Below are 144,179 nucleotides of genomic sequence, written 5' to 3'. Positions count from 1 at the left end.
ATGCGTTCCTCTACTCCTGCAGCACATCTCATGCAGCGTATCTCCCCCTCCCAGGCCATGCGTTCCTCTACTGCAGCACATCTCGTGCAGCGTATCTCCCCCTCCCAGGCCATGCGTTCCTCTACTCCTGCAGCACATCTCGAGCAGCGTATCTCCCCCTCCCAGGCCATGTGTTCCTCTACTCCTGCAGCACATCTCATGCAGCATATCTCCCCCTCCCAGTACTCCTGCAGCACATCTCATGCAGCGTATCTCCCCCTCCAAGGCCATGTGTTCCTCTACTCCTGCAGCACATCTCTTGCAGCATATCTCCCCCTCCCAGGCCATGTGTTCCTCTACTTCTGCAGCACATCTCATGCAGCATATCTCCCCCTCCCAGTACTCCTGCAGCACATCTCATGCAGCGTATCTCCCCCTCCCAGGCCATGCGTTCCTCTACTTCTGCAGCACATCTCGTGCAGCGTATCTCCCCCTCCCAGGCCATGCGTTCCTCTACTCCTGCAGCACATCTCGTGCAGCGTATCTCCCCCTCCCAGGCCATGCGTTCCTCCACTCCTGCAGCACATCTCCTGCAGCATATCTCTCCCTCCCAGGCTATGCGTTCCTCTACTCCTGCAGCACATCTCCTGCAGCATAACTCCCCCTCCCAGGCCATGCGTTTCTCTACTCCTGCAGCACATCTCCTGCAGCGTATCTCCCCCTCCCAGGCCATGCGTTCCTCTACTCCTGCAGCACATCTCAAGCAGCGTATCTCCCCCTCCCAGGCCATGCGTTCCTCTACTCCTGCAGCACATCTCGTGCAGCATATCTCCCCCTCCCAGGCCATGTGTTCCTCTACTCCTGCAGCACATCTCATGCAGCGTATCTCCCCCTCCCAGTACTCCTGCAGCACATCTCATGCAGCGTATCTCCCCCTCCCAGGCCATGTGTTCCTATACTCCTGCAGCACATCTCGTGAAGCATATCTCCCCCTCTCAGGCCATGTGTTCCTCTACTCCTGCAGCACATCTCATGCAGCGTATCTCCCCCTCCCAGGCCATGCGTTCCTCTACTCCTGCAGCACATCTCGTGCAGCGTATCTCCCCCTCCCAGGCCATGCGTTCCTCTACTCCTGCAGCACATCTCGAGCAGCATATCTCCCCCTCCCAGTCCATGTGTTCCTCTACTCCTGCAGCACATCTCATGCAGCATATCTCCCCCTCCCAGTATTCCTGCAGCACATCTCATGCAGCGTATCTCCCCCTCCAAGGCCATGTGTTCCTCTACTCCTGCAGCACATCTCGTGCAGCATATCTCCCCCTCCCAGGCCATGTGTTCCTCTACTCCTGCAGCACATCTCCTGCAGCATAACTCCCCCTCCCAGGCCATGCGTTTCTCTACTCCTGTAGCACATCTCGTGCAGCGTATCTCTCCCTCCCAGGCCATGTGTTCCTATACTCCTGCAGCACATCTCGTGCAGCATATCTCCCCCTCTCAGGCCATGTGTTCCTCTACTCCTGCAGCACATCTCATGCAGCGTATCTCCCCCTCCCAGGCCATGCGTTCCTCTACTCCTGCAGCACATCTCGTGCAGCGTATCTCCCCCTCCCAGGCCATGCGTTCCTCTACTCCTGCAGCACATCTTGAGCAGCATATCTCCCCCTCCCAGTCCATGTGTTCCTCTACTCCTGCAGCACATCTCATGCAGCATATCTCCCCCTCCCAGTATTCCTGCAGCACATCTCATGCAGCGTATCTCCCCCTCCAAGGCCATGTGTTCCTCTACTCCTGCAGCACATCTCGTGCAGCATATCTCCCCCTCCCAGGCCATGTGTTCCTCTACTCCTGCAGCACATCTCCTGCAGCATAACTCCCCCTCCCAGGCCATGCGTTTCTCTACTCCTGTAGCACATCTCGTGCAGCGTATCTCTCCCTCCCAGGCCATGCGTTCCTCTACTCCTGCAGCACATCTCGTGCAGCGTATCTCCCCCTCCCAGGCCATGCGTTCCTCTACTCCTGCAGCACATCTCGTGCAGCATATCTCCCCCTCTCAGGCCATGTGTTCCTCTACTCCTGCAGCACATCTCATGCAGCGTATCTCCCCCTCCCAGGCCATGCGTTCCTCTACTCCTGCAGCACATCTCGTGCAGCGTATCTCCCCCTCCCAGGCCATGCGTTCCTCTACTCCTGCAGCACATCTCGAGCAGCATATCTCCCCCTCCCAGTCCATGTGTTCCTCTACTCCTGCAGCACATCTCATGCAGCATATCTCCCCCTCCCAGTATTCCTGCAGCACATCTCATGCAGCGTATCTCCCCCTCCAAGGCCATGTGTTCCTCTACTCCTGCAGCACATCTCGTGCAGCATATCTCCCCCTCCCAGGCCATGTGTTCCTCTACTCCTGCAGCACATCTCCTGCAGCATAACTCCCCCTCCCAGGCCATGCGTTTCTCTACTCCTGTAGCACATCTCGTGCAGCGTATCTCTCCCTCCCAGGCCATGCGTTCCTCTACTCCTGCAGCACATCTCGTGCAGCGTATCTCCCCCTCCCAGGCCATGCGTTCCTCTACTCCTGCAGCACATCTCGTGCAGCGTATCTCCCCCTCCCAGGCCATGCATTCCTCTACTCCTGCAGCACATCTCGTGCAGCGTATCTCCCCCTCCCTGGCCATGCGTTCCTCTACTCCTGCAGCACATCTCGTGCAGCGTATCTCCCCCTCTCAGGCCATGCGTTCCTCTAATCCTGCAGCACATCTCGTGCAGCGTATCTCCCCCTCCCAGGCCATGCGTTCCTCTACTCCTGCAGCACATCTTGTGCAGCGTATCTCCCCCTCCCAGGCCATGCGTTCCTCTACTCTGGCAGCACATCTCGTGCAGCGTATCTCCCCCTCCCAGGCCATGCGTTCCTCTACTCCTGCAGCACATCTCGTGCAGCGTATCTCCCCCTCCCTGGCCATGCGTTCCTCTACTCCTGCAGCACATCTCATGCAGCGTATCTCCCCCTCCCAGGCCATGCGTTCCTCTACTCCTGCAGCACATCTCATGCAGCGTATCTCCCCCTCCCAGGCCATGCGTTCCTCTACTCCTGCAGCACATCTCATGCAGCGTATCTCCCCCTCCCAGGCCATGCGTTCCTCTACTCCTGCAGCACATCTCATGCAGCGTATCTCCCCCTCCTAGGCCATGCGTTCCTCTACTCCTGCAGCACATCTCGTGCAGCGTATCTCCCCCTCCCAGTACTCCTGCAGCACATCTCGTGCAGCGTATCTCCCCCTCCCAGGCCATGCGTTCCTCTACTCCTGCAGCACATCTTGTGCAGCGTATCTCCCCCTCCCAGGCCATGCGTTCCTCTACTCCGGCAGCACATCTCGTGCAGCGTATCTCCCCCTCCCAGGCCATGCGTTCCTCTACTCCTGCAGCACATCTCGTGCAGCGTATCTCCCCCTCCCTGGCCATGCGTTCCTCTACTCCTGCAGCACATCTCATGCAGCGTATCTCCCCCTCCCAGGCCATGCGTTCCTCTACTCCTGCAGCACATCTCATGCAGCGTATCTCCCCCTCCCAGGCCATGCGTTCCTCTACTCCTGCAGCACATCTCATGCAGCGTATCTCCCCCTCCCAGGCCATGCGTTCCTCTACTCCTGCAGCACATCTCATGCAGCGTATCTCCCCCTCCTAGGCCATGCGTTCCTCTACTCCTGCAGCACATCTCGTGCAGCGTATCTCCCCCTCCCAGTACTCCTGCAGCACATCTTATGCAGCATATCTCCCCCTCCCAGGCCATGTGTTCCTCTACTACTGCAGCACATCTCATGCAGCATATCTCCCCCTCCCAGTACTCCTGCAGCCCATCTCCTGCAGCATATCTCCCCCTCCCTGGCCATGTGTTCCTCTACTCCTGCAGCACATCTCGTGCAGCGTATCTCCCCCTCCCAGGCCATGTGTTCCTCTACTCCTGCAGCACATCTCGTGCAGCGTATCTCTCCCTTCCAGGTCATGTGTTCCTCTAATTCTGCAGCACATCTCATGCAGCGTATCTCCCCCTCCCAGGTCATGTGTTCCTCTTCTCCTGCAGCACATCTCATGCAGCGTATCTCCCCCTCCCAGGCCATGCGTTCCTCTACTCCTGCAGCACATCTCATGCAGCGTATCTCCCCCTCCCAGGCCATGCGTTCCTCTACTCCTGCAGCACATCTCATGCAGCGTATCTCCCCCTCCCAGGCCATGCGTTCCTCTACTCCTGCAGCACATCTCATGCAGCGTATCTCCCCCTCCCAGGCCATGCGTTCCTCTACTCCTGCAGCACATCTCATGCAGCGTATCTCCCCCTCCCAGGCCATGCGTTCCTCTACTCCTGCAGCACATCTCATGCAGCGTATCTCCCCCTCCTAGGCCATGCGTTCCTCTACTCCTGCAGCACATCTCGTGCAGCGTATCTCCCCCTCCCAGTACTCCTGCAGCACATCTCGTGCAGCGTATCTCCCCCTCCCAGGCCATGCGTTCCTCTACTCCTGCAGCACATCTTGTGCAGCGTATCTCCCCCTCCCAGGCCATGCGTTCCTCTACTCTGGCAGCACATCTCGTGCAGCGTATCTCCCCCTCCCAGGCCATGCGTTCCTCTACTCCTGCAGCACATCTCGTGCAGCGTATCTCCCCCTCCCTGGCCATGCGTTCCTCTACTCCTGCAGCACATCTCATGCAGCGTATCTCCCCCTCCCAGGCCATGCGTTCCTCTACTCCTGCAGCACATCTCATGCAGCGTATCTCCCCCTCCCAGGCCATGCGTTCCTCTACTCCTGCAGCACATCTCATGCAGCGTATCTCCCCCTCCCAGGCCATGCGTTCCTCTACTCCTGCAGCACATCTCATGCAGCGTATCTCCCCCTCCTAGGCCATGCGTTCCTCTACTCCTGCAGCACATCTCGTGCAGCGTATCTCCCCCTCCCAGTACTCCTGCAGCACATCTTATGCAGCATATCTCCCCCTCCCAGGCCATGTGTTCCTCTACTACTGCAGCACATCTCATGCAGCATATCTCCCCCTCCCAGTACTCCTGCAGCACATCTCATGCAGCGTATCTCCCCCTGCCAGGCCATGCGTTCCTCTACTCCTGCAGCACATCTCCTGCAGCATATCTCCCCCTCCCTGGCCATGTGTTCCTCTACTCCTGCAGCACATCTCGTGCAGCGTATCTCCCCCTCCCAGGCCATGTGTTCCTCTACTCCTGCAGCACATCTCGTGCAGCGTATCTCTCCCTTCCAGGTCATGTGTTCCTCTAATTCTGCAGCACATCTCATGCAGCGTATCTCCCCCTCCCAGGTCATGTGTTCCTCTTCTCCTGCAGCACATCTCATGCAGCGTATCTCCCCCTCCCAGGCCATGCATTCCTCTACTCCTGCAGCACATCTCATGCAGCGTATCTCCCCCTCCCAGGCCATGCGTTCCTCTACTCCTGCAGCACATCTCATGCAGCGTATCTCCCCCTCCTAGGCCATGCGTTCCTCTACTCCTGCAGCACATCTCGTGCAGCATATCTCCCCCTCCCAGTACTCCTGCAGCACATCTCATGCAGCATATCTCCCCCTCCCAGGCCATGTGTTCCTCTACTCCTTCAGCACATCTCGTGCAGCATATCTCCCCCTCCCAGGCCATGTGTTCCTCTACTCCTGCAGCACATCTCATGCAGCATATCTCCCCCTCCCAGTACTCCTGCAGCACATCTCATGCAGCGTATCTCCCCCTCCCAGGCCATGCGTTCCTCTACTCCTGCAGCACATCTCCTGCAGCATATCTCCCCCTCCCTGGCCATGTGTTCCTCTACTCCTGCAGCACATCTCGTGCAGCGTATCTCCCCCTCCCAGGCCATGTGTTCCTCTACTCCTGCAGCACATCTCGTGCAGCGTATCTCTCCCTCCCAGGTCATGTGTTCCTCTAATTCTGCAGCACATCTCATGCAGCGTATCTCCCCCTCCCAGGTCATGTTTTCCTCTTCTCCTGCAGCACATCTCATGCAGCGTATCTCCCCCTCCCAGGCCATGCATTCCTCTACTCCTGCAGCACATCTCATGCATCGTATCTCCCCCTCCCAGGCCATGCGTTCCTCTACTCCTGCAGCACATCTCATGCAGTGTATCTCCCCCTCCCAGGCCATGCGTTCCTCTACTCCTGCAGCGCATCTCATGCAGCGTATCTCCCCCTCCCAGGCCATGCATTCCTCTACTCCTGCAGCGCATCTCATGCAGTATATCTCCCCCTCCCAGGCCATGTGTTCCTCTACTCTTGCAGCACATCTCCTGCAGCATATCTCTCCCTCCCAGGCCATGTTGTTCCTCTACTCCTGCAGCACATCTCATGCAGCATAACTCCCCCTCCCAGGCCATGTTGTTCCTCTACTCCTGCAGCACATCTCATGCAGCATATCTCCCCCTCCCAGCACTCCTGCAGCACATCTCATGCAGCGTACCTCCCCCTCCCAGGCCATGTGTTCCTCTACTACTGCAGCACATCTCGTGCAGCATATCTCCCCCTCCCAGGCCATGTTTTCCTCTACTCCTGCAGCACATCTCCTGCAGCATATCTCTCCCTCCCAGGCCATGCGTTCCTCTACTCCTGCAGCACATCTCATGCAGCATATCTTCACCTCCCAGGCCATGCGTTCCTCTACTCCTGCAGCACATCTCATGCAGCATATCTTCACCTCCCAGGCCATGTGTTCCTCTACTCCTGCAGCACATCTCATGCAGCGTATCTCCCCCTCCTAGGCAATGTGTTCCTCTACTCCTGCAGCACATCTCGTGCAGCTTATCTCCCCCTCCCAGGCCATGTGTTCCTCTACTCCTGCAGCACATCTCATGCAGCGTATCTCCCCCTCCCAGGCCATGTGTTCCTCTACTCCTGCAGCACATCTCATGCAGCATATCTCCCCCTCCCAGTACTCCTGCAGCACATCTCATGCAGCGTATCTCCCCTCCCAGGCCATGTGTTCCTCTACTCCTGCATCACATCTCGTGCAGCATATCTCCCCCTCCCAGGCCATGTGTTCCTCTACTCCTGCAGCACATCTCCTGTAGCATATCTCTCCCTCCCAGGCCATGTGTTCCTCTACTCCTGCAGCACATCTCGTGCAGCATATCTCCCCCTCCCAGGCCATGTGTTCCTCTACTCCTGCAGCACATCTCCTGCAGCATATCTCTCCCTCCCAGGCCATGTGTTCCTCTACTCCTGCAGCACATCTCCTGCAGCATATCTCTCCCTCCCAGGCCATGTGTTCCTGTACTCCTGCAGCACATCTCATGTAGCATAACTCCCCCTCCCAGGCCATGTGTTCCTCTACTCCTGCAGCACATCTCCTGCAGCGTATCTCCCCCTCCCAGTCCATGTGTTCCTCTACTCCTGCAGCACATCTCATGCAGCATATCTCCCCCTCCCAGTATTCCTGCAGCACATCTCATGCAGCGTATCTCCCCCTCCAAGGCCATGTGTTCCTCTACTCCTGCAGCACATCTCGTGCAGCATATCTCCCCCTCCCAGGCCATGTGTTCCTCTACTCCTGCAGCACATCTCCTGCAGCATAACTCCCCCTCCCAGGCCATGCGTTTCTCTACTCCTGTAGCACATCTCGTGCAGCGTATCTCTCCCTCCCAGGCCATGCGTTCCTCTACTCCTGCAGCACATCTCGTGCAGCGTATCTCCCCCTCCCAGGCCATGCGTTCCTCTACTCCTGCAGCACATCTCGTGCAGCGTATCTCCCCCTCCCAGGCCATGCATTCCTCTACTCCTGCAGCACATCTCGTGCAGCGTATCTCCCCCTCCCTGGCCATGCGTTCCTCTACTCCTGCAGCACATCTCGTGCAGCGTATCTCCCCCTCTCAGGCCATGCGTTCCTCTAATCCTGCAGCACATCTCGTGCAGCGTATCTCCCCCTCCCAGGCCATGCGTTCCTCTACTCCTGCAGCACATCTTGTGCAGCGTATCTCCCCCTCCCAGGCCATGCGTTCCTCTACTCCGGCAGCACATCTCGTGCAGCGTATCTCCCCCTCCCAGGCCATGCGTTCCTCTACTCCTGCAGCACATCTCGTGCAGCGTATCTCCCCCTCCCTGGCCATGCGTTCCTCTACTCCTGCAGCACATCTCATGCAGCGTATCTCCCCCTCCCAGGCCATGCGTTCCTCTACTCCTGCAGCACATCTCATGCAGCGTATCTCCCCCTCCCAGGCCATGCGTTCCTCTACTCCTGCAGCACATCTCATGCAGCGTATCTCCCCCTCCCAGGCCATGCGTTCCTCTACTCCTGCAGCACATCTCATGCAGCGTATCTCCCCCTCCTAGGCCATGCGTTCCTCTACTCCTGCAGCACATCTCGTGCAGCGTATCTCCCCCTCCCAGTACTCCTGCAGCACATCTCGTGCAGCGTATCTCCCCCTCCCAGGCCATGCGTTCCTCTACTCCTGCAGCACATCTTGTGCAGCGTATCTCCCCCTCCCAGGCCATGCGTTCCTCTACTCCGGCAGCACATCTCGTGCAGCGTATCTCCCCCTCCCAGGCCATGCGTTCCTCTACTCCTGCAGCACATCTCGTGCAGCGTATCTCCCCCTCCCTGGCCATGCGTTCCTCTACTCCTGCAGCACATCTCATGCAGCGTATCTCCCCCTCCCAGGCCATGCGTTCCTCTACTCCTGCAGCACATCTCATGCAGCGTATCTCCCCCTCCCAGGCCATGCGTTCCTCTACTCCTGCAGCACATCTCATGCAGCGTATCTCCCCCTCCCAGGCCATGCGTTCCTCTACTCCTGCAGCACATCTCATGCAGCGTATCTCCCCCTCCTAGGCCATGCGTTCCTCTACTCCTGCAGCACATCTCGTGCAGCGTATCTCCCCCTCCCAGTACTCCTGCAGCACATCTTATGCAGCATATCTCCCCCTCCCAGGCCATGTGTTCCTCTACTACTGCAGCACATCTCATGCAGCATATCTCCCCCTCCCAGTACTCCTGCAGCACATCTCATGCAGCGTATCTCCCCCTCCCAGGCCATGCGTTCCTCTACTCCTGCAGCACATCTCCTGCAGCATATCTCCCCCTCCCTGGCCATGTGTTCCTCTACTCCTGCAGCACATCTCGTGCAGCGTATCTCCCCCTCCCAGGCCATGTGTTCCTCTACTCCTGCAGCACATCTCGTGCAGCGTATCTCTCCCTTCCAGGTCATGTGTTCCTCTAATTCTGCAGCACATCTCATGCAGCGTATCTCCCCCTCCCAGGTCATGTGTTCCTCTTCTCCTGCAGCACATCTCATGCAGCGTATCTCCCCCTCCCAGGCCATGCATTCCTCTACTCCTGCAGCACATCTCATGCAGCGTATCTCCCCCTCCCAGGCCATGCGTTCCTCTACTCCTGCAGCACATCTCATGCAGCGTATCTCCCCCTCCTAGGCCATGCGTTCCTCTACTCCTGCAGCACATCTCGTGCAGCATATCTCCCCCTCCCAGTACTCCTGCAGCACATCTCATGCAGCATATCTCCCCCTCCCAGGCCATGTGTTCCTCTACTCCTTCAGCACATCTCGTGCAGCATATCTCCCCCTCCCAGGCCATGTGTTCCTCTACTCCTGCAGCACATCTCATGCAGCATATCTCCCCCTCCCAGTACTCCTGCAGCACATCTCATGCAGCGTATCTCCCCCTCCCAGGCCATGCGTTCCTCTACTCCTGCAGCACATCTCCTGCAGCATATCTCCCCCTCCCTGGCCATGTGTTCCTCTACTCCTGCAGCACATCTCGTGCAGCGTATCTCCCCCTCCCAGGCCATGTGTTCCTCTACTCCTGCAGCACATCTCGTGCAGCGTATCTCTCCCTCCCAGGTCATGTGTTCCTCTAATTCTGCAGCACATCTCATGCAGCGTATCTCCCCCTCCCAGGTCATGTTTTCCTCTTCTCCTGCAGCACATCTCATGCAGCGTATCTCCCCCTCCCAGGCCATGCATTCCTCTACTCCTGCAGCACATCTCATGCATCGTATCTCCCCCTCCCAGGCCATGCGTTCCTCTACTCCTGCAGCACATCTCATGCAGTGTATCTCCCCCTCCCAGGCCATGCGTTCCTCTACTCCTGCAGCGCATCTCATGCAGCGTATCTCCCCCTCCCAGGCCATGCATTCCTCTACTCCTGCAGCGCATCTCATGCAGTATATCTCCCCCTCCCAGGCCATGTGTTCCTCTACTCTTGCAGCACATCTCCTGCAGCATATCTCTCCCTCCCAGGCCATGTTGTTCCTCTACTCCTGCAGCACATCTCATGCAGCATAACTCCCCCTCCCAGGCCATGTTGTTCCTCTACTCCTGCAGCACATCTCATGCAGCATATCTCCCCCTCCCAGCACTCCTGCAGCACATCTCATGCAGCGTACCTCCCCCTCCCAGGCCATGTGTTCCTCTACTACTGCAGCACATCTCGTGCAGCATATCTCCCCCTCCCAGGCCATGTTTTCCTCTACTCCTGCAGCACATCTCCTGCAGCATATCTCTCCCTCCCAGGCCATGCGTTCCTCTACTCCTGCAGCACATCTCATGCAGCATATCTTCACCTCCCAGGCCATGCGTTCCTCTACTCCTGCAGCACATCTCATGCAGCATATCTTCACCTCCCAGGCCATGTGTTCCTCTACTCCTGCAGCACATCTCATGCAGCGTATCTCCCCCTCCTAGGCAATGTGTTCCTCTACTCCTGCAGCACATCTCGTGCAGCTTATCTCCCCCTCCCAGGCCATGTGTTCCTCTACTCCTGCAGCACATCTCATGCAGCGTATCTCCCCCTCCCAGGCCATGTGTTCCTCTACTCCTGCAGCACATCTCATGCAGCATATCTCCCCCTCCCAGTACTCCTGCAGCACATCTCATGCAGCGTATCTCCCCTCCCAGGCCATGTGTTCCTCTACTCCTGCATCACATCTCGTGCAGCATATCTCCCCCTCCCAGGCCATGTGTTCCTCTACTCCTGCAGCACATCTCCTGTAGCATATCTCTCCCTCCCAGGCCATGTGTTCCTCTACTCCTGCAGCACATCTCGTGCAGCATATCTCCCCCTCCCAGGCCATGTGTTCCTCTACTCCTGCAGCACATCTCCTGCAGCATATCTCTCCCTCCCAGGCCATGTGTTCCTCTACTCCTGCAGCACATCTCCTGCAGCATATCTCTCCCTCCCAGGCCATGTGTTCCTGTACTCCTGCAGCACATCTCATGTAGCATAACTCCCCCTCCCAGGCCATGTGTTCCTCTACTCCTGCAGCACATCTCCTGCAGCGTATCTCCCCCTCCCAGGCCATGTGTTCCTCTACTCCTGCAGCACATCTCATGCAGCATATCTCTCCCTCCGAGGCCATGTGTTCCTCTACTCCTGCAGCACATCTCCTGCAGCATATCTCTCCCTCCCAGGCCATGTGTTCCTGTACTCCTGCAGCACATCTCATGTAGCATAACTCCCCCTCCCAGGCCATGTGTTCCTCTACTCCTGCAGCACATCTCCTGCAGCGTATCTCCCCCTCCCAGGCCATGTGTTCCTCTACTCCTGCAGCACATCTCATGCAGCATATCTCTCCCTCCGAGGCCATGTGTTCCTCTACTCCTGCAGCACATCTCATGCAGCGTATCTCCCCCTCCCAGGCCATGTGTTCCTCTACTGCACATCTCATGCAGCGTATCTCTCCCTCCCAGGCCATGTGTTCCTCTACTCCTGCAGCACATCTCCTGCAGCATATCTCTCCCTCCCAGGCCATGTGTTCCTCTACTCCTGCAGCACATCTCATGCAGCATAACTCCCCCTCCCAGGCCATTCCAGTCACATTATGACAACAATATACATAGGCAATGAACACTGTAAATATATTAAATAACATATTAAACATAGATATATATTTGTATTATTTTTTTTATTTTCTTTAAGATAGATAGAATTTTACCAGATAAATTTATTTAAATTATTAGTGTACTTATACGTATTGAACTTACATTTAGTTATAACTTATAGCAGTCCCTATATTTTATACATACTGTAGTGTTACAAATAGAAGGAACAAAATGATGTTGCAATCCAATTGGTGTGGAGAGTCAGGCCCTTCTCATCTTTAATAGAGGGAATAAAGGAAAAAGCTCTTTGTGCATGTAGTGCGCAAGCTAACATTTTCCCGGGTTTGTTACCCCATTTATAATATCTGCTACGACATTTTCTGAAAGAATGTTTGACTTTATCAAGAAGGAGCTTATTCAATGCTGTACGCGTAGCAGCCAATTCAACATAAATATCAGAAGAAAGAAAAGCTTTATTAGAAGACTCCAAGTTCTGTATCCTCCGCAATAAATTCTCAATTTGGGCCATCCTTTGTTTTTTCCAGTAAGCACCTAACTGAATACACTTCCCTCTAAGTACGCATTTATGTGCCTCCCATATAGTAAGCTTTGATACATCAGGGGTTACATTACAGTCAATATATCCATCAATAGTCTCAGCAAGTTGGGATCTACAGTAGGGGTCAGTCAGTAGGGATTCTTTAAAGCCCCAAGACCGGCATGAGGGGTCAGCTATTCCCAAGGATAGATTCAACATGACTGGGAAATGGTCTGACCAGGTCGTCAAGCCAATAGATGCGGTACGAACCAAATGTAAATGTCTATGGCCTAACAATATATAGTCTATCCTGGAATAGGACTGATGTGGGTGTGAGAAATGAGTAAAATCCCTATCGGTAGGATAAAGAATGCGCCAGACATCGGACAGCTGATGAGTGTGGAGGAGATGCCTTACCCTGCGAGACTTACATTCAGATCTCCGCCAACCACTAGGATCCCTTCTTGAAGAGAGGCAATCTTATCAAGGACCTTTTCATGTAATACCGGTTGACCTTGATTCGGGGCATAAATATTAACAATGGTGAAGACTTGGGAAAATATAGTACAGTTAATAAGTAGGACACCTCCCCTCCTCCAACCTATGAACCACCGCATTGGATATAGGTAAATGCTTGGCAAACAAAATTGCCACTCCCTTAGATTTATAGTGAGTATAATTACAATAATAAACCGTTGGGTAGAATTGATTACTAAAACAAGGAGAGGAATCAGGGTGCCGGAAGTGGGTTTCCTGTACTAAGACAATATCGTCTCTCTCAGCATGGAAGGAACGGAGTGCTGTAACTCTCTTCTCGGGATGTTAAGCCCTCTAGCATTAACAGACATTATTCTGAGAGAGGCAGCCATAGGTAAGGGAAGAGAGTAAAAAAAACTTCAAAACACCAGAGTTGAATTAAAGAAAAAAAACGGAAAAAAAACACACAAAACATGACAAAAAATAAAAAAACAACAACATATAGGACAAATAAAATACACAATTTAAAAAATACAAAATGGCAAAAAAAGTATGAAAAAATCCGCATCCGGACAAAAAGGGGGACCACCGGGGTACCCATGTCACGGAAAAAAAATTGCGGAAAGGGGCACACTAGGGGCAATGATTCTGTCATCCAAAACATTACACTAATTAAACTAATTAGTAACAATATATAGAACAGTGCTCATTGCTAAATCGGTATCATCAAATGTAACTTTAAAGAACAACATATCTCCATGAAGGAGAACATACTGAAATGAGCCTTCCCCGTCTTGGCAACCGCCAATATGGGGAAGGCCCATATGATGAGGTCAGGGAATAAGGGTCTGGAGGGATTCGAAGATCTTCTGACAAAGGTCAATATGGGAAACCCAAGATACTAACCCATTAACTACACCAGATAATAAACCCATCAAAAAAACAAACAAACAAACAAAGTACAATAAAGATATATATGTATAGATATATATTCACGGATATATAATGGAGTAAGAAAATACAATTTTTAGAAAGATCATGTGGTAATCATGGAGGGTCAGCCCCACGAGGGGAATCGTCTCCTCTGGATTTCTTCTTGGAGTTCTGGATGTGTTCCCAGCAGGGTCTTCTCGGGAGGCTAGGAGGTAATGTGTGGAGATCTATGAGTTAGGAGGTCTATGAGCTCTGTCAAATTCAATAGAGTCATTTGGATCCAGAGCCAGAATCTCCCCAAAGATTTTATTAAGGACATCCATAAGGCCCGAAGGAGGAATATCTTCCGGGAGGCCACGGATACAGAGGTTGTTTCTTCAACCTCTATTGTCCAAATCATCTAACTTGGTTTGCATAACCCTCATATCCAGAGACTGTTGAGCGATTGTCTCATGAAGAAGATCCAGTTGGGAGTGTATAGTATCTCTTTCCTCCTCCAAAGCAACCACGTGCGATCCCAGATGGGTAACATCGGTCTGGACTAAAGAAATTTGAGTTTGTAGAGATTCATGAAGTCGAGATTCCAATGCTTGCATATCTTGCTTGGAAGGGAGCGACTTGACTTGGGACAGAATTTCACCTCTTAACTGTGATATGTGATCATGAGACCCATTGGAGAGAAGGGTGGTAGCCATGTTAGTGGGGGAACTGACAAATTCTGTTGGGAGGTGTTGACACTTGATTTCCGGGGAATTCTACTCTGAGACCCTTTCCCTGTTTTACCCATTAGATAAATAAAATAGTGGAAGTTACATTTGAAAAAAAGAGAAAAAATAAAGAGCACTGTGAGCAAGAAGGATGACAAAAGTCACTTTCCCCTGTTAGTGGATTGGCATGGCGGACAGGAAGTGCCTACATGAGGCCACTAATGCTGGCAATTTGAGGTCACATTGAGAACCAAACGGGTGGATGAAAGTGCGGACAATGCTCCCAGCTAGGACCGATCTCAGTGACACTCCTGTATAGAGCACAATGTAGAGTACATATAATGAAGCAGTAGGTGCAGTGGGTTCCGTATTCAACCACTAGGGGGAGCTCCAACCCAAGCAGAGAGTCCAGAACAGTATAATTCAGGAGAGCAATTTCACAATAATTGGAGGGGTTATCAGAATGTGCAGTCAGCTGAGAGAATAGTGAAATCCAGCATAAAGAATTTATATTATATTTTTGTATGAGGAAAAAATGAGGCTGCCATAAGAGACCTTATTGTTTTCACCCACAGACAGGCCCTAAGCCTGGAGAAGGATCCCCGGGGGTATGATAACAGATAGCCCTAAGTGAGGGATCTCTCAGGAGCACTACAGGTACCTTTATAGACCGGAGAGGCAGACTTCTGCCTAGCGATAGGCCTCAGGCCCGGCAATGTCGTATCCAAGATGGCAGCCGGATCTCCACACAGGGCCGTTGCCGCGGGTCCCAGCTGGCCCTCTAAGCAGGGAGGAGAATCAGGAGTCGGTAGTGGGAGGCAGCGGCGTCTCAGGTGCCGGGCATAAAGAGGAGGAGCGGGTCGCCTGGAAACCGGAAGCAGCGAGGACACGGCAGCTGCGCGGGACTACCTGAGGCCATGGCTTCGGTGATGTATAGGCCCTGGCTTGTAGATAGGCCACAGAGGCACACTGCCAGTGGTGGGAGGAAGCCGGTAAGTGGCGGAGACGACTGGGCAGCAGGGTGAGCGCCGATGGGGGCGTGGGGTCCGCAGAAAACCAGGAGCTGATATGAAGCACATCCGTCCACTCAGCTTGCCAAGCCACGCCCCCTTAAAATTAATTTTATCAAGGTAATTAGCAGACTTAATACTTGCAAACTGTATAGAGGCTGCATTCAGGATGGAGTCTGCATTGTTTATTTGGCCCCAGAAATAATGTGCATTCCATCCTAGCAATCAGATTGGGGTGCATAGAATATACTGGTTACCAGAATGGGGTCTGCATTGTACAGTGTTGGATTGGAGCATGAATGGCCCACAGGGGGACACAATGGAAGGGGCCCACAAAATAGTGTGTGTGCCACGGGCCAGCCACCAGAGGGTGGCTTCCACAAGATGCAGACCTTACTGTTACACTTGCACTCCTATGCTCTCATTTTTTCATTCAATGCTTATAAACAAATGATGAATAGCAGATATCAGGTGCATATAGCTATCAGTCTATTCCATACTTTTCTTTTGTTCTCTTGCTATTTACCATGTCATTTGTTTATATAACTATATACAGGTTGAGTCTCTCATATCCAAAATGCTTGGGACCAGGGGTATTTCGGATAACAGAATATTCCGTATTTTCGAATAATTGCATACCATAAAGAGATATCTTGGGAATAGGACCCAAATATATACACAGAATGCATTTATGTGTTATATACACCTTATACACACAGCCTGCAGGTAATTTTAAACAATGTATTCAATAATTTTGTGGCTCAAACAAAGTTTGTGTAAAGAAATGAAATTCATTTATGTTTCATATACACCTTATACACACAGCCTGCAGGTAATTTTATACAATATTTTTAATAATGCGTGCCTTAGACAAAGTTTGTATACACTGAACCATCAAAAATCAAAGGTTTCATTATCTCAGTCATGCCAAAATAATTCCGTATTTCAGAATATTCCGTATTTCAGAATATTTGGATATGGGAGACTCAACCTGTATCCTTCTTTCATATTCACTTAACTTTGTGTCTAGATGCTCTCATTAGCTATCCAATGTCACTGACAAGTAGCTAACAGCAGAAATCTGCTGCCTAATTGGTGGATCTTTTCCATCTTGACTTTTCTACTATTTTGTGTACCCTTTCAACTAATTAAGGGAGTGATTTTTTATTTTCCAGAGTAATTTTTACTGTTTATCTATTTATATGATTTTAGGGACGTCTGTGTTTCAGTCGCTATATAATAGTATGAGTTTGCAACATTGTGACCTATTTTTGAATGTATGATCGGCACCCTATAATTGATTTAATAATATAATATGTCTGATGTATCATGTGTTTAGGTGTTAAGGAAGTTACACCACAGTGGTAATTAACTATACACCCCAGGCCATTTGGGACCTGGAGTGCTTTATCGTGGTACTACAACAGTGTCAACTGTTCTAGAGACAGTGGGCCTGATTCTGATGTGGACGGTATTGCAAGGGAGCAACTGTGCAATAACGTACAACTAAAGGGCAAATGCAGCAGGATGCGTCTGCAGATAATAAAAGCCTCCTGCATGCATCTATGATCCAGGTGCTGCATCCGACCGGTCGCAATGGTCACAGCCCTTTCTGATTTAAATAGGATACAAATAAAAGTAACATTTTAAATTGTAACTGTTAAAAGCAAAAGTATCCCCACAAAAAGTTAATTTTTCCTTTTTTTTGTGCTGTATACTCATTAAACTCTAGGGGAGCACTACCAGACAAATTATTCTAGCTCTTGGGCCTGATTCAGAGCCGGACGCTATTTGCGCTCGCTCGTTTAGAAAAAGGGGCTGGCTATTTAAATTGACCGTTCGCTCTTTGCGGTCTGTTGACGCCTCTATGTCTGAACGAGCGAACAAAACATGCGGACGTTATGTTGAAAAAACGCCCCTGGCCGCTCGCATCATACGTCATCTCCGCTATTTACTTGATTAATCGAGTACATCGAACGGCATATGAACTGCTCGCTATTCTTGTGGTTGCATTTTCCTACCGCAATCATGCGAGCAGTTCTGGCTAAAAGACACCCAACTGACGTGGTCGATGACACTGGTTTGTTAATTATGCACACCCTTAAAATGCCCGTTTTGACCTTTTGGCACGCCTGCGTTCGGATCTCCACTCCCCGTTTTCAAGCACCTTCTCCTGTTACCACCCACAAACGCCTCTCTCTGTCACTCAAATTAGCAGGCATTCGCTATTTTGCGAGCACATGATTTTCAACCGCACGGACTGGTTCGTGCATGATGTACTAAAACCCGTACGCATGCGCAGTTGTGCGAACATCGCTCGGAGCGAACGAGCAGCCGCTTACGAGCGGCTCTGAATCAGACCCTTAGTTCTTTCTGAGATTATCTCCTTGTATAGTGTAAATAATGAATTGAGACCTCATTATTCTGGTTCAATAATACAATTTCTTAACCTGTGCAAGAAATGTAAGAAACGATAAATATTTTGTCTACAAGAGCATATATTATCCCTGCACTTGACACATCTGGTCATTAAAGTGCACATAATTTCTTTATTAATTTATGTATGCATGCCTTCCCCTTCCAGGAATTTCTAAGCCTTCAGCTATTGTAATCAGTGAATGTTTCAACTTCTATTAAACTTAGGTTCATCTCACACATTCAGGGATCTCAGCAGAGAGGAGTAACCACAGACGCAGAAATATAATGATTAACTATTAAGAGATGCAGACTTTACTTTACAGGTTGTCAAGCGTCTAAAGAGTCTCTAGAAAATCAGAGAAGACTCAAACTCCATAGACTTTTCTTAGCAGGAGAGAAACAGGACACATACTGTATACAATAAGGTTTCTACGGTAGAGATTTCTATCCAGTCTCCTCAAGATCAGTTATTTATACATTATTAATAAATGGTAGAATGGTCCTGATTCAGAGCTGTATGCAAACCCGATGTTGCCCCCAAGCCGCAGCATGATTGACACGCTGTGGCCATTTGGGGGTCAGGACGGGTCGGTGCTGCCTGCGTTTCCAGAAAATGGCGGTATGTCGGCCGAGGCCAGTATCTGCATCTTGAGACCCAGATTTACTTGCCTCGCAAGCGGGCAGGAGGTAACCATTCTGGGTATGTGATGTTAATCTCATCCTGCGTCTTCAGGCACAGGCATTGGACCTGAGATGCCGGCATGAAGCGTCTTTTCCCTTCAGATGTCTCCTGAAGGCATTTGCAAATTTTTGCATAGCGGTTGTAGTGTAGTAAATCCTGTTTTCTGTGGCATCGTGCAGATGGTCGGGTACATAGGGAAGACATGACACCAAGTTGCTTTGTGTAAAGATAATAAGTCAGCGGAGGAAGTGTGATACTTTGTGCTAAGTTCAGCTGGGAAACCCTGAGTTCGATCATTCATGTGAATGGTAATATGATGAAAACCACCAGCCTAAATATCGCTGTGGACAGGTACAGACTTTCATGTCATTGGTTTTCTCCATTGGAAGTGGCCTCCTTCAGCGGAATAATTCGCCCTGCCACACTGCACCGATTGTTTGAGGATGGTTTGGAGGACGTGAAGAGTTTAAGGTGTTGCCCTGGCCTCCGAATTTACCAGGTCTCAATCCAATCCAGCATCTGTGGATTGTGTAAATTGTTAAGCACAATGGAATATGCTGGGGCTATATACAGTATGTAACTTAATAAATAAAATAAATAAATGTGTTGGAATAAGTCCCATCCATGGCGGGGCAGCTGTTTTGGTGATACACAGAGGAGCCATAGCATATTGCAGGTGGTCATAATGCTTTTATAGATAGATAGATAGATAGAGCCTGATTCAGCAAGGGTCGCAGTTGCTAAAAAAACACATGTGATTGGGCGATTGTTGAGTACTGCGCATGAGCATGCATCGCAGTGTGCCTGCGCGAACCGGCCACTGTGATTGGTACTGTGATCACAGGGACTATGCAGACCCATCGCAGAGTTATTGATAGGAAGTGTCGTTTGTGGGTGGTCGGTGAAACGCAAACATGCCAGTACGTTTGAACATCGTCGCATGGGTATGCATAAATTATCCACTGCGATGCCCTGCGCAACCTGAGGTCTGATAGCGCGCGATGAAGTTATCAATTCCTGAGTAAGGTCAGGGCTTGTGCAAGTGTGTGTGATGTTGCGATGGTACTCGATTGTACCGATGGTTTTGCATTCTTGCTAACATCAGTGGCAAACGCAGGATTTCTAGAAGGGGGTTTCCAAATGCTTGATTTTAGAGCGAGTGTGGCCAGTCCATGAAGAGGGCATAATTACCACTAATCCAGCTTTAACATGCATCATACAAAGTGTATTGGGTGTCATAATTCCAGCATATACAGGATCACAGGAAGTCATTAGATGCGGCAGTAGGGCCATCCTGCCTGAGCTGAATGTTTTTATTTTAGATGTGGGCACCATTCCAGAGCATTGGAGCAAGTCTGGGAGCCTGGAGGAGCAGTAGAAGAACCTAGCACTGCCCTGGACATATATATGTACATATTGGGATCTATAGCAGTGCATCCCTAACAGTGCATGTTTTCCATATCTCCTAGTTGGTGCACAGGTTATTTATTACTGGCTGATACATGTTAAAAGATCCACAGGTGGTGCTAATTATTTCATTTGTGATACTAAGAACATGCAGCGCTAGTAAAATTCTATTATGTTACTATTTCTACTGTGGTCATGGTGTGGGCTGGGGAGGGGGGTTTCCAGGCAGACGGAACCCCCCCCCCCCCCCCTGCGTTTGCCTATGAACATTACGGATGTGTTTCAGGTAAAGTGGGCGTTCTAATGTAGTGCTGCGGCGGTATTGCGATCACAATGAATTAGCATACTATTGCAGATGAACTGCGTGCGTAATCACTATTGCATTCACAGTTGCGATCCATAATGAATCAGGCCCATAGATAGATAGATAGATAGATAGATAGATGGATATGAGATAGATAGATTGATAGATAGATATGAGATAGATAATATGAGATAGAGAGATAGATAGATATGGGATACATAGATAGATAGATAGATAGATAGATAGATAGATAGATAGAGAGATAGATATGAGATAGAGAGATATATAGATAGATATGAGATAGATAGATATGAGATAGAGAGATATATAGATAGATATGAGATAGATAGATATGAGATAGATAGATAGAAAGATGGATACAGTGGCGGGCTGGGCCGGGGGGCAGGGTGCCATGTGCCCCCCGGGCCGCAGCGTCATGCGGGCCACGGGCCGGTGCAGTCTGTGTCACTGTGACACAGACTACACCGCATGTCCGTCCGGTCAGCGCTGCACAGCACAAACACACAGCCGCCGGAGCCGGCAGCTGTGTGTTTGCTGTAATCAGCAGCCGCTGAGAGTCTGTCAGACGGAAACCCCCCCCCCTGCGTTTGCCTATGAACATTACGGATTTGTTTCAGGTAAAGTGGGAGTTCTAATGTAGTGCTGCGGCGGTATTGCAATCACAATGAATTAGCATACTATTGCAGATGAACTGCGTGCGTAATCACTATTGCATTCACAGTTGCGATCCATAATGAATCAGGCCCATAGATAGATAGATAGATAGATAGATAGATAGATAGATAGATAGATAGATAGATAGATAGATAGATAGATAGATGGATATGAGATAGATAGATAGATTGATAGATAGATATGAGATAGATATGAGATAGAGAGATAGATAGATATGGGATACATAAATAGATAGATAGATAGATAGATAGATAGATAGATAGATAGATAGATATGATATAGATAGATATGAGATAGAGAGATAGATATGAGATAGATAGATAAGAGATAGACAGATAGATAGAAAGATAGATACAGTGGCGGGCTGGGCCGGGGGGCAGGGTGCCATGTGCCCCCCGGGACGCAGCGTCATGCGGGCCGTGGGCCGGTGCAGTCTGTGTCACTGTGACACAGACTGCACCGCATGTGTAGCGCTGACCGGACGGAGTCCGGTCAGTGCTGCACAGCACAAGCACACAGCCGCCGGAGCCAGCAGCTGTGTGTTTGCTGTAATCAGCAGCCGCTGAGAGTCTGTCAGACTCTCATCGGCTGCCGCTGCTCCCACTGCGGGAGCCATCTTCTGGCTCCCGCAGTGGGTAATGGGAGAGCCGTCGTCATGACGACGTCTCTCCCATAATGCAAAGTGGCCAGAGGAGACGGTGGAAGCGTCAGGAGCGGGAGTTTCAGGTAAGTGTTTTTATTTTTATTTTATTAAGTCTCTCTCTACTGGGGGGGGGGCTACAGGGGGCACTACCAAGGGGGGGATTACTATGGGGGCACTACCAGGGGGGGATTACTATGGGGGCACTACCAGGGGGGGGGATTTCTATGGTGGCACTACCAGGGGGGGATTACTACTGGGGGCACTACCAGGGGGGTGGATTACTACTGGGGGCACTACAAGGGGGGGACTACTACTACTGGGGGAACTATAAGGAGGGACTACTACTATTACTGGGGGCACTACAAGGGGGGGCTACTACTGGGGGCACTACAAGGGGGGGAACTACTACTACTGGAGGAACTATAAGGAGGGACTACTACTACTGGGGGCACTACAAGGGGAGGGGACTACTACTAGGGGCACTGCATAGGGGGAGGGGACTACTACTAGGGGCACTACATAGGGGGAGGGGACTACCACTGGGGGCACTGCGAGGGATCACTGCTGGGGGCTCTATATAAAGGGCAATACTGGGGGTACTGCATAGGGGGGAGACTACAACTGGGGCCACTATTTAAGGGACATTGCATAAGGGTTACCACTATTGGGGGCACTGCATGGGGGGGGGGACTGCTACTGTGGGCACTGCATAGGGGGTACCACTATTGGGGGCACTATATAAGGGGCTTACTACTGGGGGAACAAGGGGCACTGAACAGGGGGGACCACTACTGGGGGCACAAGGGGCACTGCATAGGGGGGGGATCACTACTGGGGGCACTACTGGAGGCCTGCATAAGGGTGTTATCTCCTGTGGCACACGGGGGCACTGCATATGGGCACTACGACAGGGGGCTGCCCCTAAACTTTATTTTTACCTTACATTAATCCCATATGGACCCGCCTCCTCCCTGAAACACTTGAGGGGGGGCTGCACCGTAGCACTCACGTTCTTCGGGCACCCTGGCTACACGCTACTCCTCTGCCAGGGCCGCCTGCATGCATTTGCCCCCCAGGCTAAATGTTGCCAGCCAGCCCCTGGATATATAGATAATGAGATGGATAGAGATAGAGAGATAGATATGAGATAGATAGATAGATAGATAGATAGATAGATAGATAGATAGATAGATATGAGATAGATAGATAGAAACATGGGGGTGTTCTAAAACTTTTGACTTGTAATGTATATAAAATATGGAATAAATGAATGGCTGTATCAGTTTAGGGCATAATATGTACAGCAAAGCAGGGCCGGTTCTCCCATTACGCATGGCACGCAGCTGCGTATGGCGCCACATAGTGGAAGGCACCTTAGCTGCGGGCCGCGGGCAGACTGTCTCTGTGACACAGCTGCACCGCGTGTGTAGCGCTGACCGGACGGCGTTCGGTCAGCGCTACACAGTGACAAACACACAGCCACCGGCGCCGGCAGCTGTGTGTTTGCTTTAGCAGCTGATGAGAGTCAGACAGACGGCTGCTGCTCCCACTGCCGGAGCCGGGCATCTTCCGGCTCCCGCAGTGGGTAATGGGAGAGACGTCATGACGTCTCTCCCATAATACAAAGTGGCCCGGGAGGACGGACGGAGGAGCTGATAGCGGCGGCGGGACCAGGAGCAGGAGCTGGGTTTCAGGTAAGTGTTTTTTTTTATTTTTTATTACGTGCGTCTCTATTGCGGGGGGGACTACTACTTGGGGCACTGCAAGGGGGGACTACTACTGGGGGCAATACAAGGGGAGATTATTACTGGGGGAACTACAAGGGGGGCTACTACTGGGGGCAATACAAGGGGCGATTACTACTGGGGCACTACAAGGGAGGACTACTACTGGGGGCACTACAAGGGGGGATACTACTGGGGGTATTGCATATGGGGGCCTCCACAGGGGGGACTACTACAAGAGGGGACTACTACTAGGGGCACTACAAGAGGGGAGACTACTACTAGGGGCACTACAAGGGGGGGCACTACTGGGGGCAATATATAAAGGGCAATACTGGGGGTACTGCATAGGGGGGGAACTACAACTGGGGCCACTGTTTAAAGGGCACTGCATAAAGGGTACCACTGTTGGGGGCACTGCATGGGGGACTACTACTGGGGGCACTATATAAGGGGCCTACTACTGGAGGCACAAGAGGTACTGCACAGGGGGGACCACTACTGGGGTCACTATATAAGGGGCACTGCATAGGGGGTACCACTACTGGGGGCACTGCATAGGGGGACTACTACTGGGGCAACTATATAAGGGGCTTACTACTGGGGGCACAAGGGGCACTGCACAGGGGGGACCACTACCGGGAGCACTGTAAAAGGGGCACTGCATAGGGGGGCGCCAAAAAATATTCTCGCTTACCAAAAAATTTGGGCTAGGGCCAGCCCTGCAGCAAAGCATACATTATGATAAAGCTCTGTCTTTGTTACAAATTTGAATAGGATTCTGGATTGTAATAATAACAGCTATAATTTACACTACCAGGAACAAAGCTGCTGAGTCTAATGCACTGGTGATTTTCGCCAGGGACCTCACAATAAGTTTTGGATGTCACTGAACCCGGTAAGCAGATCCCTTCCCCCTTCCCTGAAGGTTGGGGATGATCTATAGCAGGGATGGGGAGTCTCCTGCCCGGGGCCGTATAAGGCCCGCGGAATCATTTGGTCTGGCCCTCTGAACTTTTTTCTGCTAGCCTCATTTGGCTAACAGGGTGCCAGAATGGCACACTGCAGCCAGAACCTATGCAGCAGTGCCACCTGGATCGTCCTTAGGGCACATCAGATGGTCACAGCGCTGCTTTTACAGCTCCTCTGGATGCTCTGGGCATTGCTGTAATCACCGGCGATTGTGGTTCTGAATCCCATGTGATGTCACGCGGAGGGGGCGTGGTCTGAACCAGGCCCGCGAATAATTTTATATATATCAAAATGACCCTCAGCAGAAAAAAGTCCCCACCCCTGGTCTATAGGAATAGAAGAACATTACTGGAAGACAAGATTTGTGGTTTGATGCAGTATGGTTTGCTCATGACTGCACACACAGGCTTGCTCAGGTCCACACACCAAACTTTTGCGCCTTCTATAAATGCATTACAGCATTAGAGGACACCCATAGTCAATGTAATAATGATAAAAAAATTTAAAAAATACCACCTCAGACTTTTTTTTGTTTTGTTTTGTCTACATATTATTTAATTGGAACTCTTTATGTTGGCCTTTTTTCATTTATTATATATTTGTATGACTGTTTAAAAAATATTACTCATTCCATAGGACACTCCTACCTGACACCTCCTGGTCTGATTCAGAGGTGGATGGCTGCATCTATTGGCGGTTGCCCATCTGTGACTCTATGCAAATGCTGATACAAAGCCCTTCCCTGGTATACGTTCTTGCATCTGAATGTGCAAGGACTGAGACGCTTACTGTCAGGGACTGTAGGCCTAAAATACAGATTGGTGTGTCGTTAGCCACACCAGTGGTCGCAACATCAAAACTTGCACCAGCACTATGGCAGGACCAGTTTCTCCATCCGAGTACGGCCTTCTATGTTGAGTGTCTGTGTATGGAACCGCTTTCACCGATACGCCCATGACACTCCTGTAACTCGCCCATAAGACGGACCTTCTCTGTGCGTTTGTTTAGCCATCTCCCTGTCACCGCCCAGGAATACCCTGCACTTTCCCAAGACATTTCCAAATACCATGTGTTTTTGATCGCAGCGGATCTGAATCAGGCCCTGTGTCTCTCCCTCTTCCCCCCTATACTTATCCCCATTTTAATTTCTGTATACAAAAGTCAAAGCAATGTATCTTGACCATGCCTGATAACATTTGTTATTATACTTGTGTGTTTATTATGTACATGTCCTACATATTATATTTTATATTACTGTTCACCCTGTTTTCATTTTTGTCTTTTTTTTATGTATCTTACATCTGTATCGGAATATAAAACTAAAGAGTTTACTTCCTCATAGGTGATGGGCATATTCAGGGTTCTGCAAATTAAATATTGAAATATTAGGTACCGAAAGAAGAAGTAAATGTTTCAACAAAATAGGGGAAGAAGGAATTAATTACAATAATCAAATTTCACAAGGGCGATATTTTTTTTATTCCAGCATGCACCAGAATACGTGACTCAGCCATTTGTTGCAGAATGTGAATTTAGAAAATAAAAAATATTGTACCTGTATTGTCCAGTGAAACCTCAAGTACCTAGGAGTGTTCAGAAAACATTTGTCCACTAAAACTCCTGCTGTCCTTCTTGTAGCAAATAGGGGCCACTAGTTATTTCAATAGCATTATTCAGCCTACTGGAGTTCTTCTATAGAGTGAGCTGTAGCATCTTCTTCACCTATACAATATTAGGTTCAGCTGCCGGAGGTAAGATGAGGTTGAGCTTTGGTACATTGGGGGCTGTATTTCGCCAAAGTCCCACCTTTTCTGTGTAATTTATGTTATGCCTCATTGTATAAAGCAGTAAAATCCCAGGTATGCCAATGGTCTGCTAAGATGTTGTTAGTCATACCATACCATGAGTCCCAGTTTTCATAGAAAACTATGATTTAAGAGGCCAAAATGGGTGAGGAGTGTGATAGCACAAGGAAATAGACATTATTTAGGCAGATTGGGGACACCATATTTTGTCTTCTGTTACAAATATCAGCATTTGTATGGGGACATAAACCCAAGCTAAAGATGATGATCTTGGTGTTGTTTCAACAAGTATGCGGCTGTAAGATAATAATTGTGTTGCCTTAATATAGAGCAGCACACTTGGCACAATCTTTCTCAGTGACATCAAAATTTGAATCCTACCTACAGGGTCAGCATTGAGAAATCATTGAGAAATCGTCACTGTGCTCCCTCTCAATTTATCATATTATTTGGCTACTGGCAGGATAGAGAAATCTTCTTCCCTCATGGGAAATTGCTTAAAAGAACTGAACCTGAATCAAAATCTTATTTTCTACACCCTTCCATAATCCTTTGAGATTATAGAGAATACAATATCTCTCTGATTTTGTAGGTTCCACTGCTGGTTCTTCAGAATCCAAATTTCCCTAATTGCCCAAAGTCTCTCAATTTTCCTTTTTGCATGATAGTAAATTCTGGCAAAAGATGGGGCCTGAATCCTCCTTTACAGCAGGAACTTGAACAAAGGCATATAAAAGAAGGTATCTGAGGAGTGATAGGCTCGTAGCCATATTGAATTAAATAGGGAGAGTAAAGGGATGCTTCATGGAAGATTATTAAGAGTAAACTCTGCTATGGCAACAGCTACATGCAGTCATCTTAGTTGACTGAAAAAAGCTTTTAAATCTTGATCATTTTGTGCGTTAGAACTTTCCAGAATTTGGAAATGAACTGCACCCCTCATTCAGATACAGTTTCCTTTGGGAAGACATATTACCTTGCAAGAACACACAGTCTGGGTGCTGATTGAAGCCCTTTCAGGGGAATGAAATGTAAATAACGGTCCATCACTGGTCACATTTGAATAACCATCCACCACTACTCGGATTATGTTGAAACCTTGACAGGGGAGTAAAAAGGTTAGAAAATCCATGGCAGTATGAGACCATGGTTGGTTTGGAATAGGAAGTGGAAAAAGTGATCCAAAGTAGCCTCTAAGGACCAGTGGGACCATTGTACAGAAAAACAAATGAGCCAGTCAGGAGGAGACTTATTTTTTAAAGGATAGCAAGAAATGACAGTCCTATTAGGACTGGAGGCAAACCCACAAGTATGGTTTCAGTTTACAAAGAATTACACTTTACTGTTGGGACTCAATGGGAGGTCATATGAAACTGACCTACAGCGCATCTGCACAAGTCAAAACATGTACTATACACCAGTGTATTCTATGATACGGGTTGGGTATGGGATGCCGGCGTTTGGGATCCCGGCGGTCATAATTCCATCTCCGGCATCCCAACTAGGTTACCATCCCAACGGCTGTAAGTAAGTATCCTAACCCCTAACCCTCCCTAACTGGTGCCTAAACCTAACCTCCCCCCCTAATGCCTAACCTCACCTCCCCACACCCTAAACCCTCCCCCTAGCGCCTAACCCCAGGGGCAAATGCAGGATTTTTAAGGGGAGGGTTTCTATATACGAATATATATACATATATAAATATATCTATATATATAATACATATAAAATATCTATATATACACACACACATATATATATATATATATATATATATGGAAAAACACACAACGGTACGTAAATCGAGGTATATAAAATATAATATATAGGTAGTCACGGTTAGATTGCAAAATATCCAATGCCGGTCCGCATGCACTGCCTCGTGTATTGGGCTGGCATCTTCCCCTTCTTTTTCAAAGTCCCCGTATCCAAAAACAGGTATATTAATATCTAAAAAGCAAATGAACGGTGCGTCACATGGTGCATTATCCAAAGCATTTATTCAAAATCATTTCACAATAACATCTGTGATATATGACGTATCGATGGTGGCGATCAGACCACCGTTAGTGTAGACAGCATAAAATAAGTAAGTCTCTGGGCAATGCAGCTTGTTCCTCAATTCCTCAAATCTTGTTCCTCACTAATTGAGGAGCAAGCTGCATTGCCCAGAGACTTACTTGTTTTATGCTTTCTACACTTGCGGTGGTCTGACCGCCACCATCGGTACGTCATATATTACAGATGTTATTGTGAAATGATTTTGAATAAATGCTTTGGATAATGCACCATTTGGCGCACCCTTCATTTGCTTTTTATATATATATATATATATATATATATATATATATATATATATATAAAATATATATATATATATACACAGTATACACACACAAGCATATATATATTATATATACAAATGCATATAGATATGCACACACATACATATGTCACACATAAATTACACACACACACACACACACACATACATTACACACACACTTACCTGGCAGCAGCTGCGGTGGGTTGTAGAGATGGGAATGGGACCTGCCACTGTCATTAGGCCCCTCCCCTAGCTGCAAAATACAGCGATTCACGGGTCAAACGGGAGGGGGAGGCTCCAAATGACGCAATTAGAATGGAATTGGATAATATTGGCCCCGCCTCCTCCAGATTGAACCGCGAATCGCAGCATTTTGTTGCAAGGGGGCGGGGCTTAATAATATGGAGCTTGCTCGTCTCGTCTGTCGGGGGGTTTCTGGGTACTCAGAAACCCCCCCTGTGTGCGTTACTGCACCCAACCCCGTTACTTACCTTTGGGATTCCGGCGGTAGGGATGCCGATGTCGGTATTCCGATAAGTGTCAGAATCCAAGCTGTAGGGATATTGAACGTATCCCCTATGATACAAAGAGCCTTATGCTGAGTGAGTACTTTTACGACCACCTGTGCCTGGAGAGTTGGAATGGAGGAGGGAAGGTGTGTTCTAATGTAGGTTAAGTACACTACAGGTGTGTTTAAATACATATAGAAAAAAGAAGGTGTCTGCGCTGATGTCAGTATACAACACAGTAATGGATAGATAATAACAATTATGTTTATTAACATACAAAAGAACTGCAGTTCAATATAAAATAAACATACAATTAAACATATATTAAAAGGGCACAAATGCAGTAATGTGCAATTCTGATCTCAGACAGTAATTCCAACTCACAGCTGATAAAATGTAAATGATATTGCTGGTATTGATTCCTAAGCGCTCTTGAATATTGATAAAATGTATCTAACAGTCCTGATGCACCGATTGTGATTACACCTTTATGCCAGCATCTATGCTCATTTATCTCGTTTATTGGAATATCCATCGGGTCAATATCAGCTACTGATGGTGAGCAAGCACGTTTGTTTGCCTAGTCGGGTATTTCTGGGAAGCTGGTCTCCCCCACACGAGCATCAGGACTGTTAGATACATTTTATCAATATTCAAGAGCGCTTAGGAATCAATACCAGCAATATCATTTACATTTTATCAGCTGTGAGTTGGAATTACTGTCTGAGATCAGAATTGCACATTACTGCATTTGTGCCCTTTTAATATATGTTTAATTGTATGTTTATTTTATATTGAACTGCAGTTCTTTTGTATGTTAATAAACATAATTGTTATTATCTATCCATTACTGTGTTGTATACTGACATCAGCGCAGACACCTTCTTTTTTCTATATGTTCTTTTGGGAGGGTATTCTGCAGGAATCCCTTTGGTGTCAGCTGCAGGTGTTGGTATCAGACATTATTCAAACACGAAGCGCACCATTTTTTCCTTTCTAGTTTTTGTTTCCAATCCTGCATTGGTGCAGCATTGTTTGTTTGAATTATTCTCTGTATTTTTTAATATAAAGTATTTTTTAATATATTGAGAAATATGTCGTTGAATTGTTGTAGTGACAGATACAGAAGGAGACAGGACTATTTTAATAGTCCCACCAATGAAGGAGTTGATAGAGATAATGAGACTCTTTTCAGATCTTTTTTTAAATTAGAGGATCTTTTGAAAACTGAGACCCGTCATTGGTTGGATATGTGTATGCTACAAAAATACATTAAAAATAAAATTATCCCTAGGGGTCTGAGAGTGTTCAAAAGGTCCTCATTTCAGGATGACACCGAATTTAGTGGTAAATGGGAGGGTATTTTGGATTCATGTTCTTATTCCCTGATGAAGCTATTAATAGAGTACAGGGAGATTAAGATTAAAGATAGCCAGTGAAATAGAGGAAATTAGAACTAACTTAGAACTACAGAAAGACCACCCCCTTTTTCAAGAACGAGATGGTTTAACTAATCAGAGGGTAGAAACATTTGAAAAGGAAATTATAGATAGGAAAAATGCTAAATACATTCGTGACAGTAGAGACTACCAAAATGGTATGGTGAGAACCTATAATAAACATATATATCCAGGACGTAGTTGGGATATGAGGCATCACTCTAGAGATAAATCAGGGTCGGTCAAAAGATTTTCACGGAAAACTAATACACCAGTTAAGTTTGAGGGAAGTAGTGCCAAGCCTAAGCCAGATTGGAATGCTGTCAAATCCAATGAGCCCATATGGGGGGAAGGGAGAGTAGTAAGACCCAAAACCAGTTTCCACATGAGAAATAGGGTCTCGGATTTTCATTCACACCAAGAGCGGGATTTGAACCATCAAAACCAGAATTTATTAAAGCGGAACAGATATTATCCGCTACAAGCAGGGACTCCAAAAAGAAGGAGAAATTCAGGGGTTGAGGAGTCAGAGGAGGACGAATGGTTTCTAAAAGAAAGAACAAACTCCAGAGGTCCAAAAATGGGGGCTCCTCAAGGGCCATAATAAATTTATCTTCTAAAATATTATCTGAGGAACAAATGAATTTACTAATAAAGGGTTTGAAATTTGCTCCATCATCAAAACCTAATTTTTTTGAATTATTTGTAGAACTCAATAGATATGTGCGCAGTTTGTGCCGTAAAAGGTACTTTGCTACTAGAAAACTTAAAAATAAGGACCCTAAGGGGATTCCAGTTATCCTAGACAAGGAAGATGTTGAGGCTGTTTCTATTTTAGAACAGTTATTAAAGGAACAGAATTCTCTATCGAATGAAATACCGATTTTCAATGTTAATTGGCCCCAGGAAACTTCTAAATTCACTAATAAATCTAAATTTTTCCCATTACAATATAAGAACTCTTGTATTGATGCATTTTATAAGAAGACTCTGGATGACTTTAGGTCCATGTGTGAAAAGGAAGAAGATACCTTTAAATATAAACAAAATCTTTCTCACCAGGAATTAGTAGTGTTAAAGACTCTCTCTTCAGATCCAAATATCATTATCAAGTCAGCCGATAAGGGGGGAGCTGTTGTGATTCAAGATGTGGGCGATTATCTAAAGGAGGCTATATGGCTCCTTTCAGATGATACCCATTATCACACTCTCCCCTCTGATCCTACTGCCTCCTTTCAGAGAAAACTTAAACTCTTGCTTGATGAGGCAATGAGTGATGGCATAATCTCCAAGAAAGAATTAGATTTTTTGTTTCCCCTGCACCCAATTATTTCTACTTATTATCACCTTCCTAAAGTGCACAAAGATTTGTTTTGTTCCCCGGGTCGTCCAATCATTTCTGGTGTAGGGTCATTCATAGCTAATTTATCATTTTATGTTGATCACTTTTTACAACCTCACGCTGCTTCCCTTAAATCGCACCTGAAGGACACCACAGAATTTTTAAATTGTCTGACAGACATTGAGTGGAAATCTAGTTATCTATTTTTGACATGTGATGTAAGTGCACTCTATACCAATATCCCACATGAGGGTGGTATAGAGGCCACAGGATTCTATCTTATGGGGGATGTGGCGATTTCAGGGAGGCAGCGTGAGTTTATTTTATCATCCATTTCATTTATACTTAAGCACAATTATTTTTTGTTTAATCACCATTTTTATTTACAGCGCACGGGCACTGCGATGGGGACCCGGTTCGCACCAAGTTTTGCGAACTTGTACATGGGTTACTTTGAGGAATCCATGATATGGAGTGGGAGATTCGGTGCAAACCTGGTCCTCTATCGACGCTATATAGATGATTTATTTTTCATTTGGGATGGGGATGAGGGTTCTATATCGGAATTTATTAGTTATTTGAATCACAATGATTTTAATCTAATTTCCACGAGCACTTGTCATTCCAAATCCATTACCTTTCTGGATATTAAGCTGGATGTGGTTGATAGTCGTATACAAACGTGTACATATCGGAAGGAAGTTGATTCCTACAACTATATAGATTACCATAGTAATCATCACAAGAAATGGTTGGGGAACATTCCCTTTGGACAGTTGCGACGTATTCGTCGTAATTGCTCAAATAATAAATCTTATGAGGAACAGGCGGCTGCTTTGGTTGAAGTTTTTAAAGATAAAAATTACCCCGAACAAATATTACAAAAAGCTATTGATTCGGTGTCAATAATAAATAGAACTGATTTATTGGATCCATTAGTAAAAGGAATTAAAAAGAACAGAGAGAGTTTAGACAAATCAAATATATTTATCTCAAAATATAATTGCTGTGCACATAAGATTAAAAATATTGTTAAAAATAATTCAAAGATTTTGCAAATAGATCCCCTTCTTAGATCAAAAGTAGGCTTAGGTCCGATGGTGATTTGTAAAAAAGCTAATAACCTAAAGGATATATTAGTTCCTAGTTTTTTCAGAAACCGAACGCAAATTAATGATCAGAACAAGTCTCCTAGTATTGTAAGACCTGATGGTCATAATGCACTTGACAAATTGACAAGAATTATGGGGTGCTATAAGTGTGTCGCTGCATTACTTGTAATTCCATCAGACATAGGACACTTACGTTTAAGGCTAAGGACTCTGATAGGAGTTTCCCTATTAAGTCCTTTATAAACTGTAATAGTACCTATATTATCTATCTTTTAGAATGTTCATGTAAATTACAGTATATTGGCCGCACTACAAGATCATTGAAGACTAGATTCTGTGAACATAGGAGAAATATTATTAATGGCTTTGAACAGCATAGCGTATCGAGACACTTTAGTAGATTTCATGAGAAAAATCCAGTGTCATTGACTATTTTGGGTATTGAATATATTGCACCTACACCCAGAGGGGGTGACAGATATCGCAGATTATGCATGCGGGTGGCCTTCTGGATACACACACTACGTACTGTGTCACCAGAAGGTCTCAATGAGACTATAGATATGGATTTCTGAACAATGCTTTGCATGAATTGTATTATGGAGTTTAGTAGACATAATGGGGGAATTTGATCATATATGGTACTATTCCAGTTGGGTATAGGTTTTCATATATTTATATGCGTTGAGCAATATAGATAATTAGTTGTAAGTGTATTATGGGGGTAACATGTTTTTAGTTTCAATTTCTCTGTATTTGGAGATTGTGACTAGTTGGGAGGTTTTTTGTAGTTAACTGGGAGTCTCTTTTTTTGTATGTGCAGGTTATTATACCTGCATTTATGCATTTGTATAATGAGGTTATTTATGTACAATATAAATATAAATATGTTTAACCAATGGAATTGGTCTGGTGAATGAGATTTTTTCATCTCCTTCTGTATCTGTACGTTACTTACAACTGCAGAGATTTTAGGTGTATTATTTAATGATTACACTGATGTATTGAATTTGGATTAATTCATTAATTAGACACAGGTTTAAAAGACCTCTCCCTCAGGGAGGTTTTCTTACTTGCCTTTTGAAAAAACCCCTGCTATAGGGGAGAAACGCGTCAAGGATCAAGGAAACATCTGAACTGCAATATATTCACCGATTGCGGCTTTCACCTCAGACCGATCACTCAGTGCGGCTTGCATCTTTCCAACCAGCCGCCAGCAGCCCTGTCCACGAGTGGATGTGATTGTCTGCCACACACGCAGTGCCTGCCACACACGTGGAGCCCAGGATTATTCCAAGCTGTACACCTGGAGTTCATTTGCAGTGCTGAGCTGCTTGCTTCTGGACGTCTGCACGACCCGTTCAGTTACCAGTCGGGAGCCGCTGGAGCGGCGCGACCACCCACATCCACCTCCAGCTTGTTTGGATATTCCCAGTGGGGCGAACCTCGAATGGGCACACTCCTCCACACGAGCACCAGAACTGGTGATTATACAGTTACTTTACATAGGAATAGCTTGGCTTTATACCCAGTGTTTCATATACGATATTATTGCTGTGAGCCTGGGGCACCGATTGTGATTACACCTTTATGCCAGCATCTATGCTCATTTATCTCGTTTATTGGAATATCCATTGGGTCAATATCAGCTACTGATGGTGAGCAAGCACGTTTGTTTGCCTAGTCGGGTATTTCTGGGAAGCTGGTCTCCCCCACACGAGCATCAGGACTGTTAGATACATTTTATCAATATTCAAGAGCGCTTAGGAATCAATACCAGCAATATCATTTACATTTTATCAGCTGTGAGTTGGAATTACTGTCTGAGATCAGAATTGCACATTACTGCATTTGTGCCCTTTTAATATATGTTTAATTGTATGTTTATTTTATATTGAACTGCAGTTCTTTTGTATGTTAATAAACATAATTGTTATTATCTATCCATTACTGTGTTGTATACTGACATCAGCGCAGACACCTTCTTTTTTCTATATGTTCTTTTGGGAGGGTATTCTGCAGGAATCCCTTTGGTGTCAGCTGCAGGTGTTGGTATCAGACATTATTCAAACACGAAGCGCACCATTTTTTCCTTTCTAGTGTTTAAATACATGCAGCTCACGCAGACCAGCATAAACAGACATTTACGTTTGATAGGAGGCGTATATTTTGTGCCTGCTATAGGAGAGACGCAAACACCCTCTGATGAGGGAAGCAATCGGGAAGCCGACTGCCTATATACCGGCAGCCAGCTTCCCGACTGTCTTATCCTGGCAATGGTGAAATTCCGGGCATCTAGATGTAGACGCCCGCATTTCCCCAACGCCGGGAGACCGGCGCCCGGCATCACGAGCGGACAGCCGCGGGGGGGAGGGTTAGGTTTAGGGCTCCAGGGGGGGACTTAGGGTTAGGCACCCCCTGGGAGGGTTAGGCTAGGGGGAGGGTTAGGATTAGGCACCCCCGGGGGGGACTTAGGGTTAGGCACCCCCCCGGGGGACTTAGGTTTAGGCAGCGGGGAAGGGGGTGGTTAGGGTTAGGCACTTAGAGGGGGGATTAGGGTTAGGCACTTGGGGGCGAAGTTAGGGTTAGGCACCCCTAAGGAGGGTTAGGGGGGTTAGGTTAGGTTAGTGAATACTTACCTATCCACGATCGGGATTTCCAGCGCTGTCGGGCTTCCGCTGCATCGCACTCTGCTCCTGTCGGGCTGCCGCTGACGGGAATCGAACAGCCGGCCATACGGCCGGCAGTATATCATACCCATTCCTCTGATGATGGTGACTTGTTATAAACCAGGCACATATGTGTCACAAGCCGCCTCTGCACCTTGTCTGACAATGGTGCTTCGGGTGGTTTTCTCAGGTCCATTGCTAGGAGACACGAATACCGGGCTGCTGCTCCACAAGGTCTTCCTACCTGACTGTTCTGTCTCCGCCTCCCTGTGCTGATTGGATCCTGCATTGCATAAGTTATAGTCAGCCCTTCACTCCAGGCTGGCTATAGCATTTGTTGTGGCTTCCGGTTCCAGTGGGAGGTTATCCTCTTGTGTGTTCCAGCTCCTCGTGCTCAGTGTCTGTGATCTCCCTGCAAGTTACATCTAAGCAGTGGCTGCCATTTCCCAGCGTGTGTTTGATATATCTGCAAGTGACAACAGAGCAGTACCTGCCACACCTCAGTGTCCGTGTGGATTCCCAACAAGTACATTTTAGCAGTGTCAGCTGCACTTCAGTATTGTGAACATTTTGTGTATTCATTTCAGCACTCTCAGCAACCTATCTGCATCTGTGTGGCTAATCAGCTAATAACACCCAGCTGACTGCACTACTATTCAGTGCTATGTGCACAATCTCCAATTTACAACTCCTTAATTTCAGTTGCAATTCATTGTCTGCATATTCAAGCAAGCAATAACTTTTACAGCAATTCCTGATATCCCTCAGTGCACACCAGCTATTCAGGCTGCAACTAGCCAAATGCATACCAGCTATTCAGGCTGCAACTAGCCAAGTGCATACCAGCTATTCAGGCTGCTACCAGCCAAGTGCATATCAGTCCACAAGACTGCAACTAGCCAAGTGCATACCAGCTTTTCAGGCTGCAACCAGCCAAGTGCATACCAGCTTTTCAGGCTGCAACCAGCCAAGTGCATACCAGTCCACAAGACTGCACCTAGCCAAACTGCATACCAGTCCTCAATACTGCAACTAGCCAAGTGCATACCAGCTATTAAGGTTGCAACTAGCTAAGTGCATACCAGTCCTCAAGACTGCAACCTGCCAAGTACATTTCAACTAGGAGCCATATTGTCCTCACAATCTATTATCAAATGACTCTTGATTAAGCAACTCACTACATCTTATACCCCTTTTACACCGAAGCTAAAACCCAGGTTATTGAAGGGTTAACCCGGGCAGCTCCTTGGTATAAAAGGGGTGAGGGTTGGGGGCAAATGTAGACTTGGGGTTTATTTTAATAGGTAGCTATTGTTCCAGGGTAGGGCCTTTTGGGGTTCAGGTAAGTTAGAAAGTTACTGTTTTTAAACTAATACCGCAAGAATCCGCCATTATACAGATAGGATTTTTCAACTTGTTGTGCAGACTCAGTAGGAGCCTCCAGCAGGTGTACTCACTGTAGCTTCACTTGGGTGTACAAAGATGGCTGCTTTTTGCGGGAGTTAGCGGCAATGGCAGCAGCGGCGGTGCAGCCATCAGCGGCGGAGGCGGTGTTGGTGTCGGCAGCGTGAGTGGCGGTGGTGGCAGTGCGGTTGGTGGCAGCGGCGGGGGAACCTGCGGCTGTGGTGGCATTGGAGGTGGGTCTGGATCCAGTCCCCGCCAGCCATTCTGCCAAGTATGGGAGCGGCGCCCATTTCAAAAATGGTGCCTAAACGCCATTTTTTAAATTCAAAGATGGCCACCGTGAGCCAATCATGGCTCGCGACGTCATCGGTGGGACCCAACAGAAGTAGCACCGGGACCCAGCACCTGTTGGCGGCGGGCCTGGATCCAAGAGCATCCAGTCCCTGCCTGCCATTCTGCCGAGTACGGCAGCAGTGCCATTTTTTTAATTCAAAGATGGCCACCTCGAGCCAAGCATGGCTCACGGTGGCCATCTTTAAATTTCAAAAATGGCTCTGAGGCACCATTTTTTAAATGGGCGCGCTGCCATATTTGGCAGAATGGCTGGCAGGGACTGGATCCTCTCGGATCCAAGCCCGCCGCTGACACCCGAACCGGCACTGGGTCCCGCAGCTAATGCGTGATTGGCTAGCGGTGGCCATTTTTTATTTTAAAGACGTCCTCAGCGGTGGCGGGACCCATCAGTGGCACCTAAACAGGACAACAGAAGCCCTGGGAGGTGGCAGCCACTCCTCAGGCAAAGACGCCAGAAGCCCTGGCAGATTCGGTGCCCACCAGACAAAGATGCCGAAGCCCTGGCGGGTTGGCGCCTGCCGGGCAAAGACACCATAAGTCCTAGTGGGCGACGGCCATGCAAAAGAGCTGACACAGGCTGCCGCCCACTAGGCGAAGATCCCGAAGCCCTGGCAGGTTGGCGCCCACCAGGTGAAGACGCCAAAAGTCCTAGTGAGCGGCGGCCATGCAAAAGAGCTGACACAGGCTGCTGCCCACTAGGCGAAGACGCCGAAGCCCTGGCAGGTTGGCGCCCGCCAGGCGAAGATGCCAAAAGTCCTAGTGGGCGGCGGCCATGCAAAAGAGCTGTCACAGACTGCCACCCACTAGGCGAAGATGCCGAAGCCCTGGCAGGTTGGCGCCCACCAGGCAAAGATGCCAAAAGCCCTTGTGGGTGGCGGCAATGCAAAAGAGCTGACACAGGCTGCCACCCACTAGGTGAAAACGCCGAAGCCCTGGCGGGTTGCCGCCCATCAGGCGAAGATGCCGAAGCCCTGGCAGGTTGGTGTCCAACAGGCGAAGTTGGCAGAAATCCTAATGGTCGTCAGCCATGAAAAAGAGCTAACACAGACTGCCGCCCACTAGGTGAAGGGTTTGGCGCCCGCCAAGCAAAGACGCCAAAGCCCTGGCGAGTTGGTGCCCACCAGGCGAAGAAGCCAGAAGTCCTAGTGGGCGGCGGCCATGCAAAAGAGCTGACACAGGCTGCCACCCACTAGGTGAAGACGTCAAAGCCCTAGTGGGCTGGCACCCACCAGACAAAGACGCCGAAGCCCTAGCGGGTAGGCACCCACCATACAAAGATGCCAGAAGTCCTAGTGGGTGGTAGCCATGAAAAAGAGCTGACACAGGCTGCCGCCCACTAGGTGAAGACACCGAAGCCCTGGCAGGTTGGCGCCCACCAGGCGAAGATGCCGAAGCCTTGGTGGGCTGGCGCCTACCAGGCGAAGACGCGAGAAGTCCTAGTGGATGGCAGACACGTAAAAAAGCTGACACAGGCTGCCACCCACTAGGTAAAGATGCCGAAGCCCTGGTAGGTTGGTGCCCGCCAGGCAAAGACGTCGAAGTCCTGGGGTGGCAGCGGCCATGAAAATGAGCTTAAAGGCCGCAGCCCCCCAGGTGAAGGTTCAGATAAAATAAATTTTACTGTCTGTTCATTTTAATATTTATTTTACAGGTACTATTGGGCTCAAAATTCCCACTTGCTGGTAAGCAAGTCTTTAAAATGCACCGCATATTACACAATCAACCCAGCACCCACCGCCCAGGGGTGCCGGGGATAGTCTCGGCTATCAGCCTGGGCCTGGGGTGCCCTGGAGAGGGGGACCTGTTTATTGGAGGGGCCCCAGCTCCCCAAGGAACCCTGGCCTGGGATGACTAGTGGTCAGGGTTAATGCTGTGGCAGTGAAATGGCTCCCCTGGCTGTGGCATTAGCCCCCACTAGAAAATACAGGGGGACCCTACTCATTTTTTCACCCTGTATTTCCAGGACCAGATCAGAGCCCAGTGCTGGTTGTGCAAAGTTTGGGGGACCCCTACATCGTTTGTTCCCCTGTTTTTTGGCAACCAGGGCTGTTTTTGACTAGCCCGGTGCTGGTTGTGCTTTGGGGGGGCGGGCACCTTTTTTTTATTTTACACATTCAATTTTTAACATAGATGCATAGATGGATCTCATTGCTGCATTCGTGCATCTGTGACTTATTGATTTTATTTTCTCAGGTGCATGCGCAGTACTGTTGAGACTTCTGTTGCCCGCTGATGCCCCCTTTGCACTGCATCACTGCTCTGCACCACCACTGCCGCCACTACCCTGCATGTGTACAGCCTGACCCTGCACCATCTTTAACTCTGCACATCCCAAAACACCTTATGTGTGCTGGCCCCTCTTCCAACTGCTCTAGTGTACCATTTTGTTGCCCTTCTCCCCTGCAGGTGGTCTGGTTTGCACCTCCAAATCCTGATAGTTAATACATTTTAAAAAAAGCTATGAAATTCCATAGACAAAAAACCTTACGGTTTCACATGTCCCATTAAGGCTGCTTAGACATGATCTGAAATTTCACAAAACCTTCTGAATTTGTGCCACTCAAACTAAAAACAGCAATGAAATTACGATCATTAAGGCTGACGCCATAATGGACATGATCCTTGCACAATACAGATATGGTATGCCATCACACCCTGTGGTTAACTGCAGATTCATCACTCTCACAGAGTGAGATTGCTGTCACTCACAAAATGGTGGAGCACACAATTCACAGCATTGTGTGCTCATTGGAATACACACATGTAGTCTATGCAACTGAGGTCTGAGCAGTTATGTGGCACACACGTCCCACTCAGTGCCCACAATCTTCCCATTTGTTTACCCTTATTATAAGGGCACTGTCGTGCACTTATATTAAGGCTGCATCTAAAAAACTGCAATTCTCCCATAGAGAATTCCGGAGGGGGAGGCACGGTGTTTAAGGAGATACACCTTGAAAGCTATTGGAGGTACCAAGCTGAAATTTGGCACAGGCAGGTAGAATTGTCCTTCGGTGCTTCATGACAAGGGCATAAGCATAAAAAATTAGGAGTTGGGACTAATCTAAATTTCCAACTGTCACTTTTTTCTGACATTCTCAATTAGAACCATTTTTCTGCTGTTCTCTATGTTTTTTTTGGGGGGGAAGGAAGAACTCAGGGTAGGGGGTGAATTTAGACGTGGAGGTTTGGTTTATTAGGTAGCTAGTGTCCAGGTTATGTGCTTTTCGGGTTCTGGTAAATTAGAAAGTTACAGTTTATAAACTATTACCTCAAGAATGCGCCATTGAATAGATAGGAAATTTCAACTTGTTGCGCAGCCACAGTAGGAGCCTCCACCACTCACTGTGGCTTCACTTGGGTGCACACAGATGGCCATCATTTGCGGGCTTTAGCGGTGGTGGGCTTGGGGGAAAGAAGCGGCCATTAGCTGCAATGGGACCCGGGGGGGTAGCAGGCATTAACTGTGGCCAGAACCCGGAGACAGTAGCAAGCCTTACCGATGGCAGTGCAGGCGGCAATGCGGGTGGCAGTGGTGCAGGCGTTGGGACCCGGGGGAGGTAGCAGCACACAGATACAGGCTCGGATCTGGAAGATCCGTAATACCTGCTTCTATGTTTAAAAAAATTAATAAGTGGCATGGCCCCGCCCCCCAAAAAACAACCAGCACTGGGCTTTGGAGACCCAGTACTGGTTGTGCTAAATACAGGGGACAAATGACGTAGGGGTCCCCCATATTAAGCACAACCAGCACCAGGCTTTTCAGAACCAGTCCTGATTGCCAAAATACAGGGGGACAAGTGATGTAGGGGTCCCCCATATTCAGCGCAACCAGCACTGGGCTCTGAGCCAGCCCTGGTTCTGGAATAGAGTTGGAAAAAATGCGTAGGGCCCCCTGTTTTTACCAGAACCAGCACCGGACTCTTCCTAGCGGAGGGGTGATGCCACAGCCAGGGGAGCCCTTTCACCAGGCTCTCCAGCTGAAGCATCACCCCTGACCACTAGTCAGCCCAGGCCAGGGATCCCTGGGGAGCTGGGGACCCCCCCAATATCCCCGGCACCCCTGGAGCAATGGGTGCCGGAGTTGATTGTGTAAAGTGTGGTGCAAGTAAAGAGTTAAAATATTGGCTTTTGCTGTGGAACTGCAGTTCCCAGCAAGCCTCCCCCGCATGCTGGTACTTGGAGAACCACAAATATCAGCATGTGGGGTATTATGGGCCTGCTGGTACCTGTAGGTCCACAGCAAAAGCAATATTAAAAAACACAGAACACACCGTAGAAAAGTAAAATTTTATTAAAACATACATGCACACACACATGGACTCACACATGCACACACTATCTCACATACTCACCTAGTATACCTGTAGCCAATCTGTCCTCTTCTCCAGTAGATAATCCTATGGATTACCTATAATAAAAATGTCATACTCACCTCTTCCTATGTGTGGATCTGTCCTCTTCAGACAATCCAGGGTCTTGGCAAAAAAAAAAAATGAAAATACGCGGACCCTCGCACATTAGTAGAGTTCTTAAGGTGCCCACACATATACCGATGTGCTCACGATACGATTTTATGGCCAATTTCCTCATGAACTTTCACGGGAGCTCCCTTGCCGTCGTGATCACGATTTTGGAAAAAAGACACCCAATCTGTCTTACGATCTCACGATCTATCGGATCGTACGCATCGTGAGATTGGCCATAACAAATCGTGAGTTGAAAAAAAAAATAAAACAGGCTCTTGACTATTGGAGGGAAATTTAAATAGCCATAACAATGGGAGGGCCTATTATAGGAGTATAAAAAAAGCAGGCACCCTAAACTCTGTGTACATTCTGCTCTGCTACTAGATGAGGCTAGGTATATTCCTGCTGAATCCTGTACATTGCTACTGTGCTCTTTGTATTTGGCTTGCCTTATACAAAGTTTATTCTACCTGCAAGTGTGTGCTACCTACCTGCATTCTATCCTGTTCCTGAATTCTGTACTGATGCGTCCCTATCAGTATAAAGTGTTGGTCGCTGAAGCCGGGGTCCGGGAGATTAGGAAGAGGGCCCAGTGAAGAAGGACGAGAGCATGCTGGACCAAGGAGTGGCTGCTACAAAGGGATACCCGCTCTCACATGTCCCTGCTGATGGAGATCAAGGAGAACAACCTGGACGACTATCGGAACTACCTGCCCATGGATGACGCCAGCTTCCAAGAATTGCTGCATCTGGTGACCCCCCACATCAAGAGACAGGACACAAGGTGGTGGAGGGCAATCCCTGCTGAAGAGAGACTGGTGGCTACCCTGAGGTACCTGGCTACAGGAAGGTCACTGGAAGACCTGAAGTTTGGGACACTCATCTCACCTCAGTCCTTGGGCGTCATCATTCCGGAGACCTGCAAAGCCATCGTAAAAGTGCTACAGTACCACTATTGCAAGGTAAGTTAAAAAAAACACCACACATTGGTTTCTTGTGCAAAGAAAAATTTTTATTTTTATTTTTTATTCAACATAAAGCAAAAAATTGCCTTCTTTTAGTACAATGTGCACTGACCTGCAGGCAACTGAAATTGTGCGCTAAACTGTGTGCAATATCCTTTTTTTTATAACAATTTTACAAAAGAACATTATCACCAAATTTTATGAATCCCAATAGGTAGCTGGCTGTATGTGATAGGGTGGGTCAGACGCCAGTTTGAACAGGCCAATACACACATGGCACAAGTACACATTGTGGCCCCGGCTTCCAGCAATGTGTACTTGTGCCATGTGCGTAGTGACCTTGTTCAAATGGCGTCATCACCACCCTATCCCATGCAGCAAGCACCGATTGGAATTCATAAAATTTGGTGACATTAAAAGCAAGACAAAAAAACAACCAAATTAAATATCACCAAATTTTATGAATCCCAATAGATAGCCGGCTGTATGTGATAGGGCGGGTCAGACGCCAGTTTGAACAGGCCAATACACACATGGCACAAGTACACATTGTGGCCCCGGCTTCCAGCAATGTGTACTTGTGCCATGTGCGTAGTGACCTTGTTCAAATGGCGTCATCACCACCCTATCCCATGCAGCAAGCACCTATTCATAAAATTTGGTGATATTAATTTAAAATCAAGAAAAAATTGACATCTCTGTATATTGGGGCGACTCATCTGATGCATCCAGTAGAGCATTATACAAGGTGGTGCTGGTGCTTGGGATGCTTGGTGGGGGAGTAATATCTAACTGGGCAGGGGGGGGGCAGACATACCTATTTGGGGCAGGGGAAAATAGCATTGGATCTGCAATGTATGTCGAATTTGAGATATTTTTGCTCATACAGTGACTCAAGAGGTCGTAGTTTAACCTTAAAAAATTTCTTTGGATATCTGCATCCAGATTTCTCAATGTGCTGTTCACATGAGCTGTGAAATCATCAATTGCATCTGGGGGTTTCTGCAGCAGCCGTTCTGCGTTTTGTAAAAAATGGTCCTCACGTTCTGTAAAATTCTCCTTTCTGTCTTGTTTTTTTTTCTTTTTTTGGGGTTGTTGAGAAGATGAGGGTCCAGGTGGAACTTGACTTTCCACTTGTGTGCTATTCTCCGGGTCACTGTCTCCACCGAGCAGACTGAGGTCCGGTGTGGATGTTAAATCAGGGTCTTGGGTGGGAGTCTATATAGGGAAAAAAGATATAAAAAATATTATAGTCATGTTTTTACATCTTTTTTACTATTTTTACAGTTTCCTAACACCATGGAGGAGTGGACCAGCATCGCGGAAGATTTTGAACAACGTTGGAATTTCCCTAACTGCGGAGGAGCCATCGATGGGAAACACATCCGCATCAACCCACCTGCCAACACCGGATCATATTACTACAACTACAAAGGATTCTTCAGCATCGTTCTCATGGCAGTGGTGAATGCCAACTACGAATTTCTGTTTGTGGATGTCGGCAAGAATGGGCGTGCTTCGGGTGGTGGGTCCTTCAAAAAGACGGCTTTCTACCAGATACTCGCCAACAAAACCCTCAACCTGCCCTCACTGGACGAGACAAAGCAAGGCCTAAATTACGTTTTCGTTGCAGACGAGGCTTTTGCATTACATAAACATGTGATGAAGCCATTTGCACACAGGGGCCTGACCAGAGAGAAAAGGATCTACAACTACCGTCTATCCCGGGCACGGCGCATTGTGGAAAATGCGTTTGGAATAATGAGCAAACGCTTCCGCATTTTCCACACCACCATCAATCTACATGTGGAGAAGATAGACTGGGTCGTGATGGCGTGCTGTGTGCTGCACAACTTTCTGCGAAGAAAATCTACTCAACGAGGACCAGTCCCAGCTAGACCAGAAGATGTAGGACCCCTGGAGGACATTGAACATTTGACATCTGTGTCTGCACCGTTGTTGCAACATCTGTGCAACATCTGTGTCTGCAACATCCACCGCACGTGCCAAAGAAGTGAGGGAGGAGTACATGACCTATTTCAATGGACCAGGTGCTGTACCATGGCAGGAGGACTATCTGTGAACTACTGACTAAATTGGACATTTGGGATTTAACAACAAAAACATTAAGGATTTTGGTTTAAACTGTGTCACTACTTACCAAGACTTCTGCAACCTCCTCATCTCCCTCACACTCAGACATCAAAATGATTGATTCCCTTTGAGGCTCTTGTTCACTGATGAATGACATCATTTGGTAGTACCACAGCGCAGGAGTATATATTTCATCTGTAGCCGCTCCTGATTTTTTGGAGTCATCCACCTTCTTTTTTTCTTTGATGTATACTGTCCTGAGATTTTGTATCTTTTGCCGTACAGTTTTCAGGTCTGCATCAGATATGTATTTTTTTGTATACACCAACAGTTCCTCGAGTGCGGCCAACTTCTGTGACTTATTGTGGTACTTCCGAGAACTGATCTTCCACAGACAGTCTTTCGAGTGCAGGATTTCAATGAATCCTGTAACGAATTCACGTTCTGAATCCATGGACATTATATATGAATAAGAAAGAAAAGGACATTTAAATATTTGTGTATATAGTGTTGTTAAATGTAATGTTGTTATAGTTCACATTTTTTATGTTTTAATATTTTCTTTTTTACAGGTTTTTAAAGGTTTGTTATGGTATTCTAATCATGTTTTCTTTTACAGGAATGTTATGTGTTTATTGCTTGGTAATATAATGTTTTTCTTTGTTTGACAGTATGGGTTTTCCACCTTTGGGCCTGTCGTTGTGGTAGAACTACAGATCCCAGGATGCCCTAAAAACAGTTTCAAAGGTGGGTGGCAGGTCATCCTGGGATCTGTAGTTCCACAACAGCTGGAGACCGAAAGGTAGAAGACCCCCAGCTTTAAATAATGTGTGTTTTTAAATGTATTGTATGGTGTTTTTTTTGTAAAAAAACGTGTTTATTTATTTATTTGTGGTATTACACACATTGGATTTATTACCTGGGGACATACATTGGTGGGCAGTGGGAGCTTAATGCATGACCCAGCCACCGCCCGCCTCAATACGGCGGGCGGTGGCTGGTTCATGCATTTATTACCTGGGGGCACACATTGGTGGTCAGTGTGGTTGCATTTAAACTGTACAAATACTCACCAAATATACAACAAAACAAAAATCCAGTGTGCAGGCTCCCAAAGTGCGACTGTCTTGCGCCATAGACGATGCTGCACAAGATGGCGATGGGGCGTGTCCAGGCTTCTGTCAGTCAAATTCCGCATTGTGTGATGAATCGTACGATTCATCGTGAGGAAAAAAACCCTCACGATCGGCGTCCATCGTGTTCATGGTTGGCTAATCTGCCCTACAGCACGGCAGATCAGAAGATGCGATATACGACTAGCGGGGACGCGCATCGGCATCGTGCTCGTGAGTATAAACTCACGATTTGTACTTTTTTTACCCGATTCGTCATCACGATTCGTCGAAATCGGCCAAATCGTGTAAAATGTCGCTATGTGTGTGGGCACCTTTAGAGTGTTCTAAGGCCCTGATTCAGAGCCGGAAGCTCTGACAGATCGCTCGTTCTGAATCAGGGCGTCTTTTTTTTTTTTATGGAGCGGCCTCCTAGCTGCTCGCATTGCTGTGGGTTGCCACCCACAGCTAATGCGAGCGGCCAGGATGATGGTCGCGATGGTCAAGACCATCGCGACCATCGGGCTTGCGTTGAGACCCTTGTGGTAGGGTCTCGTGGCCGCACGCCCCAGAGAGCTTTCGGCTCTAACAGAGCTGAAAGCTCTCCCACTGACATCACTTGTGATGTCAGTGGGACCGCCCCCAAATGGTAGGCGTTCTCATGGGAACGCCTCCATATGGGCAGTCATCCCCCGGCCCGCCCACCAAAGGGGGCGTGCTGTCACTCAACATCGACAGCACGCCCCCTTTGGTGTGAGACCCGAACGACGGATTGCTCGTCGCTATCCGGGTCTCGCACATGCGCACGACGGAGCCGGCTTCGTCGTGCGCATGCGCTCTGGGCCACCATCGACCCGGTTGCGAGCGCTCAGCACTTGCGACCGGATCTGAATCAGGCCCTAAGTTCTCAGAGAACACTACTACCCGAATGACAGCTCCGTCTGGGATTTCAGTTCAGAGATCCCAGTGCGGAGCACTCAATGGCTGAGAGAGGCGACATCATCACCCTGCCCCCTCGGCTGGCTTATATACAGCCAGAGAGAGGTGACATCCACTCAGTCCGTCACCCGGGAAGCTGGAGAAAAGACCAGCTGAAGCAAGAAGACACCGTAGAAACTCTGGATGGGCGGCGGCCATGCAAAAGAGCTGAAAGGCCATCGCCATCCAGGTGAAGATGCCGTGGAAGTCCTGGGGGAAGTGGCAGCCATGTAAAAGAGCTTAAAGGCTGCCGCCCCCCAGGTGAAGGTGCGGCAAAATAAAATACTTTAAAAGAAGAGTTTTTTTTAATTTTAATATTTCTTTTGCAGGGGTACTATAGGTACCAGCATCCCCTTAATGCCCTGCCTGCTGGTACTTGTGGTTCTCCAAGTGCCAGTATGCGGGGATGCCTGCTGGGATCTATAGTACTACTGCAAAAGACTATTTATATTTTCATATGCACCACACAACACAATCAACCCAGCACCCACCACCCAGGGGTGCTGGGGATAGCCCTGGGCTATCAGCCTAGGCCTGGGGTGCCCTGGAGAGGGGGGACCCCTTATTGGGGGGGTCCCCAGCTCCCCAGCCTGGGCTGACTAGCAGTCAGGGGTGATGCTTCAGTTGGAGGGCCTGTGAAAGGGCTTCCCTGGCTGTGGCATCACACCCCCAACTAGAAAGGGTCCGGTGCTGGTTCTGGTAAATACAGGGGGACCCTACGCATTTTTCCCCCTGTATTATCAGAACCAGGGCCGTCTCAGAGCCCAGTGCTGGTTGCGCTGAATACAGGGGACCCCTACATCATTTGTCCCCCAAATTTTGGCAACCAGGGCTGGTTCTGACTAGCCCGGTGCTGGTTGTGCTTAAGTACAGGGGACCCCTAAGTCATTTTTCCCCTGTATTTAAACACAACCAGGACTGGCTGTTAAAATACCGGTGCTGGTTGTGCTTTGGGGGAGGAGGGCCCCTTTTTTTATTTTACACATTCAATTTTTAACATAGATGCGTAGAAGGATCTCACTGCTGCGTTCGTGCATCTGTGACTAATTGATTTTATTTTCTCAGGTGCACGCGCACTACCAGTGAGCCCTCTGTCGCCCGCTGATGCCCCCTTTGCACTGCACCACTGCCACTGCTCTGCATCACCACTGCTGCCGCTACTCCGCACGCCTACAGCCTGCCCCTGCAGCCGTCTCGCACACTGCACCTCCCAAACCACCTCCTGTGTGCTGGCCCCTCTTCCAGCTGTGTTAGTGTTCCAAATTGTTGCCCTTCTCCCCTGCAGGTGACCCGGTTTGCTCATCCAAGCCCTGATAGTTAATACATTTTAAAAAAGATATGAAATTCCATAGACAAAAAACCTTACGGTTTCACATGTCCCATTAAGGCTGCTTAGACATGATCTTAAAATTCACAAAACCTATTGAATTTCTGCCACTCAAACTCCAAAAAGCAAAGAAATTATTTGTAGTATTTGCAGGTAGACGTGGAATACAGATTTACTCCCTTAGGCTAATGTGAGATTCCGGTCAGTTAATGTGAGGATCGACGTGTCTTCAAGCTTAAAAAACCGTGCCGCCCACTGATTTTACGCCAACCACTGCAACTGTCATCATTAGTATCGCCACTTACACCACCCTCGTGCTAATAGTGCAAGAGATTCAGCAGATACAGGCTTCCCCTCGCTGTGAGTGTGGCTCAGAATTGCACAGAGCTTTAGATACACAACTATGAAGTTCCCATGACATTTCCACTAGTCAGTACAGTTCTGTGCGATCACATTGTCAAAGCCCAGTTGCCGCTCCAAAACGCCCAATTTCACAAAAAGACAGATCTGGCAAAGATCTGCCCGACTCAGAATAGGATTGAGATAAACAAAAATGTGTAAATTCACATTGGCGCTTGTACTGTATACCTAAACACGCTATTTCCATTCATGCACAGAGATCTGTCCCTCTCAGAATCAGGCCCTACAGCTGACACCTAAAATGAAGTCCAAAGCTGCTTTACCTTCATTAATTAATTAATAGTGAAATAAGGGTGAATCACACAGTATTTTAAGTGCGGAGCAGGTACATGGTAGCATACAGTATAGTTTGATTACTGTTTATGGTTTCAGATGATGTGCATAGAAATGTGGACAACCTAGGCCAGTGGTTCCCAAACTGGGTGTGCCGTGGCACCCTGGGGTGCCTCAGGGCACTTGCAGGGCTGCCTCATATTGGTGGTCCAGTACCAAATAAAATAATTTTTAGTCAGTGTGATAGGCAAAGCCAGTTCTGGTGGCTGCCAATCAAAAATATCTGGACAAAAAGAAGCGCAGCCCTGTCAACCACCACATAACTGAACCTAAGGGTGACGTACAATATAAGCCCAATTTACGGGTGCCATGGAAAAAATACTGATACTCCAGGGCGCCATGATTCGAAAAAGTTTGGGAACCACTGTTCTAGTCCCTAATTTTCTATGGAGTCCAGCAAAACGCCAGAGCAGATGATTACAGAAAGGAGTATGGGCCTGTGAGTGCACAAACCTGTAAGAGAAAGCAAATTTGTGCAATCATACATGTGCCGCTCCTTGTATGAGTACAGCTTAATGTGACACACCGCTATGGCATGGAGGATTTTCAACAACTGGACCCATTATTGTTTGATATATTTATTTATCAGATTTCTGAATACATTTCTATAAATATATAAAAGCTTTACAAGGTTCAAAGGCTTTAAACTGAAATGAAGATACTGGTGACAACTGCAAGACTTGTGCAGAATCTAGACACATTGCAGTCTCAGAGTCTCCAGTATACACATATTATATACACGGTTCTGGTCAGAGACTCCAGTACACACAAGGTTGGCTAAAGGGCTCCAGTGTAGAGAGTACTGGTTTGTAGTCAATGAATACAGCGCTGCCTCAAAGTCTCAAACGTGCTGATGGCAGCTCTCCAAAGTACGCAGTGCTGGGTTAGAGCCACAAATGCACACAGTGCTGGTTTAGAGCCATAAATGCACACAGTGCTGGTTTAGAGCCATAAATGCACACAGTGCTGGTTTAGAGCCACAAATGCACACAGTGCTGGGTTAGAGCCACAAATGCACACAGTGCTGGTGAAGAAGTTCCAGCAAAACGCAGAGGCTCCAGTGTACACAGTACTTCCTCCGAGTATCCAATGCTCCAATCTGAGTAACCAATATTCAAGTTCACAGTACACAATGCTATTTCTAATTATCACACGCGCACGCAGGGGGGGTTTCCGAGTACCTAGAAACCCCCCCCTGTCCGACCCGGCGAGTAGCGCCGCTGCTGAACAAAATATATATTTTTTTTTTCTCCAAAGATTTACACTGCCTGGGCTGGCTGTAGGGGGAGCTGCAGCGCGCAAGCTCCTCCGTCAGTCCCCAGGCCGGGCACCGTGATCCGGATGCCTCAGCACCTCATGCCGCCCTGGACACACAGTCACTGCCAGCAGCTGTGGAGTTCCAGGGCTGTCAGCCGCAACACGTAGGTGGCCGCCGGCGGGTGAGTACTGCTGTATGTCGAGGGAGCGCCGGGGTCTTGCGGGCAGTGGCGGCGTCGGCGGGGGGCGGGAGTAACATTTTTTGAATGATGGCCATTTTCTACTGCTCTGTGTATGGGGGGCGGGGGTCTTGCGGGCAGTGGCGGCGGGGGGCGGGAGTAATATTTTTTGAATGATGGCCATTTTCTACTGCTCTGTGTATGGGGGGGGGGGGGGGGGGGGCAGCCAGGAGGGGATAATATATATTAATATCATTCCAATTGACAGCTCCATGTATTTGCGGTGGGGTTATGGAGGGGGGAGGATAATATTTATTAGATTATGCAGAGCTGTCTGCTGCATGTTATTCCAGGGGTAAGGGGTATGGAGGGGGGAGGATAATATTTATTAGATTATGCAGAGCTGTCTGCTGTATGTTATTACTGGGGGTGGAGGAATGGGAGGAATCCTCCCATCCCCCCACACCCCTGGAATAACATGCAGCAGACAGCTCTGCATAATCTAATAAATAGTATCCTCCCATCCCCCCACACCCCTGGGAATAGCAGACAGCTCTGCATAATCTAATAAATAGTATCCTCCCATCCCCCCACACCCCTGGGAATAGCAGACAGCTCTGCATAATCTAATAAATAGTATCCTCCCATCCCCCCACACCCCTGGGAATAGCAGACAGCTCTGCATAATCTAATAAATAGTATCCTCCTATTAAAATACTTGAAGTACACAATTAAGTGTATGTTGCAGGCTTATTCTGGTTAGACGTTTTTGTCATTGGGTCTGTAACCAATTATTTGGAAACCCCCCTTTCAAAATCCTGCGTTTGCCACTGATTATGGTGGCTCAGATTACACAAGGCTAGTTCTATTTATGCAGCTCAGACTCAGTATACAATGCCAGTTCACAGTCTCCAGTGTATCACAGGGTAATACCGTTGAATATTATGCATAAATTAACTGAGATGTTTATATGTAACTACAGTAAATATGTCTAAATTCTGCCTCTAATCTGTAACAAGTTATCATGTTAGGAAGGAGGAGCTTATCAGCAACGTAGAATGCACAGCAATAGAGATACCTGCTGTATAAATGTTAAGGAAAAATAATATGAACATTTTAAAAATGAAAACATATTTATCACGTAATCTAGCAATTCAAAGATAGATCAGTATCATTTAGCTGTAACACATAATGATTTCCTAGCACACCAATCCCCCATCCCCATTATCCTTATAGCCAGGCTCAATGTTATACTGCTGTGGTTGTGGATGTTTGTGAACTGACTAGATTCATGTTGCTCCTGGCATTTTGGAGTGGTCTAGCACTGGTCATGGCTGGTGCTGGTACTGGCTCTCAGTAGCAGTGAAGAAATCTTCCAGGATGCCTTGCAGATATTCAAAGGTTGGACGTTGCTCTGGGTTTTGCTGCCAGCACTGCAGCATGATGGTATACAGTTCCTGTGGGCAGTTTGCTGGGCATGGCATGCGGTAACCACGCTCCAGAGCAGTGATCACTTCCAAATTGGACATACCTGGAAGAGCGAAGAGTTGTAATAACTATTCTTAATTATCAAATAGTTGTATCAGTCCTGGCAAGTGTTATTTAATTCTGTGTGATAATCACTCATTTCTCATATCAAGCCTAAGTCATGGGTCCGCATCTCACAATAATATTACTGTTTCCTAACAAATTCATTGGTGGCATTCTCATGAATGGTTCATGGTGTACAGTAAACAGATACACTTTACAGGAGGAACATAATGTAAATAAAACTAAACCATTAAATAGATCTCCATCCTCCCGCTAGTACTGTAGACAACAGAGGTCTATTGTCCAGGACATCCACTATTAGCAACTATTTACCTTCAATAGGAACTCTAATGGCTGCTTATCTGAGCTTTAAAAACAAAAGGTTTGACTGTATGGGGTCTGTGTTGACTGGTGGCTGTTTAGCTTGTCTAATCAACTAAGGGGCTCGGATTACTCTATTACATTTTAATGTTTTATAAAAAACAAATATTTTACAAGCATAGGGGAATTGTCCCACACCAGTATCTTGCATAGAGCTCACCAGGCTCTGGAATCTCAGAGATCTGCACGATCACTTCATTTCTGACAGCAGAAACAGACCCCATAGGCTGCTAGGCTGTCAGATTTAACAAGCTCCGGAATGTGCAGCATTCCAAAGCTTGGCTCCGGCTCCAAACGCCATCTTCAGATGGTGATAGCCGCTGTAGCCTATGGGCTACACTTCGCAGAAATTACTGGGAGAGGGTTCCATAGGGCAATGGGCGCTGCACATGCGTGGTAAGCACATGGTGCATGCTTAGTAGTGCCGCAAGGTCCTGTAAGAGGAGTGACATAATTGTGAAACTTAATTATTTATTGCCACAAAATAGCAGTTATATATTCCAGTCTGAAACCCGATAATTGATAAATATGCTCCTAATATGACTAATTTGCAAAGTAAAGCCATCAGGCCCTTTTGTTGTTTTGTTTTAGAATGCTATAAGCAGTGTAGGACCATGCACCTCCTCAGCTTCGGCAAAAAAAATTACACTACAACTCTCCTAGTGTAGTCTTCAACCATAGGAGCCACCTTTATGGATGCTGGGGGCGATTGAGCACCCACAGTATTGTTGCTGCCACTTACCATGTCAATGCATGGCATTTTTTCAGTCATATGGGAGAGGTCATGATTTCAGTAAGATGTCTACTGTTTATTCCCCAATGGCATGTTCCAAAGTTTAAGAGCGCTTTTGTGTGGTGTTAGTGAGGTGTCTAACAGTTCTCACATGATGAGATGACCAAGTTCCGGATGTATAGAACGCCAGACCCTTTTGGGATTGCCCAGCAGAGCATCGGAGGTATTTAATTTAAATTTCCGACAAACATTATGCCACGAGGACCAGGCCAACATTAATAGGGGATTGTCAAGAAGAAGTGGGGGAATATCGCTTTTGTTGAAATGTAAAAAACATATAAAATCTATGTTGTCTAAGGATCGTCATTTGCATATAAATCCTTACTATGGATACAATCCTTGGTATATTGGCATATATCGCTGCATGGTTATATAACAATGTTGGTAACAATTATTTCACCTTCCGATTTATTCTGCTGTCAAATTTTACAGTTTCTAATTTTTCCATATAAATTTACGAAAGGCTGTCAAAAGTTTTTTTCTCATCAGACAAAGTGAGGAGGAAAAGATGAACTTGTAAGGGATAAAGCAGATTTGGGGAACACTAAACTACTTCTAACTGCACTTAGAAAATGAATCTAATGGTGGTTACTGCAGTTTACGGGGGACAGTGCGCTCACCTGGATATGGGATCCTCCCATAAGTACAAATCTCTGTCAGGAGGATGCCGAAAGACCAGACGTCAGATTTTATGGTGAAGGAATTGTAGTTAGCAGCCTCAGGTGCTGTCCATTTTACGGGAAACTTGGCTCCTAGTAAGCAGATAAAACATACTGATGGTCAATAATCAATGTTTACTCATCACTGGTCATTATTGCAGAAGGATTGTGTGCCTGACTTTTGTGTGTCTAATGGGTCTATTCATCATCACTTAATTTCTACAAAAGCAGGTGGAAATGTTCACCTGCTTTTGTAGAAATTAAGTGTCCGTGCCATTCATCAAAAAGGTAAAGCAGGAGATATCACAGATATCTCCTGCTTACCTTTCACTTCCGATGTGGCCCGCTGTCCCCAAACACTGGTAGGGGGACAGAAAATCATCAAGCTACGGCATTAGCTGCTATAGCCTATAGGCTACATTCCACAGAAATGACCGGGAGAGATGTCCTCCGGAACCTTACAGGTAGTGGCTGCCACACTCACGTGACCAGCAGACCGCGCATGCACAGTACGGCCCCGGTTACTGAAGGAGAAGTGAAATTAACACTTTTGTGATCATTTCACATCTTACACATCACAGATACGGGCTCCTTACAGAGCTCCTGTCCCTGCAGATGATAAATAGTACATTGGGCTATATATAATTTCTTATTGCTACAAATTACTTAATGACTTAATATTGAGTCTAATGCCCCTAGATATACATTTTATGTTGCTCCTTTACTCACCTTCTCTGGCTGTGTACTCACAGTCCTCAATCACTCGAGCTAACCCAAAGTCTGCGATCTTACATGCCATTGTTCCTGACACTAGACAGTTTGCAGCCCGCAAGTCACGGTGGATATAATTTTTTTGCTCAATGAACCACATTCCTTCAGCAATCTGTTGGGTATTTAAAGAGAAGCACCATAACATACATATGTCTGGATGAGATTTGTGGGTTGACCACAAGTAACAGAGCTCTGTACAATCCCAAGCGCCTCACCTGGGCGGAAAAGTCGATGAGCTGATGCAGCGGTAGACAGCTCCCTTCCTGGCTCTTCAGATAATCCAGCAGACTTCCCTTCTGCATATATTCCGTAATTATATATATGGGCTCTTCTAGGGTCACCACGGCATGCAGGCGTACCAGACGTTCGTGCTGTAATGTCTTCATCAGGTTTGCCTCTTCAAGGAAGGCCTCAAGTGACATAGTTCCTGGCTTCATCGTCTTCACAGCTACCTGTGTGTGTCCATTGTATGTTGCTAAGGAAAGGCAGGAGCAAAGAGTTGTGACTTACTAGATTCATGACACATTGGTGGGTTGGGAAGGTGAAGGAAATGAGGACACAATTGGGGACTGCCGTATGACATGGGGGAGGAAGTGGGGGTTAGCAAATGTAAGAGAGGAGAAACAGTATGGGTGGGAAATGATGATTGTGTATGAAAATCAATTGTGTCTTAGTGGGGTCAGAAGAGTGTTTGGTGGGGTGTGCTGATGTACATAAGGAAAATAAAGCTTCAATGGCGATAACTTCATAAGAAAGCTTATAAAAACAAAAAAATATATAGTTTTGCTGAAATCCTCTTTCCCCACAACACAAGCATTTCTCCTCTAAAGGATAGAGGAGACACAATCATATATAATAGCACTACAGTGATGTTTACTATATGTAGTTTCATTTATTGTGTTTGCTATTAATAAGAAAGTCACCACGTACCCAACCAAACATCTCCAAACTGGCCAGCTCCAAGCTTCTTTTCCAAGGACAGTGATTCTCGCGGGACCTCCCAGGCATCCTTTTCCCATGGTTTCTCTGGACGGGCGGTCTTACAGGCGGTGGTGAGATACTGACACAGTCCATCCATGTTATCTGTGCACAGAAGTGATCACACTGGTGATTCAAGGGCTCAAACTGTTGTCACATCAGTACTGGCCCATAGAGCAACCACACTTCGATACTTACCTCTCTCCACACCAGTGGTGTCACACTCAGGCCTTTCAGCTTTTGTGGGACTACATATCCCAGCATGCCCTGCCACAGTTTTTGCATGCCCTAATAGCAAAACTGTGGCACTGCATGCTGGGATGTATAGTTCCACTGCAGCTGGAGGGCCCGAGTTTGACACCACTGCTCTACACAAAGGTCTTCCTCAAGCAAATATGGAACCCACCAACAGACTAGTCCCATTATTTAGCAAAAAAGGACTTGTTCAACCTCAATTAACTTTGTATATAAAACATTTTTCTAAAAAGTTTTATTTAAACAATATTGAATTTACCAATCAGCAGTTTTGTCTCTGCCTTCCAGCTTATACTTCCTGCAAGCATAGGGAAGCTGTCATGCCCTAACCTCTGCCTTACTGTACTTAGAATGGCTGTTTCAGTGGCAATACAGTAAGATTCCATGGAAATAGTTACTGCAATCATTTCAGCTGGAAGTTGGAGAAGACTGCAGGGGACACACAATAAACATGAGGCTGAATGGTGGATATGGATCTTCTAATGTAAAAACATTATTTAATAACATTGGAACAATAATATGTAGTTGGAGTGATAAAAGCTTATGTATCATTATACAGAGGGGTAAATTTACTGAGGGTCGATTTTAATAGAAAATCAATTAAATCGTTCAACACTGATGTTGCGTTTCAGGGGCTAAATTGCACATTTACTAACACTTAAAAATCTATATAAAAAAATTGTCTAATGTGTGATTTAGCCTGTGAAACATAACATTGATGGAAATCCATTTAGAATGATTTTTAATAGATTCACATGGACCTTTGGTAAATTTAACCCCAAGGGTAACATGACTCTATATTAGGCTATGTATTACGCATGAAAATCAAAGCAACAGTTTGGAACTCACTTTGGTAGTAGCTGACCAGTTCGTGAAGTGTTTGGAAAGTTTTCCGAGGGGAGACAAAGAAACCACCGTCATCCAGAGTACGGATCTTGTAATGTTTCACCATATTTCCTGTCTGAACATTGAAGTCTCTAACCGAAAGCGAGAAGGACCCTGATAAACAGTAGTAGAAAATATAAGACATCTACAAAATGACCTATAGGGATTGTAGTCATGGTCATAGGTGCAAGGTGTGAAACTGCTATGGGGCCTAAAGCTAAGGGGGCCCATCTTCCTTGTCAAAGTTACATGTGTTATATACATAGGGGCCCTCACAAACTTTTGCTATCGGGCTTTCAAATACCTAGTTATGCCTCTTGCATTGTATACAGTAGATATTACCTCTTCACTGCCCTCTTGGTAAGATTTAGCAAAGCCTTAATCCTTCTGTTTGTGCAGTGAGAAATCATTTACCCAGAGCCGTAACTAGACTTTTTGGTGCCCTGTGCCAGAAAGAGCATTGGCGCCCCCCTCATTTTTCAAAGGGACATAATGCACCCAAAAAAGGGCCTCATGGGGAAGGGCCTCATGGCCTCATGGGGAAGGGCCAGGGAAGAGATAGGGGAGGGCAGGAGATGCTGGGGATGATATAAGAGGAAGTTACAAGTGAGAATGATAATAAACAGAAATTTGACAGGCCCAAACAGCGCCCCCTACCTGTGGTGCCCTGTGCGATGGTACCGGCCGTACTACCCTAGCTACGGCCCTGATCTTACCTGCCAGCCCAATAAAGACAGAACACTAGTTGGATCCCTTACTGTAGCTAGTCTAGTAAACCTCTCTATTGTCCACCATTGAAATCCAAAATTCAAATGTCACAGTGCCCCCCCTCCCCAACACACTTGCTTGTTTCGCTGAAAATGTAAAGACTTGATCCTAAAAGATGCAAGTTCACAGATAGTAACATTGTTACATAATGCCAGCCATATACAGCCTCAATCACCTTTCATAGTCTCACTGTCCCGTATCATGAAGGCTCCAGTCTGATTCTCAGGGGACAGCAATTGCCGCTCAGCTTCCTTTCTACCAACCCCTTTAAAATACCATCTGTAAAAGAACACAAAATCAGACATATAGAACAAGTTCCAATGTTCGCAATAATAATTTTCAAAAAATAGTTCAGGGAAATGGTTTATCAATAAGTGAGGAGGGAAAAGATGCATTTTTAGCAGAGTTTTTTTACTGTAAGAGTCGTGGAAATATTGGTCTAATTATCAAGCTAATAATACATTTATGAAAAATAATGCATCGGTAATTATTTAAAAAAGCACTGTCACCCATAGAAGTCAATCATTTTCTATTTGTCATGGTTCTAGTACAGTTTAGAAAAATTAACCAAATATGATCTTACGACATATATAAAATTAGTTTTTTAAGATATAGAAGATTTATATGTATTTATCATACAAACATTTACAGATATATCTCTAAAAATATAAATTAATGTCCTCAGTTTAGGGGTCTGTCTGTTCGTTCGGGCTAATGCTGTCTGTAGTACATGGTGGTCACTAATATTGTCTATAGTGTATAATAGTCATTAATGCTGTTTGTAGTATATGGCTATCCAGAGAAATTGTTAAGAGAAGCTAGGGAGTATGCTAGTTCCATCTCTAGATCTAGACTTCTAGCCGTACAAGGACATTAAGTAGAGCCAAGACTGAATATTATTTTCAAGAAAAATAGAAATCTCAGAAATATATTGGCACCAAGTGATTTAAAATAAGAGCCTTCTAATCTCTTAACAACCAATTGGCTTCCATCCAAACCAGTTGGTTGTTTTATATGTAATAAATATATTTGTTTAGCTTGTAGACATATCAATAATAAAAGTGTCACTCTAAAATCTAGTTCAGAAAACAAAATATTCCTCATCAAACAATTTCTGAACTGTGAGACCAACTTATTACATTTATATTCTGGACTGCTCTTATACTCTACAGCATGTAGATAGAACGACAAGATCAATAAAGATGAGATTCAGGGAACATAGATGCAATATTATTAAGAAAATACAAACTCATTTTTCAAAAAAAGTTTTTGCAGTTCCATGGAGGAGATCCCAGTAGTATTACCGTCACAATTTTGAAGCAATTTGAGGAAACTATAAGACAATAGGTTCAAGAGATTGTGTGTTGGGGAGTCCTCCAGGATTTTTAAGCTTGACATACTTCATCCCAATGGCCTAAATATGGCTCTGGACTTCACCTCCATGGATTAAAAAAAGCCTTGGTTATTGTGGTATGTGGGTCCTTGCTTAGCAATTAAAGGTGGTGGTCCCTGTGTTATTATGTACAAGTCTGTGCCCCTGAAAGAAGATATCAATCACTGCTTAAGCATAGAATACCCAAGAACAGGGGACTATTCATATCCCTTTCTATAGTGGAATTACTTCCCTAACAGCATCATATCCCAAATTCCCCCATTATTGGGAATTTCTCTCTGTTTTATGGTTTGCCAATTAAGGTATCTATTACTAAGAAATATCTATGCATCCCAATGTGCGGGATGCTCTGTGTTCATGCAAGAAGACGCTGGTCACTGCTTGAGCCTGGAATGCCCAGGAGCATGGGGTATATTCTATATTCATTATATATAATAGCAATTTATACATTAGTGTGAAACTTCTATTGAGAATTCCTTATCCTTATGTTCTATTAAAATCCTATACCCCTACAAATAAAACTAATTCCTGTATGTCTTCCTCTCCCTAATATAACCTCGCACCTTGTAGCTGATTTTCTCTCTTGGCTTCCTTATCCTTGTTTCTATTGTCTCTACCCTGTAACTATACACATGGTTGTTTGGACGTGCAGATATATTTTGTGTGTATACTTATACATGCATGCTTTTAGTACTATCTTTATGTTATGTATTTAGATACTTTGTACATGGCAACATATTTGAATAATTAATCATATTTAATTTGAAACAATGAACAAAATAATCTATTTCATTTATGTACCTTTGCTATATGTTCCCCTTTTTAGAATATTCCCTCTCTCTCTCTCTCTCTCTCTCTCTCTCTCTCTCTCTCTCATATTTATTAGATAGAAAAATTAAAATATATGAGTTTTCAAATAGTTGTAGTTATAAAACCTGAAACTATATATAAATATATATATTTACTGTATATATATATATATATATATATATATATATATGTAAGTTTATGCCTAAGTATTAAAACTATAGAGAAAATAATTTATTTGTCCTTTCGGCGCACTCTAGAATAAAAAATATAACCTAAGGAACATAATCAAGAAAATGTATAACCAGTAGATAATAAGCATATTAATAGATAGTTCTCAGTCATAAGGATTATAAACATGTAACAATTTTATTATGTGGAAACAAAGGCCCTGATTCAGAGCCGGACGCTCTGACCAGAGCGCTCGCTCTGAATCAGGGCCCTCCTCCATTAAAATGGAGCGTCCTCCTGGACGCTCGTATAGCTGTGGGTCACCACCCACAGCATATACGAGTGTGCAAAAAGATGGTCGCGATGGTCTTGACCATCGCGACCATCTGACTTGCGAGGGAAACCATGAGGTCGGGTTTCCCAGCCACAAGACCTGGAGTGATTTTGGCTCTATCTGATCAAAATCACTCCCACTGACATCACTAGTGATGTCAGTGGGGCCGGCTTCAGACGGTAGGCGTTCCCATGGGAACGCCTCCGTCTGGCAGGCACGCCCCCGGCACGCCCACCAAAGGGGGCGTGCTGTCAATCAACATCGACAGCACGCCCCCTTTGGTGCGAGACCCCGAGCGATGGAAAGCCCGTCGCTCGCCGGGTCTCGTGCATGTGCGGACGGAGCTCCCTCCCATGCGCAGTGGGGAACATCGACCCACTTGCGAGCGTACTGCCGCTCCCGAGTGGGTCTGAATGACCCCCAAAGTTGTTTGTTTTAACAATGTTTTATTATGGTCACTCTGAGCATTGGAGTTAACTTTAAAATGTAAGCTCTTGTGCTTCTCCTTACTCTACTTTCTTCTACTTCTTACCCCCCCACTGGGGCACCTAACACTTGGTTGCTTACGCTCTGTTGCATATCTACGTGTTATGGTCACTAATGTAGCAATGTATATTATCCATGTCCTATATTGTACTTTATTGTACTGTAAGTTGCTTGTCAAATTATTTGTTTATGTACTATGTAAGGCATTGCGGAACACTTGTGGTGCCATATAAATAAAGGATAATAATAAAAGGATAATAATTGCTAAAAATCCTTTTGAACACAACTGAGTGGAATTTTCTAATTACTACCACCATAGATAAAGGAAGGCATGAGATGTGTGACTATGTCTTGAGAAAGCTCTGAGACAGCGAAACTAGTTGACTTTTTCCCACCTTGACAGCTGCAAATTGAAAGGCCACATTTATTCCCTTAACCGCTGCTTAGAGCTTTGAGTGGCTTCTCTTTACAGACGGCTACTATCTACACTCACAGCAGATGGGACAATGTAATGGATGGCACAAAATAGTTACATGCAGTATGTAACGATACATTGTGCAATCGAAAAATGTGTAGGTAAAGTGATCACTCCCAGGGTGAGTAGTATTTTGATTCAGACACTCTGTTTGATATTTGTTTATTCCTGGAATAAAGACTTCAGAGATCGGTGGAATTTCATGCTTCGTTCAATACATTATTCTTTTCCCCTCCTTCATCACCTGGAGCGGAATCCTGACGCATGCAGGTAAGTATTCTATCCCTTCCCCTAACTCTCCCTCTCCCGCAGCCTAACCCTAACCCTAACCTTAACCCTCAGTCTCCCCCCGCAGAAGATTTGTTCCATATAATTGAAATATTTATCTGAAATTGTCTTCCATTGAACTGTGTAAACTGAATCACTTCAAAAGTAGACACCTTTTTCCTGAGGACTCTTATGGCTAGATAAAAAATACCTTTATGAGAACTATCAGACCATTTACATCTCTGACCTCATCTTCCTTCACTCTCCTGTCCGCCCTCTTCGTTTAACAAATACACGCCGCCTCTCATGCCAAGTGATCACTTCCTCCCACTCCCTCCTCCAAGATTTTGTCCGTGCTGCTTCCCACCTTTGGAGCTCTCTCCCGCTTCCCATCAGACTCTCCACCTCTCTAAAAACCTTCAAACGGGCTCTCAAGACCCACTACTTCATCATAGCCTTTTAGCTCTCATCCTAACCCGCTGCTACCTGCTCCTTCCTGTCTACCCCATCTGTGTCACCCCTGTCTGTCTACCCCTTCCCTTTAGAATGTAAGCTCTTACGAGCAGGGCCCTCTAACCTCTTGTACTTCTCCCTACTTTACTTTCATCTACTTCTTACTCACCACTAGGGCACCTAACACTTGGTTGCTTTGCTCTGCTGCTTATCTGGGTGTTATGGTCGCTAATGTAGCAATATATATTATCCATGTCCTGGTCCTGTAGTGTATTGTATTGTACTGTAAGTCACTGGTCACCTATTTGTTTATATACTATGTAAGGCACTGCGTAACACTTGTGGCGCCACATAAATAAATGATAATAATACTAAGAAGAAGATTCTGTAAGGCCCAAATCTTGCCTAGCAACAAACACAGCATTGGGGGAATGTGGGGCCTATTCAGAATTTAATTCAAGTTGGCCTTACTTGCACCCACATTGCATGTGCAGAACTAAATGCGTATATTTGCCTGTATGCAGAGTTATATGTATCTCTGCAGATGGATCACCCCTAACTCCTGCCAACATTATCAGTGCACATTTACACTGGCCCTACATTAGGTGTAAAAGATCAGTCTGAAAATACTCGTATTTATGCTTCTGCATAGCTCTCAATTCCTTTATCATCGGCCATAGGGCCTGATTCAGAGTTGGGAATAGAGTAAGATAGGGTAAGTAACTGTGTACCTGGACATACCATGTAGCAAAGCAAGGGCTGCAAATACATACATGTTTTGCATGCAGGGTAAACACTGGCTGCTTTTGCATGTAGCCCACAAATGCTGGATCAGCTTTATTTTCACACTGCAATTTAGATGTCAGTTTGGACATGCCCCTCCCAAATCTAAATCTCTCTGCACATGTTACATCTGCCCCACCTGCAGTGCAGCATTGTTTTACCAAGATGCAGTTACTGGCTCTTTCTTACTCTATTCCTGACTCTGAATCAGGCCCATAGTTGTGTATTATAAAGCCATATTATGAGGTCACACATATTTAATATCCAAAATTACTAAACAGTAAAATACACAGTGTTATCCGTAATCTAAAACTTATAGAATAAACTTAGTATGAAAGGGAGGAAGGGTAAAAAAAACATAAATGATACATATATATGAACAGTAAAATAAAAAGACTTAGAAGGCCTTCTAATGTAAAAAAATTGTAGCATATTGAAAGCTAAAAAGGAAAAGAAATCAATCCAAGATGTTGCAATATGTAGCAGTTAATTTTAATTAAAAAACCTTTCTGTTTAAAAGTATCAATGTGATCCCCACAATGAAGGATTCACTATAGAAATATAGCAGTCAGCACATAAAGTCATAGCGTAGCCCGGGTAATACTGAAAACATGCAGTGTATGCCAAAAAATGGATTATGCAAGGAGGACTTAACTGAATCGTTGTTTAATAGGGAAATTCCCAACAGTCAGTACCAAGGACTTGGATATCCAATATGAGTATGCCAGAATGCATATATATAGACCCTCTTACGGTATAAACCGCTTGTTAAATGTGCCTGCTTCTATGAAAATAAGGCAAGCGTGCACCACCTGATGTTAGCCGTGTGCCAACTCACGTTACTGCGGTCTTGAAATGTCTGGACCCTCCGTCCGTGCGTCTTCGGAATCTGCAATAGAGGTCCTCCTGATGGATGGTTTGAAAAAGTCACGTGGGTTATGATGAAACGCGTTAAGGATCCCACATCAATTCATCTTATCACGGCAAGAACTAAGCGGCATTAACTCTCCCATTATTCTTTCACCCAGCTGGGGACTAGCAACCATCCATCAGGACCACCTCTATTGCACTGAAACTAATTTTTTTTTTGTTTTAAAAGATAAAAATACACAACTGGAAGACTGTAGAGAGGTGGACAGACAGGTATTGGGGGACAGGGAGACAGACAAAGGTGAAATAAGTGAGACTCACTCCTCAGTCTCGAGAGAATTAACTCGTCCCACATAATTACTTGGGATATAGCCCTCTTCTCCTGTAGTCACCAAGCGTGCTTTCCACCACTCTCCTGACCTGTTGCCAAGAAGAAATAAAGGTATTATTCTACTAACAAGCTCACTTCTGTGGAAGTCAAAGTAAAATTCAGTAATAATTGGCAGAATCCTTATAACACATATAAAAGACATACTGTACAAATATCTATAAGAAAAGTTAAAGGAACTTGCTGAAACTAAAGACATTTCATATTAGACTGTCATTTGTGCGGGAGACAGGGGCATATCTATAATGGGTGCAGGGTGTGCGGGGAACACGGGCCCCTGGGTCCAGGGGGGCCCCACACCACACACCCTGCACCCATAATATGACTTATTAGTCCGGAGTCCCACGTCGGCGGGGGTCCGGCGCTGGAAAAATGACTGGAAAAGCAGCGGCCATTTTCCCATCATTTGCGCATGCGCAGTACAGGGAAAATGGCCGCCGCGGCCATTTTCCCGGTGACCTGCGCATACTCTATAGACTCCGGGCATACTCTGACGCCCAGAGTCTATAACTCCGGCGGTGGCCGCGCACAACTCAGTGCGCTGCCGGCCGCCGGAGAGAGAGGAGGGGACCCGTGTCGGAGACTACACACAGTCCCCCTCCTCTCTAGAAACGCCCCTGGAGGGAGACACAACATGAGCAGATATCATTACTCTGTCTTTGGTATGGGAACAGTTATATATATTTGAGAATGGCACAGAATACATTCTGAAATGAAACAAACTTATTTTTAGGTTTACTGGTCTGTAAAGAGACTTAAGGTGGCCATACAGGGCACGATATACGTGCCGATCCGACGGATCAGCATGATATAGTTACTATATCGTGCCGTGTATGGGCACTATATTGTACCTGATATCATGCTGCGCACTCCCGCGGGGTCGTACATCGCATCCCCAGGTCTTCCTGCGAAACCATCTGACCTGGGATGCGATGTACGATCCCATTCAGATGAAGGAGGGGGAAGCTGGCATATCGTGCGGTCTGTGGGGACCGCACGAATGCCGGCAGTGACAGCACGATCCGTCTGCTGACGGATCGGCAGTCGCACTACACGGTGCATCGCACCGTGTATGGCCAGCATTAGGGCCGTATTCAATTAGGTGTGACAAGCCGTTTTCGGCTAAAATGTTTTGCCGGTGACATAATTTCGCCTGGCGAAAACGTATCCCCGTCTTCAATTCCAAATAATTTTCGCCAGTGTGGAAAGTCAATGCAAAAAAAAAAAAAAGTGCAGAATTGGGGTTTTGGGGTGCAAACTTGCAGGAACCACCCTGCACCCTTGGGACAGCCCTGCAAAGGTAAACTGTGTAAAAAAAAAAGTACTTTCATTTTGGGGGTAAAAAAAAAACAAAGTTGGGGGACAAATGTAAACACTAGCTAAATAGACTCCAGGGGGCTCCCCAAGTATGCCCGAGGTGTTTTTAAGATTGCAGGTGCTTGCGGCTGGTGGATTTTTTAAGTTTTGTTAAAACTACACATTAGCACCCATTTTCATGTACCCCAAATTTTCTGGGACTAGTTATTTTGATGAAAAAATATTGCTTAATGCCATTCTTCACCACTTATGCAAATACGCTAATAGCAAGCTATTAGAGAAAAAAAACAGATTAGCTTTATTAGGGGTACTAGAACACTCCTATACTGATCCCCTATGTTAGTGCAGCTTTTCGGGGGGCACAGACTGTTTTCCCCATTTTTGACAGGACTTTTCGCTGGTTCCGAATTCGCCGTGTGCCGTTTTCGGCGCTTTCTGATTTAATACGGGGATATGTGGTGATGCACACAATATTTTTTCGCATGCAAAAACAGCGTTGACGCCGAAAAGTCCAGCATGCAAAAAGTCCGGGACTTTTCGCACCTAATTGAATACGGCCCTATATACTAAAAAATCATAAATATTTGATAACAACATATATTTTGCAGAAATCGTCTTGTTAAATAAAACAAGGATCGTACCATATATGAGAGATGCTTCAGCAGTTAATGCAAATTAACGTTTTTAATTTCATTGAGGACTTGGCCACCAGAGGGCACTGCTCTCTCACCATTAGAGGTTTATGCAGAATTGTACACAAGGCCAATCTTGGGTATTTCACACTGTGCGTGTCCAGTAGCCAAGAGCATAACAACTACAGACATCTCCACATGTGGCTCAAGGGATGTAATTGGCTGGTAACAGGGTGTCAGCACATGGGCTGAGTTTCATTAGCGCACTGACCCAAAAATGTAGGAGGGGCTATAGCTCAGCTGTCAGTAGTGGAGCATGGAGGCAATATATATTTTACTACAGCTGCAGTGGAATTTCAGGTTACCTTTAACTAGTGAAATTACTAATTATGGACCAAGCAGTAAGGCTTCTCTGTCTCATATTAATATATACAAATCTAAATAATGCAAAAAGAAACCCCACTTAGGAATAAGAACTCTGAGGGGAAGTTTTGTCTAATGTCTCTCTTAGGGACATATTTATCATGATATTTTTTTACTAAAATAATGTGAAAACAAGGGTCACTTAAATGTATGAAAGGGCTTTTGGAGTAAAATTCACATATATTTAGTATGTAGATCGCATTATACCTGTAATGGGGAATGCGATCTGTTCAGATTTACTAAAAGTAAATTGTAAAAAATATCCAAGGTAGTCTCATAAAATGAATGCCATCTACAGATGGCATGTCATGAATCCTAGTGGACTGAACAAAGAGTCTATGGACTTATGGTTGGGGTACCCCTCGTGGAATGATGCAGCCACGGGCCGTATAACAATCTTGAGCGCTGGTAGATGATGTAGCCACTGGCAGGGTTGAGGGCTGGTGGAAGATGCAGCCACTGGGATGTGTAGCATCCTTAGGGGCTGAAAGTGGTTTAAAGTAGGGATGTGCAGGCTCGGATAGGTTCGAATTTGCACACCGAGTTCGGATTTTTCCCTCCACAAATCGGGTCTCAGAAAGAGGCAAAACTTAATCTTTCATGGACAAACATCATCATTCCTGGACAAAAGTCCAAGGAAGATGATGTTTGTCCATGAAAGATGATGTTTTGCCTCTTTCTGAGACCCGATTTTTGGAGGGAAAAATCCAAACTCGGCATGCAAATTCGAACCTATCCGAGCCTGCACATCCCTAGTTTAAAGTCTTTGGTATAGCAGCCTTGCGGGCTGGTAGCGGATCCAGCCTCTGAGCTGTGCAGCAGCTGATGCCGTGGTGCAACTAGTGCCGCTGAGATGACACAAGCAGCTGGACACTGGAGTGCGGCTAATGTCGCCAGGTTGACACTAGCGGAGGAAGTCGATGGAGTGCGACCTGTGCCGCCGAGATGACACAAGCTGCAGGACGCTGGAGTATAGCTAGTGCCGCCGAGATGACACAAGCAGGCTAAGGTACTGGAGACTCGACCACCAGGAACCGGAAACACGTGATACGCTATTACCGGCACCTGAGCAACGCTCCAGCAGGACAGAAAAAGGAGGAAACACCAATCCCACTCCAGCAGGGATGACGTACCGCCTAAATGGAGGACTTCATGCGCTGACAGCATGGCGGTCTGTCTCCCAGCAACCGGCCTGATAGATTCACCATCCAACGGAACGTGGCTGCAGCTTGTGACATGGCATTATAGAGGCTTTCCTCCGTTCAGCAGGGTAGAGAGGGTGATTCCTCACCCGTTCCCCTGCTGTAGTGTGCACAGCAGGCTGATAGTGAGTGATGAGTGAGCTGCATGGAGATCCATCCAGCAACTCACCCACCGCTCAAACAACAGAAGGGGCACACGGCTGCATGCAGAAAGAAGACTGCATGCATAAAGAAAATAGATGTTTGAAACAGAAAATAAATAAAAGATAACTTACCTGCACCCAGGGATCGGTGATCATTGAGCTCCTTCTGTCATCTGGGTGGTCAGCTGAAGTGCAGTGAAAATCCTGGCCAGCACCTCAGATGACCGCACAGTTCAGCTGACCGGGTAACAGAAGGAGTTCACCAATCCCTGGGTGCAGGTAAGCTATTTTTCATTTATTTTCTATTACAATATGTATTTCTTTATGCATACAGCCAGTGTCCTATCTAATACAAGCTGCATACCGATCTTCACACTCTGCACAGCCTTACTGGGCACGTGCAGAGTGTGCCCTCGCAAGTGAAGGCGTTTGTGAAAGCCTGATGCGGACACATCGCTTGGACAGATTCAGAGCCGGACGCTCTGACAGAGCGCTCGCTCTGAATCAGGGCCAGCCTTCTTGTTTTTTAGAGCGGCCTCCTGGCCGCTCGCATAGCTGTGGGTGACCACCCACAGCTGTAGCAAGCGGCCTTGATGATGGTCACGATGGTCAAGACAATCGCGACCATCGGGCTTGCGACGAGACCCTTGTGGTAGGCTCTCGTTGCCGCAAGCCCCAGAGAGCTTTCGGCTCTAACAGAGCCGAAAGCTCTCCCACTGACATCACTTGTGATGTCAGTGGGGCCGGCCCCAGACGGTAGACCTTCCCAAGGGAACGCCTCCGTCTTTGCAGCCACGCCCTCGGCCCGCCCACCAAAGGGGGCGTGCTGTCACTCAACATCGACAGCACGCCCCCTTTGGTACGAGACCCGGAGCGACAGTTTGCCTGTCGCTATCCGAGTCTCGCGCATGCGCATGACGGAGCCGGCTCCATTGTACGCATGCGCACTGGGCCACCATCGACCTGCTTGCGAGCGCTCAACGCTCGCGAGCGGGTCTGAATCAGGCCCAGAGTTTTTTGTCCCGTGATACAAATGTTAATACATTCTTGATCTTCAGATATTTTCAACATTTTCGTGTTTAGTCAAAATGATCTCATCACAACCGCATTTTATTTGCGGATTGTGATAAATTTGCCTGTTAGTGTTGAAATGATGATGATACTAGTCATAGGGATAGAACTCTGAATTTTACTGTGCAACTTACTCCAAAATTAAATGCAAATAGTCCCCTTTTTTAAAAGACAGATCCTCAGGGTGTACACCATCATAGTCATATAAAGCCACCAGGACAGAGGAATCATCTCCTGTGGGGAAACACAATAGTTAGAACAACTGCTCAGGCAACAGAAGCTCAGATGTTCCCATGTCACATACAGGATACTTACCACCCCCTCCTGGATTCTCTCTTGGTTTATTCTGAAAAATAATAAAAGGTTCATAATATTAATTTTCTCATTTATTACCAAAGCAACAGAATCATGTAAACAGACTGTCCAATAATAATGATGACAGAGAAATACATAGGGGGTGTAAGAAATTGTAAAACTCAGCATCTTTTACATACTGTAGAGTAATTCTTATAAGCCAAACCAGTACAGCCTATAAATTCAATGGGAACCAGTGACAAGGCATGGAGGCTGGAGAGTAGACAGCTTTAAGGCAACACTCACCACTCAAACCCTGTTGCAAATCCATTGCCACAAACACAAGTTTAATAACAAAAACATTGCATCAGCACTTGTTGCAAATAACTTAAAGTTCTCTTTTATTGGCTTTAAGGACAATATATATAATGCTGAGGTGGAGAGGCTCACAGTAGTTAATAAAAAATAAAATAACATTTTAAAACAGTTTACAAAAATAGACATACATAAAATATACAATTTATAAAAAAAATCACACATGAATAAATAAAAAGAAAGATGATCATTTAAAAAAGACATTAAGCTTAAAACCATCATTAAACCCTTTGGTAGGGTTTCTAGAGTATAAATTCAGCATGATTCTCCTTATTTTTGTGGATTAATGCTATTTTGTAGCCACCTAAAGTCCCTGTATAATTCCATTTAAATTACAATACAGGATCGAAAAATTGGGTTCATTATTGTGTTTAGCCTGAAAATATCTAAATATTGTGTATTTAATGCTGGGCATACACGGCCAGATAAAATGTCTGTCAGACCGACAGGCATTTTATCTGGCAGCCTGCCAGCCGCAGATGTCGCCGGCATACACTGTGAGATTTCCAGCCCGACATCCGCGCACCGTCCCCGGGGGAGGAGACATTTCCCTGTTCCTTCCATGGGAAGGAACACAGGAAATATCTGTCTGACGGCCGCGGCTGGGCTGATGCGGCCGACAGTTTACCGGTAAATATCGCATCGGACGGGCATGCTGGACAATCCGGCATGCCCGACCGAGCAATATTTAACCCTCTGTCGCCCCCCCCACACGCTACAATTATCGGGGCGATCTGCCGATATAAGGCGCATCTCCCCGATAATTGTAGCGTGTATGGCCAGCTTAAGTTAATGTAGCGCTGATGTTCTTAAAATCTTTTTCTTTACCATTCTAGAAGTTCACACAATTTAACCGAAAGCTATGTATTAATATGTATTCTATATATAATGTATTACTGAATTTAAAATAATTATAGGATAAAATAAATTGAATGTCATCTAATACAAATAACTGTTGCAGGGGCATATCATGTTTAAGAAAAAGAAAATATTTAACAGCAGATACTCAATGTTGAAGCTTAATTATACTATACAATGAATGAACATCGCAACTCGCAACATAAAAACTAGATTTGCAGATAGACTGTTATTCAAGTAGAAGTAAATTACACAAATTGGCATCACTCTCAGTGACCACTGAAGAAAGAGCTCTAATTACTTGGACAAACTGGAAGTTATAACGTTAATATCTGAACATAATAGGTCTGCCATGTGGGCTTATGGAGCATTTATGAATTTTTGGCAATTAAGTAAAATGTACCATTTGTAATATATCTATAGAAATTTAATACATTTTTTCCTGTGATTCTATTCTTAACCTATGCTGGGGGATGCAGTCAGGATACCGGCGCCCACGACACTGACAGCCCGACGGGACTAAAGATAGGCGTCGAAATCCTGACGCCTATCATTAGCCCCACTACAAAATACAGATACCCGGCATACTGAACGAAGGTAAGCTGGGTGTCTTAGTGTCTAACCGTATTAGGTTTAGGGACCCCCTGGGAGACTTAGGGTTAGGCATCCCCCAGTAGGGTTAGGGTAGGGAAAGGGGGGGTTAGGGTTAGGCACCACTAGGGGGGGGATTAGGGTTAGGCACCCCCCGGGAGGGGTTAGGTTTAGGGTCCAGGGAGGGGGGGATTAGGGTTAGGCACCACTAAGGGAGGGTTAGGGGGGGAGAGGGGATGGTTAGGTAACTTACCATCCCCAGTCGGGAATTAGGTCCATCGGGGTTCCGCTGTTGGTATTGATCTTGGTATTAGGGGTGGCTATTCAGCCGCCGGCATTAAATACCGATTCCCTATGCTGGTACTGCAGGGTACTCCTCCCCTGGTCTGTTCTGTCACTGCAGCTGTTCCCACTGAGCATGACGGAGATGGGACATGTCACAGAACATTATTCTATAGATTGTTATTATTGTTATTTATTTATTTAGTGCCATTCATATTATGCTGTATATTGTAATCATTTTAGACTTTAAACAGGACACAGAAAAATGGATTGTATTATTGATAAACACTGGAACATTCCAATTTACATACAATTCATATTTCCCTACTCTCCAGGCTGGGAGGCTCCCGAAAAATCTCCCAACCAGCTGGATGGCCCCCAGATCCCCCCGCACTGCCGCAAACACAGCAGTGAGGGGCTGATGATGCGATTTGCACTGAATCGCATCATAATAACCTCGCCCCCTGCTTCACTATGCTGGTAATCCCTGCATTATGTAGCGGGGGAGAGACCATGATGACACAAATGCACAGTCATGCCCCCACTCTGCCGCCAATTCAGCATCATGTCCCCCGCCAAGTTCCCCCTATTCTGCACCATGCCCCCCGCTATGCCACCACTTTCAAAACTTAACAAAATAGAATGTTATATAAGTGCCATCATTTGCAACTCTTTTCTATAAGAAGACATATGAGGGCCCCCTAGTAATGTTTTATACCGGCACCCATGTGAGTGAAAAAAAAAACATACACACAGAGCTTTTGAGAGGGTGCATCCCCTGTTACTATGTAATTACACCTCTACTTAGTTCTACAGCCAAAGTTTCTTCACGCAGTATACATCATACCTAGACATTTATGAGGATATTCAATTTGGTGTGATGCAAGTGATTTGCAATCCTGGAAGCTTTGCCTCACACCCCATAGAGGTGCGCAGGAAAATCTGCGAGGCAAGTTATAATTTAGTGCCCCCGTGCAGAGGTGTATCTAGGGGTCCAAGCACCCCTGGCAAAGTAAGGGACTGGCGCCCCCCTCTAAAAACCAAAAATAAAGGGGCATAGCATCATGGGAAAGGGGTGTGACAACACATTAGTGCCAATTAAAATTACACCACACAGTAGTGCCCGTTATTCACATTACACCACACAGTAATGTCTGTTATTTACAATACACCAGACAGTAGTTGCCTTAATCACTTGATGTCACATAATTGTACCTCTTATACATGTTACATCACACAGTAGTACCCCTTGTTCATGTTACGCCACACATTCGTTCCCCTTATACACGTTACGCCACACAGTAGTACACCTTATTCACATTACGCCACACAGTACCCCTTATACATGTTACTTCACACAGTAGCACCCCTTATACACATGCATATGATCTGCAGACCCCATATCAGGTGCAGACCCTTAAGATGTTATGCTCTGCAGACCCCATATCAGATGCAGCCCCCCTATGGTGTGATGTTCTGCAGAGGCAGGCTCAGTTAGCGGAACGGGGGTCGCACATGCGCGGAGTAGGGTCTCATCGTCATGCCCATGGCTGCCGTTTCCTCCCCATGTCCTCCATGCATGGAGCCTGAGATGGGCCAGCACCTGCAAAGGAGGGCGAGACAGCGCTCACCTGTTACAGGTACAGCCTATAGACTCCTACCCCATTCCCGCAGCCCGAGCCGCACTGCTTCCCAGAGGCCATGGAGAGAAAGAACATCTCCAAACTGCTGAACGTGCGTCAGCTGCCTCAAAAGTACCACCTGCTGGGGGGCAGCGAGCTGAAGGTGGAGGTCAATGGCTGTTGTGGGCGGGGGGGTCACATAGCTTCACATGTATACACACTAACACATGCAGAGTATACACACACTATCACATACACACTAACACATACACACATGCATACTTACACATTTGATGCAGCAGCTGGTGCTGGTACAGGTTGTTAAAGGGGTTGGCATGTAGATGCATTAGGCCCCGCCCCCTCATAACTTAAATGCCGCGATTCGCGGTTTATATGGAGGCAGAGCTTGCTGTGTTTCCTCCGCCCCACTGCAGCCAGTGTAGGGGGTGAATCGTGAATCAGTCTGTCAGGGGGAGGGGGTCTCTAGGTACTTAGAACCCCCCCCTGGCCTGCGCTAGTGGGACCCAGCAATGACTGATGGTGGCGCAATCCAATAAGCAGCTGGCACTACTGACGGAACCTTGGACAGTGGTGCTAGCTACTGATTAGTTTGCACCACCGTCAGTCAGTGAGGGAGCAGGATTTGGTGGCAGCTGATTGGCTGTTGCTGCCGTAATTCAGGCCAGCTCAGAGGGAGTGTGGGAGGAGTGGCTATTGGTCGGCACATGGCGCTGTCGCTTAGGAGGTAGGACTGGGTCATCCAACCCGTCTGCCAGTCCAGCAGGAAGTGTCTGAGTGGCCTACTATGTGATTATACCCCCTGGCCGCAGGTGGCACCGCTGGGCAGTGCCCCCCCATAGACTGGCGCTCCTGGCGAGTGCCATCCTGGCCAAGGGGTAGATACGGCCCTGCCCCCGCGTCACAGCCACTGACACTGTAATGTAGCAATTTGCATGCAGACAGGCTATAGATAGACGAAGGCAGCAGCTGATGGTCTGACACGGAGCTCTCCACTAGTGTATGGTAACTTCTCAGGTGCCGGGAAGGGGTGCCATGTATTGTGTATTGGGTGGCCATGGCGGTACACTCTGGGTACATAGTTACAGCCCTAAGTAGGGTGAATATGTTGTGGACAATGGAGGAGGTGCCCCTTCAGAGCTGGAGCCCGGCCGACAGGCGCCTCCATTGTCTCCCATAGTTCTGCCCCTGTTGGGGGTACCATAACTGGGTGATATGTGCAAGCTGGGCATCTTGGCAATGGTCGGCGGTACCTCGCCAGCAATCTCCTTAGAGGCAATATCACATGTTCATCAGCCATGTTCATATCTTATTAAAAGTTACACAGGGAGAGGAAACAAATGAAGGAGTTGATCAGGCTCCAATAATAAGTCCCCAACACCTGTGGCAAGGGGATAGCGACAAAGTAACTGGAGAGCCTGATGAGGGCTTTTAATAAGATATTGTAATGTAATATGTGCATTTTTTCATAGTTGAGTCTTATATTGTGTCCTCCATATTCTAGGTGTATGCATGGTACCTTTATTGTACTGTGTTTTTTAGATAATTAAATGGTTTATTGACAGAAAATGCGGTTGTGTTGTTCCTTGTCCCAGCAGTATTGTCAGAGCGCAGTATTTTTTCTTTTTTATTGCTTTAGTGAGGTTGGCAATCACCTCTGTACTTACTGCTGCAATGATTTTTGAATCTCTGGCTGGTAAGCGCTAAGGTTTGTGTGTGTGTGTGTTAAATTAATATCCCAACATGTTTTAATTACTGACATTTTCATACCAAAAACAATAGCAACTCAACTCTCCTGTCCTGTTTTAGAATTTAATTGTTTACACAGGCTCCTGTAAGTGGCAATAAATAAAAATGACTACAAAAAGGAGATTCATATTAATTTACATTTATACTCTGCACACTTTCACCTCAAATCGGTCATTCATGATTTAGAGGATTATTTAATAAGCATCGGGTTCTAAAACCTGGTGCATCCAATCGTGTTTATGCCCAAAATTATCACTATCGGAAGCTCCGGGTTTAGAACTCAACGCTTTGTAAATAAACCCCTAAGACCATAATGTCTTTTTTTTTCAAAGGTAATGTTGTTGTTGTTGTTTTTTTAAATAATAATAATAATTTGACGTTTATTTTTTATATTATTTGTATATTTTCTGTATGTCTATTTGTTTACACTGGATTTAAATACTATTTCATTAGTTATATCTTATTGTAATTTGTAATGTGTCTCTCATCTGGGTATTTTTTTTATTTCTGTGTAATTGCCCTCATTTGCTTTTATATTGTCCTCTCTACCACACCAATATACAGATTATTAGAGCTGAAATGATCCTATAAATATCTGATTTCCAGTGTACACACCACTCCATTATTGTTCCTATCTGAACAATAAATGTCCCTAAAGATTGCTGAGGTTGCGTTTTTTAATGCACTATGCCGGACGATCTCTGGGCCTGATTCAGCAAGAAACGCAAAGGAGAGAACGCACTCGGCCGATGTTTTGCACTGCGCATGCATTGCACTGCGCGTGCGCGAACTAGCCAATGCGGTCGGGTTATGGTACGCAGACTACTTGCAGTGGTAAGCAGACCCCATCAGATATTTATTGACAGGAAGTGCTGTTTGTGGGTGGTGATGGGGGGGGTGGTCAGGCGATTGCAGGCGTTATAATGCCGTTATTGGGGCGTGCATAATTAAGGCAGTGCAGCGGCATAAGCAGCCATACGGTAAGCTGTACACAGGAAGCGGCCAAAATCCTGCAGCAGGTCAGGTCAACCACTACTGTGCGTATGGGCCCGATGGTTCTTGATGTTACCGATGTTTACGCTATATTGGTAACTGATCAGGCTGTGAGTAAAGGGAGATGGGCTGCATAGTATGGGGCTGGGCATCTGCATCTTGTGCTGCGGTCTCCGTGCGTATGCATTGATTAACATATTCTCGAAGCGGACGGGTGCATGCGTCTGCATCCGTGCGTTACTTGTTGAATCAGGCCCTCTGTACACACAACATTTGCAGCATGATATCGGCTCATCATGACCATCGCATTTCGTGCAGTACACCAGATGTCAGGAGCACATACTTCTGCTTTTAAAACAATTGTCAGCCCTAAGTGTTGTGTACACACTAAGCAATAATCAGACCTGATTATTGTACACTATGGGGGTCATTCAGAGTCGGTCACAAGCGCTGAGCGCTCGCAACCGACTCAATGTTGCACCACTGGGCATGCACACGACGGAGCCGGCTCCGTCGTGCGCATGCGTGAGACCCGGCTAGCGATGGACGCTCTGTCGCTAGGTCTCACAGCAGACGGGGCGAGCTGTCGATGGTGAGTGACAGCTCTCCCCGTTTGGGAGGTGGGCAGGGGGAGTGCCTGCCCAAACTGAGGCGTTCTCGCCAGAACACTTGCCGTTTGGGGGCGGCCCCACTAACATCATTGTTGATGTCAGTGGGGAGCTTCCTGCTTGATCAGAGCAGGAAGCTCCCTGGGGCTTACGAGTGCCCAGACCCAAACTTAGGGTCTGTTCGTAAGCCCCGATGGACGCGATGGTCTTGACCATCGCGACCATCACCCATATCGGTCGCTAGAGCTGTGGGTGTTAACCCACAGATTAGCGATCGACGAATGAGGTCCTATGTACCCCACTATAGCTTTTAATCTTGAAATACATCGCTGGGGTCATTAATATGTAATTTGTTACGCCATTGCCTGGTGTTAAACAAAAATTCTGTAAATGATGACTCATCTGTGGGACTTTACTTCTGCAATATGTGGATTTTTCTTGTTGCAAAATAAAACTTTGTCACAAATCAATATTTATGATGAACTTAAATATCTTATAGAGCCTGTAGGTTTTAGTGTAGCTGCTATGAAGATTTCTCAATGGTCCTGTCTACATTATACAATATTACAGAAAAAAAGGTATCTGGTCCTGCTAGTTAGGACAGTGCCTGTATTCACCAACTGTGCAGCAACAGTAACAAGCTCCGTGTCTCTAATTGCCAACTGCTGGGAAATTGCGTTCTGCCTGTGGTTATCACCTGCCAGGTGCTTAGGATTAGTACAGTGTCGTGATCCATGAACATGCATCTCCAGTGGCGCACGCCCTGATGGGCCAATTTTTTTTTTTTCAGAGATTCTCTGCCTCCGAATAAACCAAGATCACGATCGTGGAGCTGCAGCTACAGAGAGGTGTGATCACCAGAGCTCTCTGTAAGCAGAATGTCCGTGCGCGAGCCCCAGAGTGAGCGCAAAAAGTACTCGCTCTGGCGCTCGCATCCAAAAGGGGCTGCTGTCGATGTTGATTGACAGCTCGCCCTGTTTGGAGGGCGGGGAGGGGGGCTGGCTGGGCAAACGGAGGCGTTCTTGCAGGGACGCCTGCCATTCATGGGAGGCCTTACTGACATCACTCGTGATGTCAGTAGGTGGACTTCCTGCTCTATTAGAGCAGGTAGTCCACTGGGGCTTGCGGCCACGAGACCCTACCGCAAGGGTCTCGTCGCAAGCCCGATGGTCGCGATGGTCATGAGCATCGCGACCATCACCTGGCTGCTCGCATAAGCTGTGGGTGGTCACCCACAGCTATGCGAGCGGCCAGGAGGCCGCAACTTAAAGAAACAAGCGGCCGCCCTGATTCAGAGCGAGGGCTCGCTTTTTGTGAGCGGCTCTGAATCAGGCCCAGTGGCTGCAAGTTTCCTCGCAGCCCAGGGTATGTATATACAATGTATGTATCTTTGCGTGTATACATGTATGTGTGTGATATGTGTGTATGTGTGCTATGTGTGTGTATATGTCAGAGCCGTAACTAGAAATTTTGGTGCCCTGTGCCAGAAAGAGCATTGGCGCCCCCCTCATTTTTCAATGAGACATAATGCACTCAAAAAAGGGCCATGACTTTATGGGGAAGGGCCAGGGAAGAGATAGGGGAGGCCAGGAGATGCTGGGGATGCAATAAGAGGAAGCTACAAGCAAGAATGGTAATAAACAGAAATTTGACAGGCCCAAACAGTGCCCCCTGACCTGTGGTGCCCTGTGCGATGGCACCGGCAGCACTACCCTAGCTACGGCCCTGATATATGTGCTATATACAGTGCTATTTTTCAGCCGGAACTCAGGGCCTGATTCAGATGCACTCGCAAGCGCTATGTGCTCGCGAGCGGGTCGATGTTTGGCCACTCGGAGCCAGCTCTGACATGAGCATGCACGAGACCCGGCTAGTGTAACCCCCCTTTTACCTCTAAAGGGTCACCAGGTTACTAACACCCATTTATTCTACTCCTAATGTACCCACCCTTAGCATTCCTCTAAGTGGTGTACATCCCCATGGTCAGTGCCTCCACCCAGGTTAATTATTTTAATGTCAAAAGGGCTCACCTGGGAAAACCCAGTAATAGAATATATAGTGTGGTGTATAGACTATGTCTAGTCACCATACAATACTGTATCATTTCACTTCACATTTACCACCAATGTCTTTTCCTTCCATGGATTCCGCAGCAAGGGAACTCCCACTGTAATCACTCCAGGTAAGTAAACACTCAGATTTTCTTGTACTATAGGTTAACACTTTATATAATAGGTATTATAAGTGTATTTAGAACATATTGAGATAACATTCAATACATATGTGACCTTTTGATACTTCCATATGCAAATGGAGTAATAATTAGAGTAACATTACAGGAAACATATTACTATAAATGATTATGCCCAGTTCATTAATTTCTGTCCAGATTTTATAACAGATGAGTGTCCTTATAATGTCCAGAACATCTGAGCAATAATCATTGTGTCATCTAGTGGAGCATATATGGTTCAGACAACTTTAAACTCCAACTCCAACCTCCTTAGTAGTGTTGATGTATATTACAATCAAATACACTGACATAAAATAGTCATTACTTATAAGTCTAGAGAGGTGAAACCAGTGCTATAATAGACCACTTTTGGTTGCGGCTATCCCAATATATATGGTAGGATACCCAATCCAATCTCTCTAATCAATATTATCCAAGGCAATAGCAGGATCAGTGCCTGCTTCTATGTGTATCTTTTCTTCCTTTTAATAAAGGGCTTGATGAATCCTCTGTATTTACATTAACCCTTCAGGGTTTGGATTCTTAAATATACACTGCTTCCGTTCCCTATGCCAGCTGGCCCTAAGAGGCTGTTTATATACTTGGCTGCTGCTAGTTATGTGCCCTGGTGTGAGTAGTTATAAATATAAAGGGTTTACTCACTACCTTGTGAGAACAGCGCTGCTGCTGCTACTCACGTGGGGACTCTTAGCACAGCTGAGCGCACCGCTTTCTCCCCTCTGACTGCTATGGAAGGGCTTCCCCCCACTCCGATAATGGGCGCTGTCGAGTTCCTCCCCCAGCGCCTTGTCACAGCTGACGCTGGCAACTTGTCACAGCGGCCAGGTCCACCCCTGGTGCTGACGCCAGCACCCGATCAGCTGTCGCCGGCTCCGCCTTCAGGAATGACGCCGGCGACCTGTCACTGCAGCCGGCACCTCCCCAGCGATGACGCTGGTCTCTGGCCACGGCCGGCCTCTTCCTCTACAGCGCCAGAAGCAGCAGCACCGCCTCAGGTCCGGAAAGCCCCTCTCTGGCTTCCGTTCTGACTACATAGCGCTCTCGCTCCCTAGTGCTTGGTGAGTAGCCAAGCAGGCACGGGAGGGGGGAAACAGCAGTAGCTCCCTCTCCGGCTCTGCCCCCCTGCGCCCGGAAGCCCATTGCTGCTCACTGGCCGCCCGGGTCACAGGAGGGCAGGCACTGGAGGAAGGGAACACCAGACTGACTGGCTGAGCCGCCGACCACTACTACTTATACCCCTGACCAATGCTGCACGTGACCCTTTCCCTGGCCGCGCGACCCTCTTCTTCCCGCCTGCAGCGCGAGCTCCTCTCTCCTGTCCCTATACTAATGATAGCCTACCTATCTGACCTGCTCGTGCTCATTCTAGCACATTCCTAACATGTCACGTGTCGCTGCTGCTGATGGCTTTACCTCAGTAAATATGAAATAAATGTAAATAGTAAATTTACCTCAGTATGTTAATAATAACACAATACAATAAATGCATATAATACATATACATGTCCCACCAGAATAAACTCCCTACACTTTTGTAAATAAATTAATTACAACAATTTACTCTGATCCGACTATGTTTTTCCTTATACACAAAGCCCTGTACATCTTAATTACCTCAGGAAAACATAAATACATATATTTTACCTCAGACTTGTGTATATATATATATATATATATATATATATATATGAATTAAATTATATATACCTGTTTTAATTGTATATATGAAGTATATTTATATGTAATATATCTCCATAACCCTAACCAGGGTTACACTAGCGACGGTCGCTCCGTCACTCCGGGTCTCGCACCAAAAGGGGGCGGCTGTCGATTTTGATCGACAGTTCGCACCGTTTTGGAGGCGGGCAGGGGGGGTGGCTGGCCAAACGGAGGTGTTCCCGACGGAATGCCTGCCATTTGGGGGCGGCCCCACTGACATCACGAGTGATGTCAGTGGTGAGCTTTCGGCTCTATTAAGAGCCAGAAGCTCACTGGGGCTTGCGGGAATGAGACTCTACCGCAAGGGTCTCGTCACAAGCCCCGATGGTCGCGATGGTCGAGCGACCATCACCTGGCCACTCGCAATAGCTGTGGGTGGTCACCCACAGCTATGCGAGCGGACCGGAGGCCGCACCAAAAAAAAACCCCCCTGATTCAGAGCGAGCGCTCTAAATCAGGCCCTCAGTTCCTGAACCTCTCAGTAACTATGACGTAATGTCCTGGGCTAAAATTTATTTTCCATAAGATAAGTTTTATTTTCAAGTCCCTTTTCTAAATACTATATATATGTTTATATAATATATATATATTGTGGTGAGAGGGGTGGTCTCTCACCTGAATTGCCCACATTCTGGTAGGATCAGCTCCCTCCAAGGGAGAGGAAAACAAGACCAGCACATTCAGCACCTACAATAGAAGGTTGGAATTTCGGATTTTCTGGGCTGCACAGCTCAAAGTGGAGATATGGAACTCCGGGGTTTCCAGGTCGACTAGAGCCAGCAGGAAGTCATCAGTACAGGAAGGGTTTAAAACTCTCATACACCTGTTGCTCTTTGCCCTGATGCTGTCTAGCGGCCATGTAGTAGGATTAAGTGTTGTATGCCAGGAAAAGGGCTATGCTGGAAGAGCATGGCCGATTGTGGCTGCAAGATACTGCTGACTACTAAGCACCAGGAGTGCTGGGAACATTTGTGTTTATTCATTTATTATCTGTTATGTGCCTGTGTGTGTCCAGGCCTATGCTCATGTATGCTAAAGTGCAGTGTCTGCTACCATTAAAAGACACTGCTTTACCGAATACCTTCCTGTCTGAATGCTCATTTCTACACCCCGTGTTACAATAGATATAATTGTTATTCTATAGTTCCACCCCTCCACGATTTCTCCAGAAAAATAGCTGTGTGTTTGTGTTTACCGTAAATCCTGCATTTGCCCCTGATCCTTACCAACATCTACAATTGTTATTCCACTACCTTATATATCAAGTATGTTATATTTATTAGAGTGTATACTTGTTTGGACAGGTTCAACCTTACCTTCTGTTTCCTGTCGTAAGTAATTTGTTAGGAACTCAGGGCCTGATTCAGAGCCGGCTCTGAATCAGGCCCTCAGTAGCTATTGTGGCCTCAGGGCCTGATTCAGAGCCGCTTGTATGCGGCCACTCGTTTTCTCCGAGCGATGTTCGCACATCTGCGCATGCGTATTGGTCGTAATGCGCATGCGCCAACCAGTCATTGCGGTCGGAAATCGGGCGCTCGCAAAACAGCGAGGGCCTGCTAATTTGAGTGACAGAATGAGGTGTTTGTGGTTGGTAACAGAGGAAGGTGCTTGAAAACGGGGTGTGGAGATCCGAACGCAGGCGTGCCAAACGGTCAAAATGGGCGTTTAATGGGTGTGCATAATTAACAAAGCAGCGTCATTGACCACGTCACTTGGTTGTCTTTTAGCCTGAACTGCTCGCAGTGATTGCGGGAAGTAAAACCTACCACAAGCACTGCGAGCAGTTCAGACGCCTTTCGATGTACTTGATTAATCTAATAAATAGCGGAGATGACGTATTATGCGAACGGCCAGGGGGCGTCTTTACAAAATAGCGAGCGCATGTTTCGTTCGCTCGCTCAGACATAGAGGCATCAACAGACCGCAAAGAGCGGGCGCTCAAGTTAAATAGCCGGCCCCTTTTTCTGAACGACCATTCGCAAATAGCATCTGGCTCTGAATCAGGCCCTCAATCCTATTAAAGTACAGCACCGAGTACTATGCTGAGCACTATGCAGACCTGAACGTAAATATAAGTTGCGTATGTTTTCCCAGCAACTTTAAAAAAAAAATGCTGTGAGGGTTGGGGATATTACATTGGGATGGGAGAACGTGAGGGATGGGGATATTACATTGAGATGGGAGAACGTGAGGGATGGGGATATTACATTGGGATGGGAGAACATGAGGGATGGGGATATTACATTGGGATGGGAGAACGTGAGGGATGGGGATATTACATTGGGATGGGAGAACGTGAGGGATGGGGATATTACATTGGGATGGGAGAATGTGAGGGATGGGGATATTACAGTGGGATGGGAGAACGTGAGGGATGGGGATATTACACTGGGATGGGAGAACGTGAGGGATGGGGATATTACATTGGGATGGGAGAATGTGAGGGATGGGGATATTACACTGGGATGGGAGAACGTGAGGGATGGGAATATTACATTGGGATGGGAGAATGTGAGGGATGGGGATATTACATTGGGATGGGAGTACATGAGGGATGGGGTTATTACATTGGGATGGGAGAACATGAGGGATGGGGATATTACATTGGGATGGGAGAACATGAGGGATGGGGATATTACATTGGGATGGGAGAACATGAGGGATGGGGATACTACATTGGGATGGGAGAACATGAGGGATTGGGATATTACATTGGGATGGGAGAGAACGTGAGGGATGGGGATATTACATTGGGATGGGAGAATGTGAGGGATGGGGATATTACATTGGGATGGGAGAACATGAGGGATGGGAATATTACATTGGGATGGGAGAACGTGAGGGATGGGGATATTACATGGAGATGGGAGAACGTGAGGGATGGGGATATTACTTTGGGATGGGAGAACATGAGGGATGGGGATATTACATTGGGATGGGAGAACGTGAGGGATGGGGATATTACATTGGGATGGGAGAATGTGAGGAATGGGGATATTTCATTGGGATGGGAGAACGTGAGGGATGGGGATATTACATTGGGATGGGAGAATGTGAGGAATGGGGATATTTCATTGGGATGGGAGAACGTGAGGGATGGGGATATTACATTGGGATGGAAAAACGTGAGAGATGGGGATGTTACATTGGGATGGGAGAATGTGAGGGATGGGGATATTACATTGAGATGGGAGAATGTGAGGGATGGGGATATTACATTGGGATGGGAGACTGTGAGGGATGGGGATATTACATTGGGATGGGAGAATGTGAGGGATGGGGATATTACTTTGGGATGGGAGAACGTGAGGGATGAGGATATTACATTGGGATGGGAGAACATGAGGGATGGGGATATTACATTGGGATGGGAGAATGTGAGGGATGGGGATATTACACTGGGATGGGAGAACGTGAGGGATGGGGATATTACATTGGGATGGGAGAATGTGAGGGATGGGGATATTACATTGGGATGGAAAAACGTGAGAGATGGGGATGTTACATTGGGATGGGAGAATGTGAGGGATGGGGATATTACATTGAGATGGGAGAATGTGAGGGATGGGGATATTACATTGGAATGGGAGAATGTGAGGGATGGGGATATTACATTGGGATGGGAGAACGTGAGGGATGGGGATATTACTTTGGGTGGGAGAACATGAGGGATGAGGATATTACATTGGGATGGGAGAACATGAGGGATGGGGATATTACATTGAGATGGGAGAACGTGAGGGATGGGGATATTACATTGGGATGGGAGAACATGAGGGATGGGGATGTTACATTGGGATGGGAGAACATGAGGGATGGGGATATTACATTGAGATGGGAGAACGTGAGGGATGGGGATATTACTTTTTTGATGGGAGCACGTGAGGGATGGGGCCATTACAGGTATCTTCGAAGAGAAGGAATGGTTAGAAAATAACAGTAGGCTAGCATGAGGGTTTTTTTTTATAGTGCACTGTAATGGATTTGGATATTAGTGGGCTGAGTGAGGTGTGTATATTTTTTGGAATGGGAAAGGTGGGAATTTTAAATTGGGATGGAAACAGTGGAGGGCTGTTTATATTACAGTGGACAGGAAAGGTATGGATAAGTGTGGATATTGCTGTGAGCTGGGAGGAATGGAAACATTGCAATCGGCTGGGAAATGAGAGGGGGGGGACTTTATAGAGGGATAGGGGGAGGGGAGCGAAAGTGTTATTACAGTGGGCTGAAGGCCTGATTCAGCAAGGAACGCACGGACGCAGACGTATGCAATCGGTCGATTATTTCGCATTGCCCATGCATATGCATCACTGTACGCAAACTAGCTTTTGCGGGGAACTGCATTTACAGAGGCTGCGCAAACCCAGAGCACAGTGATTGACAGGAAGTGCCATTTGTGGGTGGTGAGTGGGGTGGTCGGGCAAACGCAGGCGTGTCTGTGCGTTTGGACGGCATTTCAGGGGCATGCATAATTAAGCTCTTGCGGCGGCAGACGCAGCCTGAGGTCTAGTTGCACACAGAAAGTCTCGCTATGTCTGCGGGGGGGTCAGGTCAACCACTATTATGCATATGGGTCCGATGATTCTCGATGTTACCGATGTTACTTCTGTCTTGCCAGGGAGGGTGCAAGTAAAGGGAAGTGGGTGGCATTATGTACAGTAGTGTTGGGCATCTGCTTATTCTGCTACGTTTGCCGTGCGTATGCATTCTTTATCATATTCTCGCAGCAGCCGATTGCGTGCGTCCGCATCCGTGCATTCCTTGCTGAATCAGGCCCTGAGATCGGTGGTGAAATGAGTCTGCTAGAGGATGTGGAGTATTGGGAATATTATAGTGGGCTGGAAGTTCTAGTGCTGGTGATAATGGAGATATCAAGTGTTGGAGTGGAGAGAACTGGGAAAGAGGTATTTACACTGTGTCTTGTACTGCTTAAAATAGGTAAACATAGAAACTTATGGAAACAATTGGGTCCTGAGAATAGATACAAGCTACCTACAAATGTTAGTGCACTTAGTAATGTCATTATAGTGACATGTATTCTGATTCTCATCTTAGCATGCATGAAGTAGGCGAGGGGGTCACTCATTGTCCATTCTTAGCTTTTAGACAGGAACAAGAGTAATCTTAATTTACCCCTGCTGCTGTCTGCACACAAAATGACAGCGTGCAGCATCTTAATATTAGGAAAGGTGAAACAACTAAATATTGGGCATTGGTATTACAATATTACCGTAAAAGTGAGGGACCACCACCCAAGCTATCTCTCCTGTTAGTGATTTGACCAGGCCCTGTCAAAAGTGATTAAGGTGTGTTTTGACCAATTATACTACATGTAAATTTATACTGCTATGTGGTGCCCATATACTGCATTATCTGTAATGCCAGTATAAATAAGATTTAATTTGTTCAATTAAAACTCCACACACTTTGTTGCTGTTGTGGGTGAGTAGTGGCTGGGGTACAGGGATACTTTGTGGAGAGAAGCCACAAAGGGAGGCCAAGAGAAATATAAATGAGTGGTAGTAGTGCTGGGGGGAGTTTGTGTATTGCGAAGACTGTGGCTTGGATGCATAAAATATTACTTTAATGGTGAGGTCTAGTCACTTAACAGTCCAAAACATTATTGATAGGGTCATGCAGGACCGTAGCAGAAGGAAATTCCACCCTCTTATGATTGCTGGGCCTGGGAAAGATCTCAGCACTCTGGGTGGCTCTCTAGGCTGTATGGTGTTGTCCCTGGCATCCTGCAAGCCAAATGCTGGTGCAATGGGTTTCTCTGGTGCCCTGAGCAGTGGCACCGCTCATCCTCTTCTAGTTACGTCCCTGGGGTCACGTGGGGCAATTTGATAACAGGACTATTTAGTTTAATAAGGGGTAATGTTAGTGTCTATTAATTTAAGGTAATATGATGGGACTATTTATTTAAAGCTGAGATGGTTGGGGGCTAATAATCAGGGCCATCTCTTCCATTGGGCTTGTTGGGCAGTTGCCCAAGGGCCCGAAGCTTGTAGGGGCCCACCAACCCACCCCCCTGCAGATTCGTGCATTTATCTTTTGGTATTATCTAATTAAATGTGTTTTTTGACCATTACCTATTCCATCTCTGAATTGCTACATACATGTAAGTTATTGCCATTTCTGATATACAATTAATCAACTTTCAATTTTCTATTTTTCTAATTATTTAATATCATCTATCATATGCCCACTGACCCTGCGCTTCCACCTTTTTATTCTGGTTCTTTATATCTGTATGAGGTTCAGCCCCTCATTGGAAGCAGCGGGACTCTGGACATATTAGACACTAATTGCCGATCTATATTTACATCAATTCTGATTAGCGCCCTATTGCTCCCAATCTTTTTTTATTTCTTCAATCTGTTATACAATCTGTTCCCACCAGATTGTAAACTCTCTCATAACTGCCCTGTATGTACCTGTTTTACATGTGCCTTGTTTTGCCACTGTCCACTCCCATCAAGAACAACAACAGCAACCATAGTCGTAGTAATAATAAATAGCAGGACCAGCAATTAGAGTTATAAACTAAACAATTAGATCTGCGTTAATTAGCACTATAAATATGTATACATTACTCAATCAATGTTCTCAAAGCAGTTAAACAGTAAAAAAACAGAGGGTAAATTCACTAAGTGTCAGTTTTGCTGTGAACTTGAAACCGAGGGGCAATTCCCATGCTCTGACAATCAGTGCTGCTCCATTCATTCCCATGGAGAGTGTCCCCGAGTGACCTCTCATTTGTGACGACATTACTGGAAAAGTAGTAGCAGGTTTTTTTTTTTTTGGGGGGGGGGGTTGACAATAATGAGGTGTTCTACATGGACTGAAGTAGACGTGAACCCCTTTGTTTTGTAAGTAAGAAATGGGTAAATGAGGATTGTTTCGGGATGTCTTATTTAATAAAATACTTGAGATGTTTTCCGGAAAACTGAACACACCCGAACTTTGGGATTCCGATACAAATCAAGTCCCGGCTTGGATCACCTTTGGGTCTGCTGTAAGTTCGGAACTCAGATTTAAAAAACGAATCTTGGGTTTTGGATTACATGCAAACAAGTCTAAATTACATTATTTTAATTGTGTTTATCAACTTTAAAGAAATCCAAAAACAAAACTGAATCCGAAGTAAAACACTTGAGGGTGGTTTTGTAAAAACCAAAACCATAACATTTGTGGGTGGTGTTGCCAATACCAAAGCCAAAATACTGGGTTCCGCACACATCTCTATAACATACTATAATAGTTGTTGTGTGTACTGTCTTTTTTATACAGGTGGAGTACAGGTGTCAACAGACCCGTGATTTCTGGGCATGCTGGCACTTGTGGTTCCACAGGTGCCATCATGCTTGGGCAGGCTTGCTGGGACCTGTAGTACACCTGTCAGAACAATATTCATTAAACTTTAATTACACTTTACCTCTTCACTCAAAGCACTGGGGATGCAGAGAGGAGCCCTGGGGAGGGATGCATGACGTATTGCATTCGGAATGTGACGCATCCCGCCACCCTTCGCATTTATACCAGCGTTAGTAACGCCGGTATGCATGAAGAACACCGCAAAGGACAGCTCTACCGGCAAGAGCTGTCCTTTGCGAATAAGGGACTTCCAGGTCTAAGACCCGGGAACCCCTCTGGTGTCATTCTGCGCATGGGCAGAAGGACCTGCGTTCCACGGGGGGTGCTGGGAGGGATCACATTGGATCCCTTTCACAGCACTCTCCCGATAGTAGCCCATAGCCTTATATAGGGTAACGCCAGCTGAAGATTGTGTTACCCAACACATCGCATTCCAGGGCTTGGGGCATATGAGAAATGCGGTCAAACTCGCATTTTCGAGGTTTGACCGCATTTCTCCCTTTGCTGCATCCCACCCCTGGGCTTTATGGTTGTCCTTGGGGATGGGAGACCCCATCTTTTGTGTGGTTCTCACTTCTCTAAGGATTTCAGCCCTGGGCTGGCCAGACGTGGGATGGTTGCCATTATGGCAGGTGGACTACACACTGTGTTTCCAGCGGACCCTTGATATCCGAGAATGTTGGCGCTTGTGCAGTAAATCCAGGGTTTCTATTCTTATAGCTAAAAAAACATTGATACTGACCTTATTTTCTATTGTGTTCTTAATTCAGAATTTTCTTTGGATTGCCGTTATATTTGTCTTTAGTAAATCAGCGGATTGCAAACCTGTCGGGAATCCATTAAAAATGCAAGATCCAACGTTTAGTAAATTTACCCCCAGATCTTTTTTTGCAATTGTCCCAATCTGGGACTGAAATGTTGGTGGTAGCATGAGTATTTGTTACAACTACAGGTAATGCCTGGTCTACAGGAAAACTTTTATGTTTTATGAATAATATTTTTATATCTGTTATACTATCAAAGGAATACAGCGCTTGAGAACAAGCCTGGCAACATATACAGAAATACTACAGGCAGTATTGCTCAGTGACCCCGATGCGACATTAAATTCGATTGCTTGGCCACAGCGCCAAAAGTGTAGTCCGGTAGGCCATGTTTGTCGCCAAATGACTAATATGGTCTGAACTCAGCCAGCTTTGTGATTGCATCTCCCATGCTATAAAAATGTCTACATACATATTATGCTTATTCATTAGGAAATATGACAGAGAAAGAAGAAGTAACAGAGCTTCCGTTTACATGCAGAGTGTTCTTGCAATTAAGCAACAAGCTTATCTAAATGGAACTCAGCTAAGCAATAACTTCCTAAATCCTTGCGGTGATATTGGTGCCAAGTTGCTAAGCTGAGCTTTTTAGACATTTGTCCCATAGAGTGACTTCCACAATATACTTCCACTTAATTTCCGTAAATTAATTAACATAAATTTATTTGTAAATAAAGCTATTTAACCTTCTAAAATCTAAAGAATAAACTCTCACATTGTATTTTCAGAATATTTTAGTGATAGGCATTGGATGAAGAGGAGGTAAGATACACAGACTGTACACTGGAAATTAATAGATTTATTATGCACAATTTCTCTCTCTTTCCTTCACCCTCTCACTCTCTATATCAGGGCCGGATTAAGGGGGGGCGACAGGGGCGGTCGTCCCTGGGCCCCCACACACGGAGGGGCCCCCACTAGCAGTGGTGCGCTGTCTGCACCCGCCGCTAGTGTCCCCGCCGATAGTGTAGTGTAGACCGCAGTAAGCGCTGCCACACTACACAGTGCCGGTGGCAGCTGTGTGTTTGTTTCAGGCAGCAGCCGATGAGAGTCAGACAGTCTCTCATTGGCTGCTGCACAACGGAGGGAGCCGGCTGGAGGGGGGGACTACTGCCGGGGGCAATGCATAGGGGGGACTACTACTGGGGGTAATGCATGGGGGGACTACTACTGGGGGCACTATATAAAGGGCACTGCATAGGGGGGGACCACTAATGGGTCCAGGGGCACTATATAAAGGGCACTGTATAGGGGGACCACTACTGGGGGCATTATATAAGCGGCACTGCATAGGGGGGGACCACTACTGCAGGGGTCAGGGAACTTTTTTACCTTTTACCCCAAAATATATTTAGATATGCCGAAGTTACCCCCTTGATTTGAAAGGAAGGAAATCATATAGTAGTGCCCCCATATAATGCCCCTGTAGTAGTGCCCCCATAGTTATGCCCCTGTAGTAGTGCCCCCATATACTGCCCCTGTAGTAGTTCCCCCATAGTTATGCCCCTGTAGTAGTGCACCCATATAATGCCCCTGTAGTAGTCCCCCCATATAATGCCCCTGTAGTAGTGCCCCCATATAATGCACCTCTCCCATAGTGCAGGAGAAGAGCTGGGATTCGGACTGCGGCGGTCAGGTAAGTTGTGATTTTTTTTTGAGTGTGTGTGTAAGGGGCACTGCATAGGGGGGGCAGCTACAGAAAGCACTGCATAGGGGGGCCGCTACAGGGTGCACTGCATAGGGGGGACCGCTACAGGGGGCACTGCATAGGGGGACCACTTCATGGGGGCACTGGAGGGGCGCTACTAGATCTCAGACTGCACTTGTAAACTAATGAGTGCATTGATTTGCACACCTGGGAAGCCTGAGCCACTTCCCACTCAGACTAGCACTTCTACTACATTGGTTACAGCATGAAGTCTGGCAATGTAATATGCACACCAGTCAGAGGCACAACAATAGGTAAGTCCTGCTAATATTTAGACTGTGTAGTGCAGCTTTGGTTCATTTTTGGGGTGTGGGTCCCCCTAGATTGCTTTGCTGATCTGCTTCAGGGCACCGCAGTATAACACAATTTCCTTTAACACATTTTAATACTTCACTGTCTGTTTCCTTTATATATGTAGTTCACTTTTTTATTTTTATGCTTTATATGCGGCCAGCGGCTGCTCTTAACACTTCACTTTTCTTATTAGAGCGGTGCTTTGGGGTGGATTGGCTGGGCCAGTTTGGGGTTGTCCTGTGCTCTGGATTTGAGCCTTAGTATGTTAGGGACCTGCCCGACAAGAGGTTACCCGGATATGGTGGGCAGACCCATAAGCTTGGCCAAGATTATGCCAAATACCTCTATTGTATTTACTGCAAAATGTATTTATTATATATAATCAGTTAATTTGGAGTTGTGCACCTGTATTTCTTCTTTGTGTATAAAGTTATTAAAGTATCCTGAACACATGTATGAATAAAAGTATATATAATGTAAAGTGCACCACAAAACTAAAGTGCACCAGTATTCTTATAAATAAAGTGCCATATGTGTATATTTAAAATGATTCAAGATTTAGTAAAATAATCAGAAATAAAAAAAAGACATAGAGATAAATAGAAAAAAAAATTCTCATAACAGTTGTATGCCAAAAAAGGTTAAATGGTTAATGGTTAAGCTTATCTTAGTCAGTTGAGGCCCATTTAAAGGGAAAGAGAAAATACCCGACGCGTTTCATTTGGTCTCTCAGACTTTATTCCCTTGATGAAGTCTGAGACTAGATGAAACACGTCAGGCACTTTCTCTTTGCCTAGAAATGGGCCCCCCCAACTCCTCCATTTAACCTTTTGCGGCATACAACTTCAATGAGATTTGTTATCTTTTTGTCTTCTTTGACTTCTTTGACTATCCTCTTCGACGAGAGGGGACTCAGAGAAATGCGCACAAACATTGGCTTCTAGGGACTGTATCGGGTGCAATTCCCTAGACACCTGGTATGGCTGACAGTAAGGCAGAGGAATGGCTTTCAATTAGCAGCACTCTCTCTATTAATCGCAGCCCGGACTTACAGTCCCATGAGGATAAGATTCTTCACCCTGGAACTGCCGGTCCTGTATGTGATTAGCATAAAGCACTCCCAATGGGAAGCCACTGCCAGAGTGAAGTGAGAGCATGTCAGGATTGAGACCAGCGGCCGTATCCCGTGTGCAGGCGTGGTGTTAGTATTCCTTCAGAGGGATATAGTTGATTTGAGTGTGGTGTTCCAAAGTGTTTCGGCCAACACAGCGGCCTTTACAAGGAGCAGACTTTTGACTGGGTCATGGACTATACCATTCTTAGGAAAGAATGAAAAGGGAAGGGGGATGTCTGTTTGCCAGATGTTGTTTAAACAAATCTTGTGGGACGATAACACTAAGGAATGTGACAATGAAGAGTCCTTATAGGTAGACATGGCAACAAAGCGACTAACAGTACTGAATGGAATTATATGTCAATACATAGGGGTAAATTTACTAAAGTGACAGTTTTTAGAAGTGAGTTTTAGAAGAGATGTTTCCCATAGCAACCAATCAGATTCTATCTATTATCTTCTAGAAGGTGCTAGTTAAATGTTAAGTAGAATCTGATTGATTGCTATGGGCAACATCTCTTCTAAAACTCACTTCTAAAAACTCTCAATTTAGTAAATTTACACCATATAATGAAATAATAACTACAGATATATTCAGCAGCATGATTTTAAATACCTATGCATAAATTAGGATACTGAAAAGCAGAATTTTAGCATCTATAAAAAAGCAACCAAGTGGTAGAAAAACTGAAGATGGGGTATAGATGATATTGGACTTACAAAACAGCTATTATATTTAATGTACAGGTAAATAAGTACTTAGGAAACAGCAATCATGACATGGTAACATTTAATTTAATAACATCTTATTTACTACATTTGAGAAAGGTCATTTATGGACAGCTCAGACTGGCATTATAGTTGATTGACTGGATACTTTCACAGATAACTAATTATTACACTGCGCAACAATGAAAATGTTTCCTACATGAAAATAGTTACTTCTAACTGATTTCAGCATGCAAGGAACGAATATAACATTTCAAACTCTCAGTTCGCTCTCGGTTCCGAGAAATAGCCCATTTATGTTGATGTAGGGGTATTTTGTTAAATACTAGGAAATTATGGTGTCTAGGTAATAAATAGGTTGGCAAACCAGAATATAGGAATGCTGAGTCATTGTAGGTCATGTAGTCATTGTAGGCCATGGAGAAAATGTTCATCACAGTCCTTTGGTTGATTTAAGCAAAATTCTTTTGCCCCCACATGAAACTTGAACTTATGAAGGACATTGTAAATGGGATGAGCCAAGATGGAGAAGGTAGCAAGTACCTGAGAAGACTCCAGAATAATGCTAAAGTTAAAGAAGGAATCTTTGTTTGACTGAGTCCTCCAGGTTAATTGGAAAGCGGCATGGAAAGCCTTTAATGGTGTTGTGCATGGCTTTTTGGGTAACAAAAGAGCTGGAAACTCTTTCCAAGCACCTGTGAAAGACTATTAAGTTGATCTGAGCAGCCACTATTTTTCATGTAACGTTAGGGACACCTTGACCGGAGCTTAAATATATCTTTGCAAATATATGTAACAAAGATCTCTGAATTTCTATTATCATGTAGTATTCAAATCTCATTGGTGGACTTTTGCAGTGTGCTGGGGGGGAACATTTTTTTCTAGTCTAGCGTAAACCCCTCCCTTGTAAAGGCACCATTGAAAGACTATTAAGTTGATCTGAGCTACCACTATTTTTTATTACTGAGCTGGAAAGGCATGAAGTTATGAGACCGGCGGACGCATGCCCGCCGGTCTAAATACCGACAGCATAATCCTGGCAAGGGATCTAATATAGATGTCGAAATGCCGACACCTATGTTAATCCCTACGCCGGGACCCCGACAGGACACTGCACCGATCGTCCAACGCCGGGGGTAAGTATGTATGTAGTCGGGGATGGGGGGTTAGGTTTAGGGCACCCTGGGAGGACTTAGGGTTAGGCACCACCCCGGGGAGGGTCAGGGTTAGGCTAGGGGAAGGGGTGTTAGGTTTAGGCCCTAGTGGGGGGGTTAGGGTTAGTCACTTACCCTAAACTTAACCCAGAGAGGGTTAGGTTTAGGTACGGGGAGGGGGGCTTAGGTTTAGGCACTTATGAGGGAGGCTAGGGTTAGACACTAAGGGGGAGGCTAGGGTTAGGCACTTCTGAAGGAGGGTTAGAGTTGGGGAGGAGAGGGTTAGAAATACTTAACTTACCTCCGCTGTCGGGATCTTGTGCATCGGGCTGCCGGCATCGGAATTTGAACCAAAGGGCTGACATCCGGCGGTCAAACATACCCATTCCGCTGGAAACTATGTTGAGATTGTGAATAACCTTCTAGAAAAGTACCATCAATTAGGCTGCAACATGTCTCTCAAAATCCACTTTCTCGACTGTCATCTGGCTTATTTCCTGACAACTGCGCTGCAGTGAGTGACGAGCACGGTGAGTGATTCCACCAACGCATTTCAGCAATAGAAGGAAGATATCAGGGTAGGTGGAACGCTGCTGTGCTTACTGACTACTGTTGGACTGTGACAAAAGATGCTCCAGAAAAGGAATACAAGCGACAAGGAAAGAGAAAGAGCTCTCATAAAAAGGCCCCTATGTGAGATAGTATTTCGGTTGCTGTAAGCTGTTTCGTTTTGTGTTCATATTTGCAACTGATTGAATTTAAATAACTGTTATTTATGTTGTATCAAGAAAATATCTGATTATTTTAAAACTGCTTTTCATTATGACTATCACTATGACTATATTACTGAAGTACATATAGAGCAATTAGTGAAGCTTAAAAACTAGAATAATTAAATACATTCTGAAGTCATAATAGTTTTTCTTGACCTCAAATTAGTAATGTATGACTATTTTTAGAAAGGAAACAAATTAAAAGTATTTATTTGTTGCACAGTGATATTGTAGACACATGCTATATTGCATCACAAGTTCTAGAACTAAAAAGAGACCAATATAGCTAAATAAAAAAATAGTAAAGGTGATAAAGAGAACGTATATAGCATTTAAGTTTGGTAAATATAGAGTATGGAGTAATTATTACATAAATATAAAGTAAGAATAAACCAAATATCTAAGTACATATAAGGCAAGCACTGTCAGAGTGTGAAAACAAATATTGCTGAAAAAAGCAAGTCTAACCACAAAAAGTTTTCCAACGTATAAAAATAGTAACAAACTAGAAGTTGATACAGTAGCATTGGGACACTAAGGGACCTATTTATCAAACAATTCTGCCATTAAAATATACTACTGTTTCCACATGTTTAAGGGCAGAATGAAGTGTCTCTTGAAGGCAATATTATAGAAAGCACAAGAGATCCCCTGTTTTCTGTCCATAAGGCCTCGCTACAGTAGTCCTATGGGGATGGTAATTAGCAAGATCCATAGCTTTTTGGACCTTGCATGCCAAGATCAGTACTCATGTACCGGCAACTGAAATTGGTACATTCCACTGAAAAAATGGTCCTTATTACCACTGTATGAGTGATAAGGAATATTCATTTTGGGGGGCTGGGTGCATTTAATAATTCATATTCATATGCCCTTAAAAGATGAACAAGGGGAATAAATTGTATGCAATAAAGAAATAGAAATCTTACATTTTGTTATTTTGATCAGAGTATACAAAAGAGGAAGAATGTTGTGCTGTGATACTTTTTGTACAATACTACTTAGAATTAGAACACATTAATAACTAAACAAGATGAAACCTACACCCAAGCTGAAGAAGCTACTTTCATAGATTCTTTCCTTTATGAACTCTTACAGAATGGAATCAGTACTAAACCTAACCACTCTCCCTAGTGCCTAAACCTAACCCTCCCTCCCCAATGCCTAAACCTAACCCTCCCCCCTTAGTGCCTAACTATAACTCTCCCCCTAGTGCCTAACCTCTAACCCTAACCTTCCCCCCACCTTCGGGATTCCGGCAGTCGGAATGCTGGCGCTGGTATTCCGATAAGTGTCGAGATTCCATCGTTAGCATTAAATGTATCCCTTTACAGGTATTTAGCCATGGTAATAATTGTACCCCCTATACAAATGAGATATAATTAGGGAAGCAGGGATGGAAAGTGACTACCATAGCCTGCGTAGCAGGACCCGGGGTCAGGCAGCTGCTGCAAGAGCTAGTAACATTCCGAAATTAATAAAACATGACACAAATATGCGGCTGGCAAAGAACATTTTGCCTTTGTATAAATCACTTGTTAAATCTGATCTTCTACATGGCTTAGTTGTGTGCATCTGTACATATAAGAAGAGCTTTATAGACTTCAAAGCTACCTTATTTATAAGAGAAATGAAAGGGTTAAATTAATTGTTTCACTGGGGTTGTTACATGCGGTGGGAGCTAATTCATTGCTACAAACATTTTACTTTAAAAGAAAGAGAATTTTGTGATGATCTTCTCCCATCCAGAACTATGTAAGTGACAAGACAGGAACTACTGCGACTGGAGGAACCTGTTATCCTCACAGGCACGTAAAGGTATTTTTCTCTCTGGGTATAGTAAGACTGTGAAATTAGCTGACAAGGGAGTAAATAATGGCAGAATCACATAAGTGATTTAAAAATAAATGGATATTTTTCTTTCAAAATATAGTATCAATAGTTATAAAAGAGCAAATTAAGCCGTTGGGGTACTTGGTGCAGAGAATTTATCTTGAGCCATCTTAAACCTATGGCTGGTTGGCCAAGATGCTGGCATCTGTAGGGGTACAAAAGTGTGCTTGGTCTGCTTGGAGAAGCTAGTTAGAAGAGTGCATTTAATACTATATTAAAATTAGGCACACAAGGTTAACATCTGTAAAATGACAGGATTGTATTTTGCAGTACAGGATTACTAAAAATGTGCTCATGTAAAATGACACATTTACTAACACATTTCTTGTTTTACAAACCAGAGCACATATGGTAAAAGTCTAAGTAAGTTGAATTTTGTCATGTTTTTATTATTTTCACCCTGCACATTTTCAAGACTATTCACATACATGTAGGTGCATCCATCTACAGCGGCAATTCCAAAAGCCCAGAAAGTAAGCATTTACACAAGTATAAAATCAGTGTGATCCAGTAATTTTGTCGTTTAAAAAATAATCCCTTGCTTCTAAAGCGCAAACCATGGGCCTGAATCAGAGTTGTACGCAAACCTAATGGTTTGCGTAGAACTCAGATTGCTGGAGATCTGCGCATGCACAGGATCTGCAATGTGCAGGTCTCTTTCTGCGTCTATAGTCGCAGTATCCTTAAGCCGCAGCATGTATGACATGCTGCTGTGGTTTGGGGTCGGGGAATGGGCGTCGATGGACAGCGTTCCTGATAACAGGGGCGTGTCGCTACAGCCATTCTGAGTAGCCTTAGGCTCACTCAGATGGCCGATGTCGCGACCAATGGTCTCGATGGTCATCTGATGCTGCATCTTCAGATGCAGCACTCGGATCTGAGATGACATCTTTCTGTCCTTAGACGCCTCCTGTGGCATTAGCATATTAACATTTTCACATACTTTTGTAGACATTAAATGATGATGAATATGGCCCTAGTGAGGTACTGATGTTGGCCGATAAGGTCTGGTTCACAGTTTACGTTCCACTTCATCCCAAAAGAATTTAATGGAGGTCAGGAATCTGGGCAGACCCGTGGAATACTTTAACAGCAAACCATTGACGCATCCTGTTTTATTCATTGGGGCACTGTCATGCTGAAACAGGAAAAGGCCTTCCTCCAACTGTCCAAATAATGTCACTGTATGCCCTAGTGCAGGGATGGGGAACCTCAGGCCCAGGGGCCGTATAAGGCCTTCGGAATCATTTGGTCTGGCCCTCTGAGCTTTTTTCTGCTATCCTCATCTGGGCAGCAGGATGCCTAGAATGGCACCGTGCAGTCAGAATCTATGCGGCAGTGCCACCTGGAGCGTCCTTAGGACGCTTCAGATGGTCACACCGCTGCCCTTACAACTCCCCGGAGCATTGCTGTAATCACATGCTATTGTGGCCCCGCTCCCATGTGACGTCACATGGAAGGGGCGTGGCCTGCACCGGGCCCTCAAATAATGTTATATATATCAAAATGGCCCTCGGCAGATATAAGGTTCTCCACCCCTGCCCTAGTGGGAGGGATTCCCATCACTAAAACTAATGGGCTCAGGCCAAACCCTGAAAAACAGCCACAGACCATTACTCCTCCTCTCTGAGTGAAGTAACTGTGGACAGATGATGTTGTGTGAGCCTGTATAACCTACTGCTACATGGTTAAGCGGTTGTTTCTCTGAAACTTTTCAGTTTCACAATAACTGCACTTACAGGCGACTGGAGCAGCTCTAGCAGGGCAGAAGCTTGGCCATCTCACTTGCTGGAAAGGTGGCATGTGACTGAGCTCTTTGGCTCAACCCATTGTACTGATAATGTTTGATTATTTTGATTCTATGGCTGTATGCTTGATTTCATGCACATATTAGCAATGGGTGTCCACATACTTTTGGCCATGTAGTGTAAGTCCACAGTGCCATGGCCATTCTCTTTTGATCTTTGTATAACAACATGGATTGTAAGGCAAATGTTAATATCCTGGTTTTCATCCTACTAGAACCAAATCAAACAGTGATGCTTTGCCCCATATCAGCCAATATACTGAACACTTCCTCTGGATGCCAGTCTTTAGGAGCTATTATTGTTTAATCTATAGGGCCGCCATATGACTCCATGTTTTCCAGAGAATTCTGATTCTTTGCTACTCTGGAGCTGACAGTCTAATTAGGGTCCAATCTGCTAGAAGATATTTAACCTATCAGTGTATTTTTGAATTGTGGAAGAAAACTGGAGCACCCAGTGAAAAGCAACGCAAACATGGGAAGAACATACAAATGCCAACCTACTTTGTCTCGTAATTAGGTGTTCCTTTTGTTTTTATCTCTTAGTAACAAAATTATGCAAGGTTCCTTTGCAAGAGACTTTCACAAGCGGCCATTGTGAGACTTGAAGGAAATCTAGTCTTGTGCATATCCAGTTTACCACCTAAGGGTATATTTACTAAAGTGCAGGTTTTTAGAAGTGGAGTTGTTGCCCATAGCAACCAATCAGATTTGTGCTATTATCCTCTATAACAGTGATTTTCAACCTTTTTGAACTCGCGGCACACCATCTGTCCCCCATGAAGAAAAACACGCACAATGGTCCCCACGGGGGAAAACAAAAACAAATATATTGGCCTCCACGGAAACCAAAAAAGCACATTGGCTTCCACATAAAACAAAAATAAAACACATTGGTCCCCATTTAAAAAAACAAATACACTGGCCCCCCACAGAAGGCAAAATAATACACATGGTCCCCACATAAAAACACATTTACACTGGTACCTCAAGAAAGCAAAATAAAACACACTGGCCCACAAATGAAAGAAAAAAACTATCCAGAAAGCAAAATAATAGACATTGCTCCCACATAAAAAACACATTTACACTGGCTCCCACAGACAGCAACATAATACTTATAGACCCCATACCTGGAACTCCCTGTCCCTCGGTAGCGTTATTGGGCAGATCCTTCAGTCCCTCAGCCTCGGTTGGTGCAGACCTGCAGCAGCCTGTCACATTCACTGCTCATCAGCAGTGTGAAGTACCGTGCAGGCGGGACAGCGATGCAGCGTGCGTGACCTATGATGTCACGCCGCCGTATCTCCATTGGTACAGCCCTGGCAGCGGCTGAGCCACATGGAAGAGCTCAGCGCTGCCCCAGCACAAAGTTATACAAAGTCAGGGAAGGGACGTAGATAGATCCAGGTAAGCTGTGGGGGGCATCTCCTGGTGGCACACTTGGGAACCGCTCACTTTACAGCGGTTGAAAATCGATGCTCTATAAGGTGCTAGATAAATGATAAGTAGAATCTGATTGGTTTCTATGGGCGACAACTCTACTCCTAAATACCCGCACTTTAGTAAATATAGTCCCTAGTGTTCCAGGTATCAAAACAGATTGGGCAGTGAAACTGTGTCATGCAAATTCTGTGTGCAGAGCAATACTAAATATTCTCTCTCTCTCTCTCTCTCTCTCTCTCTCTCTCTCTCTCTCTCTCTCTTTCTCTCTCTCTCATATTAAATGGGAGATGTATATGACATGCCATTTAGAAGTAAAATGAAACATCATATAAACATATATACAAATCATTGCCTGCGTCATATTGTATGTACACTGTGCAGAAATATAAATAAAAAGTTCTTCCATCTGTAGCTCATGGCAAACACGGAAACACATTGAAAATTTCAGTTTACATTCCACAGTCTGTTTGCTCTGTGTACACTCCTCTCATACACTGTCATGTTCTTGTTTCATATTGTAACAAAAATAAGGGATTTTTCAGGTAAATATCCATTTCACGTCTCCTGTGACTCAATACAAACCCTTCTATTGCACCGTGTATGTTATAAAGCCAAGTATAATACCTTCCTATAACCTGCCCTCAATGTCACATTAGCATATCTATTATCCAGCAGATCCTCTGTACATAACCACTCCAAACATGTATCCAGCAGTGACAGTGTAGTTAAACACTGTTTCCCAAGAATTAAGCCCCCCACAAATGACACTCTGTACTCACTGTTCCAATTGTAGAAGTGGGGTCTTTGACATAGTGACCAATTTCTGCTTGAAGAGGGTGGTCCAAAGCCTTGACCGACACATTAGAAGTTGATTTTGACTTTATACAGCCCATCTTGATAAGAGTGACCACATAGGAGAGGGCACAGAGAATGAGGGAGGAAAGAGAGAGAGAGAAAGAGAGAAGATTGTAGATCCCTGGTGTCAAACAGGTATTGCCTTCTGTATAGTGACAGTTGCTGTTGCTGTTATACAGAACATTCAGAGGCTGCTCTCCGATGCTGCTGCAGAACCTTGTACTGTCCGGACTGGATACAATTACTAGGAAAATTAGTGATATATCAGATTAAAGAGTGTCAGCAATGCAGAGAAAAAGTGACACATTTATGGGAATAGAGTGAGAACTTCTCTTTTCATGAGCTGCATTTACATGAAATAGGGTTACAAAAATACAGTAGTTCCGTAAAAGAAAATGCAGAACTTGGAGGGTAAGTGACAGAGAGAAAGACTCCCTGTGACTGAGAGAAGGACAGATTAACAGAGACAGGGACAGTCTGAGTGTTATTTGGAGGGGAGGGACAGACTGACTGTGATGGAGAGAAGAAGCCTGAGTGTGACTAAGGGGCCCATTCATTAGTAATCGCTTTTGCAATGTGATCTGTTAGCAATATTAACACCCATGATCGCATTGTAGGATGCGATCATAGCGCTTAGATGCATGAAAAAACAAAAGCACATGCAGGGACAGCGACTGTCCCAAAGAGGCATGTCCCTGTGATGTGCTAGGAGTGAAGTGCCGGGGACCCCACATGTGTGACTTCCTACCCTCTCCCAGCTAGTTTTGCTATGTGTAGCACATCGGCTACATTGGATTATGCCATCTTCAGATGGCGTCAACTGTGGGGACCAGTTCTGTAATCCTGTGTATTCCTGAACTTGTTCAATCTGACAGCATGACATCCCCATTAGAAAGCTATGGGGGTGATACAGCTGCTGGCAGAAATGGGGGGACAGAAGCAGATATCGGAGATATTTGCTGCACTCCCTCCATAATACATTGAAGGGATACTAAATATATGCAGGTATCCCCCCACAACGTGTGTTATTTGGGGAAAAGCAGCAAATGTTTAATGATAAATGGGCCCCCAATAGAGACAAGCTGACGGTAATAGAGAGAGGAAAAGATCGAAAGTAACAGTTTGTGGACCAGAATAAGGACAGACTTGTTGTAAATTACAGGGGTAGACTGACTGTGATAAGTAAAGGAAACTGATCTGGACATAAAGATAAAGCTATTGCTTGGACACAGACAACATGAGCAACAAAACTGAAAGCTCGCTGCTGAGAGAGAAAGCGTGATAGAGACAGACTTGACATTAGTAGGGACAGAGACGGTCTGCTAAGGTCCTAAAGAACAAAGACACATACAAAATGAACAAGTCCTATCTTATCAGTTGCTTTGTATGATAAACTCTGGATAGAGAAATGTTATTGTTCACAAGAAGTGGAGGGAATGTGAGCAGAAAGACATACCTCACGTCTGACAGACGACATTAGGTCTCTCACTGCACACAACTGAGAGGAAAAGAGGAACCAAAGAAAAAGATTATCAGCAGGAAACACATACTGTATAAATATAGCTACTACATAATATAACTAACAACATATACACAATACAGACTTTATTCAGGGCCTGATTCTGAGTCGCACGCACTGCCTATATTGGACGCAGAAGAGCGATTTTCCTTCTGTCATGCGTCTATGATACTTTGAGCATGCGCCCAGATAGCGTGCACAAAGAGTTGGAGTTGCGACTAGGTGATATGTATGTACTATTTGCAGGTGATATGCAGATATGTGGTATCAGCTTCACTGATTAGCTATAGTAACCCTCTGTACTGACACACTGTGCTGAAATACTCTGTGCTGAAACACTGCTGGTCACACTGTGCTAATACTTTGTGCTGACATGTGTCTATGGCGTCTATGTACTTGGCACTTGTGTGCCTGCCCATAACTTGTTGATATGTGTGAACTATTTGGTGGTGGTATGAAGAGTAGCGAATTTACCAGATATACTAGACAGCTCAGGACTTAACCAAGAGCGTGGTTTATTGTGTAGCAGTATGTACAGTCATACTCACAGTTCCATACCTGCAGTATCCTAGAAGGAGCAGAGCTTGAGCGGAACATACAGAGCACCAGCCGGTAATGTATGTTGGTAGCGGTGCATATATAAGTCAGCAGAATGCTTTTGCAGGATGTATACTTGTATACTCTGGAGCTGAGTAGAACACGTCTGTGTGCGCTCTAACAGGACAAGATGGTGCTGTTCAAAACCAAACAGTGAAGGAAGATGCTTCCCTATAGAAACATAATGGAGGCAGTAATGCACTCCATTTTTAAACATGACTGAGGCACATGGGAGACACAGAAATGTGTTTAAAATGTTGTGGTATTCCTGGCCAGTGACAGAGCGGTATCTTAGCGCACTTACGGAGAGGACCCATCTTATGGGCGTATATGGGAGTGTCACAAGTGTGTCCGTGAAAGTCCTTGCAGGAGACAAAAACAGAAATACTAGTGATAGAAACACAAAACTAACAGTAGAAGCCCACTCTATGTAATAGAGGCATTTGGTCGACAAAAATAGCGCCAAGCATGCTCAGTATGGCTGAACCCAGAATGCATTGAGACCAAGTGTGCATGAGCGTACTGAGATACTTGGAAGTGACTGGATCGTGGACTGCAGGCTACACTACACGCTGGGACTAAACACGTTGGGCACATGTATTCTCCATCATACCAGGTAATTTTTTTATATACTTGGGAAGTGTTCACAATTTTTTCATTTTTGATTTTAACCTATGTATTAATTTCTATTGTATACTGGATACACTATCTGTACATTTTTTTTATATAATCCACTAGAAACACTAATATAGTGTACAGTGGTTAATTTGCATACATAATCTTGGGCCACTCACCTCCACCCACACTGCAGATTACAGACTGAAGGGGAGACCAGCACAGAGGGACACAGACCGTCAGTAACCACTGTTATCATCTATCTCTATGCAAAATAGTGTCTTTTGGAGCCTGATATTGTCCATATCCTTTTTATGAGGTGCTGTGGCACAGGTGTGAGACATGAAGGAGGAGTGATTATGGTGGACCCCATTTGTGCAATATAGACTACAGACTTTTGATAAGAATATCATTGAAAGCCTGGGAACTGTGGTACTTTTATTTGTTCAAACCAAAAAGAACTGGCATTTGTGGATGATGTCACAAAAGTTTTGGGACTACGTTGCAGGATTCAGCAGAGTATATAACTTTTTTGGACAATAACACTTCCAATACTGACTTAAAGAAACATTTCAGAGAAGTAACTGTGTAATAACATTGTGTAATCAAATTGATGCAATAATAGAACTTCGAGAAAGCATGTGAGGATCGCACATTTTGCATCATTGTGTACCAATATTGATTGACTCATTGCATATAACATTTGGTATTCATGCGAGGACAAAATATCTTAAGAAAAGCACCGCAGTGCATTGTTTATTGTGTCACTGAAAGTGGTTGCATGCACAGACATTAAACCACTCACACAGAAGGCCATACACAGACGGAGAAAGTGCACCTAGCATGGAGCTGATGCAAGTTTCAATGGTGCAACCGTTACCACTCCCAAGCAATTACTACATGTCACTTACTTTGCAAATGGTTCCTCTATACGAACGTAATAGCATTGTAAATGCTGTGCTGCAGTACGGCGTTCACATAAGCGCAATAGCAAGCAATCGCTAAATCTGCAAAATTATTGGCATTGCCTCTGCTGCTGAATCAGCTTGTGGTTCTAAGGGCCTGATTCAGAGCCGGACGCTATTTGCGCTCGCTCGTTCAGAAAAAGGGGCCGGATATTTAAATAGAGCGCTCGCTCTTTGCGGTCTGTTGACGCATCTATGTCTGAGCGAGCGAGCGAACGAAATATGCGCTCGCTATTTTGTAAAAACGCCCCCTGGCCGTTCGCATCATACGTCATCTCCGCTATTTATTAGATTAATCGAGTACATCGAAAGGCGTGTGAACTGCTCGCAGTGCTTGTGGTTGGATTTTCCTACTGCAATCATGCGAACAGTTCAGGCTAAGAGACAACCAAGTGACGTGGCCGATGACGCTGCTTTGTTAATTATGCACACCCTTAAAACGCCCGTTTTGACCGTTTGGCACGCCTGCGTTCGGATCTCCACTCCCCGTTTTCAAGCACCTTCCCCTGTTACCACCCACAAACGCCTCATCCTGTCACTCAAATTAGCAGACACTCGCTATTTTGCGAACACATGATTTCCGACCGCAATGACTGGTTGGCGCATGCGCATTACGACCCATATGCATGCACAGATGTGCGAACATCGCTCGGAGCGAACGAGCGGCCGCTTACGAGCGGCTCTGAATCAGGCCCCAAGTGTGCAGAGGTCACCACTCAGTGGTACTTGTAATCCTTCCAGTGCATTTCCCGTTAAACAGGCTTTTTCAGGGATAACGAACTACAACTACGAAGTGCTGAATTGCTCTCGGTCAGCTGGGACCGCATCACAAACCACAAGCAACTGCTTAACTCCGGTCCACCTAGGATACCCACTGGTATGCATAAAGCTTAACCTCAGAACTCCATCGCTGAAATGAGCGGCCACAGCGCTGTGAAGAGGGTTAAAGATACATCACCAACATTACTCACCAACATTAAAGGTTTGCAGTACCAACACCCCATTTTAGGAATGTTGAACTATTTAGACTATGCCTACCAGATTAGTTGATATTAGGGGACCCGGGACATCATTAGGAATTGTTAATTAAACTGCCTACACGTTTGATATTTGGTGACCCTGGGTGATCATCAGCAATTGTTTTAAAGGCTAAAGCCTGATCACCTTTAAAGCTGGGTACACACTTACCGACCCAGCGACCAATCAAGCGGCCGATTTGGTAAGATACACACTTACCAATCAGCCGCTCGATATGTCTAGCCAGACATCACAACTGGACAGGGATTTTAATTTGGCCACCCAGTTGTAATGTCAGTGGTCCCTGCAGCCAGTGTACGGGAGGTCAAAGGGTTACCCAATACACATGCAGATGCACAGATATACAGTATCTGCATGATATATTGGCATTAGCTGTGCTACAGGGCCAACCTGATACAGTAGGTCTGTGAACGACGTCATTCAGACATATCAGGTGTACCCAGATAATCATGAAAGTACTGAAGATCACCCTGGAATAACAGCAACACCAGCAGGAATGTCAACAATTCTGCTGAAAGGACGTCCCTTGTTGAGGTTCCAGAACAGAAAGTGACAAGTTCGGGATGACAGACAGAAATCTGAGTTGCCAGGCTTGGAGTCAATAACATTGTTGTACAAATCCTGGGAGCCATGGCCAGACGATAGGAAAATGCTCTGAATTAAAAATGATACTTCCCCACATAAGATACTCTGATGACCTTCCCAAAATAGCAACATGGAGGTATGCATCCTTTATATCCAAGGAAGCCAAAAACTCTCCTTGCTCCATGGAATTTATTACCAAATGGATTCCATCTGAAATTTTTACACTTGTATTGCGTATTTAAATTTAAGATCGCACTTGATTGGGTTAAAAACCATATTACGTTACTCAATGATTCCATAGAATTAACCATGCTCGGGGTGAGTTTTCCTAAGCTGTTGCTATTGCTCACTTAAGTGATGTGATTTACATTTTCCTAACTTATTTAATTGATCTATTCATTTTACACCTGTGTGACCTATACAGTAGCTCTCATTTACTATATGGCTTTTTTTTACCATACCTGTTCAGTTCAGTGTCTGTCATTTTCCTCCTTTTTTCAGTGTTTTGTTGTATGGGGATATTTGTGTCCACATCATCTGCTAAAATGTCTCACTCCAAAACTGACCTCTCTAAAATGGTCAAAAATAAGGTGACAGCCTGCAGACAGGTGTCCTCTCTCCACCCTTCTCACTCTGCTGAGAATCTGTTAGAGACCTTCTCCTCTTCATCCACTTTTCAGCCTCTACTTCTTGGATATCGGACATTGCTGAAGAGCTTTTTACTCACATTATGCCCTTACTAGACAAAAGATTAGAACCAAAATGCTATTGACTCCATTTTTACTAAACAAAATGAGCACACCACTAGAATAGAATTATTGGAACAGAGAGTTATATCCTTTTCACATTGCAAATATAACCTGGGATATTGCCGGGTCAAGGTGCAGTGTAAACACGCCACCAAAAAAATTCCCGTCTATTTCAACCCTGCAATCGAGCAGGGTTGAACACTGGAACAAGCCGGGTTGAAGACCAGTGTGAACAGGTACTACCTGGGTTATCCAACCCGGGACTCAGCAAACACCACTGATTGGATGTTCCTGGATCTCACTTGATGATGTCAGCAGCCAGACACACAGGCAGCACACTGCAGACAACAGCAGAGGCAGCATTCTGGCAGTCTGAAATGGGTTAATACCACTACTGTCATTACAATGATGGCTAATTGGAGTGATGAAGAAGTGACTGTACACTATGCTGTCTGAAGCTGCATCATACTCTCACTGGCTTAAGCAAAAAGAAGTAAAGCACAAACACTCATGAACTCAGGGCTACACTGTGGTAACCTATCAGCCATGATTCCTGCAATGCTGTGAGGAGTCCCCACCTCTCCCTTTGTGACCTTATCTTTGTGAGCCTGAAAAAGTACATTTTTAATGACATCCTTAGGGTTTTACAGGGCTGACCCGGGTTCAGTGCGAACAGGACCAACCCAGGAATAATCCCGATCAAAGATGCAATGTGAAAGGGGTCTGACGCGGGTCGCAGCTGGGTAGGACCCGTGTTCAAAATCCTGGGTCAGATCCGGGTTTGCGATGTGAAAAGGGTATTAGTGATGTGGCGAATGCTCTTATAACCCTTCAGAATAAAAATGAACATCAAGCCCATAAAATCACTTTTCTCACTGACAAACTCGATGACCTCGAGACTAGGAATTGTAGGAACTTGAAGTTCATCAGTATCCCTTAACAAATCAAATGTCAGGCTCTATTTGACTATCTCAGTTTGCCTTCCCTCCTCACCTGCTGATTAAGGATTACCTTGGTACCCATAACATTAAAGGAGCCCATCGACTTGGGCAGGAGTGAACAAGTGCGACCACACGCCCATGTCTATAATTGCAAAGTTCCTTGACTTTTGGGCCAAGGTTGGATTTCAGCCACTTATAAGAAAATTAAGACCAGTACTATTGATGGCCACCACATTCTCATTTTCCAATATTACTCTATCTGTGTCTCAAAAGTGTAAAGTGTCCCTATTTGTAACTACCTCACACTATTATTTTACCTTACTTAACCACAACCAAGGTGAAAGTTGTAGACATTTCCGTCCCAAGTCCCCTCTCACTGCGGGGCCTATTCATCATACCTAAATATTCTCTGGAGGTAATTAGGTTTGGAACTCGCATGGAGTTCTACCTAATTACCAGAGGAATTCATCATTCCTCCTCCCCATAACTATCTATTCCGAAAAGCTGTCATTTTTGCGATGACAGCTCTTCGGGAAATAGTTATTCCTCTCTACTCTACCTTACCGCAGCTGTAATCAGTGCTGCGCATGCACCGTTACATCCATAAAACCAGCGCATGCGCAGCACTGCCTACAGCGGCGGTAAGTTTGTGTGTGTCCCCCAAACCCCCTCCGCTCACCTCCCCCCATCCCCGCACTTACCTGCCCAATTCAGCGCCTCAGGCTCCAGTGGCTGAGCTGTCACGTGTTCTCCCAGCTGACCACTGTAGTTTAGAAAAAAAGGGTTTTTTTTCTAAACTTTATTATGTTCTGCTGGGAGAACATGTGTCAAACCAGCCTCCGGAGCCAGAGGACGGACCAGAGCGTCGGAGGAAGACGCCGGGGGACCTGTCCATGCTGACACAGGTAAGTGATACCTGCTATTCGCCACCTCACAGTGGCGGATAGTAACTCCATCAAATTCGGAAAATACATAATTTTTGGGAATTTGATTAATACCATAATTTCCATATCCCCATAGTGGAAATTAACGCAGGGGGACTTAGCAAGGAGATATCAGTGATATCTCCGGTGTTAAGATACTTCATGAATACAAAAATAATGGTATTTAAGGAAAATGGCCTTAAAAATTTTATTTTAGTGTTGATGAATAAGCCCCTGGGTCTCCTTCCTGCTAGATCAACAAGAGTGCCCTGACTGTTAAGTTTGCTGATTCTATTTCCCATACATAAAGTCTGGTAGTTTACCTTAGCTATTGCTACATATTTTGATGTTTGTTGTTTCTTGTTTATGCTAATTTGTCTATTGTCTTCTAAACTTCCCTACTTTCTGAGGACTGTCAGCCCTGGGCTGACCAGTTTGGGTTTGGTTAAGACCATCGCGACCATCGGGCTTGCGACGAAACCCTTGTGATAGGGTCTCGTTCATTGCAAGCCCCTGAGAGCTTTCGGCTCTAACAGAGCCGGAAGCTCTCCACTGACATCACTCGTGATGTCAGTGGGGCCGCCCCCAAACGGCAAGCGTTCCCTCAGGAACGCCTCCGTTTGGGCAGCCACCCCCCCGACCCGCCCACCAAAGGGGGCAAGCTGTCACTCAACATCGACAGCTTGCCCCTTTGGTGTGAGACCCGGAGCGACGGAGTGCCCATCGCTAGCCAGGTCTCGCGCATGCGCACGACGGAGCCGGCTCCGTTGTGCGCATACGCTGTGGGCCACCATCGACCTGGTTGCGAGCGCTCAGCGGCATTTGGCACTGGGACTGTAGTAGCTTTAGAGAGATGAGCTATAGGAACCACTACTCTGGGAGGAGTCTCCCTTGGAACCATAGCTGCCTTAGGTAGTGGATAGTTATTCCAAAAACTGCGTGGAACCACAAACCGCTTGTCAGGTGTTTGCCATGCTTCTACCAGCATTTCAGAGAGTTGAGAAGATGAAAAGGAAACAGTCACTTTCTTTTTACATCTAAACAGGGAAGTCAGCTGTGCTTCAGGCTCCTCACTCTCTTGAAAATTCAGACTTGTCTAGCTGCAAGGACCAAATCCTCCACCCCCTCTTTTGAGGATGAATCATCCTCCCAACCAGGTTAGTGGTCTGTTGGCCTGATTTAGTAAGGATCACTATTGCATACGCAGCTGCGATTTCGTACGGAGCACAGCAGCCGAAAATATGCTAATGCCTGCCATAGCTCAGCCAGCATAAAGACGCTCCCACTGCTGTTTTCTCTGTACTATCGACGCACATTGGCCCGTAATCGGTAACATCGAGTAACATCAGACCCATATGCACAGTTAAGGCAGGTCACTCAGGAATTGCTAACTTCAGCGTACGCTATGAGGCTTCAGGCTGCGTATGGTATCGCAGTGGTTTATTTATGCACGCCCCTGCAACGCACTGGCACACTTGTGTTCGCCCGACTACCCTATCACCACCCACAAATGACACTTCCTGTCAATTTTCTTTCTACTGTGCATGGCTCCACGGCATTCATTACAGATTTATACTGCAACTCTGCACAGGAGTCATAGGGGGGGGGTATTCAATTCGGAGCGGAAAGTCTGTGTTGGACTTTTCGCTCCACATCAGAGGTTTGACGGGGATAAAGTATCTGGCGCGTGCTCGCTTTATTCCTGTATTCAATTAGGAATCAGCGAAAAACAGGAGCTGGCAGAAAGGTAAGTATAGCAGAAAATCGGAAATTTTCGGGAATTGTTCCTGGGACCCCCCTAAAGATGTCTAGACATGGGGGGATCACTATGAGATCATTTTTGCCTGAAGGAAGTCGGGGTTGATTTCCATCAAATTTGGGGTACATGAAAATGGGTGCAAGCAAATTTTTAAGTCCCTAAAGTTATTGGTAAAAATTCTTCAAAAATGCACCTGCCGCATACATTGGAACCCCTGTGGAATCTATTTCGATACTTTAGGATTTTGCCCCCCATATTTTTATTTTTTTACCCCAAAATTCAAGTTAATATTTTGGGGTGTCCCGAATTTTTTAAAAAACTTTTTTTGACACCCATTAATTTTAGGGGCCATTCCCATGGGTGCAGGTTATTTTTTAAGCCTAAACCCCAATTCTGCACTTTTTTTCGCCATCTAAAAAAACATGGTGAAGTTATCCCCGCAAAAAGTATTTGAAATTGAATACGGGGACAATTAATATAGGCGCAAAAGCCGATAACAGCTTTTCGCAGCCAAATTGAATACTGCCCATAGTGTACACAGTTGATCATGTAATCTGGAGGTGATTCAGCAGAGAACGCAGTAGCTACCGCAGCTGCTAACATGTTAGCAGCTGTGATAGCTGTAATATGGTACTGCAGCAGGAGGTGTCATGCCTCCTGCATGCATTACTTATCTGAGCACATCATCGGACGCATCATCGGATAATTGCAATGCCATCGGCTAGCTGAGTGACCCATGAGGTCACGCAAGCCGGCTGCAAAGAGGCCAGGAATCTCCGTCAGCCGACAGAGATCCCGGCCTCTTCCCTCCCCCCAACGACGGCGATAGGCCTCCGTTTGTGAAACGGAGGCCATCGCTGCCCTCTCCCCGCCCACAAACAACAGCAGACTGTCAATCACTGACAGTCTCTGCCGTTCTGCATGCAAGCACGCAGGACCCGTACAGCACATGCACAGTATGGATCCGGCACCTGCAGATTCCCATAGGGAATCTGCATTTAGCAGTGCACTTACTTGAATCAGGCCCTCTGTGTGTGTTATTAGTTTTCATTTGTGAAAAAAATAGCAATTCTGCATCAAAGAAAGTGTTTATTTAAATATACAGTATAACATTTGTATGCTGCCTGTAATTATTACTGTAAACTGCTAGCATGCAAGGAGTTCTTTTTAATCTTGTGGTAGTAATATTCTCTTTTGTACTGATAAGACTTGCAAGTAATTTCCTATGCTGAGTGCACCTGCCATGTATAAATAACTGTGGCTGTGTACAGATCCTAGGTCTCATGACATTTTTATTTTTCTCAACATCAAATTGATAAAGATCATGTTTGTTGAAGGAGGTGTTTTAGAATAGAAAAGTCTCCCGTACCAAGTTACAACTACCTGTTTTGAAAGTCCTCTTTGTATTTAGGGTGATTTGCATGCGGCTTGAGAGGCCTGTTAGACACAGGGAGCCTGTCATGTCTGTACATTTTTTTTAAATAGGGATGAGCTAAAGCTGGATTGTGGAAGGAATAGTAGACATGGGTAAATTGACCATAGATCAATGGAATGTGTTTTTTTTTTTAATAGTAAATCTGTTATAGGGGACAATTCAATTCAGCGTGATGTTGAATAGCGACGGGAGGAAGCTCCCAAAGCTATTCAATACACCGCACTGTTTGGGTGCGCTAAGGATTTCTTCTCGCACCCCCCTGGGGATGTGAGGAGAATCCGACTAAAGTGCCGGGCGCGCAGCTGTTTTTATACATAGCGCGGCGATAACTGCCGTGCGCCGGCACTTTGGTCAGAGAATACCGGTTACTGCGCTTTAACACCTTTGTTAAGGCGCGATAACCGGCATTCTCTGACCACACAGCGCACTGAATTGAATAGATACGGGAGCTCGCTCCCGGCGCTATTCAATTAGCGTTGAATTAAATTCCCCCCTTAGCAAGCATAGCATAGAATGAGCATGGTCTTCACTAGAGATGTGCGCCAACCCCCGTGTTTTGGATCTGGATTGGTTTTGTCAAAACCTCCCTTCTGTGTTTTGTTTTTGGATCTGGATTTTTTCTTTAACAAATCATAAAAACAGCTAAAATCACATAAAATGGACATGTTTTTGTTCCTACGGTAATTAACCTCAATAACATTTATTTCCACTCGTTTCCAGGCAATTTTTCATCCAGTTTAGGCCCAAAATTTGCACCAAACTAGCTGGCTGACTAAGCTAAGCGGCAGTAGTGGGTGGCACAAACACGTGGCAGTTCAACTTCCAACATAGCACATCAGGAAACAAATATTTTTATTATTCAAGAGAGGCCTGAGGGAGTTAGAGTATGTATGTAGCTGAAGGCAGGGACAGGAAGGGTTGATTGGTAGTAAATTAAAATTTTTTATTTCAAAGTAAATTTGAGGGAGGGGAAGCATTTACAAAAAAAATATGACACATTCACATCAGTCCTTGTCCTAGAACAGGGGTGAGGAACCTTTATTCTGCTGTGGGCCATTTTGATATATACATTATTTGTGGGCCGGGTGCAGGCCATGTCCCCTCTGTGTGACATCATACAGGGGTGGGGGTCACAATTGCCGGTGACTACAGCTGTAAGGGCAGAGGTGTGACCATCTGAAGCGTCCTAAGGACGCTCCAGGTGGCACTGCTGCATAGATTACGGCTGCAGGGAGCCATTCTAGGCACCCTGCTAGCCAGATAAGGCTAGCAGAAAAAAGCTCCAAGGGCCAGACCAAATTATTCCGTGGGCCTTATATGGCCCTCAGACCTGAGGTTCCCCATTCCTGCCCTAGAAGAATCCTTGAGCGCCATGCCTGCTGCTGGGAGTGGATATTTTTTTCATCCCAGAAGGGGACCAGGAAGACTTCTAGTAGTGCTTTCAAAAACAATTGACTGTTAAATAATCCTTTGCAAGCTTCCACATGAAAAAGCATTTCCCAACCTGTACAGGGACATTAAAAAAAGTTATTTATTTATTACCAGTTATATATATAGCTCACACATATTCCGCAGCGCTTTACAGGGAATATTTGTCTAACCATTACACCACCTGTGCTGCCCAGTTAGTTAGTGGCCTTCAAACTGCCATTGTATCCACTGTCCACTTAACCAGAGCAGATATGTGGACAAGCGGAACAGAGCAGCAAATGCAACATTTCAGATTTAAGTCTTACATTGAGTCTTTGAGAATTCTTGAGCACCATGCCTGCTGCTGGGAGTGGATTTTCATCCCAGAAGGGATGAAGACAGTGTTTCATCTTCCCAATGGACACAGATCTGAAGAGATGTAAAGAACTACTGGCAGGAAAAAGAGGCAATTTGTAGGCCCTTACACAAACTGCCTTTGTTTTACTTGAGCTGCCCACCTTCCAGGGTGTACTCTGAAAGGCTGCGGGGAAGGGGGGGGTTAGGCACTAGTGAGGGAGGTTAGGCACTCCTAAAGGAGGGTTAGAGGGTAGGGGTATTTCATACCGATCCCCACCACACCCAATACACTTCTTCTGACCTGGGCTACAGGAGGGTTGTATGGAGTTGCCCCTCTGACTCGCTGAAATTCAGGTAGAGGGTCCATGGGTAGGGAGTAGGGACACTATAATCAGAGAACACAGTTTTAGCTGCTTTATTCCATTTTTTAAACCATATCCTCTATTTTTACCTTTTGAAAATGTTAATGCAAATCTCAGCTGAGGCGTTTGTGATGTCATGGCTAATGCGCACGCACACAGAACAAAACCCACTTTGATTGAGGCAGCATCCCCTTGATAATAAGAGATATGGTAAGAACTTACCCATGTTATCTCTATTTCTACGAAGTCCATAGGGTTCCACAGGATACCTTGGGGTATTGGTGATGACATCAGGCTTCGGACACCACAGAGTTAAATTTTCATCCTCCCAGGATGCACTAGGGTCCCTCTCCTATACCCCGCCACCGAGCCAAGGCATCTCAGTTTCGTAACAAGCCATAGGCCGGAGGAGGAGAACAAAGAGAGAGAAGACTGGAACACACAAGAATCACATTCTCACCAGAAGATGGAAAAACTGGTGACCAGATCAAAGCCCATCTGCAGTACAGGTGCGACAGGGCGGGAGTCCTGTGGAACCTTATGGACTTCGTAGAAATAGAGATAACAAGGGTAAGTTCTTACCATATCTCTTATTTTCTACATCAGGGTCCATAGGGTATCCACAGGATACCTTGGGAATGTCCCAAAACAGTATCCTTTAAGGGTGGGGACGCTCCTGTACTGGAAGGAGAATCCGCCGCCCGAAGGAAGCATCCTGAGAGGCGAAGGTATCAAATGCATAATACCTCACAAAGGTATGGACAGAAGACCACGTGGCTGCCTTGCACAGCTGAACTGCAGAGGCACCACGGCTAGCTGCCCATGAAGGACCCACAGACTGAGTAGAGTGAGCTTTAAGAGAGGATGGTACAGACAGGCCCTCATGAATGTAAGCCTCAGAAATCGCCATACAAAATCCATCCTGCCAAGGTTTGCTTAGTGGCAGGCCAACCCTTCTTATGGAAACCATATAGGACAGAGAGTCCGATTTAATAAATGAACTGGTACAGTCAACATAAATCCTAAGAGCCCGTACCACATTCAAGGAGGCCTCACCAGCAGATAGGTCTGGGGAATTAAAGGCCGGTACTATAATTTCCTCATTGATGTGGAAACTAGATACCACCTTAGGTAGGAACCCAGGGCGAGAGCGCAGCACTGCACTGTCCCTATAAAAAATTAGGAATGGGGGGTGACATGAAAGAGCCAAGGCAGTGGCCAGAAGAAACACAGTCTTAGCTGTGAGCCATTTTAAATCCACTGAGCCCAGTGGTTCAAATGGCAGTCCTTGGAGACCCCTAAGGACCACAGCCAAGTCCCAAGGAGCCACAGGTGGAACAAAGGGAGGCTGTAAGCGAAGTACACCTTGCATAAAAGTGTGGACATCAGGAAGTGCAGCAATCCTATGCTGAAACCACACTGAGAGGGCGGAAACCTGCACCTTCAGTGAAGCAAGGCGAAGACCGTGATCTAAGCCCACTTGTAGGAAAGCCAAAATCCTGGATATCCTAAAAACCTGAGGATCATAGCCTCTAGGTCGACACCATTGAAAGAAAGTATGCCACACTCGGTGGTAAATTTTTGCAGAAGCCGGCTTCTGATGCAGAAGCCGGCTTCCGAGCTCTGAGCATGGTGTTAACAACAGAGCTGGAAAAACCCCTGGAACTCAAGAGGGCAGTCTCAACAGCCATGCCATCAAAGCCAGACGGCCCAGGTCCAGGTGATGGCAAGGAACTTGAGACAACAGGTCCGGAAGTAGTGGCAACCGCATCGGAGCGTCTATGGATAGGCTCCTGAGATCTGAGTAACAGTGCCGTCTGGGCCATGCTGGAGCTATCAGCAGGAGTGTGCCGCCTTCTTGCTTGAATTTGCAAATCACTCGAGGAAGAAGGGAGAACGGAGGGAAGAGGTACGCAAACTGGAAGGTCCACCGGACTGACAGCGCGTCTACCAGAAGTGCTTCTGTGTCTCCTGTTCTTGACTCGTACACAGGAAGCTTGTTGTTGTGTCGGGAAGCCATGAGGTCTATCTCTGGAAGGCCCCACTTGTTCACCAGTAGCTGAAACACCTCCTGGTGAAGACACCACTCTCCTGGATGCACGTCTTGACGCTGAGAAAGTCTGCTTCCCAGTTGAGGACTTCTGGTATGAACACTGCTGAGATGGCAGCAAAATTGCCTTCCGTCCACGCTAGAATGCGGGACACCTCTGTCAGGGCCGCCTGACTGGGTTTCTCCTTTCCGGTTTATGTAAGCCACCATGGTGGTGTTGTCTGACTGCACCTGCACGGGTTTTCCGTGGAGGACATGTCTAGCTTGTTGGAGAGCTTTGAATACTGCCCTTAGTTCCAAGATGTTGATTGGAAGCGCAGATTCTGCTGGCGTCCACCTTCCCTGGAAGATGTGTGGACACGACACTGCTCCCCAACCTCGAAGACTGGCGTCCGTCGTCAGAAGGACCCAGTCCGCAATCCAAAATGGGCGCCCCCTGTTCAGGTGAGTAGTCTGCAGCCACCAGTCTAACGACAAACGTACCTCCGGTGACAGCACCATTGTCTGTGTCTTTATCCAGTGGGGCAGCCCATTCCATCTGGAGAGGATCAACTTCTGCAGAGGTCTGGAGTGAAACTGGGCAAACTCCACGCTGTCAAACATTGACACCATGGATTCCAGTAACCTCATCGCCGAGTGAATAGACACCCGGCGACTCTGCAGGCAACTGCGTACTTTTGCCTGTAATGCAGAGATCTTTTCCTCTGTCACAAAGATCCTCTGATGTTGGGAGACCAACACGGCTCTGAGATGGAGCATCCTCTGTGATGGCACCAGGGATGACTTCCAGTTTATCAGCCAGCCATGAGCCTGCAACACAGAGACTGTCAATTGCAGATCGCACTGAAGGATCTCTGGAGACCGTACCAACAGCAGAAGGTCGTCCAGATAGGGCATCAAGCGAACCCCCTGCGTCCGCAGGTGGGCTGCCATGACTTTGGTAAACACTTGAGGCGCTGTGGCCAGACCAAAGGGCAGTGCCTGAAATTGGAAGTATTGGTCTCCTACTGCAAACCTGAGGAAATGCTGGTGTGCTGAGACAATGGGAATATGCACGTAAGCATCCTGAATATCTAGCGACACCATAAAATCCCCAGGCTCCATCGCCAAAATGATGGAATGCAGGGTCTCCATCCTGAACCGAGGAACCCTCAAGAATTTGTTGAGTGATTTGAGGTTGAGGATGGGCCTGTAAGACCCATTGGGTTTCTGTACCAGAAAAAGATTGGAGTAATACCCTGATCCTCTCTGGCACAACGGGACCGGCACTATAACTCCAGCCTGGAGCATAGAGTGGATCACCTTCCGGAATTCCCGGGCCTTGTGTTGGTCTGACTGAAGGCCTGTGGTGGAAAACCGGCTGGGAGGCCTCCGCCAGGAGAAGAGAGTGTACCCCTGAGACCACTGCTCTTACCCAAGTGTCTACGGTTGTGAGACACCAGCACTGGGCGAACTGAAGAAGCCGGCCACCCACTTTGGGGTTCCCCAAGGGGAAGCCCATCCCGTCGGGCTGAGTGCTTATTGTCTGACTTGGGAGTTGGACGTCTTGTACTCCAAGCCTGCTTCTTTGGCTTGGCAGATTTCTTGGCTCCTGCCTGTCTAGGAAAGGACTGCACTTTGAACTTACCCTGGGCCCTATAGGGCCGAAATGATGAAGTACCAGACCCTGATGGGACTGTCGCCAATGGCAGACTTAGCTGCTGCCAGAGTGGCCACAATTTTGTCCAGATGGGGGCCAAACAGGACCCGTATAATTAAAGGGCAAGCATTCCAATCCCTTTTTGGAATCTGCGCCTGCTTTCCAAGAATGCAACCAGAGGGTGTGGCGCGCAGTCACTGCTGCTGAGGAGATTCTGGAAGTGAGGAGCCCTATATCTAAGGCTGCCTCATTAATGTACGTAGCTGAGTCTCTGAGGTTACCCACAAACTCCACCTGCTCAGGTGATGAGTCAGCATCTAGAGACATCTCCAAGCTATCAGCCCAACGCTCCATGGCTCTGGGAACCCAGCACACGGCCATTGCCGGTCTGGATGCCCCCCCCGCAAGGGAATAAATGGATTTCAGGCATATTTCCACCTTGCGATCCGTAGCATCCTTTAAGGACATGGAGGGCATGGGCAATGTAGCACTCCTCACTAGGCGTGTGGCATGAGAATCTACCTGTGGAGGGGTTTCCCATTTGGAAAAATAATTATCCGCAAAGGGGTATGCAAAAGTCAAATGTTTTTGAGGCTGGTACCACCTACCTGGATTTTTCCATGCCTCCTCTAAATGATCCACTAACTGACCAGCTAGAGGGAATACAGTGGCATCACCCTTAAAGGCATATTTAGATTTGGCCATGGGGGGATCGTCATCTGTAATAATCAAGGCTGCACGGACTGCCCGTATAAGGCCAGGTGTATATATTTTAGACATGGACTCCACCTCCTTAGTACGAGGGAGCTCCTGGTCTGAGAGGTCAAAAATCTCCCCGTCATCAGACGTCATGTCATCCTCATCATGATGAGCTGAGACATTAAAGGCCGCTTAGCAGGCCGCAATGGTGACTCCCCCTGTAAAACGTTCGTCAGGTGCTGTACCGTATTGGACAATGAGTTTACCCACGCAGCTTCCTGGGAGACCTGGGGGGGCGAAAGTGGGAGACACTGGGGTACCAGCTGTCTAGGAAAACCCTGCATGGGTGATGACCCTGCCGACTGCTGCGATAACCCCATTTGGGGAAATGCAGGGGGCGTCGCCAGCTTACCCACAAGGGTTGTAAGTGCCTTAGCAAAAAAAGCCCAGGGTGGTTCCTGCACAGGTGCAGTTACAGAAATCGGGCGTAAAATTATATAACATGCCCGACATAAACCTTCAGTGTGCCCCTTCACCCTCCGCTATTGGTACAGTACATGTGGTACACTTTAGCTGTTAATTCACGTTCACTCTCAGACATGATGAGTGTAACGGAGTGTATGTGACTCCCCTCAGACAATATTTTTACTGTGAGGCAATGAATACCCTGCAACACCACCCCGCAAGGGCTTTTGCAGAAGACCAGGGATAGTAAAATGGCTGCCAGTCAGAAGTGAAAGTACAGGCAGACAGCGCTAGTATTAAGTCACATACAATGCAGAAATAAATCCCTACACTATCAGCACTGAGCTCAACTACGCAGACACAGAGACTGGTAGGAAACAGTGCAGCATACTCTGAAGGAGAGGTATTCGGGGGGACCCTGACCGCGATGCCACCTGTATCAGCTTCCAGCAGCGTTTGCACACTTCATTAGAAAATGGCCGCCGAGGAGCAGAGAGGAGGCGGGCCCGGGGAAGGAGCACTGACACAGCCCGCCAGATCGCTGTGGAAAGGCACTGTGCAGCGGGGGAGGCGCCGGCTGTTAAGACAGGGAAAGCGCACTCCCCTGGCATGCTATTAACCCCTGGGACACCGCGCATGCTGCGGCCCGCTGCCCTGGTCTAGTGGAAGCGCAGGTTAATACCTGGCTCCACGCGCAGCCTGTCCCCTGGGAGCCCCCTGCCTGGAGACCTACAGGACTGTGTTACTGGCGGGCACCCTCCGCGGGACCCCGCCGCTTACCTGCTCCCTTGAATCCGGCCACAGTCCAGGTAATCCGGGGTCACCGCTAGCTGTGACCCCAGATACCTACCAGCATCTCCGGATCAGTACCAGCGTTCTGGTCTGGCAGGTGTAGGAGCGACAGCATGGACGTCAGTACTGACTGTCCATGCTGTACAGCTCATTTGTGCAGCCATAGCTGCTTGCAAAAAACTTCAGGGGCCATTACAGCCCCACTTTGCTTGCGAGTGATCCGACTTCTGGCCGGACACCAACGAAACTGAGATGCCTTGGCTCGGGGCGGGGTATAGGAGAGGGACCCCAGTGCATCCTGGGAGGATGAAAATTTAACTCTGTGGTGTCCGATACCTGACATCATCACCAATACCCCAAGGTATCCTGTGGATACCCTATGGACCCTGATGTAGAAAAACACAGGTAACACCCCTGCGCAGCTATGTTGCTGGTGATACGTGTGGCTAATGCACACACACACACAGAAAAAACAACACATTGACTGATTGATTTAATTAATTTTTTTTGGCACTTGGGGGGAGAGCACCCCTGAACGAGGCAGCAGCCCCTTGATAAACGACACAGGCAACACCCCTGCGCAACTACGTTTCTGGTAATAAGTGTGGCTAACGTGCACACACACACAAAAAAGACATTGGTTGATTTTTTTTTTTTTTTGCACCTGGGTGGAGGGGGGGAGAGAGCACCCCTGAATGATGCAGCAGCCTCTTGATAAATAACACAAGCAGCACTCCTGCGCAGCTCCGTTGCTGATAAGTGTGGCCAATGTGCACACACACACAGAAATGTTTAATTTTTTTTATTTTTGCACTTGGGGGGGAGAGCACCCCTGAATGAGGCAGCTGCCCCTTGATAAACGACACAGGTAGCACCCCTGCACAGCTATGTTGCTGATAAGTGTGGCTAACATGCAAATACACACAGAAAAAAAAATATTTTTTTTTATACACTGTGGAGGGAGGGGGGGGGAGCACCCCTTAATGAGGCAGCAGCCCATTGATAAACAACACAGGCAGCACCTCTGCGCAGCTACGCTGCTGATAAGTGTGGGTAACACACGCACACGCACTGGGGGTGAAGAGCACCCCTGATGGACAGAGCACCTCCTGGACAACACAGCAGCACCCCTTATGGACTGCAGTGACATAACAGCCACTGAAGCCCCCCTTTTCTGTCTGCAGCACAGCTCCTAGTAACATAGCCCTAGGACAACAGGCAGAGCACAGCAGCCAGCCCTAGTATGGATTAGTGGACAACAGCCAGCCCCTATGACAAGTTACAAAAGCCAGCCAGCCCCTATGCAGTATGGACATTAAACAGCCAGCCCCTGACAAGTGACAACAGTAGCCAGCCCCTATGCACACACAGCACAGCGATCACAGCCCCCTCCTCCTCTTCAATCTCCACAGCCGGAATAAAAATGACGGTGATCGCGGGACCTTTTATACAATCAAAAACCCGCGAGAATCCGACAGCGGGATGATGACGTTTTGCCTCGTTTTGAGATCTGAGTCAGGCGGGAAAACCCGAGCTGGCTTGGATCCGACTCGGATCTGCAAAATTCGTGTGGGTTCAGATCTCTGATATCCGAACCCGCTCATCTCTAGTCTTCACGTGCATTATTTTCATGGCATCGAGAACGTGATGACATCAGGGCTATGTGGTGTGTATGATGTACCAGTTGAAACGTTCAGTGACTTTGGGCTATGGTGAGTGGGGTAATAGAATGACTACATTATAGCACAGAGGTATTTAAAATATCTCTACTCAAAATCTCTATTGGAAGTTAGTTTCTATGCAGGCACCATAAAGAAAGCAACCTTTGGTCATGGCTGCAAGAATCAATAAATTGTGGTACGTAGAGAAATTAACTGCAGCTATCCGGGACAGTCTCCCGAATTAACTCCTCTCAATGCCACACATGATATTTTCTGGTCATATATGTCGTTATGTACTCTCCCCCATCGTTTATCTTTTCATTTTCTTGTGTGTATTCTGCTGATGATTGTATATGCATTTTTGCTGGCATGCTTCTGCAAAATGAGTTTGTCTTTAGACAGTTGTACAACTTTGGACAAATCCTGCTACTTACTCCCCCTGCGTGAGCCACTTTAATTGGGATGCCCCACTGTAGATGCTACTGAAATTCATGCAGCACTGACAACTGTGGGAGAAAAGAATCATCAGCACAAGCTGTTAAGAGATGCTTCTTGTGCTGCGGTCGTTATTGAAAAAATTAGCTGGCGTTTAAAGCTCTGCCCAGTTCTAAAGTTATTAGTAACTGCACACCAGATGATGACTAGTCATACTCAAGTCCATTTTACAGACGGTAGCATGTTAGTTGCAACCAGAAAGGAAGGACAGAGGCTGGTATGGGCATTGTCATGTACAGTACAAGCAAGTTCACTGAACTACACAGTATGTTGAGTTGCGATTTTATGGATAGGCAGACTAAAGCAAGCACGAAATGTGCACTTGCAATTTGCACTTGCTGCAGTACAGATGCAAGTCCAAAATAATGATAATGATATTGCACTGAACATGACACATTCACAATTTGTGGGTGGTTGCTTGTTAAATCAACAGCACGGCTGAAAGAACTGGCACAGCTATATCAGATGACAGAGCGAACGCATGTTTGTGGAAGTTCACAGAGAACATTTTGCAAAATAAAGAAGTTAGTTTTGCCTTTGGTTTGTTTATTAACTTTTTTTGTGCTGCAAATTTCAGATTCCGCAGTTAGGAGCTCATTCAGACCCGTTCGCAAGCAAAAAGGGGCCGAATATTTAAATGTAGTGCTCGCACTGCGTCGCGTAAGGACGCCCACTATGTTTTAGCGAGCTACAGCAAAGTGTGCTCGCAAGTGTCTAAAGACGCCCCCTTGCCACTCGCAACACACGTCATCTCCGGGAAATGTAGGATTAGTCGGGACCATCGTGAGCCATTGGAGCTGCTCGCAGCCCTTGAGGCTGCCTTAACCCGCCGCAAACACAGCGATCAGTGCTGGCTGAAATACATGCAGGTGACGTGTACAATGACGCTACTTTGCTAATTATTATCGTTTCCTAATTAAAACCTCTATACAATCCTGCCTATAACCTCTAAACCCTAGATGACGCTAAATTAACACTTTCAGACTTTGATTGTGGTTCCAAAGCACAAAAAGTTATTCAATATAAAAACAGATAGTTAAACACTGTGATCTAAATACAATTAGCGCAAATAAATCATACAGACCCAAGGTACAGTCGTTACATTTGCCTGCGCACCGGTCCCAGTTACAGTCATCAATCCAGAAGCCTGCGGTCATCCAAGAAGAATGGCTCCTAACTGGGGTCGGGACAAGGCTATATACCTTACAGATCATGATAACAATGTAGACAGAAAAACATAATTCCATTGGTTCTTGCTCGTGGGTGATCTTCTTATTGGGCAGTTCTAGGGGTATGTCTAATCTTCTTTAGATTGCATTGTCTTTCTTTAATTGATTTAAATTAACCACAGGCTCAGCATACAGAGTTTTATATTTCAACCAATAATTCACTATGGTCCATAACTCCCGAACGCATGATCCGATTTCTTTGCCAATATAACCTACAATACTGTAGAACCTTTTAATGTAATTGTGTGTATATTTATGATCATATGTAAGCATGCATTGTGTGTCTGTTTATATCTGAAATAGCAACTGTATACAGTATATATATGCATGCATTGTGGGTACACATGCGATTGTCTATGTGCATGCATGTGTTTATATATATATATATATACACACATCTTTCTCTATGCATTACTTGGTTTTGATATTACTGGGCTACAACAATGACAGGCAATGTGTTTACACATGTGATCAAAAAGAGGCTTGATGAGATCACACAGGTAAGGCTAATTTGTTTAAGCCTCAGACTTAAATACAATGGTTTATTTAGCTTAACCCCATCAGATACCATGCCGACATTGGCTAATGATAGCTTAAATGCCTAACAATTGTTTTCAAATTCACTCTGAGTATATCAGTTTTTTTGTGTATTCTTCAATTCTCATAGGCATACTGTTCTGTGTGCAGAGCAAACGATCACCATACCTTTGTGTATTCTTAATTATTTGTTACAGACAAATCTAAAAAAAACCTGTCTTATCATCACTGAATATTTAATGTAAGGATTATTTTAGTTGTAGCAAAAAATGGCGTCTTGCAGATCTTGATTTTACACAGATTCTGTCTCAGCCAATCATCCGGATTCGACAGTCCACCCTTTGATAGCCAATCAAACGCTATCACAACCTATTTTGAATCTGTTTAGCCATGTATGAGAATATACCGTTTCATGTTATTATGCTATAACACAGGTTGGTCATTTGAACCATTAGATAATGCGTCTCAAGGAGGATAAAACAACCCTTATACGCCATCTGCAGATTCTTAAGGGATCATTGGCAGGATGTGGGAATTCATCTAACCTATAAAGGAAGTTTGGAAAGGGGGATTGGGACTGCATTACCTAAGATGACTTAAAATAACATCAACGATATATTTATGCACAACCACACAAATCCAGGTCACATTATTATAGGGTACATTCTAATTCAGGGTTGTAATACAGTTCTTCCTTAACCTTGGTATCCATAACTCCATCGCTTACCACCACAATATCGATTTCTCGATATGCCCTAGTACATTTCCTGCACTTCAACGTGTATGAAGATGTGGAGATGGGGTGTTTTTATTGGATACCAAGCATTTCACCATGTGTAAGGGTCATAATTTCTGGACGTATCCTTCCCAAATAACATAACAATTACAGTACTAAGATTGGTCAGACACCCCCCTGATTGGCATAGCACTCCTTCACTCCATTAATATTGCCATCAGCTCCCATCTCCTTTATCTGTCCTCCGTCACAGAAACCAGAAATCCTCGAACAAACCAAGATGATGGAAACTCTGGAAGAAAATACAAAAATGAACACAGCAGAACAATCCATTGCTGCAACACTGATCTACAATTTTTTTTCTCAGCTCAGATATCTCACTGCCACCTTTTAATCCTCCCGGAACAGGTTTGCAATTGACAGGTCCTCGTTATCTGCCTCGACTCCGCCCTGTATCTCCACCAGTTGGAAAACTTTCCTGCAGTGAGTGGAATGGACCCAGGTATCTCTCTCGGCCACCTTCAAGGATGTGGTACTCGTCAACAACACCTGGTACGGACCTTCCCACCGATCTATCAGACAAGCTGAGCGTAAAAAAATTCTGATCATAACAAATTCTCCAGTTTTGACATCATGACAGTTTGTATCAGACATGTTAGATAACAACACTTTCAATTTCTGTTGTTCTTACTCATCTGCGTGAGACACTGAACAGTAACCATATTATCATATTTTCACATGGGGCTGCCTGTCAAACAGTATCTCAAAGGGGGACAGATAAAAAGACGGTCTGGGGTGATCTTGATATTATTAATACCCACCAACTTACACATGTTTTTTTTTTAAGACATCACCTGTGAAATGAATATCCTAATACTCTAGGGATACCGTATCAGTATACAACCTTGTGTACAATTAAACCCTGTTATTAATAGCTACTGCTCTAGGTAGTGTTTTAGCCCCTGGGTTTGGACAGTATCCCAAGTACTTGACCTTAGCATGGCTGCAATATGTCCTTAGCAACCTTGTGTCCTGTTTGTGAGAGATGAAGCACAACAGTTTAATATCATTTAAACATGAAATAAACGAATCAGAACATAACAATAAATCGTCCACATATTGTATTAGAACAGATCCATTGGCAGGTTGAAAATATTGCAAACAGCCGTGTAAGGCCTGGGAGAAGATACTGGGGTTGTCTATCAAACTCTGGGGCAATCGTATCAATGTGTGTTGTACACCCCAGTATGTAAAAGCAAGTAGATACTGACAGTCAGGATGAAGAGGTACAGAGAAGAAAGCAGAACAGAGGTCAATGACAGTGAAATGGGTTGCATTTGGTGGGATCTGCATAAGAATGACAGCTGGATTTGGCACTATGGGAAATTGGCTCTCTTCTACCTTATTAACCCCTCTAAGGTCTTGTACCAGCCTATAACCCCTCCCACCACTCTTCTTCACAGGAAAGATGAGACTGTTGGCTACACTTGCTGTACGGACTAAAATTCCCTGCTGTAATAACCGTTCAATTATGGGAAACATAATTCTACCTCCTGTTTTAATGGGTACTGGGGACATTTTGGGGCTTGCCTACTGCTTTTTAGATTTACCATTACGGGAGCTACATTTGCCATTAATCCAGTGTCCTGTCCATCCTTGGTCCAACGTGAACCTGGAATTTGGGATAACATTTGATCTACCTGAGATGGATTTTAGCTGAACTAGTAGAGTGATACAAAAAGATATAAAATATACCATTGGGGGTACAATATATGACACATCCCATTTTACATAGCAAATTCCTTCCCAGTAGGTTAGTAGGAGCCACCGATGCCAGGAGAAAAGAATGCCAGGTATGCAATGGCCTGATAGTAACCTCTGAGGTTTTAGTTAATAGATAATGTTGCACTTTACCCGTTACACCCATTGCTGGTACTGTATCGCTGGTCACCTGCAAATTAGCTGAAGATTTTGTCACTGATCCGGTCGCCCCTGTGTCTACAAGAAAAGGGTATTTAGTACCAGCTACATCAATCATCACCACCGGTTCTTCCCTAGTACTTCCCATTAACCTATCTGTAGACTACAGGTATGACCTAACCCCTAGCGTTGACTCTCACTGTCCAATACAGCTTTTAAGGCCACAATTGGAGCTGGTGACTGTTGGAAATTTCCTGTACTCTGTGTATATCCCTAATGCGGATATCCAGGTACTCCCTAGTTAGGGGGTTCTACCTTATTCACCTTACAGTTTCTACTTACATGTCCCACTTGGTTGCAGTTAAAGCACCTTCGTGAGTGGGGTGGGCAAAAGGGTTGCGTTTTAGGAAAATATTGTGGGTGTGGATAGAGATTTTGAGGATAGTCTGGTGGCTGTGGATAGAATGGGTTTTGTGGCTGCGTGTGATAAGTGAGGTAGAGCTGTGTTTGTGGTGGTGCAGGGTTGGTGAGGACGTGTAGCCGTGCAGGGGCATGTGTGGTGGCTGTGATGTTACCGTCATTCCTTCGAGAGCTTGAATACTAACAGCCATTAGCTGCTCGCTCTGGGTCTCTCGATTTTTGAGGATGTTTTTATCATGTTCAATAGCAGATTCAATGAGTGTGTCTACAGTAACTCCTCTCCAGCCAGGTAGTGAGGTCTGAACTCGGGTCTTTAGATTGTCTTTTAGACCATCCATGAGCACCGTGATAATCATTCCCCTGTGATGAGTGCTATCTTTAAAATCCTCTATCCCAGTGTACTGGGTGATAGCCTGCAGAGCTCGGGTACAGTAATCCTCTGCAGATTCACTCCAGTTAACTACTACAGGAAAATATACACCCAATTGAGTTATTATACGGGTAATATTACCTTGGGTATCCTCATCTATTAAGGGACCATCTCCATCTAATACGCAATCCGTGATAAACTTTTTCACGTCGGTATTGTGTGGGAGACAAGCCCTTAACACCACTCGCCAATCTTTGTTGGTTGGCTCGTGAGCACTACCCAAATTTTTCAAAAATCTTTGGCGCTTGGCTAATTCCTTTTTAGGATCAGGGAAATCATTAATTATGGATCTTAGCTCCGCTCTTGTCCAAGGACAATGCATTGCTATCTCCCTTGTGGGCACTACACCGTTCGCATCCGCATTCCCATTTGGAACAGTTATTGTCCGGATGGGATGCAGACCGGCTGCACTGCTACCTTTGACCTTGTTACCTGGCTGGGGATTTAGTCTATTACTGCTACGTATAGGGTTAACAAATTCCTCTACGGGTGCAGTGGATGTTAACACTTCCTGTACTATCACTGATGAAGATGGGCCCACCACTCGTGCTTGTTGTGATGGAGCATCTAATATGTGTACAGCATGGGAAATGGCAGACATAACAACAGGTTCATCATCCGCATCATAAACATTTTCTTTGTGATTACTCAAAAGAGGGTACAAGTTACTTGTTACATTTTTATGGGTTTTTACAACGACTGTACCTGCACCTCCATCCGCATAGGGCGGTGGTGGTGCACGTGAACCACTGTCAATACCTTCCACAATGCTACCTTGCTGTAAGTGCGAGCTATTTAGTGGCGCGTCCGCACCGCAGTTTAGCGCTGTGTGTGCACGCTCCTGTAACGTGCTCGCACCGCTAGTTTGCATCGTGTGCACACCTTTAAGCCACGCATCCCCCTCGTGCTGCCATAGTTTTAAACAATCGTTATACTTTATCTTTTTCACTCTAGAGCGCACCATACAGATGCTATCTCGGACATTGTTCAATACCTCCTTATCAAAGCTGCCAATTCTGGGGAAAAGTCTATTAAACCATAAATCACAGTACCTAGTTGCATAAGCACCATACCTAGTATGCATAATAAGCCATGCCGACCCGAGCGGCGCTTCCAACAGCAGCACATCATCTAACATCTCTACCGTTTGCTTGGCTCCCATTCTGGGAGAACCCTAAGTTTCTCAATAGAGATTTAAACTGGTGAAAGACAGTAAAGATACTTTCACTTACCGGTGGACGATATTAACAGGATGCGCCCACACACCTATGGAAGAATAACCACGCTTCCTATGCTTCCACGCACCTAATCCCTTTTTGACTACCTTTCAACTGCTAGCTTGTAAGTATTCCAATAACACCTGCCCTTTTCAGTGATTTTGTCCACCCTCTACTCAGTTCACAATCACAATTTTACCACAACTGTGCGGTTCAATTACAATGCTCAAATAACCCTAACTGATCACTGAATGCTGCAATCACACTGAGAGCCGAAACTACAACAAAGACAACAACTACACCTGCTTATGTGTATAGACTGCGGTATCTACTACCGAGCCACTAGGCCGTCACCAGGCGCCTAGCACTTAAGGGTCCTACGATGCCCTTAACTAGGGAACATGTTACCCCTATCAACAAATGTTCACTGTTACATACCCATTTTCCTGCGCAGAAAAATACACATTTTCCCAGACTATGGCAACACTGACCAAGATATTTACCTGATGTTATCTATCAATATCACCATGCAATCTCAACGGCTTTGTTTAAAATATGTGGCAGCAATACAGGAAATACGTATATACTATTGTGCAACTAGTCGCATACACAATAATGCGACTACTACACTATACGTAAAACCCTTATGCTATTTACGACTTCCCTTTTAAATATGAAATTCTATCAACGAAGGAAAACAAACTTTTTCCTTCCTTGTCCCTGGATTCTAATTAGCGCTCCTTTCACACAATATCGGGTAGCGTGCTCTCAGCAACAAAATGGTAGCAGGTGAAGGCAAAACGCATTCTTTCCTGCTATGGCGCCTCCACCCTTTTGCTGAGAGAACGCTGTGTGTTACCGCGTGTCCGGTAGCGTGATTCACACTGCGAGCCCTCAACTATCGATTCCTAATTAAAAACTCTATACAATCCTGCCTATAACCTCTAAACCCTAGATGACGCTAAATAGTGTTATCAATAGTCGCACACAGAAATAAACACTTTCAGACTTTGATTGTGGTTCCAAAGCACAAAAAGTTATTATTCAATATAAAAACAGATAGTTACACACTGTGATCTAAATACACAGAGCACAAATAATTCATACAGACACAAGGTACAGTCGTTACATTCGCCAGCGCACCGGTCCTAGTAAGTCATCAATCCAGGAGCCTGCGGTCATCCAAGAAGAATGGCTCCTAACTGGGGTCGGGCCAAGGCTATATACCTTACAGATCATGATAACAACAAACATAATTCCATCGGTTCTTGCTCGTGGGTGATCATCTTATTGGGCAGTTCTAGGCAGGGCCGGATTAATAATGGGGCTGATGGAGCTACAGCTCCAGGCCCAGCATCAGAATAGGCCCAATGCCTTCTGATGTGTGTGTGCGCTGCTGCAGAAAGGATTTTTTCTTTCATTCTGCAGCAGCCTGAGGGCCGACCACGCCCCCCCTTCGGCCTCGCATAATGCAAACCACCCAACCCCCCCTCTCCTCCAGCACCGCTGCAACACTGGACCACCGGTGAAGAAGCTAACCATAATGGACTGGAGCACTATGGAGGACTGTGCTTTCTAATGCCCTCCCAGCGCTAGTAATTGGCAGCAGCGGAGCCTTCACGTCATGTGACGTCACTGCGTGTGACGTCACATAGCTGCTGCCCGCCACTGCCACCGCACCGCGTCTTCGTGCAGCCCCTCCCAGGCAGTGCACTGACCACCGGCACCACCACCGTCACATGCTCTCAGCTCCTCCGTTTAGGGCGGCTGGTGACTCCGTGATAGCAGCAGCACTGGGTGTGATCCCCCAAAAGGTGAGCTGCCTGCTTTTCATTTTTCTGGCCAAACTGCTGCTGCTGTTGTAGTACTATATGTATTGATATGTATGTATATCAATCATATACATAATAGAATTTTATTGAATATTAAAATATATATATGTGTATGTATGTATGAATATATATATACAATGTGTGTGTGTGTGTGTGTGTGTGTATTTATACTGTGTGTGTTTTTATATATATATATCACTGTGTGTGTATATTATATATATGTGTATATACTGTGTGTGGACTACACCCATTCCAGGGCCATAAGGAGGGCAGTGCGGTCGGTGCCTTTGCATAGGACGGGGTGCCCAGGGGACAGAACCAGCCATACTCACCTGCCACCACAGCCCGTGCCCGTCTCTGTATTCCCGTCTCCCCCACTGTATTGGAACCGTGGGATATGTACTGCTGCTCAGAGTGTCCTTAGGATACCCCAAGCAGCACCCTAGTTACCTGGTGAAGTGGCACGGGACGCAGGGTTATAGGTTATGATGGACTGGCACTCTGGTACGGGGCTACTCATTTCTATAAAGTGACACTAATGCTGGCCATACACGGTGCGATGCACCGTGTAGTGTGACTGCCGATCTGTCAGCAGACGGGTCGTGCTGTCACTGCCGGCAATCGTGCGGTCCCTGCTGACCGCACGGTATGCCGGCTCCCCCCTCCACCATTTGAATGGGATCGTACATCGCATCCCAGGTCAGATGGTTTTGCAGGAAGACCTGGGGATGCGATGTACGACCCCACGGGAGCGCGCAGAATGATATCAGGTACGATATCGTGCCCATACATGGCACGATATAGCACCTATAACGTGCCGTTCTGTCGGATTGGCACATATATCGTGCCGTGTATGTGGGCCTTTACACACTGCATAATCTGGTGACTGACCACCCGATACAGTATGTCGTTCACCGGCACCATTGACCTTGCAGGCATCGGCAGCTGGGTCGCTTCACCGTCCCTGCATGCATGGACAACGGAAGTGCGCAAAGTGGGTACATACTAAACAATGTGCCCAATATGTCTGCCCAATCCATGGGATTGGGCAGGCATATCGTCTAGTGCAGCGGTTCCCAAACTGTGCGCCGTGGCACCCTGGGGTGCCTCAAGACGCTTGCAGTGGTGCCTCAGGTTAGTGGTCCACCACCATATCATATTATTTATGGTCAAAGTAATGTAAATATGTGGACAAACAGAAGTGCATACCTTTCCCCCACCACATAACTCAGCCTGGATGACAGGTAAGTACAATTTACTTCACTTTACTTAATTATTTTCTGAATTTCTGAATAACAGACTTAATGTTAGGGGTGCCACGAAAACATTTCTGATACTCTAGGGTGCCATGATTCAAAAAAGTTTGGAAACCTCTGGTCTAGTGTGTAGTACCCACCTTTACACTACCCCTGCCAACCCAGCTGACTTCAGCTGTGACCTGAGGTCTTACAGTGCAGAGGCGGACTTCCTTCCCATAGGAAGGATCGGGCCTCCAGGAACCAACGCCATCGGAAGAGGTTGTTGCTTCCCACACATAAACTAAAGTTTTCTGAATACTAGGCGTCCTAATAATAATGGGCTTGTTACAGAAAACATGCAGAAACTAGCGTTTCCACATGTGTAAAAGGTCTATAAGGGATAATGAATAGGCCCCTAAACACAAACCACACCTCTAGTTATGCACCAACATCAATAGTCACACTGCACAGCGCGGGTCACCCCCCCGGTAGCAGCACACAATAGGCCCTAAATAAATGTCAGCTCCAGGCCCATTTGGACCTTAATCTGGCACTGGTTCTAGGGGTATGTCCAATCTTCTATAGATTGCATTGTCTTTCTTTAAGTGATTTAAATTAACCACAGGCTCAGCATAAAGAGTTTTATATTTCAACCAATAATTCACTATGGTCCATAACTCCCGAAATCATGATCCGATTCCCTTGCCGATATAACCGGAGATCTGCAAATAAACAGCGGATCAGAATGGCGCCAAACATGGTCTGCTTATCATGTATTAAACCATAGATATCATGTAACATTTATTTCACAACATTAATAACACTGAATAAACCTTGAATATTAACCTACAATACTGTAGAACCTTTTAATGTAATTGTGTGTATATTTATGATTATATGTAAGTATGCGATGTGTGTCTGTTTATAGCAACTGTATACAGTATATATGCACGCATTGTGGGTAAACATGCGATTGTCTATGTGCATGCATTTATCATGAATATATATAAATATTTATATATATATATATATAGAGAGAGCGAGAGAGAGATATTTATATATATATACATATTTCTCTCTCAATGCATTACTTGGTTTTGATATTACTGGGGTACAACAATGACAGGCAATGTGTTTACAAAGAGGCTTGATGAGATCACACAGGTAAGGCTAATTTGTTTAAGCCTCAGACTTAAATACAATGGTTTATTTAGCTTAACCCCATCAGATACCATGCCTACAATGGCTAACGATAGCTTAAATCCCTAACAATTCAAATTCACTCTGTCTGAGTATATCAGTGTTTTTGTGTATTCTTCAATTTTTATAGGCATACTGTTCTGTGTGCAGAGCAAACGATCATCATACCTTTGTGTATTCTTAATTATTTGTTACAGACAAATCTAAAAAAAACCTGTCTTGTCCACTGAATATTTAATGTAAGGATTATTTTAGTTGTAGCAAAAAATGGTGTCTTGCAGATCTTGATTTTAAACAGATTCTGTCTCAGCTAATCATCCGGCTTCGACATTATGCACGCCCTTTAAACGCTGTTTTGGCGGCCTGACAAGCCTGCGTTCGTACATCCACTCCCCCGTTCAAAAGCACCTTCCCGTTACCACCCACAAACGGCACTGTCACTCAAAGCAGCGACCTGATAGTGGCTTATGAGTAACCAAAATCAGATCGCAGTGAATGGCTTACGCATGCGCACTGCGAATTATACACATGCGCAGATGGGCGAAAATCACTCAGAGCGAGCAGAGCGAGCGAGCGCAACTTAGCGACCGGGTCTGAATCAAGTCCTTAGTCTGTTTTTTGTATTTATTTTCAATGATTGTTGTTTTTCTCTCTTTCATTTAATTATTTTTTTCATACGGTTCCACTTTTTTTTTTTTAAATACATTTTCAGCAGAACTTGCAGGTAAGATAAGGTATTTCCTGTTTTGTTCCAATCCTTTGAACCAGATTACCAGGCTTTCTTGCAGTAATCAATTTTGTGTATTTGTCACTTACTCTTAACCAGCCTTGCTCATTATGTTTCCTGTCAACACTCATTACAGATACAGAAAAGAAAATGCCATATGTAGGATGTCAATGGGGCAGAGGCATAAGGTATTGTGCCTCTTCCCTCTAGGGCCCCACAGAGTCAGATGCAGGGACAGGCACCGACTGCACACAAGCCTATTGCTCTTGGATGGCAGCCAGAAATAATGGGCCTGATTCAGGTATGCACATTAATGCCACTACAGCTGCAAATTTCTATACAGCAGATGTACAAAAATATGCAAATGTCGCAGTGAACCAGATTTGTATTGAGATGCTCACCAATGTCTTTGCAATATAAGCGACTGGGGAGCTCATTCAGACCCACTCACTAGATGCGTTCGCTCGCACCCTGCGTATGCAAATCCAGCACACGCCCAGCGAGGCAGGCGATCGCACGGCAAGGCATTAGCACGCCCACTATGTCTTGGCGTGCGATCACTTTGTGTATGCAGACGCCCACCAGCCATTCTTAAGACGCCAACTTGTGCACATAATCTCCTGGAAGTGTATGAAACCACTGGTACATCGAGCACCATCAGATGCGATCGCAGCGCTTGAGGTTGACTATACCCTGCCGCAAACACTGCGATCACATCACAGTTAAATCCCACCAATTGACGTGTACTATGGCGCTGCCTTTTAATTATGCACGCCTCTGAAATGCCGTTTAGACACACAGGCACGCCTGTGTTCCTACCTCCACTCCCCCGTTTCTAGTGGCGTGCCCGTTACCACCCACAAACGGCCTCTCCTGTCACTCATTCAGCTGGGCTGTCTATGCTTGACGAGCGAACGCTTCCCGATCTTTTACAGTGGTTCGCGCACGCGCATTGCGATGCGTGTGCATGCGAAGATTGCACATATAGGCCAGCTACGAGCGTTCGCATCCTAGCGAGCAGGTCTGAATCAGCTCCTGTGTACAATGACATAGCATCGGTCACAGATCAATCGATAATCAGATTTCTGAGTAACCCTATTGTTGTGGAAACTGAGACGCCAGAGCCATTTTATGGCACATGGGATTGCAGTCGCAGACTGAGACACACCCAGCATACAGTCACTACACACCTGCGTTTGAGTAGCCACATCCCCGGGCTGCTACAATTTTACAGTTGGGGGCCACATGCCCGGCAGCCAGCAGACAAGATGTTCCCCGGGTGCTCCAATAATGTCATTAATACAATCAGAGCAGCCAGGCAGCATCTTCTGTCTGTCTCCCGGCTGCCTGTGGGACCACCGGGAACACAGGACAACTTGGAGGTGCCCCAGTCCTACCTCTTGGTTGATAAGCTCTGCGGCCCGGCCAATAGCTGCTCCTCCCAACTTCTCTCCCAGCTGGTCTGAATTATGGCAGCAAGAGCCAATCAGCCGTTACCAAATCCAGCCCCCTCACTTTTTCAAGACTGACGGCGACACCAATTATTTGCAGTTGAGACCACTGACAGAGAGACCAATAGATGTAAGAGGGCCATCCTTCCTGAATAATGGATGACCATCCCTGCATCCCAAATGTTGTTATACCTTACTGATATAGTGTCTGGGAGCCTGCGCTGTGCACCAGGTAGGTACAAACAGCACATTATCTATTTTATAGACAATGGGCCTGATTCAGACCCGCTCACGAGCGCCTAGCACTCGCAAGCGGGTCGATGGTGGGCTATTGTGCACGCGAGCCCCGGAGCGAGAACTTCACTTGCTCCGGGGCTCGCTACAAGACGGGGCGGCTGTAGATGTTGATCGACAGCTCGCCCCGTTTTGTAGGCGGGCAGGGGGGGTGGCTGGACAAACGGAGGCGTTCCCGCCTGCCATTTGTGGGCGGCCCTACTGCCATCACTGGCTCTATTAGAGCTGGAAGTCCACTTGGCATTGCGAGTGCTGAGACCCTACCACAAGGGTCTTCTCACAATGCCGATGGTCGCGATAATCGTGACCATCGCCAGGCCGCCCGCTAAAGCTGTGGGTGGTCACCCACAGCTTAGCGAGCAGCCTGGAGGCCGGGTTAAAGAAACAAAGAACCTGATTCAGAGCGTGTGCTCGCAAATAGCGAGCCAATGTGTTATGACACCTGTATGGGCAGCAAAGGGCCCTGGCTGGGGGCTGCTGACCTGTTAACCCTCTCCATGTCCATGAAGTGGGGGTCAGCTAGTTACCCTCCTCAGAGACGGCTGCAAATTACATGTGTACTTTTTGGGGCAAACATTATGAGGCCTATGTATCATTATTTGTGGCATGGGAGATGCCATTGCTGTTGGATTTACCGAGTTTTGCATTCCGGAGTTTGGTCCCGACAGCTCTGTGCTGCTGCAGCCTATGGGATACACTTTGTGAAAATTACTGGGACAGGAATCCTCCAGAACCTTTGCCAGCAATAACTGCTGCGCATGCGTGGTCAGTAAACTACACAATGTGCAGGAGTTCCAGCAAAAGAGTGAAGAGACCACTGATGCGATCTCTTCACTCTGAGCACATCGCCTTTCAGAACCCCTGTCTGTGCGTGTGCTATATACATCCGGGCGGTATAACTGCATCTGGCAATGAAATGTTGGCCACTAATATGTGTTGCAAATGGAATTATTAATGAATGGGGCCCTATAACTTACTCAGAAACGGTATCTGGCGTAATATGCACACAAGTAACCTGTAATGTGTATAGTATCTGGCATAATGTGCACACAAGTGACCTGTAATGTGTATAGTATCTGGCGTAATGTGCACACAAGTGACCTGTAATGTGTATAGTATCTGGCGTAATGTGCACACAAGTGACCTGTAATGTGTATAGTATCTGGCGTAATGTGCACACAAGTGACCTGTAATGTGTATAGTATCTGGCGTAATGTGCACACAAGTGACCTGTAATGTGTATAGTATCTGGCGTAATGTGCACACAAGTGACCTGTAATGTGTATAGTATCTGGCGTAATGTGCACACAAGTAACCTGTAATGTGTATAGTATCTGGCATAATGTGCACACAAGTAACCTGTAATGTGTATAGTATCTGGCATAATCTGCACACAAGTGACCTGTAATGTGTATAGTATCTGGAGTAATGTGCACACAAGTAACCTGTAATGTGTATAGTATCTGGCATAATGTGCACACAAGTGACCTGTAATGTGTATAGTATCTGGAATAATGTGCACACAAGTGACCTGTAATGTGTATAGTATCTGGCATAATGTGCACACAAGTGACCTGTAATGTGTATAGTATTTGGAGTAATGTGCACACAAGTGACCCGTAATGTGTATAGTATCTGGCGTAATGTGCACACAAGTGACCTGTAATGTGTATAGTATCTGGAGTAATGTGCACACAAGTGACCTGTAATGTGTATAGTATCTGGAGTAATGTACACACAAGTAACCTGTAATGTGTATAGTATCTGGCGTAATGTGCACACAAGTGACCTGTAATGTGTATAGTATCTGGAGTAATGTGTACACAAGTGACCTGTAATGTGTATAGTATCTGGCGTAATGTACACACAAGTAACCTGTAATGTGTATAGTATCTTCTGTAATGTGCCCACAAGTGACCTGTATAATGTGTATAGTATCTGGCGCAATGTACACACAAGTGACCTGTAATGTGTATAGTATCTGGCGTAATGTGCACACAAGTAACCTGTAATGTGTATAGTATCTGCTGTAATGTGCCCACAAGTGACCTGTATAATGTGTATAGTACCTGGTGTAATGTACACACAAGTAACCAGTAATGTGTATAGTATCTGGCGCAATGTGCACACAAGTGATCTGTAATGTGTATAGTATCTGGCGTAATTTGCACACAAGTAACCTGTAATGTGTATAGTATCTGGTGTAATATGCACACAAGTGACCTGTATAATGTGTACACGGGTGAACTGTATAATGTGTACAGTATCTGGCGTAATGTGCACACTAGTAACCTGTATAATGTTTGCAGTATCTGGCGTAATGTGCACACTAGTGACCGGTATAATGTGTAGTGTATCTGGCGTAATGTGCACACTAGTAACCTGTAATGTGCATAGTATCTGGCGTAATGTACACACAAGTAATCTTTAATGTGTATAGTATCTGACGTAATGTGCACACAAGTGATCTGTAATGTGTATAGTATCTTCTGTAATGTGCACACAAGTAACCTGTAATGTGTATAGTATCTTCTGTAATGTACACACAAGTGACCTGTAATGTGTATAGTATCTGCTGTTATGTGCACACAAGTAACCTGTAATGTGTATAGTATATGTTATAGTGTGCATAGTATCTTCTGTAATGTGCACACAAGTAACCTGTAATGTGTATAGTAACTGATGTATTGTGCACACAAGTAACCTGTAATGTGTATAGTATCTGGCATAATGTGCACACAAGTAACCTGCAATGTGTATAGTATCTGGCATAATGTGCACACAAGTAACCTGTATAATGTGTATAGTATCTGGCGTAATGTGCACACAAGTGACCTGTAATGTGTATAGTATCTGGCGTAATTTGCACACAAGTAACCTGTAATGTGTATAGTATCTGGTGTAATATGCACACAAGTGACCTGTATAATGTGTACACGGGTGAACTGTATAATGTGTACAGTATCTGGCGTAATGTGCACACTAGTAACCTGTATAATGTTTGCAGTATCTGGCGTAATGTGCACACTAGTGACCGGTATAATGTGTAGTGTATCTGGCGTAATGTGCACACTAGTGACCTGTATAATGTGTACTATATCTGGCGTAATGTGCACACTAGTGACCTGTATAATGTGTACAGTATCTGGCGTAATGTGCACACAAGTGACCTGTATATAATGTACAGTTTCTGGCATAATGTGCACACAAGTGACCTGTATAATGTGTACTTTAATGTTCACACAAGTGAACTGTATAATAACAAGAGATATGGTAAGAACTTACCTTTGTTATCTCTGTTTCTACGAAGTCCATAGGGTCCACAGGGTGACCTTGGGGTATAGCTGGATCCTGGATCCTCGGGCACCACGGAGTTAAAGCTTTCAGCTGCTCCCAGGATGCACTTGGGTCCAACCTCCCCTATACCCCGCCCCCGAGCCACAGGCACCTCAGTTGGTAAGCAGCCCAGGCCGGAGGAGGAGACGAAACAGAGAGAAGGAAGACTGGAACACACAAGAACCATACTCACAGAAATGGGAGACGGAAAACCGGTGACCAGTCACACAGCCCATATGAAGCCAGGTGCGTCAGGGCGGGTGCCCTGTGGACCCTATGGACTTCGTAGAAACAGAGATAACAAAGGTAAGTTCTTACCATATCTCTTGTTTTCTACTTCAGGGTCCATAGGGGTCCACAGGGTGACCTTGGGGATGTCCCAAAGCAGTCCAACTAAGGGCGGGGATGCTCCTGTGCTGATAGGAGAACCCGGCGCCCAAAGGATGCATCCTGAGAGGCAAAGGTGTCAAACGCATAGAACCTCAAAAAGGTCTGAATGGAAGACCAGGTGGCCGCCTTACAGAGCTGAACAGCAGAGGCGCCACGTCTAGCAGCCCAAGAGGGACGCACAGACCGAGTGGAATGAGCCTTAACAGAGGCTGGAACAGGTAAACCCTCCTGCATATAAGCCTCAATAATAACAGAACGAAGCCAACGGGCTAGAGTCTGTTTGTTGGCAGGCCAACCCCTCTTGTGAAAACCAAAGAGGATAAACAAAGAATCCAACTTCCTCACAGAACTAGTCCGGTCCACATAAACCTGGAGTGCACGGACAACGTCTAAGGAAGTCTCCCCAGCCGAAAGATCAGGCGACTGAAAGGCTGGTACAACAATTTCCTGATTAATGTGGAACCTGGAAACCACCTTAGGCAGGAAATCAGGACGAGTGCGAATCAGAAAAGGGGGACGACAAGAAAGCGTCCCCAAATCTGAAACCCTCCTGGCAGAAGCAATTGCCAAGAGGAAAACAGTCTTAAAAGTTAGCCACTTGAGCTCCACTGACTCCAAGGGCTCAAAAGGCGGACCCTGTAAGGCCCGAAGAACCACCGCCAAATCCCACGGGGCCACAGGTGGCACAAAGGGAGGCTGGATTCTTAAAACTCCCTGGAAAAAGGTGTGTACGTCCGGCATAGCAGCGATCCTGCGCTGGAACCACACCGACAGAGCAGACACGTGCACCTTCAGTGAGGAAAGACGTAATCCTAAGTCGAAACCCGACTGAAGGAAAGCCAAAATACGCAAAACCCGGAACACCTGGGGATCATATTTTCTGGCCTCACACCACTGAAAGTAAGTGTGCCACACTCTGTGATAGATCCTCGCGGAAGCAGGCTTGCGTGCCCTCAGCATGGTGGTAATAACGGAGCTAGAAAAGCCCCGAGACCTCAGGACGCCTGTCTCAAGAGCCACGCCGTCAAAGATAGTCGACCCAGATCCCGGTGAATTCAGGGCCCCTGAGACAACAGGTCCCGCCGTTGAGGTAGGAGGAACGGAGCGTCGATGGACAAGCTCCGCAGATCGGAGTACCACGGCCTTCTGGGCCACCAGGATCAGTGTGCCTCCGTCCTGTTTGAACTTGCGCAGGACCCGAGGCAGCAGAGATATCGGAGGGAACAAGTAAGCCAGTTGAAACAGCCATCTCACCGACAGTGCGTCTATCAGACTTGCGCCTGCGTCCCTTGTCCTTGACCCGTACATGGGCAGCCTGTGATTGTGACGGGACGCCATCAGGTCCAGCTCTGGCAGCCCCCACTTGTCCACGAGTAGTTGGAATACCTCTGGATGAAGTGACCATTCCCCGGGATGCACGTCGTAACGGCTGAGGAAGTCTGCCTCCCAATTGAGGACTCCTGGGATGAAAACTGCAGAGAGAGCTGGAAGATAGCGCTCCGCCCAAGCCAGGACGCGGGACACCTCCGACATCGCAGCTCGACCTCGAGTCCCTCCCTGGTGATTGATGTACGCCACCGTGGTGGCGTTGTCTGACTGCACCTGAACAGCCCTTCCGTGAAGAGCGGTGCCGGACGACTGCAGGGCTCTGTATACTGCCCTCAGTTCCAGGATGTTGATGGGAAGAATCGCTTCCTCCGCCGACCAACGACCCTGAAGTGACAAGGAGCCTGTCACCGCCCCCCAACCCCGGAGACTGGCATCTGTCGTGAGCAGAACCCATTCCGGGATCCAAAAGGGGTGCCCCTCTAGGAGATGAGCTGTCTGCAGCCACCAGGCTAGAGACAGACGCACCTCCGAGGACAACACCAGCATCTGAGAGCGGATCCTGTGTGGCAATCCATTCCATTCCGAAAGAATCAGCCCCTGCAGGGGCCTGGAATGGAACTGGGCAAACTCCACCATGTCGAATGCCGACACCATGGACCCCAAAACTCTCATCGCTGAGTGCACCGACACTCTGCCACTGCTCAGACAGCTGTGAATCCGCAGCTGTAAGGAGGAGACCTTCTCTGGAGTCAGAAAAATCCGTTGCTGACGAGAGTCCAGCAGGGCCCCCAAATGAACCATCCGCTGTGATGGGATGAGGGAGGACTTCTTCCAGTTGATCAACCAGCCGTGCGCCTGTAGACAAGCGACCGTCAGGTGGAGATGCTGGATCAGTACCTCCGGGGAGCTTGCCAGCAAGAGGAGGTCATCTAGATACGGTAGCAACCGTATCCCCTGGCTCCGAAGGTGAGCCGCCATGACGGCCATCACCTTGGTAAATACCCTTGGTGCCGTGGAGAGACCAAAGGGTAGAGCCCTGAATTGGTAGCGGTTGTGGAGAATAGCAAACCGCAGAAACTGTTGGTGCGATGTTGCTATAGGCACATGGAGGTAGGCGCCCTGGATATCCAGGGAGACCATATAATCCCCCGGTTCCATCGCCAGAATGATGGAACGCAAAGTTTCCATCCTGAATTTGGGAACCCTGAGAAACCTGTTCAGGGACTTCAAATTGAGAATGGGGCGATGAGAGCCATTGGGTTTCTGCACCAGAAACAGCGTAGAGTAATACCCCATCCCACGTTGAGACTGTGGTACGGATATAATGACCCCCGCCGTCAGCAAGGCCTCTATAGCTTCCTGAACCTGCAAGGCCTTGGTTTTGTCCTGAGAAGGACTTGTGCAAAAAAAACTGGCAAGGCGGCCTGTGCCGAAAAGACAGTGCGTACCCCTGGGAGACCACTTCTCGCACCCAGGCATCCGTGGTGGTATTGTGCCAGCACTGGGCGAATTGAAGAAGTCGGCCTCCCACTCTGGGGTCCCCCAGAGGGAGGCCCGTCCCATCACGCAGAAGGCTTATCTTCTGGCTTGGAAGAAGGGCGCCTAGCACTCCAAGCTTGCTTCTTTGGCTTTGAGGCGGTCTTGGGTGCGGACTGCCTCGGGAAGGACTGACCCTTTGCCCTGCCCTGAACCCGAAAGGAACGAAAGGCCGAGCTCCGGACCTTAGCAGGTGTAGTAGCTGAAGGGAGGAAGGCTGACTTGGATTTCGCCAGGGTATCTACTATTTTGTCCAGGTCCGGACCAAATAGTAATTCTCCATTAAAAGGTAAGGCCTCCAAGCCTTTCTTTGAATCCGCGTCTGCTCTCCAAGACCGCAACCACAAGGATCTACGAGCAGACACTGCTGCCGCCGATACCCTAGAGGTCAACAGGCTAGCATCCAAAGATGCTTCTCCAATGTAGGAGGTGGCATCTCTCATCTGTCCTAACAACGCCCTCTGAACGTCCGGAGCTTCATCCGTAAACGCGTCCTCCAAGGCGTTGGCCCACCCCTCAATGGCCTTGGCCACCCAGGAGATGGCCATGGACGGCCGGGCTACCGCCCCTGAGAGAGAATAAATAGACTTTAAACAAGTCTCCACCTTCCTGTCCGTAGGATCCTTCAGCGAGGATATAGACGGCAATGGCAAAGTAGCACTCCTGATGAGGCGTGTTACATGGGAATCGACTGCAGGCGGAGTTTCCCATTTCTTACAATGCGCCTCCGGGAATGGATAATTGGACGCCAAGCGTTTCTGTGGCAGGAAACGCTTACTGGGTGTCTGCCAGGCCACCGCCATGTGATCAGTCAACTGATCAGACAAGGGGAACACTGCAGAAGTAACCTTAGCTCTTTTAAAACTAGGATACCTTGACTTGGGAGCGGGTGCCTCATCCTCAATCAGAAGAATGGCCCGCACCGCCTTAACCAGAGCCCGCACATTGATGGAAGACTGTCTACCTCCTGGACTGAGGCATCTGAGGCTGAGGACCCCTCAGAATCCGGAAGATGCGCAGCCTGCGCCATGACTGAGCGTTTAGACGCCCTGGAGGGCACGTCACTGCGCAACATCGACTGAAAGGCCGAAGATGTTGCCGCCAAATCTTGGACAGTGTGGGAAAGCGCATCCACCCAGGGTGGAGGAGTTGCCACAGGAGCCTGAAACGGCACCACAGCTTGCTGTGCCACACGGGTGGACTGAATATACATTGGCAACCCTGCATAGGGACCAACAGGCTGAGACCCCGGGGGAGTCTGCAATAATTGTGGGACACCCGGGGAATGGGGGATGGCAGGCTGGGGCAACGCCCTAGTAGGGGCGGCAGTCGGGACCGACAGACGGTCCGCGATGGACACCAGCACCTGGGTAAACATCGCCCACGGTGGCTCCTGCGACATGGGAGGTTTAGACATACCAGGGAGCGCCTGGCACTGTCCGCACAGGCCGTCCTGTGACAAATCCTCCCTATCAACTCCTGCAGAACAGTGCCTGCAGGAGAACAATACCGGAGCCCCGGAGTGCTCAATCTCCTCCTCGGACATGACGTTGGAAGAAAACGTGCGCACTCACCCGTGTGCTGGACAACAGCCCACAATATGGCACCGTGTAGCACACAACTGTATGTGACGGACCTCACAAATACGTGATTTATATAGGTGAGGTCTGTAGAAACACCCTTCCCCCGCACACCTGTAGGGCTTGTAGGAGAAGGAAAGGGATAGGTATAGGCTGACAGTAAGTAGAAAAAAGACACAGACAGGCAGCACTAGCAAAAGTCACATACCATGCAGGAAGATATACTCACTGCACCTTTCCACTACAATCAACCTGCCCAGATTCAGTGTCTGGGAGTGCTATAGTGCTGTGTACACTGTCCTTCTGCAGGGGAGAGGTACACAGGGGGACAGGTCCGCGTGCTCCCTGAGAGTATCCACACTGCCACAGAGAAAATGGCCGCTGGAGACCCCAGAGGAGGAGTGGCCGAGTAGCTGCAGCTCAGCGACGCCAGACTACGAGCTGAAAGGCGCGCTGAGCTGAGGGGAGGAGCCGCTAGACAGGGAAGGCTTCCTCCCCTGGCTAGCATATTAACCCCAGGGCTTGCCGGCATCCCGCTTGCCGCTTAATTTACCCTGGTGGTCTAGTGGTCTGGCGGGGTATGCCTCCGTGGAGGGGGGGCCCGCCGCCACCGCTAGCGCCCCCGGTCTGTCCCCTAGAACCGGGGGCATGGGACTGCATTTGAAAGGAACCCGCGCACCGCCGCTAATCAGCGGTGCGCGGCTTACCTGATCTCCCCGGCGTCTTCCGGCAGCAGTCCAGGGGGAAACCAGAGTCCGGCTAGTACAGACTCTGGCTTCCCCCGCCGCGATCCCCAGTTCAGTGCTGGCGTCGCGGCACCAGCAGGGAGAAGGAGCGGCAGCGTGGGCGTCTGTACAGACAGCCCAGCGCTGCCGCTCTGTAGAAAAACTGTAGTAAAAAATAAATAAATAAATTTAACTAAGTTAAATAAAAAATTAAAAGCTTTAGGGGGCTGCTCCAGCAGCCCACCCCGCAGGGTGACCCGACTCCGGCCGGGCACCATCTAAAACTGAGGTGCCTGTGGCTCGGGGGCGGGGTATAGGGGAGGTTGGACCCAAGTTCATCCTGGGAGCAGCTGAAAGCTTTAACTCCGTGGTGCCCGAGGATCCAGGATCCAGCTATACCCCAAGGTCACCCTGTGGACCCCTATGGACCCTGAAGTAGAAATGTACAGTATCTGGCGTAATGTGCACACAAGTGACCTATATAATGTGTACAGTATCTGACGTAATGTGCACACAAGTGACCTGTATAATGTGTACAGTATCTGGCGTAATGTGCACACAAATGACCTGTATGTGTACAGTATCTGGCGTAATGTGCACACAAGTGACCTGTATAATGTGTACAGTGGCCCTGATACAGAGCCGGACGCTCTGAATCAGGGCGTCTGTTTTTTTTTTTTTTTTATGGAGCGGCCTCCAGGCTATAGCTATAGTGGGCGGGCATGATGATGGTCGCGATGGTCAAGACAATCGCGACCATCGGGCTTGCGACGAGACCCTTGTGGTAGGGTCTCGTGGCCACAAGCCCCAGAGAGATTTCGGCTCTACACGAGTGATGTCAGTGGGGCCGCACCCAAACGACAGGCGTTCTTATGGGAACGCCTCCGTTTGGGCAGCCCCAGCCCGCCCACCAAAGGAGGCGAGCTGTCACTCAACATCGACAGCTCGCCCCCTTTGATGCGAGACCCGGAGCGACGGAGTGCCCTTCGCTATCAGGGTCTCGCGC

At 46.2% G+C, this 144,179-nt stretch overlaps 1 protein-coding gene across 1 annotated transcript; it reads right to left on the bottom strand.

The window, feature by feature from the left end:
- Positions 1-51,065: 51,065 nt before the first annotated feature.
- On the bottom strand, positions 51,066-101,501 carry HCK (HCK proto-oncogene, Src family tyrosine kinase). Its single transcript, XM_088467160.1, has 12 exons — positions 101,447-101,501; positions 99,915-100,234; positions 68,969-68,999; positions 68,788-68,887; positions 63,799-63,897; positions 57,614-57,717; positions 56,635-56,784; positions 55,483-55,635; positions 54,768-55,027; positions 54,511-54,664; positions 53,743-53,874; positions 51,066-51,949 (listed from the first exon to the last, which is right to left on the bottom strand). Exons 2-12 carry the CDS (start codon positions 100,026-100,028, stop codon positions 51,747-51,749), a joined length of 1,500 nt encoding a protein of 499 aa, XP_088323286.1. The 5' UTR covers positions 100,029-100,234; positions 101,447-101,501; the 3' UTR covers positions 51,066-51,746.
- Positions 101,502-144,179: the final 42,678 nt, after the last annotated feature.

This window comes from Taudactylus pleione, unplaced genomic scaffold, assembly GCF_031769625.1.
Source record: "Taudactylus pleione unplaced genomic scaffold, aTauple2 ptg000069l, whole genome shotgun sequence".
NCBI lineage: Eukaryota > Metazoa > Chordata > Amphibia > Anura > Myobatrachidae > Taudactylus > Taudactylus pleione.
The sequence above is the reverse complement of the archived record's forward strand: the minus strand, read 5'-3'. Positions and strand labels throughout refer to the sequence as shown.

What these genes read in the sequence shown, in the direction of transcription:
- HCK (XM_088467160.1), bottom strand. Translation starts at nt 100,028, where the DNA reads ATGGGCTGTATAAAGTCAAAATCAACTTCTAATGTGTCGGTCAAGGCT. An exon ending in AGAGAATCCAGGAGGGGGTG is followed by an intron (nt 68,888 to 68,968) that starts GTAAGTATCCTG and finishes GTTTCCCCACAG; the next exon opens with GAGATGATTCCTCTGTCCTG. An exon ending in GTTTGGAGATGTTTGGTTGG is followed by an intron (nt 55,028 to 55,482) that starts GTACGTGGTGAC and finishes GCCTTTCCTTAG; the next exon opens with CAACATACAATGGACACACA.